Below are 144,179 nucleotides of genomic sequence, written 5' to 3'. Positions count from 1 at the left end.
AAGTATACATGGGGAGGTAACTTTGCAAATTCCAAAACTTGAGGGCAAGTTTTGAAACTATTCAAAACCTTTCATATTCATAACATATGAGTTTAATGTAGGTTTTTAAAACTTTTAATGGAGAGACTCTTGAACATCCATAACTTGAGGACAAGTTATGGAGTTCATAAAACTATTTATGACAAAAGGACTCTTCATGTTTCTTAACCTATGGTTTTAATAACTTTTAATAAGACTTTTCATATAAATTGAGGACAAGTTACAAAAACATTTATTATGAATAACTTTTAGATTAATTTGGATTGAAAACAACTATCACAAACATATCTAGCAATATTCATAATCTTTATTAAACTCATATGAACAAGACAATTCAAATCAAGCAATTTTCATGTAATTAGCCTAATCATTAAACTAATACAAAACATGAAACTTTTGACAATTATCTTTTGAATTGGATTAGAATGATCATTACCGCATCAAAAACAGGTTCATAGGTTTAAAAACAACTTAGGGTAATGATTCTAGTCCAATTCCAACCTTAAAAGTCGAAAATATGATTTCAGGGGCTCCTACTCGTCGAGTGTATGAACCTACTCGACGAGTAGGATGATTTTCTTCATGGACTCGGCAAGTTCATCAGTGTACTCGGCGAGTCCATTGCCCAGACAGCCAGAAAATCGATTTGTTCAACATTTTTCAGCACTTTGCATCAAGTATAATTAAAAAGAAGCCTAGGCTTTGATACAACTGTTGGGTTTTGAGCATTTTAACACTCCTATGGTGTTCATGCAACCCTAAATACCTTGGATCTATGTTTTCACTAATTATACATGCAATGGTGTTTCTAAGGTATTAAACCTATACTAGTATACAATTGTCATAGAATATAGTCAGGACAACATACCTTATGGTGGAGCTTGAAGTCTTGATGTATATAGTCTTAATAGCTTAGCCCTAATAGTGTGGATGCCTCAAGTGGAATCACAATACACCATGGACAAAGGAAGAACTTGAAGAGAGAATCTTCATGCATCTAAAACCACTATGAACTCCAAGATTCCTCAAGTGGCGATTTTGAGCAATGAAGTATGTATTTATATGTGGGATTTCTAGGGTCATGGATATAACCCAAATCCATACTCATGGATCTTATGATCCATGGTTCATGTGGCCCAACTCTTTATGTATCCATACATAAAGTTAGTCCAACATGGATCATAAGCCCAACACACATAAATATAACTAATTAACATAATTAGTCCCCATAGATTTAATTAGTTTCTATTGATCACTAAACTAATTCCAAATTAATTCTTGATCGATACTAATTAACTCATACGATTTCATATTAATATATTATAACTTATAATATATTAATAAACCATATAACACCTTCTCTCTAAAGTCCATCCTAACAAATTGTCCTGATGATATGCAACCCAAATGGACCATGCTACTCTCGGGTCAAGTACATACCAATAATAGTTATGGGCTTAGACATCTAATCCAACAGCTATGCCGTGAAGTAGTGGTTTCACATTATTGTTATCTTGTTCTTGTTATAGTATGTATGTTCCTTTATGTTCTTGTTATAGTATGTATGTCCATTCATGTTATTGTTATAGTATGTTTTGTAATGTATAGTAATGATATGAATGTACTGACTCATGTATGTTTCCTTGTTCTAGAAATAGTATGTAATGAACTCTAAACTATACCTATTATAGTTTACTAGTATGTTTGTTTAAACTGTTACTAAGTTCAAGAAAGACTCAATTACTCACCATAAGCAACTAAGTTAAGTATGTTCCTTAAAAATGTGTTTATTATTCATATATGTATTTAATAAGTATAACTATTATTTAGCTAACAGTCGGACTAGCGATCCTACCCTAAGCCCACAACCAAACAAGGAACAGGAGTCAACGTATCTACCAGTAGTCCTAAGTCCATTAAAGCATATTTATACGTAAATAGAGAGTTGAATATGGTTTGATATTAAAGAATTTTAAAAGAGTTTAAAAGAGTTTTAACAAGTTTTGAATATCAGAAATCCTTTTGTTTGTTGTTTTCACATAAAAATGGTTAACACAATTGTATTGTGGTCTACTTGTATTCCCCCCCCCCCTAAAATGATTTAAAATCATTTAAAAGGGTAATTATAGGGGTATGAACTCACATGTAATGAGTGGTTCTAATGAAAGATCGATACAAGATGCTTGGTATCACTAGTGAAGTCCCGAGCACAAATGGATCCTATTAAGCATATATTAACATATATATATATATATATATATATATATATATATATATGTGTGTGTGTGTGTGTGTGTGTGTGTATGAAATTAGTGTTTATAACAATTAATGTGTATAAGAAACAACCTTAGGAACTAGAAAGCACTTACAATGAAGTGTAAGAACCAAGAACGAAGGGTTGAAAGATGATCACGACCAAGCTAGAAGGGTTCATGGCCCTTAGGCTGTTCACGGCCTAAGAACACTTGATGTGTTCACGACCAAAGCTTCAATCTATGAAGGGTTCACAGCCAAAGATGAAGGTTCACGGCCTTAGAGTGGTTCACGGTCCAAGAACTCCTTGAAGATCCAGATGAAAAGTGATGAATCAATGATAGAATCAAAGGGGTTTCCAAGTATGAACAGGTAAAGGGACGAGATACTTACATTTTTTAGGTGAAAGAAGACGATTTTGTGGATGATACTTGAGAGTGAAATGATGAATTCATGGCTAGAAATGGAGAAGTGAAGAGAAAATGGCCAAAACTCATATATATGGCATGAGTTCACGGCCAAAGATGGGTTCACGACTGTCAACTACTTTTGAGGGTGTTTCCTGTAACACCGTAAATTTCAGAACAATTTTTCATTTAAAAATAGTCGTTTAATTCATAAAACACTTTTCTTAAAATCTCATTCATAATCGAATTACAAAACATAACTCCATTTTCACTTGCATAATAAACCAGGATCTTCAAAACATGACTCTTTCTCTGGTGTGTACAATCGAGCCGGTGCCGTCCCGTGATCCTGAGAGAAACCTGAAACACATAACTCTGTGGGTCCGTGGACCCTACTCTGTGAACCTTCCGGTTCTAACTCTGTGAACCCTCCGGTTCTAACTCTGGGAACCTTCCGGTTCTAACTCTGTAAACATGCACAGCATAAATCACATAGAAATAATGCAGTACATAACATACATAGCATACAAATACTCTATCACATAACTCTGGTTACCTACTCAAGGTAAAGTATAGTGAGAAGACTCACCTGGCAAGCAGTAAGCAGATATCCTCATGCATGCATCTCGAACTCGCCACCATCTATCACATAAAGCAAATGCTCTCATGAACATAACTCTCGAGACTAGACTCAAACCTCTCTTGGCACTCTTTTAAGGGTAAAAGACCATTTTACCCCCTTCTAGGCCCAAAGGCCACATTGCTGACCAAACCATAAAAGTCAACAGAAGTCAACGGTCAAACTTTGACCCAACTCGCCGAGTGCACTCCGGTGACTTGGCGAGTACACATATGTCCACTAACTCTTTGTCCCGCTTGGTACGTCGAGTCCCTACCTATGCTCGACGATTCATACCAGACAGGAATCGCGGGGCCACCCCGACTCAACTCGCCAAGTCTCAAGAACAACTCAGCGAGTACCGCCTTGAACTCCAGTCCTCTAGCCCCCTCCTGACTTACTGAGTCATCCCCCAACTGGGCAAGTCTATCCACTGAGCAATTTACGTGAAACGCTAACCCTACTCGCCGAGTCTCAAGAACAACTCGGCGAGTTCATGCCATGCACAAACTCTGCTGACCTCCTGAGGTCAGATCTGTTTCCCCAAACCATAGATCTGGCCTCCCCAAGCATGAATGTCACGTAAAGTTCGAAACTTGATGCTTGTATAACCACAACAAGGCATCAAAAGGAGATTTAGTCCCAAAGGCATCAAATGGCAACCTAAGGCCAATAACCCCAAACTGGTCCATAAAGCTCTAAGGGTCAAGGCCTCTGGATCTCTTTGAGTCCAGATCCAAGGCACAAACTCGAAGAGGGACCATTTGCTCCACATAATCACTCTCCAAAGGGGTTAGAAAACCCTAAATCTAATGATCAACACCAAAACTGAAGGAGGTTCAAACCATTACCTCAAAATGATGTCTCTGAACTCTGGTACTGCTTGAATCACACCTCCTCTTTGCTCTTGTCACCTTCTTCTTGCTAAACCAAGGGTTCAAGGATCAAAAAGTGACTTCTTCTCCCTCACAATGATTTGGCTCACTTAGGGTTCTCTCAAGGGACAGGTAGCCGCAATGGGAGGCTATAAGTGCCGTTAAATAGGCTCCAAACCCGTGGGATTAGGGTTTCATTAAACAGCGTGGACTCGCCGAGTCTACTAATGGACTCGCCGAGTCCGGATGTGAACCCGGATGAACATCCGCGACCCTACTCGGCGAGTCTTGGCTCCAACTCGCCGAGTTCCTCCTCAAACACCAAAATAATTAAATAAAATAATATACCTGGGAAATCAGGATGTTACCATTCTCAACCACTAGAATCAGACTTCGCCCTCGAAGTCTCACTCTGGAAACAACTCCGGTTGCTGCTCACGCATCTCGTGCTCCGACTCCCAAGTAAGCTCTGACCCCTTCTGGTGGTTGTCGAGGCCAACACAAATAATAACCCTATATATTACACACTAAAATAGTGTATAGTGGTAAAGGGATCGAATCCACGGAGATTTGTTCAATTTATAACTCTATGAAAAATCTCTTTGTAAAAATACTTGTAAAATGACAATAAAAATAAAATGGGGGGTTTTGGTGTTTTGAAATACTTGAAACAAACTAGAATTAACTATGATTTAAATAGACAAATGCAACAAAAATATGAGTTTGATGTAAAATCAATAAGGGGGAGATGGTTGACTTAAAGTTTCCTCACTTTGACTTTTGATGAACATATCATTAGAATCCAATGGTGCAATACTTTGATTTAAATCCTTAATTTGGCTATAGTAATCCAAGGAGCTTGAGATTATCTAGACTTTTCTTAATTGTTGAAATGGCTAGAGAAGCTCATAACAATTTCCTTAGTCAAAGTCACTAATTCCAAATAGCATGTAATTAGTGAAAGTCAATTAGCATTAAGAACCAAAAAGTCACCAAATCTAAGAGGGGTCAAATGCTTTCACCACCATGTTGGAGGAAATGTTTTTATGATTATGTGAAGCAAAAACAACACAAAAATCATTTGTTGCTTGCTAATTTGAGGATCCTTTACTTAATCAAGAAATTAGCCAACTAATCACCACAAACACATTTAAACTCATGAACTAAAACATACAAGTAATGATAAGATATTAAAACACAAAATATTCCCATAAAGATTTAAGAACATTTTCATGGATTCTTCAACATTCAACAAAAGTTCAAAGGATTAACCAAAAGTCAACCAAGATTAGTTTAGCCAAGCATGGCTAAACTCAAAGAAACAAAGTTAGAGAAAATTGTACCAAAAATTAAGCAAGAATCAAGAGGTAAAAATATGATGTTCTTCAAGTGTTCTTGGCCTTCCAAAGTCTTCAAAACTCCAGAGAGAATCTCCAAAAATCGGATGTCCAAGAGTCTCCAAAATATGGGCACCAACCTTCCTCAAATAGCCTTCCAAATGGATTTCCGAAATTACCCCTGCAGAAGGTTGCACGACCCGCGTGCTGTTGCACGGGTGGTCCCTGAATGTAGCATCTTTGAGGTTTTGGGCCTCCATAGCTTAGCCCACTTGGCCCAGTGCGAGCCCAATCAGCTCCTAGCCCATTTTTCTTCAAGTTTTCTTCAATTTAAGCCCAATTTGGCTTCTCCAAATGATTCATAGCTCGTAAACTAGCCCGATTAATAATCTATGCATGCTTGAATATACTCCCGCATCTTGCAAATTTAAATGTTTATTTCTCTCCAAGCCTTCAAATAATCATCAAGCTCGCTCCATGCATCATCTCCACCACCCATCAAGCCTAAGATCCTTGTTTTCCACCAATTCCCATCGCTTTCCATACGTCCCGAACATTCCCGCTCCACTAGTCTCCATGAAATCTGCAATAAAGCTCACGAAACTAAAAAGTGCCCGAAATAGTCATAAAATAACAAAAAGGAAAATATGCATGAAAATTAACTAGATTATGGATGAAATATGCTAAAATAAACTATAAAAAGAAGTAAATAAAATGAAACTATCAAATCACCCCAAGCTTAAACCTTACTTGTCCTCAAGTAAGACAAGACTAAAATGAACTCGGGATGAACTATCCTAAGGAAAATAAAAAGAATGGATAGAACCGCAGAACTTGATCACCGTTAGTCAACATGGTCCGAACTGATCTTGCTATTATCTCATTACTTTTTCATCCGATGACAAAGGGACCATAAACCACAGCCAGGATAACTCCTTTAGGTGAGTAAGGAGGGATGGGCAGTCGCAGCCTCAATGGAACATGCATATAATGAATAATATCTGTAGTAGGGAGAAAGCAGTTGGATGGGCTCGGGTGGAGCTCTTCTGTAAGTGTACACTCTGATCTCACGTTTGCCGGTTTCTCTCATGTGTAACTAGGTTTAATCGCTCGGGCACCGTTGTTGTCACACCCCCAAACCAGAACGGAGGAATCGTTCGGGGGCGGAGGACGTCATATTCAGTATCATAACAGTTCATAGAAAGGAAAGTACACACCACCATAATATAGATATGTTTGAAAAGTTTACATGATTGTAGATGTTACATATTTGCAAAAGAAATCAAATATAAAATGGTGATCCAAAATATGTTACTAACGCCAGTGCGTTAGTCTTCAGAAGTAGTTGCTACCTGGCTAGCGGTTTCCTGTGAATACAAGTTATTTCAAAGTAAAAGTGTCAACATTTAAGTTGGTGAGTTCATAAGTGGTGTTTTGAGAAGATGTATGCCATTCGAAAGTGTTTGCATGTTTTCCAGAAAAACCCTTATTTTCCTATAAAAGTATGAAATGCATATGAATGTTCATGATGTAAATTGCAACTATTTGTACCGAGAAAATCCCTTATTTTCCTATTAGTTGTTTGTTTTGTATACAAGAAAAACCCTTATTTTCCTGACATAACTGGCAGTCTTGAAGACCGTTTCGCAAGCAAGCGACGTGCTTGTAAGTCGTGTCATAGTTTTACATAGTAAAGCTATACGAAAATCGCCCTTATTAAATGAAGAATAGTTTTAATGACTACTTGTTCATAAAAGCATAATACCATAATAATTGTATATCCGATGAGTTTTATAACCATACTAAACATAATATGCCTGTAGCGACGTTCTTCAGGCGTCGTAGCGTTATGACAACTGTCACCCCAAAAGACGGACTGTAGCTAACAGTCAGGGCGCGGGATCATGACTTCCCGTATAGATCTATACACATTTGACACGTTCTCCGAACGGGAGACTCTGGTTATAGACAGGACTTGTAGCATTATTTTCTAATAAAGAAAGTAACGTTTTGAAGATATACACGACTCATGGATTCTCAACTAAGTCCGTAATAGGGTAGTAGTTTGTATGCAAAGTTTAACCTCTTTCACAATGTTTGACAAAGCATAAATCATAAGTTCTTTGGATGCATGAAATGACTTAGTAAAGAATGTTACCCTTGATATGATGTGTTTGTATGTAAACGTATAAATAAAACATATTTCTATTTATAAACATATTATATCCCAAAGAGGGTAAAACTGTGTTGTGAGGGGTTTTGTATCATAATAACTTCACAAGATAGTTAAAACAACAGTATGAAAAGTATATCAAAAGGTTAATGTTTCACACGATTTTAATCATGTGTTAACTTGTATTCCTCCCCGAAAAGAGTATAAAACATTTAAATGTATTTAAAGAGTGTTCGAAGGGGATATGAACTCACTTGATAGTTTGAAGATTGCGAGATGGAAAACCGAGCAGAGTTTCGTCTCGGGAAACTGACTTTTCTTGGGATTCTCGGGAATCTCGGGAGTAGAATCGACCTTCGGGACTTGAGCCAAAAAGACCAGAGCTTTGGGTTTGAACGGACACGGAAAACGAGGAAATGCTGAGAGAGAGAGAAGAGAAATGAACCCTTTCTTTGGAAACCCTCGCATTCTATATATAGGAAGGCTGGTCTGCCTCGGTACGCGGGGCGTACGCTCGTACGCGCTGCGTACGCGTACGTCATGCATGACCGAAGCCTCGACTGCCTCGGTTCGGATGGGACGGGTTCTTGGGTTATCGGGTCGGATGGGACGGGTTGCTGGGGAGGTGGGTCGGATGGGACGCCGGGTCGGATGGGACGTCGGTTCGGACGGGTCGGACGGGTCGGCTTCCTCGGATATGGCGACGTGGACGATCCGAGGCCAATCCTCTCGGTTACGCGGGGCGTACAGGAGTACGCAGCGCGTACTTCGGAGAAGGACGCTGACTCCTCTTCGGATTAAATCCGAATTTTGAATTAAATAAATAATTAATTTATTTAATAAACTTCAAAAATCCATATCTTCTTCATACGAACTCCGTTTTCGATGGTCTTTATATCCACGCGTAGGTGAGACTACGATCTACAACTTTCGTTTAGACTCCGTTGGCAAATTCCAAAATTATTTTTTTTTATTTATTTTATAACTAATCGTTTTTAAGGAATTTCTTTGAAAAATCATAACTTCCCCATGCGAAGTCAGATTTGGACGTTCTTTATATATTTGGAACCTTTAAGACGATATCTACTACATAGCATACTCCAAATCAAAGCTTTTGAATAATTCATTTATCGATGATATTCCCATTACATTCAAAAGGGGTTACAAGACTCGGTTTATAATGCCTGGAAATAACGGGTTGTTACATCATCCCCCCGTTAGAGGGAATTTCGTCCCGAAATTTAATACAAGGTAAGAGTTTTAGGGGCTGAGGAAGAGATGCGGATACTTCTGTAGCATTTGGTCTTCCCGTTCCCATGTGAATTCGGGTCCTCTCTTAGCATTCCATCGGACTTTTACTATTGGAATGCGACTCTGCTTGGTCCTTTTAACTTCCCTATCCATGATCTCGACGGGTTCTTCCACAAAGTTAAGATTTTTGTTTAACTCGATTTCATCGAGTGGAATCACAAGTGTTTCGTCGGACAAACACTTTTTCAGGTTCGACACGTGGAATACTGGATGCACTTTGTTAAGCTCGATTGGAAGTTGGAGTTTGTAGGCCACTGGACCAACTCTCGAAATGATTTCGAAGGGTCCAATGTACCTGGGATTTAGCTTTCCACGCTTCCCAAAGCGTATCACGCCTTTCCAGGGTGAGACCTTCAGTAGCACACGGTCGCCAATCTGGAATTCCAAGGGTTTACGTCTCCTGTCGGCATAGCTCTTTTGCCTATCCCTTGAGGACTTCAGTCGTTCTCGTATTTGCACGATCTTTTCGGTAGTTTCTCTGATGATCTCTGGACCAGTAAGGGTGCTCTTAGTGACTAGACCTTTTGCCAATTGGGTGTCGCCCACTTCCGTCCAGCACAGGGGTGATCTGCACTTACGGCCGTAAAGGGCTTCGAACGGAGCGGTCTTGATACTAGTATGATAACTATTGTTATAAGAGAACTCGACCAAAGGCAAGTGAATATCCCATGCCTTGCCAAAGTCGATTACACATGCTCGCAACATGTCTTCCAAGGTTTGGATCGTCCTCTCACTCTGTCCGTCAGTTTGAGGGTGGTATGCCGTACTCATGTCCAACCTTGTTCCCATGGATTTTTGCAGTGATTGCCAAAATCTGGAAGTGAACCTGCTGTCTCTATCTGAGATGATGGACATTGGTACTCCATGAAGTCGTACGATCTCCCGGATGTATGTTCTTGATAGCTTTTCCATCCTATCGGTTTCCTTGATAGGTAAGAAATGGGCTGACTTGGTTAATCTGTCGACGATTACCCAAATAGTATCTTGGCCACTCTGAGTTTTGGGTAGTTTGGTTATGAAGTCCATGGAAATCTGCTCCCATTTCCACTCAGGTATTTCAGGTTGTTGGAGTAGGCCTGAGGGTTTTTGGTGTTCTATTTTTATTTTGGCGCAAGTTAGACACTTGCTCACATACGTAGCGATCTCCGCTTTCATGTTTGGCCACCAGTAGAGTTGCTTGAGATCTAGATACATCTTGTCTGCCCCTGGGTGAACGGAGTATGGGGTCCTGTGTGCCTCGCTCATAACTACCTCTCTGAATCCCCCAAACTTTGGTGTCCAGATCCGGTTCATGAGGTAGTGTGCTCCGTCACTCTTGATTTCTAAGTTCTTGTCCATTCCCCTAAGGGCCTCACCTGCCACGTTTTCGGGTTTCAAGGCCTCTAATTGAGCTTCCTTGACTTGCGTTGATAGGTGCGAATGGATCGACATAGCTAATGACTTGACTTTGCGACCAGAATATTCCTTCCGACTTAGGGCGTCTGCTACTACGTTGGCTTTACCCGGATGATAACGAATATCGCATTCGTAATCATTGAGTAGCTCGACCCATCGCCGTTGTCTCATGTTGAGCTCCTTCTGATCGAAAATGTGTTGTAAGCTCTTGTGGTCGGTAAAGATAGTGCTCTTCGTTCCATACAAGTAATGTCTCCAGATCTTCAGGTCAAACACTACTGCTCCTAGCTCAAGATCGTGGGTCGTGTAGTTAACCTCATGTGTTTTCAACTGTCTCGAGGCGTAGGCGATGACCTTACCTCGCTGCATCAGCACACATCCGAGTCCTTGGTTTGATGCATCGCAATAAACTACGAAGTCTTCTATTCCTTCGGGAAGGGATAGTATTGGTGCGGTGCACAAGGCTCGTTTGAGCGTTTGGAACGCTCTTTCTTGTTTCTCTTCCCAGTCAAAGGCCACACCTTTCTGGGTTAGGGTTGTAAGAGGCTTCGCTATTCGTGAGAAGTTCTGAATGAACCTGCGGTAGTAGCCAGCGAGACCTAGAAATTGACGAATTTCTGTAGGAGTCTTCGGTGCTGACCAGTTCTCAATGGCCTTAATTTTGGATGGGTCCACGTGGATTCCCTCTTCGCTTACCACGTGTCCTAAGAATTCGACTCTTCGGATCCAAAATTCACATTTCGAGAACTTCGCATAAAGTTTCTCTCTTCTTAATGTCCCTAGAACTTGTCGCAGATGATCACCATGTTCTTTCTTACTTCGGGAGTAGATCAGGATGTCGTCAATGAAAACGATGACGAACTGATCCAAGTAAGGTCGGCATACTCTATTCATCAGATCCATGAAGACTGCGGGCGCATTGGTCAATCCGAATGGCATCACCACGAACTCGTAATGTCCGTAACGAGTTCGGAAGGCGGTCTTCGGCACATCCTCCTCTAGCACTCGTAACTGGTGATACCCGGATCTTAGATCAATCTTAGAAAAATAGTTCGCCCCTTGCAGTTGGTCGAATAGATCATCTATGCGTGGTAGAGGATAACGATTCTTGACCGTCAGTTTGTTGAGTTCTCTGTAGTCGATGCACATCCTGAACGATCCATCTTTCTTTTTCACAAACAACACGGGTGCTCCCCAAGGTGAGAAGCTCGGTCTGATGAATCCTTTTTCCAGTAGTTCATTCAGTTGAACTGGATAGCTCCTGCATCTCTGCCGGGGCTAATCGATAGGGTGCTTTGGCTACGGGGGTAGCTCCGGGAATCAGATCGATTCTGAATTCGACTTGTCTTACGGGTGGTATCCCTGGAAGGTCCTCGGGAAACACATCGGGAAAATCGCATACGTCGGGCACATCTTTGATGTTCCGGACTTCGCGTTTCACGTCTACAACATGTGCAAGAAACGCGTGACACTCCTTTCGTAAGTGCTTCTGAGCTTGGATACTTGAGATGATTCTAAGAGTGGTACTAGGTTTGTCGCCCAAGACAAGGAAGGTTTCGCCGGTTGGCAGATTAAGGCGAACGGCCTTATCGTAACATAGAATGTCCGCACGATGTGAACTCAGCCAATCCATGCCAATGATGACATCGAAACTCTTAATCGAGACTGGCATGAGGTTGATTTGAAAGGGATTATCGTTTAGAGTTAGGGTGCAGTTTAAGTATATCTCTTTAGTGCCTTCGGTTTTCCCGTTGGCCATTTCTACTATGAACGGTTTGCTTAATGATTGTGGTATTGGTTTTAGCATGCTTTTAAAGTCGTGACTCACAAAACTCCTTTCCGCTCCACTATCAAACAAAATGCATGCATACGAGTTATCGAGAAGAAACGTACCCGTAACAACAGTAGGGTCCGCAATGGCTTCATCTTGTCCCATTGCGAAAACTCGGCCTCTTCCGCCGGTATTCCTGTTGTTTGCCTTCGGGCAGTCCTTGCGGTAGTGCCCTGTGCTCCCGCACTCAAAGCAAGCGCGGCTTACTCCGGTATTAGCAGTGGGGGCGGATTGTTGGGTTGGCTCCTTGCAATAGCGGGCGGTATGACCCTTCTTATTGCACCTGGTGCATTGAAGGCCATGACAGAGACCGTGATGGTGGAAGTTGCACTGGTTACATTTCGGTAGCTTTCCATTGTATGAACTTGTGGGGGCAGAGTTGGTAGGTACAGTAATAGCGTGGGTCGCTATCACTTGTTGTTTCTTGGGGTTCTCCTGGAGGATTTGTCCCCTCCTCTTGTTCCAAGGCCTACTCTGTCCCTGAGCCTCCCTAGGTGGATTTGCGGCTGTTGTGATGGTACTCTGTTTCGCTCCGTGATCGATGAGTCGTTGCGCCAGGCGTTTAGCGCTGTTGTAGGTGATAGGGTTGGAGGCTAGGACATGCCCTTGAATCTGGGGTGACAATCCCCAAATGTATCTTTCGACCTTCTTTGATTCTGGGTTGACCATGGTAGGGCACAAAGCAGCAAGATCGTTGAACCTAGCTGTGTAAGCGACTAGGTCAGATCCGACCATTTTCAAATTCCAGAGCTCCTGCTCAAGCTTTTGCACTTCACCCCTTGGGCAGTATTCCTCCAGTAGTAGTACCTTCAGTTCTTCCCAACTCATGGCGTTAGCGACAGTGAGCGTCACTGAGTTCACATGGCTTTTCCACCAAGTGAGGGCTCGATCTATGAAGGTGCAAGCAGCGAACTTAACCTTGCTTGTTTCTTGGCACGAGCAGATCTCGAAGACCGTTTCGGTCTTTTCGAACCATTGCATTAGTGCAATGACTCCGCCACTGCCGTTAAAAGTCTTTGGCTTCGAGTTGGAGAACTCCTTGTAAGTACACTCTCTAACATGGCCCTGGCCGGTGCCATGATGGGGATGATTCGTGCTGCTTCCTGTACCTCCATTGGCATTGGAGTTTATTTGAGAGAGGGCTGCTGCTACTGCGGCTGTGATAGCAGCCTGGACCATTGCCGGATCATAAGTTAGTGGTGGAGGTGGTGGTGGGGTTGCGTTGGTACGTGCTGATCTACGAGGAGGCATTGCTCTGTCAAAAGGAAAATGAGATATTATGAGTTTTGGTGGTTGTGAGTTGAATGATATTGAGTTAACTGCCTTAAAAATAGATTAAGAATTTGGTTTGATCAACAATGGGTTTTGAGCTTGATTTAATAACGTTTGAATGGATGCACTTATGAGTTGAACGGAATACACATATTTAAAAACCAGAAAAAAGGGGGGTATGCCCTATATATATAAAACATATAGTTGTGTTACATCCGAGTTTAGACAAAACTTTTTGACCTTTCTAAAGGTCTCCGATTACAGAAAGTTTTAACGAAAAGAAAATTCTTATCCGAAGTCCTAATTTATAACAAAATTTGAAATCCTGGCAGGCACTATTTGCGACGTAGGTTGCGCTTGGAGCTTGACTCCGCATCTGATTGCTTCGATTCCATTAGGCGCCGATCGAAAGCGGCTTGTTGCTCCCTTAACTCGGCTAGGGCTGCAATTATCTGTGCCTGAAATGCCTCAGACTGGAACTGAATATTATCTTGTATCTTGTCCAGCCTACGGATATCAGAAGTGTGAACCTGCACTTCTACGTTGATATCCCGGAGTCGGCTTGCTTGTACTCCGGACTGATAGGACTGATTGGCTAACTTACCCACCATTACCGGGAGTGCTCGATCAGCCGAACTGCCACCTCGGACATCATAGAAGTCCCGACACATGCCGTAGGGAGGGCGTATGCCTTGTTGTTGGCTCCAATGATGTAGGTGACTTCCCCAGACGGGAGTGGGTCCTTGGAAGTTCCTCACATGGACAGGAGGTTGAATGGGTGGTGGATCGATCACTTCAGGCTCTGAGTCAGTACCGGAGTCATCACCCAATTCTATGGGTTCCTCATCCTCTTCTGGATCATCTTCGATCCATCCTCCGTTGCCTTGGTTGGGAAAGTAGGGGTCATTGGGGTGGTGAAATCCAGCCATTTGACTGTACGAGAAATAGGGTCATAAGAATTGAATAAAGTCGGAACATGTAAAACATGTAAATTAGTTCAGATAGCAAATACCCCTATAGTATTTAAACTATTATGTTTGATTCTAATAACGGTTTGGTAAGTTTTTAAAATTGGTTGTCCACTGCAGACACCCCTCGGCACACGTTAGTCGGCTCTCGGACAAATATAGTTGATCAGGCTATATCCTTCCCAGTTCCGATTACGTGTCCCAATGCGTACCTGTACTGCACAACTCATTAATAATACTTCTAATATGGTACGATGTGGAACTGTTATTTATTACTAAATGAATGCATGCTTACTTTACAAAAACTAAATAGATTTAATTTCAAAAGTATGACTCTTCTCAGAGTGTTTTTGCCCAGTTGAGTTTATAGTTGTATAAAAAAAATGGTTTTGATATACTTAATTCACTATAAACGATGCTCTGATACCAATCTGTCACACCCCCAAACCAGAACGGCGGAATCGTTCGGGGGCGGAGGACGTCATATTCAGTATCATAACAGTTCATAGAAAGGAAAGTACACACCACCATAATATAGATATGTTTGAAAAGTTTACATGATTGTAGATGTTACATATTTGCAAAAGAAATCAAATATAAAATGGTGATCCAAAATATGTTACTAACGCCGGTGCGTTAGTCTTCAGAAGTAGTTGCTACCTGGCTAGCGGTTTCCTGTGAATACAAGTTATTTCAAAGAAAAAGTGTCAACATTTAAGTTGGTGAGTTCATAAGTGGTGTTTTGAGAAGATGTATGCCATTCGAAAGTGTTTGCATGTTTTCCAGAAAAACCCTTATTTTCCTATAAAAGTATGAAATGCATATGAATGTTCATGATGTAAATTGCAACTATTTGTACCGAGAAAATCCCTTATTTTCCTATTAGTTGTTTGTTTTGTATACAGGAAAAACCCTTATTTTCCTGACATAACTGGCAGTCTTGAAGACCGTTTCGCAAGCAAGCGACGTGCTTGTAAGTCGTGTCATAGTTTTACATAGTAAAGCTATACGAAAATCGCCCTTATTAAATGAAGAATAGTTTTAATGACTACTTGTTCATAAAAGCATAATACCATAATAATTGTATATCCGATGAGTTTTATAACCATACTAAACATAATATGCCTGTAGCGACGTTCTTCAGGCGTCGTAGCATTATGACAACTGTCACCCCAGAAGACGGACTGTAGCTAACAGTCAGGGCGCGGGATCATGACTTCCCGTATAGATCTATACACATTTGACACGTTCTCCGAACGGGAGACTCTGGTTATAGACAGGACTTGTAGCATTATTTTCTAATAAAGAAAGTAACGTTTTGAAGATATACACGACTCATGGATTCTCAACTAAGTCCGTAATAGGGTAGTAGTTTGTATGCAAAGTTTAACCTCTTTCACAATGTTTGACAAAGCATAAATCATAAGTTCTTTGGATGCATGAAATGACTTAGTAAAGAATGTTACCCTTGATATGATGTGTTTGTATGTAAACGTATAAATAAAACATATTTCTATTTATAAACATATTATATCCCAAAGAGGGTAAAACTGTGTTGTGAGGGGTTTTGTATCATAATAACTTCACAAGATAGTTAAAACAACAGTATGAAAAGTATATCAAAAGGTTAATGTTTCACACGATTTTAATCATGTGTTAACTTGTATTCCTCCCCGAAAAGAGTATAAAACATTTAAATGTATTTAAAGAGTGTTCGAAGGGGATATGAACTCACTTGATAGTTTGAAGATTGCGAGATGGAAAACCGAGCAGAGTTTCGTCTCGGGAAACTGACTTTTCTTGGGATTCTCGGGAATCTCGGGAGTAGAATCGACCTTCGGGACTTGAGCCAAAAAGACCAGAGCTTCGGGTTTGAACGGACACGGAAAACGAGGAAATGCTGAGAGAGAGAGAGAAGAGAAATGAACCCTTTCTTTGGAAACCCTCGCATTCTATTTATAGGAAGGCTGGTCTGCCTCGATACGCGGGGCGTACGCTCGTACGCGCTGCGTACGCGTACGTCATGCATGACCGAAGCCTCGACTGCCTCGGTTCGGATGGGACGGGTTCTTGGGTTATTGGGTCGGATGGGACGGGTTGCTGGGGAGGTGGGTCGGATGGGACGCCGGGTCGGATGGGACGTCGGTTCGGACGGGTCGGACGGGTCGGACGGGTCGGCTTCCTCGGATATGGCGACGTGGACGATCCGAGGCCAATCCTCTCGGTTACGCGGGGCGTACAGGAGTACGCAGCGCGTACTTCGGAGAAGGACGCTGACTCCTCTTCGGATTAAATCCGAATTTTGAATTAAATAAATAATTAATTTATTTAATAAACTTCAAAAATCCATATCTTCTTCATACGAACTCCGTTTTCGATGGTCTTTATATCCACGCGTAGGTGAGACTACGATCTACAACTTTCGTTTAGACTCCGTTGGCAAATTCCAAAATTATTTTTTTTTTTATTTATTTTATAACTAATCGTTTTTAAGGAATTTCTTTGAAAAATCATAACTTCCCCATGCGAAGTCAGATTTGGACGTTCTTTATATATTTGGAACCTTTAAGACGATATCTACTACATAGCATACTCCAAATCAAAGCTTTTGAATAATTCATTTATCGATGATATTCCCATTACATTCAAAAGGGGTTACAAGACTCGGTTTATAATGCCTGGAAATAACGGGTTGTTACAGTTGTAGGAATCGGTTCACTTGGTGTTGGCCCAAACCTCCCGTAGTATCCGACTCGACGGTCTCCCTAACATCACCAATTTGCGAAAAACAACTCGATCTATATACAATAAAACATACCTAAATAAATGAATATCAAACGCCGGTGACCAAAATGTTGGAAGATTTAGTTCAATAATTGAACCGGTCACCCTTCTCAGATTTCTGCAGCTGGGAATTTGCCTGCCCCTTTTTTTTTGTTTTTTTTTGTTATACTTGAAGGTAATGTAATAACAACCCTTTGACTCAAAATTTGGTTCCTAAAGTGTGTAAGTGGAACCGAAAGGGTAGTAATATAATCCGAATGGTCTAAGCGAGAAAATGACCATGTGTGGAGCATAAAGATATAATGTATGCTCCTCTTCAAATTTGTGATTTTTTTTTCAAAAATAATGAAAATGTCCATATGCGGACTAAAAGACTTCTCTAAAATCCTAAGAAAATTGCAAAAAGATATGGTGATGTAAAGAGATCGGATATGGATTCTACTCGGGGACAAGCACTAGTGTTTCATCCTAACGGTTGAAACATGATCAAGTGTGATCCTCTCGGTGGTAGTGACCGCAAGGCTAAGACATCCATTGTTATTGTATATCCTACAGTCATTAGTATTGTATGCATAATTCTTCATGAAAACTACCTGTCCATGATCACTTACCCCTTTAAGCTACCAGCATCTAATCCCAAGTATGAGATCCCAAACTGCAGCTAATGGTCCCGGTTCGATGGGTGAGATAACAACAAGATCCTAGACCAATAATGATACAATAACTGTGAACCCGTTCCATGGCATCCAAGGGGGTGAGAATAAACAGATAACAAAAATGCATGAATGTTAATGCCCTAAGCTAAATGTTATGCAAAAATATAAAAGTTGAAAAAGAAGAAAATAAAATCTTTTTGGAATTTTATATAAATAAAAAAAATGAATGAAATTAGCTTAAAACTAAAATGTTATGCAACCTAATTAAAAATGCATGAAAAAATAAAAGAAAAATGAAATGCCCCACCCCAAGCTTAAGAACAAGCATTGTCCTCAATGCTTAAGGTAAGGGAAAAAATGACCTAAATCGGAGGATTGGATGACGGGAGATGTCTGTGGCGGTGATTTCGTGAAATTACGACCGGTAGAATTTCGACAATCTTGAATTTTCCGGCGAGGTGGTTGCTGGAAGGTTATATGAGAGGAATAGAGTGGGAGATCAAGATGATTAAATGAAGAAGAAGGGAAGCTGAACATTTTAGTCTATGGGTCAAAAAGGGTCAATTTCGGTCAATGTTGGTCAAGAAAAGTCAAAAGGTCAACTCATTAAAACCCGTGGTCAACACCTGGTCAAATAATAGCCAAAAATAGCCCAAATTGCCTAGCACAGTGCGCGGGTCGCGCAGAGTAGCACGCGGGTCACGCAAACCTTGCAGTTAAGTCTTGGGCCAATGTCGCTTCATCACACCTGGCGGCGCAACCCACCTGCGCAACAGCACGCGAGTCGCGCAACCCGCTGATCCTGATCTTCATTTTCGCTTCATTTTTCTTCGATTTTCACCCGTTCTTGCTTCGGACAGCCCCAAACACCTAGAAACTCTTGATTTCTTCAAAAAAACAACTCTTTTGAATCCCAAAAACATCTTCAAAACTCATTTATTCAAATTAAAAGCACAAAAACACAATGCTTTCCAAAAATGCCATTCTTTAACGTCTTTGGCGAGACGCCCCCAAACTTCACTTTAACACTTTGGGGCGTCCAAATGGACGACATCTTGGACATTTGAATCAAAAACTTCATTGAATGGCTTCAATCGATGTCCATTAACCTTGTAAATTTTCCCCGTATCGACATTATTTAATTTCCACACCTCCATTGGGACTCTTTTCTTGTATTTGACTTTCTTTTTACGGGAGAACCATACCGGACTCAGACCTTTGATAATAGCAATCATCCAACCATATTATTTCTTGTACTTGTTCATTAAGGTGATCAACTATTCCTTCTTTGACATGGCTTTTGAGTAGGTGACCGGTTGGGCGTCTTCTTTCTTGGGATACGTATCCTTTGAAGAGTCCGATAAATTTATCGCTTCCAGCTCTTGTGGTTGGTCTACCAATGGAGTTAGTTTCATAATGGTAGTGGGCGGCTCAACCTCTCTTTCATTAACCCCTATCACTTCCTCTATAGTTTCATTGTCAGCTTTTTCAAATTCTTCTTCTTCTTTGACAACCTCTTCCACTTCTACTTCTTCTTCCTCCTCTTCTTCATATAACACTCTTGGGCCATCAAAACTTTTCTCATCTTTCAAAGGAATGGAACATGTGCTATGAGATGGGCTCTCTTCGGATGGTAGTTTCTTTTGAGCTTCCATTATACTAATTGATTGAGCAATTTGTGTTATTTGTTGTTCTAAACTTTTGAGGCTAGCTTGGGTTGTTTCCTGAAAAATTTGGGTAGAAGTGGCAATGCTTTTCACAATGTCCTCTAAGGACATGCTTGGTGTTTCAGTTTGTTGAGGAGGGTAAGGATAGGGTTCTTGGAACAGTGGAGTTGGTTGGTATTGGTTATTTCCCCATGTTTGGTATGGGTTTAGGTAATGGTTATTTCCCCAAACATGGTTGTTGTCCCACCATTGATCATGTTGAGGCTGATCATAACTCCATTGGTTTGACCGGTAGTAGCTTCCCTTATCTTGCACTTCTTCCCATTCTCCTTGTAAATATGGACACGTGTCGGAATGATGTCCATTTTGGGCATAAAAATCGCAAAGAAGAGGTGTGGGTTGCACACTTTGGTCACTTTCAATCATCATAACTAACTGAGCTAGCTCAGAAAGTTGGTCTTCGGTGCAAGTAGTATTCATTTCCGAACCATACTCTTTTTTTTTAATTTCTGGATTTTAAATTAGAGTACCTGCATAATGAGATCTAGGCATAGAGAAACAAACTGATTAAATCAAAACCAATCCCCGACAACGACGCCAAAAATTTGGTGGTTGTCAAGGCCAACACAAATAATAACCCTAAATATTACACACTAAAATAGTGTATAGTGGTAAAGGGATCGAATCCACGGAGATTGGTTCAATTTATAACTCTATGAAAAATCTCTTTGTAAAAATACTTGTAAAATGACAATAAAAATAAAATGGGGGGTTTTGGTGTTTTGAAATACTTGAAACAAACTAGAATTAACTATGATTTAAATAGACAAATGCAACAAAAATAAGAGTTTGATGTAAAATCAACAAGGGAGAGATGGTTGACTTAAAGTTTCCTCACTTTGACTTTTGATGAACATATCATTAGAATCCAATGGTGCAATACTTTGATTTAAATCCTTAATTTGGCTATAGTAATCCAAGGAGCTTGAGATTACCTAGACTTTTCTTAATTGTTGAAATGGCTAGAGAAGCTCATAACAATTTCCTTAGTCAAAGTCACTAATTCGAAATAGCATGTAATTAGTGAAAGTCAACAAGCATTAAGAACCAAAAAGTCACCAAATCCAAGAGGGGTCAAATGCTTTCACCACCATGTTGGAGGAAATGTTTTTATGATTGTGTGAAGCAAAAACAACACAAAAATCATTTGTTGCTTGCTAATTTGAGGATCCTTTACTTAATCAAAAAATTAGCCAACTAATCACCACAAACACATTTTAACTCATGAACTAAAACATACAAGTAATGATAAGATATTAAAACACAAAACATTCCCATAAAGATTTAAGAACATGTTCATGGATTCTTCAACATTCAACAAAAGTTCAAAGGATTAACCAAAAGTCAACCAGGATTAGTTTAGCCAAGCATGGCTAAACTCAAAGAAACAAAGTTAGAGAAAATTGAACCAAACATTAAGCAAGAATCAAGAGGTAAAAATATGATGTTCTTCAAGTGTTCTTGGCCTTCCAAAGTCTTCAAAATTCCAGAGAGAATCTCCAAAAATCGGATGTCCAAGAGTCTCCAAAATATGGGCACCAACCTTCCTCAAATAGCCTTCCAAATGGATTTCCGAAATTACCCCTGCAGAAGGTTGCGCGACTCGCGTGCTGTTGCGCGGGTGGTCCCTGAATGTAGCATCTTTGAGGTTTTGGGCCTCCATAGCTTAGCCCACTTGGCCCAGTGCGAGCCCAATCAGCTCCTAGCCCATTTTTCTTCAAGTTTTCTTCAATTTAAGCCCAATTTGGCTTCTCCAAATGATTCATAGCTCGTAAACTAGCCCGATTAATAATCTATGCATGCTTGAATATACTCCCGCATCTTGCAAATTTAAATGTTTATTTCTCTCCGAGCCTTCAAATAATCATCAAGCTCGCTCCATGCATCATCTCCACCACCCATCAAGCCTAAGATCCTTGTTTTCCACCAATTCCCATCGCTTTCCATACGTCCCGAACATTCCCGCTCCACTAGTCTCCATGAAATCTGCAATAAAGCTCACGAAACTAGAAAGTGCCCGAAATAGTCATAAAATAACAAAAAGGAAAATATGCATGAAAATTAACTAGATTATGGATGAAATATGCTAAAATGAACTATAAAAAGAAGTAAATAAAATGAAACCATCACCTTCCAGTGTTGCCACTGGACCTGCACTAGAGGCACTTCTTTGTTCCCTAGAACCTTGATCTTTCGATTCCGAATAGCCACCGGTCTCTCCATGTAGTTCAGGCCCACATCCACCTGAATATCCTCTAATGGCACTACTACAGACTCATCGGCTATACACTTTCGTAGCTGCGAAATGTGGAAAGTGTCATGGATCTAAACTAGCTCTGCAGGTAGCTTCAACCGGTAGGCTACCCTGCCTACCCTCGCGATCACCCGAAAAGGACCGATATATCGGGGCCCCAACTTGCCCCTCTTCCTGAATCGGATCACTCCTTTCCAAGGAGAGACCTTAAGGAGAACGAGATCGCCGACCTGAAACTCAATCTCGGATCGACGTCTGTCCGCGTAACTCTTCTGTCGGCTTTGGGCGGTCAACAACCTCTGCCTGACCTGTTGTATCTGCTTTGACGTCTGAAGCACGATCTCTGTACTTCCCATCACACGTTGCCCTACCTCTCCCCAACAAATGGGGTCCGATACTGTAACGCCCGCAAATCTGGGCTAGTCAAATTAGAGGCAATAGGGGTCGAAAACGACTTTTCAAAAAAAGATTATCTAGAATAAATAATATTAGCCAAGTTGTAGAGTATGTTACAAGGTTTTCGTACATATAAAGAACGCCAAAAACCGAGTTATAACGAAGAAGTTATGACCCGTTGAAGTTTCGCGACGGAACCGGCACGATACCGGGAAGCGTAAATAGTGAATTTACGATAGAGCGAGATTTAGCCTTAGCGATCTAAACGAAAGTCGTAGAATATGTTAAACTAAGAACATCGATAAAAAGAACGCCCAAATCTGACTTCGTATGAGGAAGTTATGATTTTTCTAAGATTTAGCATAGCAGTGCACAGCCCGAAATCTGAATTTTAGATCGGTCGATTTTTAGCCGACGGGATCTAAATGAAAGTTGTAGTACTCATAAATACCAACGCGTGGATATAAAGAACGTCGATAATAGAGCTCGTATGCAAAAGTTATGGACGAAGCTTAGTCCCTACTTTTCGAGCGCGGCGAATTCGATACAGTTTTGTAAATACGAGATAGAATGAGAATTAGCCAACGAGGTCTAAATGAGAGTTGAAGATCTCATTAATAGGAACTCAACGGTAAAAAGACAGACAAAAACGGAACTCGTATGCAAAAGTTATGGACGAAGCTTAGTCCTTACTTTTCGAGCGCGGCGAATTCGATACAGTTTTGTAAATCCGAGATAGAATGAGAATTAGCCAACGAGGTCTAAATGAAAGTTGAAGATCTCATTAATAGGAACTCAACGGTAAAAAGACAGACAAAAACGGAGCTCGTATGCAAAAGTTACGGAAGAAGCTTAGAGACTACTTTACTATAAAACTCCTATAAATACAAGGGTGAACTCCTCATATTTTCTTCACACCATAAGCCTCTCTTTCTCTCTCTAACTTCTCTCTAGCCTCCCTAAACCCCTCCCAAGTCTAGGGAACCTCCCTATCACGAGAAGAAAGCCTCGGAGCGCCCGACGGCTCCGAGAAGAAAAGCTTTCGGCTTGGAAACGCTGCTCCAGCGAAGCCCAGTTTTTAATAAAAACTCGTTGTAAGTGAGCTACGCCTATACTATATTTAATATAGATTTTATTTAATTATAGTAACATTATTAGGACCTTAAAATAATTATTTGGGCTATTATTATGAGTTATATTGAGTGTTATTTAACGGTTATATAATAGTAATAATAGCTAGACTATTAATTAGTCATGGTTAACGTTAAAAACTAAACCCTAGTGGTATTGATACTAGGTTTTGTCGAGGAAAATTGTTTTGAGATAACGAAGTGCTGTCTGAGTTCGGAATCACCACCTAATCAGGTGAGTGCATGGTCTCTTTCATCTTACACATAGATATGAAGTATTTTAATATAAATTACGTGTTATGTGTGCATATTGTCTGAATACTTGTTGTCTATGCTGGTGAAAGATTTTTATACATGTTTTAAATGATGTAAACTGTATAAAGTATTTTATATCTACAAAATATGTTGGGTAAAACATGGGTAGATGAATGATGATGGATAAAAGCTGAAATAGAGGAACATTAGTAGTACGTACCTAGTGCCCTATAGGTATACATTGGCAGCAGTGGACCTAGTACCCTATAGATGAGCACTGGCAGCTGCGCCACAACCCGTAGATGATTTAGATCTACGATAAACGTCCTAGCAGCTGCGCTCTAAGGATAGTATCGGCAGCAGCGCCTAATAGGGAGCCTTATGAACATGACAGTAGTGTTTAAAGGTCGATACCGGCAGAAGCGCCACATAGAAAATGTCCTAATTCTGGCAGCTGAGCCTAAGTGACAATATTAGCAGCTACGCTTGACCAATGTGTCATTGGCAACAATGGACTTCATGTTGTTTCCTTAGGATGATCCTTAGGAATGAATGAATGAGAAATAGCTGATTCTTATGGTAGATCCTTAAGAATAAAGAAAATAATGGGGATGGGTAATTGGGTTGATTGTTTGATTGTTTAAACATAATAATTATATTATTGTGGGTTGAAAACCCTATGTACTCACCAGGTTTCCCAACCTGACCCACTCAGTTTATTTATATCACAGCCGTTGATATGAAGTGACATTACACTGAGAGATTTAAAGAGATGTAGATCAGTAGTGTAAATAATTGTAAGTTCTGTTGATGCTTATGTTTCTGTATTAACGATGTCATCCCAAACGTTTTAAAATGAAATAAATACGTTTCTTCGAAAATGTTTTAATAACGTATTTACCATGTTTTTCTGGGAACAAATTCCGCAACATTTTTATAAAATGAAGTACTCTGATTTTTATAAAGCATAAACAACATCGGTCTTTTCTGGCCGTGAAAATGGGGATGTCACAGTTGGTATCAGAGCATTAGTTTAAGCGAACTAGGAATATGGATTTATTTCTAGACTTAAACTTAGAATGCTAAGCGATGATTGTGAGGTGTGAGCACTAGCTTATTTTAGGAATTGTGCCTAAAATGCTTTTATGTGCTAAATGCTTGTGCCTGATATGCTGTTATTTGTTCGGATCTATGGTTTGTTGCCGACCGGATCTGGAAACCTTATGTGTTTAGGATTCTAAGCGTTTAACTACGATATTAGAACTAGCATATAAACGTTTCGGAGTGATAAGAATGATTTAAACGTCAATCCTAAGTAAAGGTCTAGATTCACCTTATTCGGCGTATAGATCAAGATGGCAAGAACCCGTAGCGGAAACGTGAATGCAAATGGGAACCGAGATCAAGCCCCAGCGATTGAGCAAATACCGGTTGTGGTAGCCGCTGCTGAGCCAATAACGATGGCAGGAGTGCAAGCGATGATCCAAGCAATGTTGGATCGTCAAATCGAGGAAACCAGACGTTTACTCCAGCAAAATCGAGAGGAAGCGACTATTCAGATCAAACAGCCCAAGTTGAACGAAGGGCAGACTGAGGAAGGAAACTACAGTGGGACTGTTGGTCAAGTCAACCCACCAATAGTTCGACAAAACAACCAAGATGACGAAGTCGAGAGGAATGGATGCAAGTACAAGGATTTTCTGACTTGCAAGCCATCGACTTTTACTGGAAAGGAAGATCCGATCGGGGTCATGGATTGGATCTCGGAGATGGAATTAACTTTCATGACGTGCGGTTGCAAGGGAAAACAACAGACCACATTTGCAGTGCGTCAGTTTCGAGGAGGTGTTGTACGATGGTGGAATACCTTGGGAAAGACGCTGAGCCCCAATGAGCCCCTGCAACTAACATGGGTAGAATTTCTGGTGCATTTCAAACGTAGGTACTGCTCAGCCCAAAATCTGCTCGAGCTAGAAAACCAATTCCTTACCTTAAAGAAAGGAAGCATGTCTATTGATGAATACACCAACAACTTCACAGAGAAGATGAAGTTCGCCTTACGTCTTGTTCCGGATGAGCTGACAAAAATTGACAAGTACGCAAAAGGACTTCCATGGGAATATGCAGTGCCAGTGCGTCAGGCACCTACTTTGGAGGCAGCTATCTGGGCTGCCAAGTCGGTTGAGGAGATGATCAAGGGAAGAGCCGCCAACAAGACCGAGGTTGGCGAAAAGAGGAAGTTTGAGGGGTCTGCGAAGCCCGATGAGAGAAGCAAATCAAGTACCAGGAAGTTTAGAGGAGGAGGGAGTGAAGAAAGATGGTGCGAGAAGTGCAAAAAGAAACACTCTGGAAAATGCAGTGAGGAAGTAACTTGTTTCAAGTGTGGGAAGCATGGGCATTATGCCAACGAGTGTAAATTCAATAAAAGGGTGTGTTACGAATGTAATGAGGAAGGACACTTCAAGCAAGATTGCCCAAAGAGAGAGGGGGCTACAAAGCCAAATGTGCCGCCAAAGCCAAAGGCGAGAGCATTTCAAATGATCCTTGACGAAGCAGATGACAATGCGAGGATTCAGGAGTGACAACTTGACATCCAAAGATCGAGTTATGAGGTAGCCATAGAATCGTATGATGTAGCCTGTTAGAGGCATATTCTAGGGTGAACTTGAACACCTATGTAATAGTTTCAAGGAATAATAAAAACCTTCGTTTTGATATCTGATGTGTTAAGCTGTTATATGATTTTCTTGTGTGGTGACTTGGAAAACTGTGGGACAATACCTGAGACGAGTATGAGTAGGTGTGAATGGTAGTAGAGGCCTATACTACCGGAAGCACAGGACTCACACTTGGATCAGGGAAAGTCACAAGGTTACCAAGAAGCTAGTAATTGATTTCGTTTTATTCAAGTGTGTTGTTACCATCATTTCGGTAATGACTAAGAAGATTGTTGATATTCCGACCCTAGTGGTCATATCGAATCGAGTCCGACTACGATGAGTATGTTGTGTGGTTCAGAGAACCAAGTTTGATGTAGCGTCCGACTTAAACCAAACGGTTGAAATCAAAGCGATCAATAGAAGTATCGCACTCGTTGTTAAAGAAGTTGGTGGCTAGAAATGCCTAATGTTAAAGTGTGATTATATCACATTAGAACATGAAGGAAGGCATAGTCTGTTTTAGAATTTAACTCTAAGAGACCTAAGTCTAAGTGTTGCAACATACGATGATAGGTCATTAGAATATCACACATCGATCTATAGTAGTAATAAAAGAACTTATCTCAAGTCCGTATCCAGCAAGGATCGAGATTGTGACTTGAAGGTCATAATTTGGAGTCTAACCTGAGGTAAAGAGCAGGTGCACGATCGAGTACTCTTACAGTCAATGAGTTTAAGAGATAGAATTGAAGGAATGTAGAAGTTATAATTATTACCTAGGATGAAGAGATGACGTATGGAGTCATTATACGATCATGTTTCGTTGATGATTCCGGGACGTAATCATCCTAAGGGGGAGATAATTGTAACGCCCGCAAATCTGGGCTAGTCAAATTAGAGGCAATAGGGGTCGAAAACGACTTTTCAAAAAAAGATTATCTAGAATAAATAATATTAGCCAAGTTGTAGAGTATGTTACAAGGTTTTCGTACATATAAAGAACGCCAAAAACCGAGTTATAACGAAAAAGTTATGACCCGTTGAAGTTTCGCGACGGAACCGGCACGATACCGGGAAGCGTAAATAGTGAATTTACGATAGAGCGAGATTTAGCCTTAGCGATCTAAACGAAAGTCGTAGAATATGTTAAACTAAGAACATCGATAAAAAGAACGCCCAAATCTGACTTCGTATGAGGAAGTTATGATTTTTCTAAGATTTAGCATAGCAGTGCACAGCCCGAAATCTGAATTTTAGATCGGTCGATTTTTAGCCGACGGGATCTAAATGAAAGTTGTAGTACTCATAAATACCAACGCGTGGATATAAAGAACGTCTATAATAGAGCTCGTATGCAAAAGTTATGGACGAAGCTTAGTCCCTACTTTTCGAGCGCGGCGAATTCGATACAGTTTTGTAAATACGAGATAGAATGAGAATTAGCCAACGAGGTCTAAATGAGAGTTGAAGATCTCATTAATAGGAACTCAACGGTAAAAAGACAGACAAAAACGGAACTCGTATGCGAAAGTTATGGACGAAGCTTAGTCCTTACTTTTCGAGCGCGGCGAATTCGATACAGTTTTGTAAATCCGAGATAGAATGAGAATTAGCCAACGAGGTCTAAATGAAAGTTGAAGATCTCATTAATAGGAACTCAACGGTAAAAAGACAGACAAAAACGGAGCTCGTATGCAAAAGTTACGGACGAAGCTTAGAGACTACTTTACTATAAAACTCCTATAAATACAAGGGTGAACTCCTCATATTTTCTTCACACCATAAGCCTCTCTTTCTCTCTCTAACTTCTCTCTAGGCTCCCTAAACCCCTCCCAAGTCTAGGGAACCTCCCTATCACGAGAAGAAAGCCCCGGAGCGCCCGACGGCTCCGAGAAGAAAAGCTTTCGGCTTGGAAACGCTGCTGCAGCGAAGCCCAGTTTTTAATAAAAACTCGTTGTAAGTGAGCTACGCCTATACTATATTTAATATAGATTTTATTTAATTATAGTAACATTATTAGGACCTTAAAATAATTATTTGGGCTATTATTATGAGTTATATTGAGTGTTATTTAACGGTTATATAATAGTAATAATAGCTAGACTATTAATTAGTCGTGGTTAACGTTAAAAACTAAACCCTAGTGGTATTGATACTAGGTTTTGTCGAGGAAAATTGTTTTGAGATAACGAAGTGCTGTCTGAGTTCGGAATCACCACCTAATCAGGTGAGTGCATGGTCTCTTTCATCTTACACATAGATATGAAGTATTTTAATATAAATTACGTGTTATGTGTGCATATTGTCTGAATACTTGTTGTCTATGCTGGTGAAAGATTTTTATACATGTTTTAAATGATGTAAACTGTATAAAGTATTTTATATCTACAAAATATGTTGGGTAAAACATGGGTAGATGAATGATGATGGATAAAAGCTGAAATAGAGGAACATTAGTAGTACGTACCTAGTGCCCTATAGGTATACATTGGCAGCAGTGGACCTAGTACCCTATAGATGAGCACTGGCAGCTGCGCCACAACCCGTAGATGATTTAGATCTACGGTAAACGTCCTAGCAACTGCGCTCTAAGGATAGTATCGGCAGCAGCGCCTAATAGGGAGCCTTATGAACATGACAGTAGTGTTTAAAGGTCAATACCGGCAGAAGCGCCTCATAGAAAATGTCCTAATTCTGGCAGCTGAGCCTAAGTGACAATATTAGCAGCTGCGCTTGACCAATGTGTCATTGGCAACAATGGACTTCATGTTGTTTCCTTAGGATGATCCTTAGGAATGAATGAATGAGAAATAGCTGATTCTTAGGGTAGATCCTTAAGAATAAAGAAGATAATGGGGATGGGTAATTGGGTTGATTGTTTGATTGTTTAAACATAATAATTATATTATTGTGGGTTGAAAACCCTATGTACTCACCAGGTTTCCCAACCTGACCCACTCAGTTTATTTATATCACAGGCGTTGATATGAAGTGACATTACACTGAGAGATTTAAAGAGATGTAGATCAGTAGTGTAAATAATTGTAAGTTCTGTTGATGCTTATGTTTCTGTATTAACGATGTCATCCCAAACGTTTTAAAATTAAATAAATACGTTTCTTCGAAAATGTTTTAATAACGTATTTACCATGTTTTTCTGGGAACAAATTCCGCAACATTTTTATAAAATGAAGTACTCTGATTTTTATAAAGCATAAACAACATCGGTCTTTTCTGGCCGTGAAAATGGGGATGTCACAGATACCTCCTTCCCTACAACAGCTCAAAGGGTGGCATACTGATGCACTAATGATGGCTGTTTGTTGTAGGAAAACTCCGCCAAGGGCAAATACGGGCCACAATTCCCCCCTAAAATCTAATACACATGCCCGAAGCATATCCTCTAGCGTCTGAATCGTTCGCTCGCTCTGAAGTGTCCACAAACATCACCATGGTAAACTCTAGCTCATTTCTCATATTCATCTTCGATACCGAGCACTAGGTCAGCTTTTGGCCCCACAGCTGAACCCCCAAAGGTCACACATAACATGATCCAAAATATCTCACTAACTTCCTCCCTGTGACCACTATCACGGCCTAGTGACACGCAAGTCACAAAATTCCCTTTTCCTCATAAAAGATACAATCCAGTCGAAGATCGACTCAGCTCTAACCTATGGCGTCTGCTGCGCATATCCTCCCACGCGCCTCGCTGACCCTCCCGATAGAGACGGAGACCCCAGTCTCGCCCCGGTTTAACCACTAGGCTCCATAAATTCAACACTAGGGCTACTCAAGCCTAAAACTCCTCTGCATCATGCACTTATCAGAGAACACTCCATCATCACACTCTCTTGCCGTTTAGTGGGTACTATGGCTTCCCGCAACATTACAACAGTCTCTGACTAGTGAGTACTACGGCTCCCTGTAGTATCACAACGCCAACTAACTAGTGAGTACTACGGCTCCCCGTAGTACCATGACTCCCTCCCTACTACTTGTGAGTACTACGGCTCCCCGTAGCATCACAACATCCTCTGACTGGTGAATACTACGGCTCCCCGTAGTATCACGACTCTCTCTCTCTCTCTCTGACTTGTGAGTACTATGGCTCCCCGTAGCATCACAACACCCTCTGACTGGTGAATACTACGGTTCCCCGTAGCTTCACCCTATACTCTCATTCTCATTACAACGCCACACTATGTTCACGAACTCATGCACCAAAGACTATCATAGATAGTTACACACACACTTGCCCCGATATGCATTACAGACTCTGGTGGCAACCGCCATAACACAGAACCTACCTCAGGAGATCCACTTCCTTAAATAATCCCTCTTGACGACAATACATGAAGGGCTCCCACTGGAACCGTAGATACCTGACACATCACTAGTCGTCTTAAACCCAAGACTCTAAATAACTCCGAAATTGGGACGCTATACGCGGAAACCACGGAACACCATAACAGAGCATCACAATGTCCTGCCTCTACCACTGGTTCCCTTACTCCCAGCACCATACACATACAACAATACATTTCCTCTAAATCCCATAATAATTTCCTATTTCACTCAATGCGCAACTTCAGTGCATCCAAACACTCAATTGGAATACAAGGAAGGCGCTAACTCTTCAAAACACACTGATGATCCTCCGAAACCCTTTCCACTACTGCTCAAAATCCAAGCAAGAATACACATCCCAGCCCGGGAGTTGGCTACTAGACAATCTTCTACCCATATTTCAACCCAGAAGTTCTCAACTGCCCATACCATCATTACGAGTCTTCCACATGAAACGACTCTGAACACTACCAGATTCCTGACCATTGACCACCCGACGTGGAGACACCCATCCTTCTTTCATACATATAGCACATGCATTATCTCGCCCTGCACCTTTCCTTGATCACCAATGACCCTGATCTCATGAATTCAATCCGTAGGTTTCTCTATCCAACCCCTAACCGCTTTTGCACAAATCTCTGGTTCTCTCAATAAATCACCCGGTTCTCCCCCACTTAGGGTTCGAACCATCACTATCTGACACACCAACAATCTCACAAACTATTTTCACCAGCAATAACGCACCTTCCCCTGGAAAGTGATACGCAATTCCTGATAATCCCCTTTAAGGAAATCAATCGATCTCATATACTCTGAACCACGGATGAAATTCTCAAGAACTTCTCGTCACGACTGTCTCTAGTCGTTCCAAGTCTCATACCAATCCAATACCAAACAACTCAACTGTCTAATAACATCACTGACTCATAGACTGGACCACGAAATCATCATACTCCCCCACCTCGACTCATCAACCGACGATCCAACACATGGATCATTCCAAGAACAGGGACCCACTCCCATATTCAATACCCAACATAGATAGAAAAACCACTGCACTGATAAACTCGACTGGACTCCCCACTGATACCTCTACAATACGCCCTACTATACTCAAATAGGTGTAACGTGGTCCTCGACTATCTCAGTCCTAACTGACTATCTGCTCATGGTAAATCACTGCCTCGCAGCACACATGTTACCTGATACTCTGATGGAAAATCATCATCAATGACAACCTGCAGGGTTTACCCCCAAATCCAAAACTTAAACATCATGCCTCTCATGTTTCGCACACAAACAAAAATAGAACTACCCAGGTCATAGAAGGTGACATCTCCTCTATCGACTGATTGCTCAACTCAGACCAAAATTCTCCCCTCCCTCTGACTCCTTACCAAAATACTCTAAAAGGCTCTCGACCTCCCTCTCAAGGGACGCCTCTTCGAACTCAATCATGGCCCACAAGCCTAAAACCCATAGCGTCCAATCTCTACCTCATCAATCATGACCGGACAACCGGAGAACCACAAGCATCGTTCACTACGAACCGTGGTACTCATCCCATGACATCTCTTCTTAATATGCTCCGGTGTATGGTACCCGAACCATAGCATCACTCCTCCATCTGCTCCGATGTATGGTACTCGAACCATAACATCACTCCTCCACCCGCTCCGATGTATGGTACTCGAACCATAACATAACTCCTGAATCCGCTCCGATGTATGGTACTCGAACCATAACATCACTCCTCAATCCGCTCCGATGTATGGTACTCGAACCATAACATCACTCCTCAATCCGCTCCGATATATGGTACTCGAACCATAACATCACTCCTCAATCCGCTCCGATGTATGGTACTCGAACCATAACATCACTCCTCAACCCGCTCATTAGAACCTTCAGAATACTCCCTGTATCAAGTATGGGTCCTCTGCTTTCAGTAGTACGGGCCCATACTACCTGCCACATCTACCCATACTTTCCACACGGACTATTCCGGAGCTCCTAAGTAGCTGCTCGACTTTCTCGTTCACCAATTCCATCGCGCGTGCTTGCTTTCCAGCAAAATTCTCTACTCTGTCAGCGCACTCATCTGGCTAAGGTTACTCCATAGGCTCTTCCTAGATTCCTACACTTCTCTGCCATCAGCTGCTGAAGAGCTCCTAATGATGCCAGCCATCTACCTCCTGAATATCGTCATATTCGCTTGGTAGCTGACTCCCATCATCGAGAGTTCCACAAAGCACGAAGCAAGCAGCATTCGAGCATCGAAGAATACATAGGACTCACTCTGGGTGATAACTCCGCTTGCTCTGCTCATCCTCGAAAGTACCACCGAACTCTGCAACTCTTCCCCTCGCGGGTTCTAACTATTCTTTCGCTAAGTACCACGGTACTCATCTAGGCATCTCCCCTAGATTACTCCTCTACTCAAATCCCCTAAAGGATTCCAACTAAATATTCTCACTCACCACATACTCAAAAGCACATTGCATATAACAGCAATTCCTAGGCTAAGGCATCACAAATCAGGCCACTCTATTCCTAAGATATGAAATACCTAGCCTGTCTCTAGCATGCAATAATATCTTATAAAGTGCATCATAAATATCTCATAACACGAAAGTAAGGGTATTTTGGGAAATCACCGTTCGGGCTCTGGCTGATTGTACACACTGCTCTTTCTCGCTTTCTCTTTGAACTCGTATTCGCTTTAGAAAATTATTTCTTTGAAAACATTTCTTACTTCCTCAGTTTGAGTCCAGATTTACCCGAAGGTGCATCCGAATCCCTCAAACCAAGGCTCTGATACCAACTTGCAACACCGTAAATTTCAGAACAATTTTTCATTTAAAAATAATCGTTTAATTCATAAAACACTTTTCTTAAAATCTCATTCATCATCGAATTACAAAACATAACTCCATTTTCACTTGCATAATAAACCAGGATCTTCAAAACATGACTCTTTCTCTGGTGTGTACAATCGAGCCGGTGTCGTCCCGTGATCCTGAGAGAAACCTGAAACACATAACACAAAACACTGTAAGCACGAAGCTTAGTGAGTTCCCAAAAATACCACACATAACACATATTAGCCACTCGAGGCTATAACTCTGTGGGTCCGTGGACCCTACTCTGTGAACCTTCCGGTTCTAACTCTATGAACCCTCCAGTTCTAACTCTGGGAACCTTCCGGTTCTAACTCTGTAAACATGCACAACATAAATCACATAGAAATAATGCAGTACATAACATACATAGCATACAAATACTCTATCACATAACTCTGGTTACCTACTCAAGGTAAAGTATAGTGAGAAGACTCACCTGGCAAGCAGTAAGCAGATATCCTCATGCATGCATCTCGAACTCGCCACCATCTATCACATAAAGCAAATGCTCTCATGAACATAACTCTCGAGACTAGACTCAAACCTCTCTTGGCACTCTCTTAAGGGTAAAAGACCATTTTACCCCCTTCTAGGCCCAAAGGCCACATTGCTGACCAAACCCTAAAAGTCAATAGAAGTCAACGGTCAAACTTTGACCCAACTTGCCGAGTGCACTCCGGTGACTCGGCGAGTACACACATGTCCACTAACTCTTTGTCCCGCTTGGTACGTCGAGTCCCTACCTATGCTCGACGAGTCATACCAAACAGGAATCACGGGGCCACCCCGACTCAACTCGCCAAGTCTCAAGAACAACTCGGCGAGTACCGCCTTGAACTCCAGTCCTCTAACCCCCTCCTGACTCACTGAGTCATCCCCTAACTCGGCAAGTCTATCCACTGAGCAATTTACGTGAAACCCTAACCCTACTTGCCGAGTCTCAAGAACAACTCGGCGAGTTCATGCCATGCACAAACTCTACTGGCCTCCTGAGGTCAGATCTATTTCCCCAAACCATAGATCTGGCCTCCCCAAGCATGAATGTCACGTAAAGTTCGAAACATGATGCTTGTATAACCACAACAAGGCATCAAAAGGAGATTTAGTCCCAAAAATGGCAACCTAAGGCCAATAACCCCAAACTGGTCCATAAAGCTCCAAGGGTCAAGGTCTCTGGACCTCTTTGAGTCCAGATCCAAGGCACAAACTCGAAGAGGGACCATTTGCTCCACATAATCACTCTCCAAAGGGGTTAGAAAACCCTAAATCTAATGATCAACACCAAAACTGAAGGAGGTTCGAACCATTACCTCAAAATGATGTCTCTGAACTCTGGTACTGCTTGAATCACACCTCCTCTTTGCTCTTGTCACCTTCTTCTTGCTAAACCAAGGGTTCAAGGATCAAAAAGTGACTTCTTCTCCCTCACAACGATTTGGCTCGCTTAGGGTTCTCTCAAGGGACTGGTAGCCGCAATGGGAGGCTATAAGTGCCCTTAAATAGGCTCCAAACCCGGGGGATTAGGGTTTCATTAAATAGCGTGGACTCGCCGAGTCCACTAATGGACTCGCCGAGTCCGGACGTGAACCCGGATGAACATCCGCGACCCTACTCGACGAGTCTTGGCTCCAACTCGACGAGTTCCTCCTCAAACACCAAAATAATTAAATAAAATAATATAACTGTGAAATCAGGATGTTACATTTCCAGCTCAAATGCAATCCACTAATCTCTTGCTAACACTTCCTAACATACAATCCTTTAAGTGTACTAGGCCTAGAACTCATAATATGACCCTTTACTTAGTAAAAGATAACAGAAACAAGTCAGAACTTTTGATTGATTTGATTGACTTTACAAGAAGACACTACGGGTTGTCACAAGTATACGGTTACTGCCTATAAAATTGTGGTTTAATGGGTGTCCACTCTCACCCACCGCTTCCTTGACTGGTGGTGGGTCGTTAGCCAAACAGGTAGGATACGATATTAATTATCCCTTCATTAAAAGTATAATGATAAATGTAAAGTAGCTAAACTTTATTGAAATCCTAAATCTTAGTTACTTTAGGAAAATGTGAAAATGGTGCTAATCTATGAAATTGCACTTTGCACCTTGTTAAGTCATTAGTGGAGCGTGTGTGGTTAACCGGCACACTAATCTGGAACTGACAATGTGTGGCAAAGGGTAACTTGGTGTTAATCATATATCAATGGAGTGTGTGTGGCTAACCGGCACATTGATTAGGTCATATGTAACATTGGGTGTACCAAGCTAATTTGCATGGTTATTCACACCTTGTTTATGATCCTCGGCATCCCAGTCACAAACTTAAAGGGCACAATCGAGATTTAAACATGCTTTTGAAAAGTTCAACGAATCTCAAAGATCTAGGAATTTCAAACCAATTAAAATTTAATAATTTATTTCCTTTTTCATGGTGGAAATTGGTAAATCATCATTTACCTACCTGCAAATATTTTACAATTGGATTACGGCATCCCTATTCCCAATTGTAAAATATTGTGTTGGGTCCTAGCCTTAATATTTCATTTTGGGTGTTATATTAAGGACTTAATAACTTGAATTTCTCCCTTGTAGATGTCTAGTTCAGACAACTGTGGTCTTCCCGAATCTTTTGGAAAAAGCTTTCCACATGAAGATGATATTCCACAATATCATACTTCATTTCCTCCACCTCCTCCAATTATTCTCCCTAAACCACAAGTTCAAAGACTTGAAAAGTTCAAGGTCGCTCAAGCCCTATTGGCTAGCAAACACCAAGATGGATGGTCTGTGTATGCACATGTCTTGGAGATGAAGTCACACATTGACAGGCTTGGAATGTTAGGAGTCGTTGTATCGAGGAAGTTAGCTATTGACTTGGTTCTTCAGTCACTTCCCGAGTCATATAGTCAGTTTGTTAAATACTATTATATGAAAAATCACGACATGACCCTTATTGATCTTGCCTATTTGCTAATTGTTGTTGAACCGACAATGATTTGGCGCAATGATCATGCAAACATGATTGGAAGATCTACTTCCCAAGCTGCCATGAACATAGGCAATGACATCGGTAGTTCAAAAATGATTCATTCTCCAAGGAAAGGAATTGGCCATGGTCAAAAGCTTTGATCATAAGAGAACGGCCGGTTCTGGGATTGTCTCATGTGCGAATGCAAAAGAAGCCAATAGTTTCTACTACCATTGGAAGGGACATTGGAAGCAAAGCTACCCAGACTACCTGAAAGATCTAAGATAAGGTAGAATCAAAAAGGTTTGGCTCTGCTTTAGGTAAGTCCTCTATCTAACTCTATTAAGTTCATATTGGTAGATTCTTAATACATGATGTGATAAGATTACATTTTGATGTTTTGTAGGATCAAAGGAAGCTTAAAGGAAAGGCATGATGAGTCTAATCGAGAAGAGATGAATTTCAATTGCATGGTTCGATGATTGGATTTTGAGCTGCTGCTTAAGAGTTATGATAGATTGCTTAGAAATTTGTAATAACATAGTTTTCATTTGTAATTTCATTGTAAAGAAAAGTTTTTCCGCACACTTTTTTTATAAATAAAGATTTTTTTTTATTTTGTCTTATCTTATATCTCCTTACAATGGCTTTTGTGGAAAATTGATGTTTGTATTTTTTAGCAATGTGGATTTGATTCTTTTTTTGTGGTATTGTCTAAATTTACCAAATAAGGAAGATCTCATCACCCAAGATTCAGTTGGATAGAAACTTGGAATCATGCAACTTGTATTGTATGATGAATGACAACATTTGTCTTTGGGAAATTAAGACTAATCCTTGTTCACATGTATATGTAAGTCAAGTGAAGGACTAGGGGATAGGGTACGCTTGGTTGTGCATTGGTCAGGTCCACTACAAAGAACAATAAGACTATTCGTCATGATTTAGTAAAGTTTAGTAAATATGGTTATGCTTACAAGTTTAAGTATAATTCTGAATCATTGAAAAAGTTTCAATGTACAGAGGGACGAATAAGAAGAATCAAATAGACAGAAAGATAAAAGTTTCTCTAATCTGAAAAGATAGGAGAGTACTTGAGTATCATGTTTTATGATCATCTTAATGATTATAAAAACCATATCACAATTTGATCCTCTAAGGACGCCTTAGTTCATTTGTTTGGAAAAGAAGAGGAATCAGTAATAGTTGAAATGGTTAAATCAATTAAGATGAATCATACTCGTTCCAAAATCAAATCTTAGAGACATCATCCAAAATTGTATATTGAGTGACATACCAGAAAATGTAGAGTAAAGTGTTTTCTACTCTTGTGTATTTGAAATTGGTAAGTTGTAATGTTTTGGATAAAACAAAGATCAGTTAAGACCGATTGTCAATAGTGATTGTCTTGATAAGAAATCGCACTAACTCTTGAATATTTGTTTTTCAAGTAATGTTTCTTGACAGAGAGAGACTTATATTTCAAGAGGTCAGTAGGAGTCTTAAAGATCTTGACAAGTTTCAAGAACTAATCAAGAATAAACCTATTGTTAACCACTAGCACACGGCTTGAGGGTTGTAACCTATCGTGTTGACATATTCTTTTTATGTGCCCATTCCAGTTAAGGTTAACCATGCATGTGACTTATATGAGTTCTCAATTGTTTGCATTACAACCTGGAAGCAATGGTAGGCCCTTGTGCTGCCAGATGGCAAGATATTAAGATTGAACAAGTTCAGTCCATATGAGTTTGGATTTGTCACTAACCTTGTCTTGTGATTATGGTTTTGACAAATTCACATGGATAGGAACATATACACCATTAAAAGTCTAAGTGTCATAAGGTTTCTCACCAATTCATGAAAATGATTGTGAGGAAACGCTTTCACTAAGTAGATTTTAAAGAGTTAGCAATTGTGATATCTGAATTCTCAAATTTGATTATGATTACGACATCCCTCTTCGTAGTTCGAATTGTGAGGAATGGCAAAAGGTCTAAAAATTTGGAACTTATTGTTGTAAGTTCTGAAATAATTTAGACACACACATGTGAGCTATCTAAGAAAAGGCGTATGACTTTGAGAAGCTTAGATAAAGGCTTATCGAAGCATCTCGTATCAGAAATCTGAACTTTGGTAGGAAAGTCAATAAGTATTGATTTCTAGGAGTCCAACTGATTTTGGATACATGTCAAAGCTAGTGGGAGCATAAGTGTTATGCCAATAAGATAATAATTATGATGCTAGTGGGAGCATAATTATTATGGTAAGTGTTGCAAGTTAGCAATGTTAATTATAGAAAACAAAAATTTTCAATTCCTAATGTTGCTGGGTTTGAAAAAGTTGTTTTGCTATAATTAAGGGAGAGGAACTTATACTTCATTTTTCAATTCTAAAATCTTAGATTGAGATTTTTAATCAAACTTAGTCAAAGACATATATGAATGGTATGTTGAAAAGATTCGACATAAGGAAATTCTATATATGGAAATGTTAATTTCATTCTCAAAATTCGATTATGATTATGGCATCCCTCTTCATAGTTCGAATTGTGAGAACATGGCAAATAGAAATATTATAGCAAAAGACTGATCAAGTATCATGTCTTTATGTAAGACATTATGAATCGTGTCCTATATGCTTCGGATATATGGTCGATTACATACGCTATACTATTCATGTGTTCTAATTTTCCAAATGCCTAGGACATTAAGAGGGAAAAAGGACTAGAACTAAATATGACTAAAGTGGTTAAACAACTGTCAATGACAATCTAAGGTTCGCTAAGAATTGGTTGGTTATGGATAGTTGGAAGTATAGCAATGAATGGTCCATATTGATATAATTCTGAATATATAGGATTCTGTTAAGAATGGATAGTCATATGGCAATTATGGAAAAGTTTCCATAATGGGAGTTGGATATCAAGAATATATGAGTAAGTTAGAAATTTTTATGCAAAGAAGGATGTTTAAAGGAATGTACTTTGAATTTGAGAGTTCATCTCCATGGAATTGTCTTGTAACAATCTCCAAAGGAATGTACTAAAGGAATCTTTGCATAACAGTTTAGAACTAACATATTCTAATAGTGGTAGGAATTTGATATTCTTACACTAAAAGATTTGGAATTGTGAAATGAGTTTAATTGGAAATCAAATTGATTTATTTCAAAAAGTAAGGACCATAGGTAAACATAGTGTGCATGCTTGGAGCATGGGATAACTATTGTTCTAATTCAAGTATTAAGTTGATCAATCGAAACATTATACAATGAATAAGGAGTAATCAATATGGTGATTAAATAAAAGGTGTTTTATTTACGCTCACAAGTTTTGGGGCCATATAGGATTAGTATTATTCTTGTGTTTCACTTTGCATGTTTTGACTTCCCGAATAATAAGATTATTCAAACTATCCACAATCGATCATACTTTGGAAGTAGGTATGAAAGAAGACTGTCATGAGTTGGCTTGTAGATTTGTCTAAGGAGTTAGACATAGCAACAATTACTACACCATTCATGAGTGCTCCTGAAATAAGATTTGAGTATTAGATCAACCCGTGATCACTTGAATCAATTCGTGGAATTTATCACGAGTGATCGTGAGACGATAATATCATAGAAATCTTAAAACCAAGTTATATGAGTTGTTGACTATGAATTACTTGTGCATTGATGATATGAAAACGCATCAGTAACTTGATGCTATAAAACGTATCGTTGTGCGTGATTTAATGAGTAGTTAGTATAAGCATATAATGTCGAAGTTTATCTTTTCCCTTTTATACTAAGAGGATTAAAAGAGATATGTTGGGCCCCTTGATGATTCTTTTTTGACTATGTGTAGGGCCCGGTCAGAACTAAATTGATGTGTTTAGTTATATTCTAGGTTAGACGAATCGGAAATCGGGAAACAAACTGTTGGATAATAAGTATGACATTGTTCCATGTATTTGTCCAGCTGATATCTTGAGAACAGAGGAATGTATGATCCCTTATCTAAAGGATGCATCACTGACTGGGTCAGAGTTGACAATGGCTTTTGAAAGCTTACGATTGCTAAGTCGGATCTTGAAGTCACTTGGCAATTATAGTTATTAGACTTATCCAAGTGGGAGACTGTTGGATTTAGTGTCTAAGCTCATAACTATAAATGGGATCTACTTGACTCGATTGTAGCATGGTCCTTTTGGGTTGCCTTCACCAGTGCAATTTTATAGGATGGATTTGAGAATAAGGTTATTTATGGTTTATTAACATATTACAAGTATAATATATTAATATGAAATCATATTATTTAATTAGTATTGATCAAGAATTAATTAGGAATTAAGTCAAAAGAGACTAATTAAATATATGGGGATTGGTTATGTAAATCAATGACTCTTGTAATGTGGGCTAATGATCCATGACTATATAGTTGGGGTAAACCAATAAGATAATCCATGGATAGTCCATGGAGGGTAACCCATGGAGCATAAGAATGTGAAAAGGTATGGAGCATTAGGGTTTATAAAGTCTAACCCTAGCATTTGCCACATTATAAATAGTGACCCCACAAGCCAAAATTGGCTACACACTCTTTGGAGTTAAGTATCTTATTCTATTAAAGCCTCATCTTGTATATTGGTGTTTGTGAACCAATAGAGGCATCACACTTGAGGTGCTCAAGCTTTCAAAGGTCAAGAACTCTACCCTACTAGAGAGATAAGCATCCAAACTAATTTTTATATTATATAGCTTCAATTGTATGCTAGCTAGGGTTAATGCTTTGGAAAAACAAAATGCATGTATAATTAGATAAACATAGATCCAAATCATTTAGGGTTGCATGTGCACCATAGTAGTGTTATAGTGCTCAAAACCCAGCATATATATATATATATATATATATATATATATATATATATATATATATATATATATATATAACAATGCAAGATGATCTTTTAGATAAATACCAAGCAAACTCTAAGAGATTCTGAATCTCAGATGGAGACATCGAGAACTCCCCAATTATGGATGCCTCTAACATCAATAATTTCATGCAAACGCACAAGCAAAATACCAACTCCCTATCTAGGAATATACACTCCTTGCCTACAAATCCTAATTGTCAATTCATCGCAAGCCTCGTTAAAAAAATACAAAAAGTTATCATTCTTATAGTCGGAATACATCAGAGATAACAAGGTTTTCGCTCCCGATTCACTTCCATGATCACCTACAACCATCAACTAGCACCTGCCTTGCCTATAACTCAAGAAAGCGTACCCTTAATCTCATCTAAATACAACCATACCAAAAAAATCCTCTCGCGCATTCCCATAATGTCGTTCTGCCACCAAAGACAACAACCATCTAGCCTCATGATGGGTTTACATCACAAATCCGAAAATCACACATCTACCCTCTCTCTCCTCAAAACATGGAAAGCTGGAAGAACATAGCATTCGCCAAAGATAGTGACATTCCAATCCATCTACCAATCACTCAATATCCGACTACAATCCTCGAGCCGATCATAACAATTGATTCGTTCTTGAGTCCCGCAACTCAACTGGCACTGCCATTGGGCAAGGCCCTCGAGACCTCAAAACAATTAAATAACCTAGGTCTGCACCATTCAATCCCAAACTGACATTGCCACTAAAGCCCAACAATTACCAGACTCATCCTCAGCCTGAACAGCCATAACCAAAATATCGACAGATACAAAAACACTGTTACAAATCATGGTATCAAACCATGCTATTTACCCTCAACCAGTTCCTTAGAATCCTCGTGACTTCCCTTGATTTGAGTACGGATCATGTGCTTCCAGTAGTACGAGCCCAATACTACCTTGCACACATATACATACTTTCCTCAAGAATTATCTTGAGTCCTCTAAGTCACCAACAGATAATAATATTTCCAATACTCGAAAAACAGCATATCAACCACACTAAAGCACTTCATAGGCTCTACTAAAATCTCCACCTCACCCTGCCATCAGCTGCTGAAAAACCCTATTAATGTTAACTAACCACTTCATGAATACAATTAATTACATACAACAAAACTTAAATAATCTTTCGACTAAAAGACCTAACCCTACAATGTTAGACTTAAACAAGAGCTACTTAATAGTGTCAGATCTATCGTTCTAAAATTATTTAACCTTTGCAACATGTAACTTAACATATTCATTTAATAGTTAACTCACATCAATATGAGTCCCACAAAGCACAAAGCAAGCAACATTCGAGCGGTGAAACTGAATGACTATAAGACATCATAAAAAATCAGGCAGACCTTCATATGTAATTCCTAACCACTAGGCCCAAGCATCTAGGATATGCATACATCCTATGCTCACTCTCTCAAGAGTGGCTAATCATATATCATACTGGCATGCTATAAACTTCACTCAATCATGAAACTTCCACCAACCCTGCAGCTGCTCGTGCATGCTAAACATACATAATGTTGGATCCAATAGACAATCGAGTCTGAAAGGACAACTTAAAGGTCAAGAACATGTCATATTCAAGATCTAACATTCTGGGACCCAAAAATCCTCATAAAACAACCAAAACTAGATCTATGAGATAAGGGGGTAAAGTTGCAAGCTTTTTATCTTATAATGGTTGCAAATGCAGTAGAAATCCCAGATCCAAGTGTTCCACTCCTTCAAGATGAGCTTGGTTTCCTTCTTTCTTCTTCCAAGGCACCCAAACACACTTCTAAGCTTGAAAAGGCTCCTCAAGGTGGTTCTAGGGTTCCACAAACGAAAGAGAGGGATGAAGGAAACCAAAATGGGTGAAATGAGGCCATAAGAGTGCTTAAATACCAGCCAAACCCTAGGGCGTGCCCTAGTACGCTCAGCGTACACTATGTACGCATGGTGTACTCAAAGACCCATTATTACAACAATGCCACTAGGGCTCCTTTTGCATACTTTCTTGAACTTAGGGACCATAACGTAATACACCTTAATATAAGAATCAACAATGGAAGTACTTCAAAAGTAGATGTTACACTTGTCCAATAAATAGTGGCCATGCCTCAAATTATTGTTCAAAATATCCTTTGGTCAAACTTGGTTAAAACTCTGTTCAAAGGTCAAAGTCAACAAGGTCAATGGTCAACTTAGACAAAGTCAACGTCAAGTCGTGACCATTCCTTGGTCACTTCGTGAGAAGGCATTCAAGCAATCGAGATTCTGGACACCGTCACGTCATGACATATCCTATGTCACGTCGTGACTTCTGGTCAAAAGGCTAATATCTACATTAAGTGCTTAATCTTTTTAAACCAAGGCCCATAACCTCAAATCTAGTTCTTAAGTAGCTTCATAATGGATAAAGTTTCCAACTTTATCCATTAGGATGGTCCAAACAACCACGATCTAGTCTGTAAGTCTCAAAAGGACCAATAGTGCATATTTCTTAGATAAATCCATTAAGTCCAAGTCTCCAACATGATGATCTGAATCAACATAATGTTTAGATGGATAAAGTTTCCAACTTTATCCATAATAATGTCTCAAGCTTTCAAGACCTAAACTTTAATACAACAAAATGGCCTATATGACCAAAATAACTTGCATGGCTGAAAATGAAGGCAAAAGATCAAAACTTTCCTAGTCCATGAGGTCCAAGAAAACATTCTAAATTTGATCAATAAAGTTGCAAACTTTATTCCCAACTCTCACTGAAAATTCATTAACATGGACCAAAACACCAAATACACTTAGATCTGAAGATGAAATGCAATAAATCTTAAAACTTTATAACTTACAAAGGTCTAGAAGGTAGATGAAAGCTGGGATCTCCAATTTCTAAGCTTTAAGGATCAATCTTGTATGAAAACATTGCTCCAAAAACTCCAAAAATGAGATGAGGGAGGAGAGGGGAGGGTCAAATCTTGAAAATGGAGGCTACGGTTTCTCCCAAGAGGTTCTAGATATGATGGAGACTAATAAAATACTCTAAAACATGAATCCTTATCTTTAAATACCTTGAAAACCCTAAAATTTTCATGGGCTTTCGGATGCACACTTCTCATGTCATGAGAATATATTCTCACTTTGTGAGCACTTCTCATGTCGTGAGAATTACTTCTCACCTCGTGAGAACGTGTTTTCACCCAATTTCACTCTAACTTCAAACACTCATATTTTCTTCGTTTAAACTCCGTTTTCGGCTATCTTAATATCCACATAAATGTATTGACGAGCCCCATATTTCTATCTAGTTAATTTTGAATTAACACATGTTGAACTAAAAACCATAATTCATGAAAGAAGTCTAAAACATCATTTTTTCCATTTTAGCCTTTGACTCCAGGACACAAACGAAGGCTTTAATCACATATCCAACATTGTCATCATCCAATAAGATCTAAATCTCATTCCCTTGAAGCCCAATACCTTTACTTAATTCATTTATTGTCCACAATCCCGAAAATAAAAACCTTCTTAAAAAATGATGTTACAAAAAAGTATTCTGAAATATTAAGAATATCTTGGTAATCTAATGACCAATTTAAAAAAAAAAAAAAAAAGTTAGTTGTTACAAAATACAGATTACATATATTTTGATCAATCTTTAAAGGATGTTTTAGATTTCATTTTATCATCAAAATGACTTTTAGACAAGAAATTATTGACTAATGGTGGAAAAAAAATAGTTTTATGAATATCAAAGATAAGAATGCCAACCGACAATAGATGATAAATCATGAAAACAGTATACATAAAACGACATAAATAATGATACTAATGATTGTCAATGCAGTGAATAATATCTTATATTGAAGATAATATCCAGTGGGATAGTGTAGAAGCCACACAAGACTGAGAAGATGGCCCTCGTTAGTATGTCTCCATGCACACCTGAGTATGACCGGAAAGCTGAGCTCACAGCTTTTGACGAAACCAAAACTGGTGTCAAAGGACTTGTAGATGCCGGAATAACGGAGGTCCCTTGGATGTTCCATCTACCCTCACCTGAAAATCTAAACTCCAATCAACACTCACACTCAGAGCTTAGTCTTCCGACCATCGATCTGGAAGGAATCAACGAAGATCCGATCCGGAGAAAAGAGGTGATCGAGAAAGTGAGGGATGCATTCGAGACATGGGGTTTCTTCCAGATTGTGAATCATGGAATTCCTGATAGCATGTTGGAGGAGATGAAAAAAGGTGTTTTAGGGTTTTTTGAGCAGGATAGTGAGGTGAAGAAACAGTGGTACACTAGGGATCGTAGCGGGAAGCATAAGTTCGTGCACCACAGCAACTTTGACTTGTTCACCGCAGCGGTGACTAACTGGCGAGACTCTTTCTTTTGCACCATGGCTCCTGATACTCCTCAACCAGACGAGTTGCCATCGCCTTGCAGGTATGCTTTTCAATCTATTTCAGTAAGAGAGCTTGTGTCGTGAAACTAATGAGTGGTGGGTAATGGATCACAATCAACATTTGGATAAGGGAGGATGTTTTTTGATTGTCAAATCTTTTCGGTTTAGTCATCACCAACTTATTAAAATCTCTTGCTAAGTTATACTTATATCTTAGTAAGTTCAAAAAAATAGTTATCATTTTAAATACTTTCAAACACCCCTAAAACCATAAAAATATAATTTTTATTTTAATGTTAATAATAATTGAAAATAAAAAATATAAGGTATAATTAAAAAACCAAAAAGAAAAGTTTCATTAATTTATGAAAATAAAAATTATTCGCTTATGTTTGTCACGAATTTCTTTTTTCGCTAGATCCTCACCGTCGAGATTGTCAGCTGACATCTTCAACATCTTAATGTCGCTTATGATCTGTTGTTCACATTGTGAAACAACCCAATGCCGTTTTAAATACCTTTCACAAAACATTTTCAAAATAAGTTTTATATTTTAATTGTGTAAAGCTAGAGTGTAACAATAGTTATCAAAGAATGATTCTAAATGAAAGAATATCATCATTACAAAAAGGAAAGTCTTGTAAAAAATCTTACTCTTCTCAATTTAATAATAACTTATTATTTTGCATGTAAAAATGTATTAATTTGTTGGGTTAGGCTCCTAATGAGTACAATCTTAAGGTTAGAAATTATATAAATAGAAAACTCATTTCATATCTAAACATACAAACTTAAACCTCACTAAAACACCCTTTTAGTTAAGTTGTGTAGGCGAAGGTACATAATAGGTTTAATAAAAATAAAAATAAAAGATACACTTAGAAACTAGAGGCGACAAGCAGTAAACAGTCATCAACTCATCGTTATCAACTCGTCGTCTCCAAGAACCGAAAATTGAACTTTGAAACATTTCGAATCGTTAGCTCTACTTCTATTAAATACCAAAGTACGTTATATATGCATTATGCATTTTAAAGGATTTGTAAGTATTTATATGGCCGGTATCATATCATTATATATGTGGAAGCTAAGTAATTTATAATCTCCAAATCAATGAAGCCTTCATTATTTCATAACTGATACAAGTTTTCAACTGAAAGAACTTCACAAATGTTACCAAGTGCCACACAAGAAGAATCTTATACAAAAAGAGATAATATGAACAATATTAATTTTTCTTTTTATCCTCCATGTGGAACAAGTTTGTGATTCACGACTCCCCTTCCCCAACACAACATTCACAAAAGGGTTAAAACTTAAAACCATCACCTGTTGATGGTATTGCCTTTTCATTGCGATTAAAACGATTGACCTGTGCAAAAATATCATAAACTTAGCACACATTTTCTCCTTGTTCTACCGAATCTCAAGACTCGATGAAATTTTTTGATTTTTTTTTTAGTATAGAACGTGGAAGATGCCTTCTCCAACCCATTCATTACATCGACTACACTCTTTGCACTCGTCTACCTTTCCATTCACACAACAACAAAAAAACGCACCAACCACAAGAAACCTTCCTAATCTCCTTCCATAATACAGTTTTAAGATTAAAGACGAAGTAGAATCATGACGTACGATTGCTTGCGATTGTGCATTATGATATACCTTTCCTTTTTTAAAATAAACTACTAATGGATTTTAATTATAAGCGGCACATTAGTTTTCAACACAATCTTGCAAATTAATATCAAAATTCGACAGTACTGGATTTTATTTAATTCTTTGCTAACTAATATATTAACCATCAAATATGGACAATCTGATATTCTGAAATATTTGTAGTCTAATTGTTAATTTCGGCAAAGCTTGTCCTAGTATTCTACACGTAACTATTTTAACATGGCGTGATTATACGTAAAGCGATACTGAAAGGGTTACAGATAATTCAAATTCAGATTCTAAGTTCTAACTATTCCATATTTTTGTTACCTTGGGATTTATTTGTAGAGATATTTTATTGGAGTACTCAAGACAAGTGATTAGACTCGGAAGTTGTCTATTGACATTGATGTCAGAGGCTCTAGGGCTCAACCCAAATCATCTTTTAGACATAGGATGTGGCGATGGGCTTGCTGTCCTTGGCCATTACTATCCTCCTTGCCCACAACCAGAGTTAACCATAGGCACCCCGGACCACACTGACAACGATTTCATCACGATTCTTCTACAAGATCATGTTGGTGGCTTTAAGATCTTGTATCAAAACCAATGGACCGATGTTCATCCTATACAAGGAGCTCTTGTAGTGAATGCTGGAGATCTTTTACAGGCATGCATTTCTCTCTATCTCAAGCTTAATATCGTCGCAATATTGGTATGCAACTGCATCAATTAATCTTTTTTATATGAAGTGTCGGTCTTTTTATGAAAAAAAATTCTCATTTAATATTAATATTTCATACCAAAGAACTTATGGCCCTACCGTATTAGGAATTAATAGAAAGATCCCATCAACCAAAGATTGAGGGTCCGGATGAAAGGTGTAGAGTATGTGTGAGTTGGCGACTCTAAAAAGTTATAATAGTATTACATATATGCTCATCCGCTACTTGCATCCCCTATTTTTTTTTAATCCATCACTGATTACAATCAATGGAATAATTTAGCTAGTTACAAATGACAAGTTTGTGAGTTCACGACACAAGGTGGTGGCAAACAAGGTTGGTCCAAGAGTATCAGTGGCATCGTTCTTTATGAGTGAGACCTTGCAAGTTATTGAACCAATCAAGGAGTTGCTTTCGAAAGATAATCCAGCCAAGTATAGAGGCACAACAGCGAAAGAATATGTGGATTACTACAGAGCAAAAGGAATTGATGGCACTTCTCCTCTTTTGCATTTTAAGATCTAGATCAATTAAACATCGATTGTTGATTTAGCAATACATGATGAATTTTTTATTTTCTTGTTCGTCTTATGTCATGTAATGTAATCTATCTAAAAGATATTTTCTTTGTTTTTGTGTGATATTTCGCAAAACTGTGGTGTTGTTATATTATTTGTAATGGGCAGACAATTTACAAATGCAAGCTTAAATATTGAACACTTCAACGGATTAGCAAGTTCAAGTACGCTAGAAGAGTATTTTGTAACAATAACTAAATGTAATCAACATGTAAAAACAAGGGAAGAGAAGAGAAAAAAAAACGGATATTTGCAACTTTGTTGGATGTTCAAGCTTTATTAATAACAGAAGGGGAAATTCCTAACATATGTGCCTATTTATACTATAGTTTAAAAGACTCGTTATACTAATAATTTGAATTTTGAAACCTAATTGGACTCATAAACATGCAAGAATAAACTTAAAAGAGTAATAAAAAAGGAAACTTTCCTATTGCTAAAAGTCGATTAACCCAACAATCATCCCCTTAATCGGTGTGGTCATACCATTCGTTCACAGTAGTGTTTAATCACCTTCTTGATACGTCATTGAACTCCTTCTTTAACCATCGACACCTTGTTCTCTCTTTTGATAACCTCGACCTCTTTAATCAAGCTTATTCCGATAGCGCTTTTCCACCAAACAACAAGACAAGGTCACAACCATCTTTATCGTCTTCTGTCACCCGTAAAATGAACTGAATAAAAGCCACCCGCTTTGACGTCTTCGAGGGTGGATTGTCTTCTGCAGACAATTGTTGTGGTGGTGAATGGTGAGACCAAGTGTCCAGGTAAGATGCAAGATGTAAACGTCCAACAACAACGACGAGCGGGCTAGCGAGTAGCCACAATAGGGGCAAAAGGTTTAGATACTATGGATTTTGACTTCTATCTTGACTTTGTGGTTTAAAAATCGGGCTATTGGAGAAATCAAGAAGGTCCACAATCGGATTATGGGAGAAATCAGAAGGGGACACCAGCCCACAACCCAATTTTCACAATAGCTGGCTTAAAATTACAATTTTTGTAGTTATATGGGCCAATGTTGTAAAACTCGTCGGGTTGTCCGATTACTCCTCCGAGTACTCGCTACTCGTCCCCTTACCGAGGCGAGTTGAAGAATCTCGAGTGCTCTCCGATCGGCCCCTTACTGAACTAAGCGGTGTTGTAAACCTCGGTCAAATCGGTGATTAATATGTATAATATACTTAATGATTTATTATTTAACACACACATATCTGATTATTACAACATAAATATCTTAAATTTTCATTAATTATTTACAAAGTGAGACCATTATGTGTTTTTTGTTTTTATGTATTCACATGTATCTAATGTTGTTCTATATTTCAATTAATTTGTATTTTAACTTATGATTTTGACTTATTGTAACATACACGTTCAGTTATCGTGTTTGTAGTTTAAAAATAAATAATACTATCAAATATTATATGATATTGAGTGTTAAGTTCTAACTGATGGTTTTTACTAGAAATGAAGAAAAACTATATTTAGAATCACTCGGAAAATATTGAAAGTCTTATGAGATTCCAATCAAATGTCAAATATTGAAATTTAACGAAATATAAAATTTGAAATAAGTAAAATTTTATTATTGAAAGTTGTAAAGAATCTCGTTAGAAACATTTAGACAAAAACTTTATCGAAATCCAAGTTATAACGAAGAAATTATGACCAATCAAAGATCCGCAACAAAACCGGCAAACACTATTAGCGTAAAAAGTGAGTTTTCAATAAACTACTTTTTATCCTTAGTGATCTAAATGAAAGTCATAGTCCTCGTTAAACCGAGAATTTTCATAAAAAGAACATCCAAATCTGACTTCGTATGAGGAAGTGATGATTTTTCTAAATTTTGGAATAACAGTAGATAGCTAAAAACTCGAAATAAAGATCAAGTGATTTTTAGCCGACGCAAGCTAAACGAGAATCGAAGGTCTCGTCAATGGTAGTACAACGGTAAAAAGACAGACGAAAATGGACATCGGATGAAGAAGTTATGAATTTTTAACAGACTTTTCATGTCCTGGCCTTTTAAAAATATAATAATAATAATAAATTCAAAATTAGCCAACGGAGTCTAAACAAAAGTTGTAGAGCATAATTTCACCTACGCGTGCATATAAAGAACATCAAAAATGGAGCTCGTATGTGAAAGTTATAGATTTTTGAAGTTCGGGACACAAAATCCGAGAAATCAGGAGAACCGAGAAATTTCGCATGGCCAGGGTTCGGTCACATCACCCTCGCTGGCAGCTTGCCCCGTGTCCGAGTAGGCGACTCATCCGATGCGCGGTCCAACCGAATTCCAACGCGTGCCTTGCAAGTCCGACGCGTGTAGTGTCCGAAGCCAGCTGTCCGCCGCGTGTCTCGCCCTCGCACCCGCCACCTGCCTCGCTTCGGCTGCTGCCACGTGCTTCTCTAATTCGGCCGAAGACCCTCGGTTCGCACCTATAAATAGGAGGGTGCGAATCCTACCAGCTAAGGTTAGCAAATTTCATACTTTTCACTCCTAAACCCATTTTTAAGCCATTCCAACTTCCCCTGAAGCCTCAGAATCAATTTTCATAATGAACTAAAATCTGTAACAACTAAGAAACTAACAATCATCAATGCATTTAACAGATTGTGAAAAGTGAAACTGAAATTGAAATTAGTTGATTCCTAACTCAACCTACAATTCACAATAAGAAGCAAAGAACATGAGCATTCCTAATTGGCTAATTCCTAACTCAGTCACTCAGGAACAATTCAATAAATTCAAATTTAGAAATCAAAGAAGAGATGAAACTGAAAGAACTGGATAATAAGATAAGAACTGAAAGAAAGAACAGGAGCATTCCATACCTGATTTTTTGAGTTGCGGTAACCGGCGGGTGGACAATCGTTGGTAGACAGTTGCTGTGGTGCTAGGTAAGCTGCAGGCGTCCAACAACAACGATGAGCAGGCTAGCAAATAACGAAAATGGGGGAGGAAGGTTTAGGTACAGTGAATTTTGACTTCTATCTTGACTTTGTGGTTCAAAAATCGGACTATTGGAGAAATCAGTAGGTTCCACAATCGGATTATCGGAGAAATTAGGAAGGGCCATAAGTGATGAGAATTGTAATCGAGATTTCGAAAGCAATCATGATTTAGATGAATGAGTAATGAATGAAATGAACACCAGATGTAAAAATTAATCAGCAAATTTTGTATTGAACAGAGAATTCGAATACAATACTGATTACAATAAGCAGAATGACCTCTATCTCTACTTCTATCCTCAGTCCCTATTTATAGGAAACATGAGTGTACAATAAATACTAAGTCTAGACATTTAAGCTTCGACATTAGATGACTTAGTAAATAAACATGCGAAATAGACAAGACAAAGTTTCAACTTTTACAACAAAAAGACTCAACATTCTCCCCCTTTGTAAACAGTCGAAGTCACTCAATTTGTGAGAACTTGAGCAACAGAGTGCATTGTCCTTCGTATCTCTGAGTACCAAGAGATTATCTTCTTCAGCTCCTTCCTGTCTCCATCATTATTCTTGGTACAGTTATTCATACGAACAATAAAGTTCGTATATTGCGAAGTTGTATATTTTTCAATCTCTGCAACTTGAAACAAGAATCTCTTTGCTTTTCCCCTTGTATCTTTCCCTGCGAACACCATGCCTAATGGTTTGAGACAAATTTCACCATCGACATATTTCATCAACTCCTGTTGTGGCTTCGTAGGTTCCATAGCAACATTAACCTTTCTTCCAACTCCTGAAGCAAGTTCTTCATCAGTTAAGGCCAAGCAATCATAGTAATTATCTATGAATATCTTGAGATGCCCTAAACCAAGTCTGAACACATCCAAATCAGTTTCCTTCAGTTGGTTTTCTTCCATATCCTTCAGAATCAGGGCCACTTGAATGAGATCATTGAGATTCATCAAGGGAAAATCAGCAATTGAGAAATCAAAAGGTTTATTGTCTGCTCGAACTACAAAATAACGAAAGTTATGAAGTAGATTCTTGAACATGACATCTTTCTTGAAAGCAGTTACCCTTTTTATCTTTACCAAAGACCATACTTCATCTTGATTATTCCCAAGCACAACATGAAATCTAATTTTCAAGTATGTGTACTCATCAGGATCTTTGAATCTTTCACTGACCTTGTACTGAGCAGTAATAAACATCATTTCATTGATTGGGAAGTCTAGTTGCCACATGTCAGAGTTCGAAGTGGCATAACTTTTCCTTGGCTTTTTCTCAAAATCATACATATGATTCCCCAACACTCTAGATTCAATTGATTCAAAAGAGTATAACTTTGCAGGATCTCCTTTGTTCATTGTTGGTGGATCATTTTCTCTTAGCCTCAGTATGCTTTGAATATGTCTCTGTTTCTCTATTTCAGCTTCAATTTCAGCATTTCTCTCCTCCTTCGACTTTTCATAAGCAATACCCTTTCCTTTCCCAACATTTGAAGTATTAGTCTTCGCATTAGAGCTTCCTTTATATGTCGAACCAATTTTAATTCCTTTAGGAATTGCTTTTGTAATTGGTTTTGATGTTACCACTGTTGAAGGAATTGAGTTGGTATTCACAGGTAATGTCGTTTTCAGTTGAGTTGAATACACTTTCCCAACAACTTTCGCATCCTCCCCTTTACTTCCTTTTACTTCTCCCCCTTGCACCCCTTTGAAAGCAGGTGGGGCATTCTTTGGCAAAAGAGAAGTAAAATTCGTTATGGGAGCCAAAGCCTTTTGAATTGCCTGCTCCAACGAAGTAACTTTCAATGTAAGAAATTCAGGAGTTAAAATTGTTTGCGAAGTTGGCTTGGACACAATAGCTTTAAGTTCAGCTAACAACTCAATCAGCTTAGCGAACTGCTCCTTGTCATGTTTGCTCTTAGCTTCGATAGTTGGCACAATTGCTTGAAAGTCTTTAACAATCTTTGTAAGTGCTTCTGCCATAATATCAACACGCTCTTGCACTATCAAATTTTGCGAAGTTAGATGTTGAAGCTCTTTTGCCATCTCTTGCTTCAATTCTTCGACTTTCAAGTTTACATCCTCCCTTACTTTCTTGACATCATGGACAAAGAGAACATGTCGTTCTTTTGCAACATTTTTCAGTTCTTGTAAGGCACCATCAAAATTTTTCCCTTGAGCTTTCAGCCGAAGCTCATTGTTTTTATCATTTCAGTCAATCTTCTCAAGCAATCTTTTTTCATCTGCTTTGATCATCGCATCAACCTCCGTACCAGAAAGTGAATGCTTCGTACCAAATTCAGCTTGTGACTGAAGGATGGTATTTAATTTGCGATTCAAGATTTTGAATTGTTTACCCGACATAAGCATGTGGTCAGGTATCTCCTCCTCCTCTGAATCAAAGTGTAATTCTTCAAATGTTCCTCCGAAACCACCTCCTTCTGTTTCATCATCGGAATGAGCTTGAGAAGTTATAGGTTGTGGATCCTCAGGGGATTGAGATGGAAATAAAGTTGTAAAAGGATGTTTCAAAACATGATCAAAAATGGGTGAAATGGTAACACATGGGTTTGGAATGGGAAATGGTGGTAACGAAGTGTTTAAGCTTTCAGATGAAATAGGTAACAAAGTGGACAAAACAATAGGTAATGATGTGTCGACACTCGTGATAGGTGCCCCCGTATCAGATACATTGAAAACCATATCAGAAGTAGGTACCTCCTCATTAAATGATTCAGTAGAGACTACTTCGAGTGGAACTGTAGTTGTGGTAGAAACATGCGAAGTGATAGTTGAAGAGATAATGGAAGTAGTTACCATCGGAGAAGTCGAAACAATCGGAGTTTCAGGAACAACTTCATCTTCTGAAGAGCCATCTCTAACAACAAGTTTCCTCTTCTTATACAACTTCCCAGTAATGTGCTGCGCAACATCATGGGCCCGCCTTTTCTTGGACATTGGAGAAGTAGGTGGAGGAATTTCTCTGATAACAATTCCCTTACTACTGACTTATGTTTTGTGAATTGTTGGAGAATCATCAGAAGAAGTCCGCTTGTGAGACAATTTGTGAAGCTTCTTTAAAACTCCTAATTTTGAAGGAATAATCTCCTTCGTAGGCTTCTCAGATCCAACCACCGTCTGAATATCTTCCCCTACTGAAGACTTAGGTAATTCAGTCTTTGTTTGTTCCTCAGTCTTCAACTTCTTTGCTTGTTTGGAAGACCCACCTTCAACATTCAATAAAACTCCAGTTTGAACATTTGGATTGATAGTATTCATATATCTGATGAGCACTTAATGCGAAGAATGTACTTTGCGAAGCAGTGTATCAGGAATTTTCGCAATGTTTGTAAAAAAGTTTTCATCATCCTCCACCACCTTAGGACATTGATACTTGGTAAACTCTACAACCTCTGCACCTTCAGGAACTTGAATTCCGACTTTTTCATAGACTTTTTGAAGAATTAAGCTCCAATAACGAGCACATGAAATCCCCTTTCTATAGTTGTATTTTCAAGACTCTTAATGAATTCTTTCCATAATTGAGTCCCATAATCCACACTGAGATCATAGTATAACCCCATTACCATCGCATACACTTCCATCCTTCCTCTGTCAAGAGCTACACTTCGTCCTGTTAAGCATCTGAGGAAAATTCCAAAGAGAAAATTCCACATACATGGCAAGCCTGACTTTCTGAAATCACTGATTTTGTCCAATGGTGGTTGATGCCCCATCTCATTGAACATATGAATAATCTAGGCATTATGAGGTTTGAAGAATGGGGTTGAGTTAGGAATTTCCAAGAAACTGATGAACATCAACTTTGTCAATTGAATCCTTTTATCATTCACCAGGTTGAAAGTGATAATGTCTATTGCTTTGTTGTATGATGCTGTGGAAGCCGCCATTGATAACCAGGTCATCGGAACAGAAAAAGAATTAAACATCACCGTAGCTAAAGGTGATCTTTTCAGAGCAACAATCAACATCTTCAACTCCTCTGGATATGTTGACACAACAGCATCAACCTAATAATTGGTACTTTGGATTTTCATCAGAGGTTGTGAGACAATTTCTTTAGTGTTGGATTGATTGGCTGCCATTTTTGAAAACTTGGGAATATCTTGAGAGAAAAATTATAGGGCTTTTGTTCGTCTGAGAATTATGAATCGCGTAAAGATTACAGTGAAAAATTCCCTTTTTATATATTTCCCCAAAGTTGAACCGTTTAAGAATTAGAGACTAGCTTACGTGTTCCTGAAAACTTGTAATTACGCGCCGTTGTAATGATCATGCCCTATTAAATGCCTTGGAACTAGGGCCAACAGTTACTTTAAACCCTTCGCAATCTCAGTTGTCAAAAATGAACCCTTCATTTTTGAGGTTAGGCTCTTTCATTTATGGGATGTTAAACGAAGTCATATGCCAGACTTTTGAAATCATCAGCCTAAGTTGGTAGTACTTAGAACCTCAAGGATTTCGTGAGTGCATGTGAGTCAAACGAATGAGATAAGAAGAAATTTTAAGAAAAATTTAGGATTCTGTGATGTCAAATTTTAGTGACACGAAGCAGTAAAACCCTGGGAAAAGGTTACTTCGTTAATTACCAAGAGAGGTAATCAACTGCTTTCGTATGTTCCCGTGATATACAATCGACTACTTGTAGAGAAGTATCGAAGGGCTTCTTTTATAGGCTTGACTTGGTGGTTATGCGAATTTCATTACATATCAATCTAAACATAAGGTGAGTAATTGTAACCGAAATTACTTGTTTGATCATTGTGATCAAGGACAAGTTTGCTTTGGATCATTTTGAAAAGTGACAACGGATTCAGATATATACTCACACGGAAATCATAGTCATATAAAAAAATTAAGTGTTGGATCCTGTTGGGAAACAAACATTGTGGGCTTCGAATATTTGATCAGGACCACTCATGCGAAAGAATATGATTTGGAGTATATGAAATACCGGGTACAGAAACAAATGTTTCATAAAAATCTGGAACATGATTCCCCGTCAATTCCTTAATGTGTGAGAATTTTTGGTTTTACTTACTTCACGGACTCATGAAATATGATCATTAACACAGATTGATGACATGTCTAATCATGATTGGTTTTATTAAGTGATCTAAAGGACATGTGTTTTCGTGTGTGCATCGTGTTAAGAAATTTTGTGACGAAAAAGATTGGTTATAAGATCGAATGTACCTCTATTATTTTTGGACCAAACAGAAAACTCTTAACTCATGTGAGAAGAGTATGGTAGCTTGTTGGACTTATGCGAATGTAAGCCTAATTGGGAAGAAACTTTCGTATGAAAATTTCATTAAGGCTTTCGTTTGATACACATATAGTCATTTGAGGCTTAGGTCGACATACAGCAGCATGCTTCTAGGGACACCCTAACTAGTATATAGTTCAAAAAAATGATACCTTTCAATAGAAGACTAAGCATGTTCTCTGCGAATCTTGCTTCCACTAGTACTGAAAAAACACAAATCTAAAAGAACAAAAATCTTTTTGTGTTTTTATATTTTTGAAAAGAAACAAAATCTTTTTGGAATTTTATATTTTTATAAAATGAAAGACAAAACAAAAGAAAATCTTTTTGTTGTTTTTGCATTTTTCAAAAAAAAATTACAAACAAAAGAAAATATTTTTGATTTTTCGTGTTTTCTAAAAAAAAATGGACTCAAGTTACCCAAAATGCGAATGCGAACCATTGCGAAGCCTCTTAACGCACAATAACCTCTGAATGATTCCGACTCAGATCCTCTGAATGAGCATTTCTTTACTTGACAAACTTCTTTCATCATTGAGTGATATTATTTGGCACTGAATTCGCATCGAGCATACCTAAACCTGCTAAAATTCTCACAAAAGATTTTTCATCAAGAGCTTTAGTAAAAATATCAGCAAGTTGTTCAGTGGTCTTAACAAAATGTACTTCAATATTCCCTTCCTCTACATGATCTTTGATAAAGTGATATCGAAGAGCAATGTGTTTTGTCTCTAAGTGTTGTACAGGATTATGACAAATGCGAATCGCACATTGAGAATCACAGTACAATGGAATCTTTTTCATATTTATTGCATAATCTCGAAGTTGACTTTGGATCCATATAGCTTGAGAAGTACAGGCAGCAGCCGGAATATATTCTGCTTCAGCAGTGGAGATAGCAACACAAGTTTGCTTCTTTGACTGCCAACTCAACAGCTTCCCATCCAAAAGTTGACATCCACCACTCGTACTTTTTCGATCTAAAGTACATCCCCCTAGGTCAGCATCCAAAAAATCTTGAATGAAAAATCCTGAATTTGAATGATACCAGAGTCCTAATGAATTTGTCCCCTTAAGATAGCGAAAAATATTTTTCACTACAGTTAAGTGAGGTTCTCTGGGATTTTCTTGATACCTGGCACAATTACAAACTGAAAACATAATATCAGGCCTACTTGAAGTTAAGTACAATAAAGACCCTATCATGCTTCGATAAAGTGTTAGATCAACAGCAGGAGCATCTAACAAAGGAGTTAGTCTTGTTCCCACTGCCATTGGCACTCTAAGCTTTGTACTGTTCATCATTGCAAACTTCTCGAGCAGATTCTTCGTGTATTTTTCTTGATTGATAAAAATTTCATCCTTATTCTATCTTATATTCAAACCAAGAAAATTATTTATTTTTCCCATCATGCTCATTTCGAATTGACTTTTCATAAGATTTTCGAATTCAGTAGACAATGCAGCGTCAGTTGAGCCAAAAATAATATCATCAACATAAATTTGAACCAGCATTAGATGATTACCCACTTTCTTTCGAAATAGTGTGGGATCAACTGATCCTTGCTTAAATTTTGACTGTTTCAAGAAATTGGTAAGAGTTGCATACCATGCTCTTGGTGCTTTTTTTAACCCATAAACTGCTTTGTCTAGAATGTAGACATGATTAGGATGTTCCTTACTTACGAAGCATGGTAGTTGTTCGACATAGACTGTTTCTTCTAGCTCTCCATTCAAGAATGCGCACTTAACGTCCATTTGATAAACATCAAAGTTTTTGTGAGCTGTATAGGCTAAAAATATGCGAACTGCCTCGAGCCTTGCGACAGGGGCGAATGTTTCTTCATAATCAATTCCTTCTTGTTGCGAATACCCTTTTACTACAAGCCTAGCCTTGTTTCGAATAATATTGTCATCTTTGTTGGTTTTATTTTTGAAAATCCATTTTAGCCCGACAATCGAAACATCAGAAGGTTTAGGAATAAGTCTCCAAACCTTGTTTCGTTCAAATTCAGCCATTTCAGATTGCATGACAACAACCCAATCTGAGTGTTCCATTGCATTCTTTACTGTCTTTGGCTCTATTTTCGAAATAAAAACATTAAACATACACAATTCTTGATTCGCATTCAGTACCTCATTTTTTGGCATGAATCTGAGCTCTTGTCAACACACCATCTTGAGGATTCCTTATGACTTGTTCTTTGGGATGACTTTTTGTCCATTTTTCCATTGGTGGATATGTCGGATCGAAGTCTAATGGTGCATCCTCATACACTTCATCGTTTTCAGTTTCACCAACTGAAATATTGTCATCAATTTCATACTCCCCCTCAACTGAACCTTCAAGCTCCCCATCAACTTCATTATTATCTTGATGCTCCCCCTCAACATGTTGATCTACATTTCTTTTCTCCCCCTCAAAAGTATGCCCACCTTAAACACTGATTTCATCAGTCATATGCTCCCCCTCCATACGAACTTCAGGCATGCTTTCGCAACAATTTGAGTCAGATGTACAAGTAGAGTCATCATTGTGTTTTGAGGATTCTGATGTTTGATTATCAGTAGCATGAATTTCAGCATCCATAGCCCTATCAGGAATACCAAATATTAATTCATAATCAAAAGCAATAGAATATTCATTTTCAACTTGAGTATTTGAATCAGCTATGATGGATTTTTGTTCAAATTTGCGATCTATCTGCTTAATAAAATAGTCATCAAAGGTTAAGTTGAAAGTCTCTTCAACTTTTCGTGTTCGCTTGTTTAACACTCTGTATGAAATAGAATTATGCGAATATCCTAAGAATATGCCTTCATCTGCCTTCGCATCAAACTTCGAAAGATTATCTTTTAAGTTCATTATAAAACACCTGCAACCAAAAACATGTAAAAAATTTACATTAGGTTTTCGATTGTTAAGTATTTCATATGGAGTGATATTGAATCTACGATGAATGAATGAACGATTCTGAGTAAAACACGCAGTTGACACAGCTTCAGCCCAAAGATATTGAGGTAAGTTCACATATGTCAACATTGTCCTGACCGCTTCGCATAGAGACCTATTCCTCCTTTCGACCACACCATTTTGTTGTGGTGTATATGGTGATGAAAAATTATGCGAAATTCCCTTAGCTGTGAGAAATGAATCCAGATTTTGATTTTTTAACTCAGAACCATTATCACTTTTGATCTTGCAAACACTCTTTTTAAGACTCAACTCAATCTTCTTGATAAAGTCAATCATCGTTTGAGCAACATCATATTTTAACCTGAGAAAAAATACCCATGTAAATCGAGAAAAACCATCAACAACAACTAACATGTACCGCTTTTTGTTGAGTGTGTCAACAGTCGATGGTCCACATAAGTCGATGTGAAGAAGTTCCAACGGTTCTACGATATTTGAATCTATAATGACTGGATGTCCTTTTCTGTGTTGTTTTCCTTGTTTGCAAGCTGAACATAAAGTATCATTATCAAATTTAAGTACATGCAAACCTCGAACCAAATCTTCAGTGACAAGTTTATTGATATTGCAAAAGTTCAAGTGAGACAATCTGCGATGCCATTGCCAGCTAATATCATTAAAAGCCTTCGACAAGAGACACACTGCTGGTTTGCCCACAATCGGATTGATGTCAAGTGTGAACATATCTCCATATCTTTTTGACTTGAGAAGCACTTCATTTGTGTTCACTTTTGATATGATGTTGCCTTCTTCATTAAACACCACCTGATTTCCAGTGCCCACAACAAGTTGCGAAACACTAATCAAGTTATGTTGAAGGCCTTTCACATAAGCAACTCTATTTACCGTAAATTGCCCATTTGTGACTTTTCCATAGCCTTTCACTTGACATTTATGATTATTACCGAATTTGACCACTCCAGCATTTTCCAAGCTTCTATATTCGCACAAGTTCTCCTTTCTTCCAGTCATATGACGAGAGCAACCACTGTCAATATACCATTTCGAATCATATTGCTCGTCACACATCATCTGCAATTAATGAAAAATTTTAGGAACCCAAGACTTTTTGGGTCCTTCATTAGTATCATTAAACAGATTCTTAGAATTTAAAACCCAGATTTTTACTTTTTCCTTCACACTTTGAATTAAATCAACATCATCAGATCTAGATATTGAAATAAACTTGTTCAATAGTTTTGGGTTTTCCTTGATTTTCACCTCAGCCTTCGCAACCTGCTTAACTTTCATAACTGGTTTCCATTTTTGTACTGGAACGGTTGAACCATGAGAAGATAAACTATCAGCAGCAGATTCATTCAACTTTATCCATAATAATGTCTTAAGCTTTCAAGATCCAAACTTTAATACACCACGATGACCTAAATGACCAAAATAACTTGCATGGCTGAAAAGGAAGGCAAAGGATCAAAACTTTCCTAGTCCATGAGGTCCAAGAAAACATTCTAAACTTGATTAAAAGGTGTTGAAGTCCAGATCTAAAACATACAATGCTGTTGGGACCTTGGAGAGTAATAAAGTTGCAAACTTTATTCCCAACTCTCACTCAAAAATCATTAACATGGACCAAAACACCAAATACACTTAGATCCAAAGATGAAATGCAATAAATCTTAGAACTTTATAACTTACAAAGGTATAGAAGGTAGATGAGAGTTTGGATCTCTAATTGCCAAGCTTTAAGGATCAAACTTATATGAAAACATTGCTTCAAAACCACCAAAAACTCCAAAAAGTAGATGAGAGAGGAGAAGGGAGGGTCAAATCTTAAAAATGGAGGCTAGGGGTTTCTTTCAAGAGGTTCTAGATATGATGGAGGCTAAAAAAATACCCTAAAACATGAATCCTTACCTTTAAATACCTTAAAAACCCTAAAATTTTCATGAGCTTTGAGATGCACAGTTCTCATGTAACATCCCGAAATAGCAAGAGTAGAGTTGAAGGGCTAAAAGTGTAAATTGGGAAAGAGTGACTCGGCGAGTCCATGGATGGACTCGGCGAGTAGAGTCGCGACTTGGTCGCGTGTTAAGTAGCCGACTCGGCAAGTCGATGAGATGGACTCGGCGAGTAGGCGCTGAGTGGAGAAAACCCTAATTCTCGGGGTTGAGCCCTATTTAAGGAACATTATGTTCCCTCCCCAGCCTCTTTATTTCCCCCTTGAGTTCCAGAAACCCTAAATCGCGGAGAAGCACCATTGTTGAGTGGATTGGAGCATTGGAGAAGTATTTGTTGAAGAAAGTTTGGGAGTTTGAAGGTGTGGAGCAAGGGGCTTTGCTTGGATTCGAGTTTCCTTGCATTTGGGGCTTTCTTTTAAGGTAATATCTTGTTCTTAGGCTATTGCTATCTTGTTTCTTCATTTTGGGGTTTGAGGGAAGCCTATCTTGAGTTATATTGGAGTCTAGAGGTTAGATCTGAGGTTGCTACCTCAGATCTGGAATGGAGAAGAGTTGGGATGCATGAAAGTCCCTGTGTTGAGTGTTGGATGAAGCTATCTTGTCCCAAACCTTAGCCCTAATGTGCAAAATGCGTAGATCTCCTATGATTCACGTAAAGTTTGCCACTTTACGTGATGGATGGGTTGTAGGAGGCTAGATCTATGTTTTGGAACAATTGCATGGCTTGGAATGCTTCTGAATGGATTCAGACCGGTGGTACTCGGCGAGTCACATGAGTGTACTCGACGAGTTGCTTGAAGATGAGCTGGAACTCGACGAGTTGGAAGAACAACTCGGCGAGTCGGATGAAGATGGCCTGGAACTCGGCGAGTTGTATGAATAACTCGGCGAGTAGGTTGATGATAGCCTCAGACTCGGCGAGTCTGTTCTTGGACTCGGCGAGTCTTGTCGAAGAGTCTCGATATTCTCTGGTTGAGTCGAGAATCGGTGAGTCAAGGGATGACTCGGTGAGTTGTGTGCGAGTGGACTCAGAGTTGTTGGACTCGGCGAGTCTCGGGGTTACTCGGCGAGTTAGGTCGCGGATTGAGTAAAGTTCTGAGTATGGGAACTCGGCGAGTCATAGGGTTGACTCGGCGAGTAGGGTCAGTCAGGGGTTGACTTTGACCTTGTCTTTGGCCAAGGGTTGATCAGTGGTTTCCAGGGGTATTTTAGTAATTGTTGATTATTGTTTTGAGTTCAGTGCATTGGTGGTTGACCAGTGGTGGAGATCGTATCAGTGATCGGAGCAGCTTGGGTTATCTGCTCAGTCGACATTTTCGAGGTGAGTTATCCTCACCATATCAACAGGGTCTAAGGCACCAAGGCCGGCCCTTATCGAATTGAGATCCGGGTAGTTGTTGCTATGTTATTGTGATGTTGTTGCTGTGATATGTTTGCATCTTGAGAGTTAGGATGGTATATGTTAGAGGCCTGATTGAGATCGGTATCCTGAGAGATAGGGAGGCGCTATGCTAGTGACCGGTTAGGTCGGTATCCTGGTTAGGATGATGATATGTTATGTGATTTGTTTGATCTGCTTGAGGATTGTGATTTGCTTTATGATTGTATGTATGTATGTGCACATGGTTGTTTGGACTGGAGTTGGGTTGAGGCGGGTCCTGATGTGTGCAGTAGGCCAAGATACCCAGGGCGGACCGGTTGTCCCGTAGGCCCAGCGAGCAGTCCGGATAGGCTATAGGTCCCGAAAGGGTGGACTAGACGTGCCGAAGGCTCGGAGAGTGGACCAGACAGACTGAAGGCCCGGTGCGGGCGGACCAGTCATACTGTAGACTCAGAGAGTGGACCAGGTGGATTGAAGGCCCGGGAACAGGCGGACCAATCACACTGCAGACTCGATGTATGCGGATAGACTCAGAGGGTGGACCAGGTGGACTATAGGCCGGTGCGGCGGACCAGTCATACAACAGACCCGGAGAGCATGGTTGTTCTGTGTTTAGATATGTTGTGGCATGATATGTGTGTATGGTATTTGCGGTTGGTATTTTGGGGATATCTCACTAAGCTTTCGGGCTTACAGTTGTGGTTTCATGTTTTTCAGGTTCTTTAGGAGATCGTGGCAAGGCGAAGGCGTGATCGTACCGCTCCTCATGATTTCGTAGTGTTATGATTCTGGGAACACGATAAATGTTTTGTATTGAAAACCTTTTTGTAAAGATTTTATGGAATCGAGATGTTTTTGAAAAATTTAAAATTGATTGTATTTTTCGGTCGTTACATCTCATGTCATGAGGATATATTCTCACTTTATGAGCACTTCTCACGTCGTGAGAACGAGTTTTCATCCAATTTCACTCTAACTTCAAATAGTCATAATTTCTTCGTTTCAACTACGTTTTCGGCTATCTTTATATCCACATAAATGTATTTACGAGCCCCATTTTTCTATCTAGTTAATTTTTGCTTAACACATGTTGAACTAAAAACCATAATTCATGAAAGAAGTCTAAAACATCATTTTTCTCATTTTATCCTTTGATTCCAAGACACAAACGAAAGCTTTAATCACTTATCCAACATTGTCATCATCCAATAAGATCTAAATCTCATTCCCTTGAAACCCAATACCTTTACTTAATTCATTCATTGTCCACAATCCCGAAAATAAAGAACTTCTTGAAAAAATGATGTTACAAAAAGTATTCTGAAATATTAAGAATACCTTGGTAATCTAATGACCAATTTAAAAAAAAAAAAAAATTAGTTGTCACAAAATACCGATTACAAATATTTTGATCGATATTTAAAGGATGTTTGAGATTTCATTTTATCATCAAAATACTTTTAGACAAGAAATTATTGACTTATGGTGGAAAAAAAATAGTTTTATGAATATCAAATATAACAATGCCAACCGACAATAGATGATAAATCATGAAAACAGTATACATAAAACGACATAAAAAATGATACTAATGATTATCAATGCAGTGAATAATATCTTATATTGAAGATAATATCCAGTGGGATAGTGTAGAAGCCACACAAGAGTACTGAGAAGATGGCCCTCTTTAGTATGTCTCCATGCACACCTGAGTATGACCGGAAAGCTGAGCTCACAGCTTTCGACGAAACCAAAACTGGTGTCAAAGGACTTGTAGATGCCGGAATAACGGAGGTCCCTCGGATGTTCCATCTACCCTCACCTGAAAATCTAAACTCCAATCAACACTCACACTCAGAGCTTAGTCTTCCGACCATCGATCTGGAAGGAATCAACCAAGATCCGATCCGGAGAAAAGAGGTGATCGAGAAAGTGAGGGATGCATTCGAGACATGGGGTTTCTTCCAGATAGTGAATCATGGAATTCCTGATAGCATGTTGGAAGAGATGAAAAAAGGTGTTTTAGGGTTTTTTGAGCAGGATAGTGAGGTGAAGAAACAGTGGTACACTAGGGATCGCAGCGGGAAGCATAAGTTCGTGCACCACAGCAACTTTGACTTGTACACTGCAGCGGTGACTAACTGGCGAGACTCTTTCTTTTGCACCATGGCTCCTGATACTCCTCAACCAGACGAGTTGCCATCGCCTTGCAGGTATGCTTTTCAATCTATTTCAGTGAAAAAGATGGTGTCGTGAAACTAATGAGTGGTGGGTAATGATCACAATCAACATTTGGATAAGGGAGTATGTTTTTTGATCGTCCAATATTTTTGGTTTGCTTTACCGATATTTTTTTATTTATTCAAAGAAACAAATTATAATTATAAATCGTCTAATAGTATTCTAAGCATCTTCAAACATTTTCCTATTTTTTCTTTTTTTATCAATTATAATTAGATAAACTTAGACCGTTGGAAATACTTTTCATACCACCACATTAAGAGTATATTTTTAATTATAAAATTTATAATAATTGAAATTAAAAATATAAGATTGAACAAAAATTCATAAAAAGTCACATTAATTTATGAAATAAAACTACATTATAGATTAAAAAATGAAAAAATGAAAACAAACAAAGAAAAATAAAATTACATACGAATTTGTTTTTTCATCGCTAGGTCCTAGCCCTCAAGGTTGTCGGCCAACATCTTCAAAATTTGAATGCCGCTTACGATTTGTTGTTCACATTGCAAAACGCCTTGCATGGCGGTTTTAAATAACATTTTAACAAAATATTTTCGATCAAAATAAGTTGCAAATTTCAATTGCGTGGTTCCATTACATCACTTTCAAATTAGTTTGGAAAACATCATGTTAGAGGGTAACAATAGTTATGTAAAAACAATTCTAAAGGAAACAATATCATCATTACAAAAACCATAAGTCTTCTAAAAATCTTTAATCTTCTGAATTCTCATTTCTAACAATAAGTGGTTATTTAACTTGTAAAAATATATCAATACAGTGGGTTAGGTTATGGGGAAGATAGTGAGTACAATCCTAGGGTTAGACACTAAATAGATAACATATGAAGGGACACTAAGTTCATATCTAAACATACAAACTCATACCTCAACAAAATAACAAAATCGTCAAAATTCATCATTGGTGATAAAACATAAGTCAAAGTACATTGTCATAAACATCAAATCGCATACAAACATAAAAAAAAAAAAAAAAAAAAAAAATAAGTACAATATACACTATGCAATGCAACTAAGTGCCCAAACCCTCCAAGTCATCCCAAAAAAACTATAAGGTTAGGAAACCCCTAAATCTCAATTAAAACTTTATTCAAGTGTCTATGAAGGAGATGTTGTTTGAATATTAAATCAAATAGGAGAATGAAGTTAATAAACTCCAATAAAACATAGAATAAAACTTGAATAACATATTTTAGAATTTTTATAAACCCTAACATAAACATTAAAGTGAAAAGAATTAGATATACCTTCTCAAGCTAGGGACTGTTGGGGGAATGTCCAGGTCTTCAATGACTTCTTTCAAGAGCTTCAATCATCATTACATAAGGTAAAATAGCCATGGAAAAGCTCTTGGGGGCTAAATATGTTTGAATAGGGGGCGAGGAAGGGTTGGAGATCTACTGTCAAAACTATAAGTATTTGTCTAATATTGTCCCTGAAATTCAAAAGCTTACACTTAAACTAGCATTTTGACTTGGAAACTAACTAGTAACTGTAATATTTCCCTAAATAACCTTGATATAACTTTTGACATCTAAGTCCTATTTAGTCAACAAGAACCAAATCTTAACTTTCACACATTGGTAACCATTGTTCCCTAAAACATAACTTCCACAAATAAGACACATTAAATATATTATGAATTCCATGCAACTCTTAAGGTGACTCCAAATGATAAGATTGTTTCCTAATTCTTTCTGACACATTCAATGACCCAATATACCTTGGATTCAACTTCCATATTCTTTCCAAATATATCTACCCTCTCGATGGTGACACCTTCAATAGTACTTAATCACTTACTTCAAATTTCATTAGATGGTTCTTGTTTGCATAGTTCTTTTGTCGACCCTACCACCACCAACATTCTCTCCCTAATACTTTCCACTTTCTCAATCGTCTCATGAATCAAACTAGGCCCCATGAATAATTTCTCATTAACTTGTAACCAACAAGACAATGATTAGTACTTCTTTCCATACAATTCTTCATATGTTTCCATCTTAATCGTCGAGTGATAGTTTTTGTTATAAGAGACTTTAATCAATAGGAGATGCTCAACACAACTCTCCGAAAACTCTAGCACACATGATCTCAACATATCTTCTAAACTCTGAATTATTATCTAATTATGGTCGTCAGTCTATAGATGGTAATAGTAATCAAGAAAAAAAATTATTCCTAATTCCTCTTGCATAATTCCTCTTGATGCTTAGTTTTACTTAAAGAACAAGTCAAACAAGCACTAATATATTTTTCAATATCGAGCTTCATGGTAGACCACTAATAATACAACTTCAAATTCATATATATCTTAGCTTATACTAGGCGCACTAAGTATCTAGATTTATGGGCCTCATCTAGTAACATCTTTTTCCTATCTACATGCATAGGTACCTATATCTGACTCTAGAATGTTTTAATCCATATGAGTCCTTCTAAAAAACTATAGATTTCCTTAATTTATGTTTCTTCCAATTATGCTTTTTACTTGTATTTATTGTCCCTCTTTCAAAGCTTCAACAATGGATGGTATCACATAAATTATTAGACACTTAACCACCTTTTTTCCTTTATTTCTTTTCTACTTAAAGCATCAACCACTATGTTAGCGTTGTTAGAATGATATACAAGTTCATAATAAAAATCGTAGTCTTTATGAGTAAGCAAGTAGTGTAAACTGTTGTGATCAGCGTACAAATGAGATTTTATTTCATACAAATAATGTGTGTATATATATATATATATATATATATATATATATATATATATATATATATATATATATATATATATATATATATATATATCTTCAAGTTATGAATCATGGTTTGAATAATTCAACTTATATGGCTTCAACTGTCATGATGAATAGGCTATCACTTTACCCAATTGGGTAAGAATACAATGCAATCCTTTTTCGGACGCATCATTGTCCAAAACAAAAATTTTCCACACTTTCTAGTAATGTAAGAATAGGCACTTCACTAGCTTCTTCTCAAGGTCTTTAAATGCTTTCTTATGGATGTTGGAGTATATATACTTCTTATTCTTTTTAGTCAATGTCATTAAGGGACATGAAATCAGTGAGAATTTTTCAATAAATTTGTGGTAATAACCCGACAATCCAAGGAAACTTCTTATCTTAGTTACTCTTTTTGGTAATTCCCATTTTTGCAACAACTTCAATCTTGGATGGGTCCACTTTTATCTAATTTTTGGTTGATTATGTGACTAAGAAATTTTATTTCTTCAATCTGGAAGTCAAATTTTGAAAATTTTGCATATAACTTCTCTTCCTTCAATGTCTAAAACACAAGTCTTAGTGTTCTTCATGCTTTTCATTTATCTTCGTGTAGATAAGAATTTTTCATATAACTTCTCTTCCTTAAACGTATTGAGATACAATTTATATGCCCTATTTTTCTAGTCGATAAAAGTCGCATACATATTGCATAAGCCATAAGGCATCACCAAAAACTCAAAATAGTCGTATCTAGTTTGAAAAGTAGTCTTCTAAAATTTTTCATTAATTTCTTACTTTTAGTTGTTAAACGAATTGAAGAATTATTTTAAAAAAATAATTCGCTCCCTACAATTAATCAAATAGATTCTCAATCCAGGGTAAGTGTAACATCCCAAAATACAACTCAAAATTTTTTTTAAATATAATAAAATCATATGCTGAACGTCATATCATAAATCCATACGTCAAATATCTCAAACCATAATATTATGTCGTGATCAAACTGTATCAAATCAAACTAAGTATCAAAACAATCTCCCAGGACAAAAACTGAAGCTGTGGTGTGTGCGATGCCATCATTCCGAGCTCTTCCATTTACTTGCGGAAGTACCTGAAACCAAAACTGAAACTGTAAGCACGAAGCTTAGTGAGCTCCCCCAAATTACCACATACCACACAAACATATAACAATTACTGGGCCTTGCCCACTGCATCGGACCGAAGTCCAGAAACTGCATCGGACCGAAGTCCGGAACTAACCAGGGCCTTGCCCTCTGCATCGGACCGAAGTCCGGAACTACTGAGGCCTTGCCTCCTGCATCAGACCGAAATCAGGAACTAACTGCATCAGACCGAAGTCCAGAACTGACTGCATCGGACAGAAGTCCTGAACTACTGAACATAGCATAGCATAAACATATCAACTAACACAACAACACATACTGCATACTGCTTCGGGCCGTAACCCGGAACACATAACACGCAAACCTGTCTGAGCCACGAAGCCGTCAAACATACTAACTACTGCATCGGACCGAGGTCCGGAAACTACTACTAGCTAAACGGGCCGACATTGTGGCCTTAGACCCGTTCCTACTAGAAGGAAACTCACCTCATGAACTAGCTGCTGAGTGTATGGCTCTGGAAGCTATCTGCTGCTGCTCCGGTACCTCCCCGGCTACAATTCCACAAACACACTCAATCAAATACTAATAACTGTATTGGGGTAAAATGACTCTTTTACCCCTGGCTAAAGTCAACTCTCCAGGTCAAAGTCAACTTACAGTTGACCTGACTCGCCGAGTTAGGCCACCAACTCGCCGAGTCCCTACTCTCACTTCTCAACCCTGTTCGCTGCTACTCGTTGAGTATGGCATCAACTCGACGAGTTCCCTTTCGATTCAAGAACTTAGGCTATCTGCATCCGACTCGCCGAGTTGTATGAACAACTCGACGAGTTGTTCTTGAATTAAGAAGATTGCCTTGGACTCGCCGAGTTGTATGAACGACTCGTCGAGTGCCTCCATTACTGAGTCTGACTCGGCTCACTGAGTCCATTCCACTACTCACTGGTCCCCACTCAGAATCACTCAATAAGGGGAAAAATTGGGGGCTCGCGGCTCGACACACCGAGTCCTAAGAACAACTCGTCGAGTCGCATGCATGCAGTTACTATAAACTCGATTCTGCTTGAATCCAGCGCATATAACTTGTAGATCTGGGCTCCTTAGGCTCGATTAACACGTAAAGATTCTATCTTTACGTGCATATAAGCATCCATGAATATTAAAAGGCTCAAAAAGCATAATAAAGGCTAGATCTAGGGTTCTCATGCAAAGCAACTTCAAAAAGGCAATAGATCAGGGCTCTACAACTCCTAAATGAACAGATCTAGGGATATCTCGACCCACCTAGGCATCCATACAACTATAAAGCTTGGAAAATACATTAAACTAGCCTTAGAGGTGTTCCAATGGAGGTTACAAGCACAAAACAGAATGATTCTAAGAAATACCTCCATGAACTTTGATTTTGACCTTGGATCTTTGCTCTACACCTCTTCTTTTTGGTCCTTTCTTCTTTTTCTTCTTCAAGCCTTCAAGAATCCACACAAAACACTTAATCAAACAAGGAATGGTTTAGGGTTGCTCACAGGCTCTCTCTGAGGGTGAAGGAGGCGAGTTTGGGGCACATATCATTGCTTAAATAGTGAGCAAACCCGGGGATTTAGGGTTTCTTCCAGACAGGCAGACTCGCCGAGTCCCGAATATGGACTCGTCGATTCGCCGACTTACATGTTCTCGAAATCCCGTCTCCACTCGACGAGTCGGGCTATAGACTCGCCGAGTCCTTCTGGAAAACTTCAAAATAATAAACATGAAAACAACATACCAGAGACGGGATGTTACAATTCTCCCCCACTTGACTCAGACTTCGTCCTCAAAGTCTGCTACGGCTGAATTTGCAAACAACTCCGGGTAGTGCTCTCTCATCTCCTCCTCAGCCTCCCACGTCCACTCAGACCCCTTCCGGTGCTGCCACTGCACCTTCACTAATTCAACCACCTTGCTCCTCAAGGTCTTCGTCTTCCGATCCAAGATCACTATCGGCCTCTCAATATAGTTCAGGCTGCTATCGACCTGAATGTCCTCCAGGGGCACCACCGCTGACTCGTCCACCAAACACTTCCTCAATTGGGAAACATGGAAAGTGTTGTGAATCTGGCTAAGCTCCGCTGGAAGATCTAACCGATACGCAACCCGTCCAACCCGGGCCAAAATCCTAAAAGGACCAATGAACCTGGGGCCTAACTTGCCCCTCTTCCGGAACCTGATGACACCCTTCCAGGGTGAGACCTTCAGGAGGACCATATCGCCCACCTGGAACTCCAAGTCTGAACGCCTCCTGTCAGCGTAGCTCTTCTACCGACTTTGCATAGTCTGTAGTCTGCTACGAACCTGCTGAATCAACTCGGTCGTTCTGAGCACCACTTCGGTGCTCCCAATGACTCACTGACTGACCTCGCCCCAACAAATCGGGGCCCTGCACTTCCTCCCATAGAGCATCTCGAAGGGAGGCCGATCAATACTCGCATGGTAACTTTTGTTATACGAAAATTCCGCTAACGGAAGATACGTATCCCAACTGCCACCGAAGTCTAGGACACATGCCCAGAGCATGTCCTCGAGAGTCTTAATCGTCCTCTCGCTCTGCCCGTCCGTCTGAGGGTGGAAAGCGGTGCTGAAATGAAGACGAGTACCCATCTCGTCGTGAAACCGCTTCGAAAATCTGGATGTAAAACGGACGTCTCGGTCTGACACCACCGATACCGGCACTCCATGACGTGCCACTACCTCCCGCACATAGATGTCGGCTAACTTTTCCGCCGATATGCTCTCCTGGATCGGTATAAAGTGAGCACTCTTCGTCAACCGATCCACTATTACCCAAATCGAGTCTACCCCACATGCGGTCCTGGGAAGCTTGGTGATAAAATCCATGGTGATGTCCTCCCATTTCCACACGGGAATGTCTAACGGCTGAATCTTGCCGTGAGGCCTATAGTGTTCTGCCTTGACCTTCCTGCAGGTCAGGCACTTCTCTACATACCAGGCTACATCCCGCTTCATGCAGGGCCACAAGTAATCGGGTCGAAGATCTCTATACATCTTCGTCACCCCGGGGTGGATAGAAAATCGAGACTTATGAGCCTCGTCCATCAGCACCTTCCGTACTCCGCCCCAGTACGGTACCCACACTCTCCCGTGAAGAGTCAACAACCCTCGACTATCATAATCAAACGAAGCTACTCGGCCCACTATCCTCTCGCACTTCTGCCTTTCGTCCTTGAGGCCCTCAACCTGAGCCTCTCTGATCCGCTCCAACAACGGAGTAATCACCGTCATCCTCAAACATAAGTCCCAGATGGGGGCTGTTGTCGCCTTGCGGCTTAGGGTGTCGGCCACTACGTTGGCCTTCCCTGGATGGTAAAGGATCTCACAATCATAATCCTTCAGCACATCCAACCACCGTCTCTGCCTCATGTTTAGATTCGGCTGATCCATAGGTACCTCAAGCTCTTGTGATCCGTGTAAATGGTAGAACGGACCCTATAGAGGTAATGTCTCCAAATCTTGAGGGCAAACACCACCGCCCCCAGCTCTAAATCGTGGGTAGTATAGTTAGCCTTGTGAGGCTTCAACTGTCTCGAGGCGTAAGCTATCACATGCCCTCGCTGCATCAATACTACTCCCATACCTGTGATTGAGGCATCACAGTAGACTACAAAATCCTCTATTCCCTCTGGCAGGGTAAGGATCAGAGCCTCACACAATCTCTGCCTAAGGGTCTCAAACGCCGCCTGCTGCTCAGGCCCCCAACGAAACACCACCGACTTCTTGGTCAGTCGGGTGAGCGGTACTACTATCTTGGAGAAATTCTGAATGAATCTCCTATAATACCCTGCCAAACCTAGGAAGCTCTGAATCACGGATGGAGACTTCGGGACCTCCCACTGCATCACAACCTCTATCTTGGCCGGATCTACCAAAATACCCTTCTGGTTTACGAGGTGACCAAGGAACTACACCTCACGCAACCAGAACTCGCACTTGGAGAACTTTGCGAAAAGTCTCTCCCTTCTCAAAACTTCTAGCACCTCCCTCAGGTGCTCCTCATGCTGCTCCTGAGTCTTGGAATACACCAAGATATCATCTATGAATACTATCATAGACTAATCCAGCATCGGTCTGCATACGCGATTCATGAGATCCATGAACGCGGCTGGAGCATTAGTGAGCCCAAAAGGCATCACCACGAACTCGAAATGATCATAGCGGGCCCTGAAAGCAGTCTTCTGCACATCCTCGCCTCTAACCCACATCTGGTGAGATCCGAAGCGTAAATCGATCTTGGAGAACTAAGATGCCCCCTGAAGCTGATCAAACAAATCGTCTATCCTCGGGAGGGGGTAACGGTTCTTCACCGTTACCTTATTCAACTCCTGGTAGTCTATACACATATGGAGCGACCCATCCTTCTTCTTCACAAACAGGATCGGCGCTCCCCAAGGTGAACTACTCGGCCGAATAAAACCCTTGTCTAGCAGCTCTTGCAGCTGCGTTGACAACTCCTGCATCTCAGAGGGAGCTAACCGGTACGGTGCCTTAGCTATCGGAGCCGCACCGGGAATTAGGTCGATCCCGAACTCGACCTGTCTCTCAGGTGGTATTCCCGGTAAATCCTCTAGAAATACATCCGGGAAGTCTCGCACCACCGGAACATCGTCAACTGTCGTCTTGCCCTTCTCCCGGGCATCCAAGACATAAACTACATAACTGGTGCAACCCTGCTGAAAATAACGCCTCGCTCTCGCCGCTGAACATAGAACTGGTTCCCGTTGTGGCATCTCGCCCTGAATCACTAACTCTCCCCCGCTGGGAGTGCAAACCCTCACTAATTGCAGCTCACAATCTATCACCGCCCCATTGGGGCTCAACCAATCCATTCCCACTATAACCTTATTCCCTCGTAGGGGAATAGGGCCCAAATCCACCGGAAACTGCTCGTCGAACAACTGAAGACACTATCCTCTGTGCACCCTAGCGACCCTCACGGTCCTGTCGTCTGCTGTCTCAACCTCTAGTGGACAATCCAGCTCCCCTGGAGCTCTACTAAATCTCTTGCTAAGCGCTAGCGATACAAACGATCGGGTAGCCCCCGAATCAAATAATACTGTAGCAGAAATGCCGTTCACAGAGAACGACCCTATACAAAACATATAACCATAAGCGATAATCAATCATAAATACAGATATGAAGGGAAGATACCTACCCGTCACCACATCAGGAGTCGCTCGCGCCTCCTCTGCTGTCATCTGAAAAGCTCTACTCTTCGCCACTGGCACCTCGGCTCGGCCCTGACGGCCATCTGTAATCCTTAAGGTAGCAGGGGCAGGTGTCGCCACCTTCCCCGCTGTAGCTAAACTCGGACACTGGGACTTTTTATTTCCCCTCTGATTGCACTGAAAGCAAATCAGATTTGATGTCATAATGGCGGTAGTAGGGGCTGTACAATCTCTGCTCAAATGCCCAGTCCGACCGCACTTGTAGCAGCCGGAGCTCCCTGCCTTGCACACCCCATCATGCAATCTCCCACACTTTCCACATCGACCATGGCTCTGATGACTCCTGGATCTGTGATCTAAAACCTTGGGCTTTTTGCCCGAACTACCTGTACCCGAAACCGCCCCCGGCTTCCTCTTCCTTTCCATCTCAAGATCAATCTCCCTCTCCCGAGCCCTAGCAATCATGTCATCCAGCGTTTTACAGCTGGACCGGCTCACAAACTGGCGAATATCACTCCGTAGCATCTCATGATAACGAGCCTTCTTCATTTCCTCGTCAGCTGCATACTGAGGAACGAGAAGAGCCCTTTCCCTGAACTTGGCGGTGATCTCCGCCACGGTCTCTGTAGTCTGGGTGAGGTCCTGAAACTCCCTGGCTAACTGCTGTACCTCAATAACCAGTGCAAACTCCGCCCTGAATCTGGTAGAGAAATCAGCCCAGGTCATGGCATCTAACGTTGCATCATCTCCAATGGCATGTCCAACCTCCTCCCACCAATCCCGTGCCCTGTCCTTCAGAAGACAGGACGCCAATCTGACCTTGTCCCCCTCGGGACATCTACTCGAGCGGAATGCGTTGGCCACATCCGCCAACCATCTAGTACCCACTATGGGGTCCCGTGCCCCGTGGTAATCTGGAGCTCCACATGCCCGGAACTCCCTGAAAGTAAGCGTGCGCGACTCCGTCATGGCCGCCACCTCAGCACGAAAGGTGTCTAGCTTCTCCTCCATCATCTCTAGTATACCCTCCTTGATCGAACCAAAGATCACTGGAGTCTGCTCAAGAATGATACGAGTGACTTCTGAAGTGAAGAACTCTCTGGTCTGCTCATCCAACTGTTCGGCTCCTAAGCCTGATCCCGATCCTCCTCCGGCACCTGAACTGCCGCCTGTTGGTCTAGAGCGTAAAACCACCATTCTGAAAACACATTACGATAAATGTCAGAAACGCTGATATATCTCGAGGGATCACTACTAATACAGACCCTCCGGTCTCATCTCGGCCTTCCTTGATTCGAGTATAGATCCTCTGCTTCCAGTAGTATGGGCCCCTAGTACCTTCAACATCAATCCGTACTTTCCTCAAGGACTGCCTCGACTCCACTCGACCACTACTACTACTGGTGATCTCTACTACACTCATCCTAAGCTTGCCCTAGGGAAATATCCGACTCAATCCTTACCAGTCCTCAGCTGCTGAAGGCCTCCTGGTGATGCCAATTAGTCATTACATGAATGCCATCACATGTGGCGAGGCTCAAATAATCCTTCGAGTACAGAACTCGTCCCCACAACGATTAGACTCAAACAAGAGCTACGCAGTAGGGCCAAATCCAACACTCTGAGATTATTCAACCCTGTTCACATGTGATGTGGCGCATTCACCTAACGGCTAACTCCCATCACTCAGTGTCCTACAAAGCACAAAGCAAGTAGCATTCGGACACGGAAACTACTCAAGCAATTCTATCCTAGCAATGAGAAACTGTACTAGCATACAATGCTAAGCTCGTGCTATCAGGCATAACCTAGATAGGCTATCCTACTGCTGTCCACTTGATGCTAACATGCAATTCTCATAAAGCTAGAACACACAAAGCAGGCACATAAGGTATCCAACTAGATCCTTAGTCCTATACTAGCATACTGTTCTAATGAAACTGAAACTATTGATCATAATAAAAACTTGTATGGGTTACTTGGGAGTACTTACTTGAGCTCGGCTGATCGCATGCACCACACCCTTATCTTGTTTTCAAAACTCTTTTCTTTCTAAGCGCTTTTCAAAAAAATTTCTTTCGAAAACATTTTCCTTTTGAAAATCTTTTTATCTTTCCCTTAGTTTGATTTCAGACACACCTGAGAGTGTATCTGAATCCCTCAAACCAAGGCTCTGATACCAACTTGTAACATCCCAAAATACAACTAAATTTTTTTTTAAATATAATAAAATCATATGTTGAATGTCATATCATAAATCCATACGTCAAATATCTCAAACCATAATAAAATGTCGTGATACAACTGTATCAAATCAAACTAAGTATCAAAACAATCTCCTAGGACAAAAAATGAAGCTGTGGTGTGTGCGATGCCATCATCCCGAGCTCTTCCCTTTACTTGCGGAAGTACCTAAAACCAAAACTGAAACTGTAAGCACGAAGCTTAGTGAGCTCCCCCAAATTACCACATACCACATAAACATATAACAATTACTAGGCCTTGCCCACTGCATCGGACCGAAGTCCGGAACTAACCGGGGCCTTGCCCTCTGCATCGGACCAAAGTCCGGAACTAACTGCATCGGACCGAAGTCCGGAACTGACTGCATCGGTCAGAAGTCCGGAACTACTGAACATAGCATAGCACAAAAATATCAACTAACACAACAACACATACTGCATACTGCTTCGGGCCATAACCCGGACCACATAACACGCAAACCTGTCTGAGCCAGGAAGGCGTCAAACATACTAACTACTGCATCGGACCGAGGTCCGGAAACTACTCCTAGCTAAACGGGCCGGCATTGTGGCCTTAGACCCGTTCCTACTGTAAGGAAACTCGCCTCATGAACTGGCTGCTGAGTGTATGGCTCTGGAAGCTATCTGCTGCTGCTCCGGTATCTCCCGGCTACAATTCCACAAACACACTCAATCAAATACTAGTAACTGTATTGGGGTGAAATGACTCTTTTACCCCTAGCTAAAGTCAACTCTCCCGGTCAAAGTCAACTTACAGTTGACCTGACTCGCCGAGTTGGGCTGCCAACTCGCCGAGTCCCTACTCTCACTTCTCAACCCTGTTCGCTGCTACTCGTCGAGTATGGCATCAACTCGACGAGATCGCTTTCGATTCTAGAACTCACGCTATTTGCATCCGACTCGCCGAGTTGTATGAACAACTTGACGAGTTGTTCTTTAACTAAGAAGATTGCCTTGGACTCGCCGTGTTGTATGAACAACTCGTCGAGTACCTCCATTACTGAGTCTGACTCGGCTCACTGAGTCCATTCCACTACTCACTGGTCCCCACTCAGAATCAATCAATAAGGGGAAAAATTGGGGGCTCGCGGCTCGACACGCCGAGTCCTAAGAACGACTCGTCGGGCCGCATGCATGCATTTACTATAAACTCGATTCTGCTTGAATCCAACACATATAACTTGTAGATCTGGGCTCCTTAGGCTCGATTAACACGTAAAGATTCTATCTTTACGTGCCTATAAGCATCCATGAAGATTAAAAGGCTCAAAAAGCATAATAAAGGCTAGATCTAGGGTTCTCATGCAAAGCAACATCAAAAAGGCAATAGATCAGGGCTCTACAACTCCTAAATGAACAGATCTAGGGATATCTCGACCCACCAAGGCATCCATACAACTATAAAGCTTGGAAAATACATTAAACTAGCCTTAGAGGTGTTCCAATGGAGGTTATAAGCACAAAACATAATGATTCCGAGAAATACCTCAATGAACTTTGATTTTGACCTTGGATCTTTGCTCTACACCTCTTCTTTTTGGTCCTTTCGTCTTTTTCTTCTTCAAGCCTTCAAGAATCCACACAAAACACTTAATCAAACAAGGAATGGTTTAGGGTTGCTCATAGGCTCTATCTGAGGGTGAAGGAGGCGAGTTTGGGGCACATATCATTGCTTAAATAGTGAGCAAACCCGGGGATTTAGGGTTTCTTCCAGACAGGCAGACTCGCCGAGTCCCAAATATGGACTCGTCAAGTCGCCGACTTACACGTTCTCGAAATCCCGTCTGCACTCGATGAGTCGGGCTATAGACTCGCCGAGTACTTCTGGAAAACTTCAAAATAATAAACATGAAAACAACATACCAGATACGGGACGTTACAGTAAGGGATACTGATTCTTAATGGTAACTTTGTTGACGTTGCAGTTCTTAATACACATTCTTATCGACCCATCTTTCTTCTTTACAAACAAAATAGGAACTGTCGAAGGTGAGGTGGTTGTTCTTATAAAACCCTTATCGAATAGTTCTTGAGGTTTGGTTATAAGCTCGCTTAACAACAAATGTGTTAATCGATATAGTTCTTTTACAATTTGTGTAGTTCATGGTATCAATTTTATAGGAATATTCACTTATCGATCTGGGGGAGAAGTCCTGATAATTCCTCAAGAAAAACATCATAAAATTCTTTCATCACATCAATTTCTTCTTTGGTATTCTTTTCCTTTACCGTGTCTAGCATATATTTTGAATATGTTGGACATCCTTTCTTTAAATACTTTCGTTTCTTCATCAAATTAACAACACGAGTAGCTACACGTCTCTTGTCTTTATAAATGAGAATCAGGTCACCATTGGTGGATTTCAATCGCACCAACTTCTTACTAAATTTTTTTTAGCCTCATACATTAACAACCAATCCATGCCAAGGCTAACATCGAATCCTCTAATTTTCATAGGAATGAGGTTTTCTTGAAAACTAACACCATAACACTCAACGATGACATTTGCATATTCTTTGCTAACTATAACAGATATATTGTTCCATATTCCGATAATTACTCTTAGTTTTAGAGAAAATGGTGGGGTTATTAATTTTTTTATAAAGTCTTTTCACACATAACTATAAGTGGATCTGAGTCTAAGAGTAATGACACGGGGATGGAAATTCTTAATAAACTTCATGAAACTAAATCCTTCTCTTCACATGACTTTGTCTTGGTCATTTAAAAAGCTTGAACCCTTTCCCCTTAGTGGTTCACATCTCTTACTTTTATTTCCTCCTTAGCTTTTTGATTATGTGTACATTGTAGAGATATGATCATACTCTTTGCAGTTAAAGCACTTGATGATCTTAGTACACAGTGTTGAAACTTGAACCTTATTTCCAAAATTGAAACAAGTCACTCTCTTTTAGAAATTATCCTACAAGACCCATCCCAATGCTTCCTTGTTTCGTCAAACCTTCCCTTCTTGTGATCATGACCACCCATTGCTACCAAGTTTCATTCATTCTTCTTGTTATGACTTGAGCTTCCATGTCTTTCTTTGTCCCATTTGACTATTGTTTTCTTAATCTTCCTTGAATTCCTCATTTTCATATCAAGACTAGTCGTTTCTTTAGAATTAAAATTTAAATTCCATGGTAGACCTAGCACCTACCTAGCTAGCTAAGTCGCTTCATCTGGTGCCAACCGCCTAGAAAAGCTTAAGAGCTTCCAAAATTTATAGTTATTCTATGTCAAATACTCATCTTTTATTTTTTTCGAATCTAGAAATCAATTTTAGGGTCTTGCACTTCTTCTTTGGTGCAATATATTTCTTTTAATCTTTCCAATAACTCTTCCCATGATAACCTCTCAAGCTACATAGTTTCACACTTCCTTGGAGATCTAGCTACCAATCCAGTATGGTATTAATGGATGGGCCATTCACCAACTAGATGTGAAGAATCTCTTATTAAATGGTGATTTACACGAGGAAGTTTATATGGAGTAACCTTTTCGATTTGTTTATACGGGGGACTACGTCATAGTTTATAAATTGCATAAATCACTATATGGATTAAAGTAACACCCTTGAGTTTGGTGTGTATGTTTTAGTGTTATGGAGACATTTTGTCTTACAAAGAATCTATTAAGATTAATTTGTGTTATTTACTTCATCTTCTATGTTGATGGTGTTGCAAGTACTTTAAGTGATGGAATAGGGCAAGAAGCCCAAATATTTTTTGGTATATCGCTTTCAAACTAAAGGACCTATGTCCTTTAAAATAATATGTAGGAATTGAGATATCACATACTCCGAAAGGGATATGATTGTCTCAACTAACATATTGTTTGGATATATTGCAGGACTTTAAGATGATTGCCAAAAACTTTATGAGGCCCTATTGATTTCATATATCAAATTGAAAGTGGATAATGGAGATCCACTTAAATGTCTAGATAAATATAGAAGAATTATAGGAAAGCTTAACTACATGACGAGTATAGACCTAGACATTTCTTTTGTGCTCAAAGTTGTAAGACAATTTAATTCATCTCCATGAACCTCATCTTGAGATGATATTTATCATATTCATACCTAATGATCATAATGTCAACGAAGGGTTCACATATGTTGCATATAAAAGGGACCCTAAAAACAAATGGTGTACTATATATTATTGTCTGTTTGTTAGAGGGATACAAAAGTAAGAAACAAATTCTTATTTCTCAATCAATTGTTGAATCTAAATATTTGTTGGAGGGAAAAGAGTTTTATGGATAAGTAAGAAACATAATTTCATTTCATGATCAATTAATGAATCTGCATATATAGCTATGGCTTAGACTACATATATGCTGATACATATATGAAATTTGCTTGATGAAATTGGCTTTGGTCAATCAAAAGCAATCAAACTATATTGTGATAACGAGGAAGCTATCCATATTCCAGAAAATCATGTGTTCCATGAAATGACTAAACATAATGAAGTAGATTGCATTTCACTTGTAAAAATCTAAAAGAAGGAATCATCTCTAGTCCCCATGTTTAAGCAGGAAGTCAGATACACAATTTCTTCATGAAAGCTTTATATGGATCATGAATCTCTTCTATTTGCAACAAGTTAGCCATGATTATTATTCATGTTCCAGCTTCAAGGAGAATGTTAGCGTGTACATATTGTACTTATTATCATTGGCATAGTTAACCAATGGACATGTAAGGTTTCCTATCTTTACGGTTCCTACTTGTCTTTATAATTATGTACGATCTCTTTGTAAATTTAATCAATAAAATAATTTTAACCTCAATCTTCTCCTTTTTTACACTTTCGTATCTTACCCCACAACCTTTTTGACCTTTGCATTTATTCAACAGCCTTTTAACTTTTTATTAGAAAAAAGTGATTGTTAGTAAGAGTTGCTTGGTTGAGAAGATACCATTTTAACCTTATCAAACGAATTCATAAAATTTGAATACAAGGTAATTGAGTTGACATGCCCTTTTTTTATCCAAAATATGTTCGAATCCCAGGGGAAGTTGTTGGACATCAATATTGATCGAGACAACTCTAGTTGCATACATACGCCTTCATAGTGTAGGAGTATTATCAATTAGAATAACAACCAACTCCACAACCGCATTAGTATCTAAACCTATACCACATACCCACATATCATTCTTTCCTCTAAATTTTTTATCTTTAGTAGAGGACAGTCTAACCATCAAACTTTCCATTAAATAGATCAATTCCATGCATCTTCAAGATCAAATAATATGAACTGAAACACAATTAATCAAACAAACTCTTTGATTAAAAGGAAAATAGCTCAAAACCTTTGTGTTACAATCTTAATAACCCTGACACAGCTTGAAAGATTATATAGACATTTGATATCGACTTGTACAATTGAATTAAGAAACTTTAGTTTAGACCAACTTGCCATAAACCAATTTACTTGTTCAACAAGTGTTTGGATTCCAAGACTTTAGGATTCCAACAATTAGCATCGAATCTCTAAGTCCTTCTAGAGACATCTTCAATCCTAATCAAGCTTCGTGTAACGTCCCAACAAATCATGACCAAAAATTTTCCATTTTAAATTAATAAAACTATAATCCAAACGTCTTCATAAAACCAAGATAAAACAAATTGTATCAAATACATATGAAACATTAGAGTAATCATAAAATGCAGAACAGGATGATGTGTGTACTACAATTATCCCAGGCTCATCCCTTTCGAACTAGAAGTACCTAAAACATAAACTAAAAACTATAAGCACAAAGCTTAATGAGCTCCCTAAAGTACCACATACCATACATAATAAACTCATAATGGGCCCTCCCAATATCAAGCCCAGCTCAGTATACAGATCTGTCAGTCATCAAGCCTCACCTGGGATTGGGCCCCGCCTGGTATACATATAACATATAAACATACAATCATACAAACACATGCAATAATCATAAATATAATAGCATACATGATAGTCATCAGGTCTTTCCCGATAAACATACAAGAACATAGCACATGCAAGAATCACGCAGACATCTAGCACCCTAACATAATAAACCATGGGCCAACATTGGTGCCTTTGACTAGCTAAACACATTGAGGAAACTCACCTCTAGCTGCTAAACCACAACCAAGAGTCTAAGTTATTTGGCCCATAACCAGGGTAAAATACCATTTTACCCTTTATCTATCTTGGCCTAAAGCCAAGACCCAACTCAACTATTCAAAAGACCCAAGTCCTAAGGCCTAATTTATGGCCAAATCTTCCAAATTGGGCCCAAAACCCATCATGGCCTAATATCCAAGAAGTCCAACAAGCTAGCTCCAAGCCCAAAACAGAGATCTAATGGCCCAACCAGTCCTAGTCTTACAAACCCAACTATGGCCCAATACAGAGGATGTTAATCCTAAAAGCCCATTTGTTGAGTATACGAGGCGTATGCAGCTTGTACGCTTACTGTACTCCATCCGGGGCAAGTACGCACATCATACTAGCAGGGTACGCCCAACGTACTCCCCAATTTGCCAACCTAATCCATTAAGCACTTAATCGGTTGATACCTTAAGACAAACTCTCAAATCTGGTCCTATAGCAGAACTTATCACGTAAAGTTGGCAACTTTATTCTCGTGTATGGCTTTATGCAACTCAAATGCTCAAAAAGAGATTAACAAAGGTCTTAATACATGCATGGATCAAAATACTCCATAAAATTGACATTTTATGAACACGAGGACTGAATGGAGATAAGATCTAGCAACCATTGCTTCTGGAGTCGATCAAAATCTCACATTTAACACAAAAGACTCAAAAGTGCACAAAATACACCATAAAGTAGATCTAACATATATGATCATCAAGATGTGAGCTTTTTACCTCAAAAAGTTTGCAAATGAGAAGCTAACCCTGGATCTACAAGCTCAATCCACTCCTCTAAGTGTTCCTCTTATTTTTATCCTTCAAAAACCATCAACAAACACTCTTTAAAGCTTAAAACTCACCAAATCACTCTAGGGTTTCAATTTCAGGGCAAGAGGAGGTAGAGGTTGGTCTAAAATGTCCAAGATGTAACACATGTTCCAAGTATTAATCAATTTATCTAAGTTTTTGGGTTTTGTGCATGGACTCGGTGAGTTGGGTGCTCCAACTCATCGAGTAGATACTATCATAAGGACGCGGGACTTGGATGCTACTCGATGAGTTGGAAGGCCTGACTCGTCGAGTAACAGCTGTAGGAAGAAACCCTAATTTTCAGGGGTTAGTGCCCTATTTAAAGGGCTTATGGCTCCTTTGCAACCTCCCTTATCGTCCTAGCAACCCAAAAAGAAACCCTAGCTGCAGAGTTGAGCTTCCTTGAGAGTGTGTGAGCCTTAGAGGGTGAAACTTGTGCCTTTGTGAAAGATTTTAGAGCTTGAAGAGGAATGAGCAAGGAGAGGAAGAATAGATCCAACATCTACTTTGTATTGGCCATCATCCTAAGGTATAAAGTTGTGACCTTGATCTCTAGTTTCTTAGATCCCTTTTCTTGGAAGTAAATAGCCATCTTTGGTGCAAGTTGGAGTCAAACTCAGATCTGGACTTATCACAAGGATATGGTTCCAAATCTGGACATCTCTAGATCCCCAATGACATAAAGTTGCTCACTTTATGTAGCTTAGCCCCATTCCATGTATAAGTGTTGGGTTTTGAGCATTCTAACACTCCTAAGTGTACATGCAACCCTAAATACCTTGGATCTATGTTTTCTCTATTATACATGCAAATAAGAACTTCCAAGGTATTATCCTAATCTAGCATACAAAAACAATGAGTGTAACAAGATAGAATACATACCTCTTTGATGTAGAAAGTCTTCATGAAGCTTGAGTGCCTAGCCCCAATAGTGTGGAAGCCTCAAATGGAATCACAATCACCAAAACACTTAGAATAACTTGAGAGAATTCTACAACTCATGAAATCGGCTAGCCCTTTCACTTCACACACTAGTGGCCAATTTTAGTCAAGAATAAGATGCTTATATAGTTAGGGTTACACCATGTAAACCCTAATTGACATGGCCTTTCATTTCCATGATCCATGGGTACAAATACACCATGGAGCATGGGTTTTAGCCCAACTTGATTATCCATGGAGCATTAGCCCACTATATAAGTATGGATGATTTACACAATCAACCCATATATTTAATTAGTCTTCTTTTGATCACTTAATTAATCCTAGATTAATTCTTGATCAATACTAATTAAATAATCTTATTATTCTTATTATTAATATACTAGAACTTATAATATATTAATAACCATAAGTGTCTTATTTCTCTCATTATAGTCTATCCAAGTGCATGATGGTATGCAACCCAAATGGACCATGCCGGGTCGGGTCAAGTCTTACCAATTATAGTTATGGACTTAGACATTAATCCAACAGTCTCCCACTTGGATAAGTCTAAAACTAATATTGCGTATGACTTCAGGAACCAACTGGCAATCGTAGCTCTCAAAAGCTTCTGTCGAACTCTGACCTTGTAGATGAACTCTAACCTTTGTCGATGACTTGTCCATTAGATAAGGGATCATATATTCCTCCATTCTAGATATCATATGGACTGAGACATGGAATATAATCATTCTCTCTGGCCATTTGTTGTTTCCCGATTTCCGATTTATGACGACTGACTAATTGAACAAATCAAATCAGTCCTGGCCCGGCCGAGCACTTCCATTTGTCATCATCAAATCATCGAGGGGCCCACAGATATTGCTTTTATCCCGAAGGTAAAAGGAACGAATAAACTTCGACTCATATGTCTTGTTCTACTACTTGTTGAATCATACACAAAGGCACGTTTTATAGCACCGAGTTACCAAATGCATTTTCGTGCAATCAATGTACTGTCAACTCATAGTAACAACTCATATCTCTAGCTTTGAAGAATATAAGATATTATTGTCTCATGATCACTCGTGATAAAATCCATGAAGTGATTCCAATGAGCGCGGGTTGAATCCAATACTCAGAACTTATGAGCACTCATGAGTGTTGTAGCCCTTTGTCCAACACCTAAGACATCTACAAGCCAACCCATGACAGTCTTAATTCATATCTACTTCCAACATATGACCGACTGTGGATGGTTTGAATAACTTAGTCATTCCGGAAGAATAACCCAGTTTATTCGGGAAGTCAAAACATGCAAAATGAAACACAATAATAATTGAATCCAATATGGTATCAACCCTTTAAACATAAATAAAACACCTTTTATTTATCACCATATGATTACACATTATTCATTGTATGCTGTTTCAGCTATCAACTTTATTCTTGAATTTAAAACAATAGTTGTCCCATGCTCCAAGCATGTACACTATGTTTTCTAAACACTAGTCATGCCATACACCAAGTATGCATACTATGTTTGTCTATGATCTTTACTTTGTGAACTAGATCAATTGAACATAACTTCAATGATTCTCTTTTCACACTCCCAAATCCTTACCGCAAATGCAAGAATTCCAAATTCATGCCATTTACTGAAATCTGTTAGATTCTAAACTTATATGCATTGATCCTCTTGTAATGATTATGCACAAAGTCATAAAGACTTGACAAAAAACATTACAGAGCATTCCAAAGGAGATCAGTTCCTTGGAAACATCCCTCTTGCATTAAGTTTCCTTAATCTTACACAGATTGAAAATTCTAACTTTGAAACATTTCCAGATTCCATTTTTGACTATCTCTTCTGAACAAGAGTTGCCTCCTTACAGATTATGTCAATATGGTCCTTCCAGAATTATCACTGTACTTCCAACTGTCCTTGAGCAACCAATCTTTGGTAAACCTTAGATTGTCCTCGACAATTGTTTAATCCTTTTAGTCATATCCAGTTCTAAACCTTTTCCCTTCTTAATGCCCCAGGCATTTGGAAAATTTTAGAAAGGATGAATATAGCACATCTAATCGATCCTATATCCGAAGCATATGGGACACGATTCATGATGTCTCACATAAAGACTAAACCAGTCTTTTGCTATAACATTTCCATTTCAATTTGCCAAGTTCTCATAATTCAGATTATGAAAAGGGATGCCGTAATCATAACCGAATTTTAGAACGCAAATAATGGACCCATATACAGAATTTCCTTATGTTGAGCCATTCCAACATGAAATTCATATATATATCCTTTGACTAAATGATTAAAACCTCATGATCTAAGCTTATAGATTTGAGATGAAGTATAATTTCCTCTCCCTTAATTATAGCAAAACAACTCTTTCCCAGTTGAAACTTTTGTTTTCTATAATTAACATTGCTAACTTGCAATACTCATCATAATTATCATGCTCCCACTAACATGATGATTATTAGCATAACACTTATGCTCCCACTAGCTTTGACATATACTCAGAAAGCTCGACTTCTAGAAATCACTACTTTATTGACTTTCTTACCAAAGTTCAGATTTCTGATACTAGATTGCTTTGATAAAACTTTATCAAAATCATACACCTTTCCTTAGATAGAACACTTGTGTGTCTAAACAATTATGAAGAGGGTTGCCGTAATCATAATGGTTAGACATTTTTGCCACTTCTCACAAGTCCAGGTTAGTGTGCCGGTAAACCACACACGCTCCACTAACGACTTTGAGAATGCAAATATCACAATTGCTATCTAGCTAAAATCTACTTAGTGAAAGTGTTTCCTCACCATCATTTTCATGAATTGGAGAGAAACCTTATGACACTTAGATTTAATGGTGTATGTGTTCTTATCCATGTGAATTGTCAAAACCATAGTCACAAGACAAGGATAATGACAAATCCAAACTCATATTGATTGAACTCAATCTTAATTTCTCGCCACCTGGCAGCTCAAGGGCCTGCCATTGCTTCCAAGTTGTTAAGCAACCAATTGAGAACTCTAAGAACTCATATGCAAAGCCAACTTTAATTGGAATGGGCACAGAATATGTCAACACGATAGGTTATAAACCTCAAGTCGTGTGCTAGTAAAGAACTTCAGGTTTTATTCTTGATTAGTTCTTGAGATTTTCAAGACCTTTAAGACTCCCACTGTCCTCTTGACCTATGAGACTCCCTTGTCAAACATCCAAGAGACAGTGTGGATTCTAATCAAGACAAACACTTCACACATTTGGCCTAAGTTGGTCTTTGTTTTATCCAAAACATCACAACTTACCAATTTCAAATGTACAAGAGTAGAAAACTTTTACTCTTACATTTGACAAGTGTTTTAAACCTTCTTTTGAGACATGTCACTCAAGTTACAATCTTGGAGTATGACTCTAAGACTTGTATTGGAACGAAGTATGACTCATCTTCTTGATTTAACCATTTCAACAATTCAAGATCCCTCTTCTTAGTCATAAGAATGCACTAAGACTTCCTTAGAGAACTAATTGTGCTATGGTTTCTTAATCATTAAGATGATCACAAAATTGATACTAAAGTACTCTCAAATCTTTTCAGATTTGAGAAACTTTTATCCTTCTGCCTAATTTGATTCTTCTTATTCGCTCTGTCATACATTGGAACCTTTTTCCAATGTCTCAGAATTACACTTAAGCTTGTAAGTATAATCATATTTACTGAGCTTTAGTAAACTATGACGAATAGTCTTATCAATATTTTGTGGTGGACTTGACCAGTGCACAAGAATGTGTACTCGATCCCTTAGTCCTTTACTTGACTCACACATCCATGTGAACAAGTAATTAGTCTTAACTTTCCAATACTTGAAAGTTCTCATTCATCATGCTATACAACTTGCATGACTCCAAGTTCCGGTCCAATTGAAACTTGGGTGAGGAGAATCTTTCTTTATTTGGTAAATCTAGACATTACCACAAATGAAAGAATCAATTTCATATTTCCACTCTTGCTCTTAATGGAATCATATAAGCAACAATTTTTCCTCAAATGCCATTGTAAGGATATTTTAAAATAAATAAAATCAAAAATTTTCTTTTATTTTAAAACTTTGCGGAAAAACTTATCCTTACAATCCATATGAAAACTTGTTGTTATCTATTTCTAAGCAATATCTCATAACTCCTAAGAAGTAGCTCAAGAATCTGATCTTCAACTATGCGATAGAAATCCATCTATGCGATCAGATTCTGCATATTCTTTCTTTAAGTTTCTTCACTTTTCTTTGATTCTTAAAACATCACCATGTGACCCAGTCACATCATGTATCAAAAATCTCAGAATAGAAACTTAACAGAGTTAGATAGTGGACTTTACCTGAAGTAGAGTCAAACTTATTGACTTCAACATCCTTAGGTAAATTTGGCAGATTCGTAACCAATTTCCCTTCCTTTGGCAATATAAACATATGGACCCTTTGATAATGGTACACGGGACTATCACAGACTTAGCTTTTTTCTTTACCATTTGGTCAACCGAGTTGACTATGGCCGATCCCTTTCCATTGGGAAGAGAATATTTTTATGGATTTCCTGTGTCACTATTGTCAATGTCCATCAAGTTTCAAGGAAGTTGATCTTAACAAATAGATAAGATCATTAAGGGTCTTGTCATAGTCTGTTTCATAGGTGTCCCAAAGGAACTCACTATGTGACTTAGAAAGTGATTGAACCACCAACTTTCTCAAGACTTTGACACCCAACTCTCCCGGCTTGTCAATATGTGACTACATCTCCAAGACATGACCACACCGAGACCTTGCCTTTCCAATTGGGCTTGAGTGACCTTAAATTTTTCAAGAACTTGTGGGTTGGGGAGAATAATTAGAGGAGGTGAATGAAGTATGATTTCCAAGGGACATCATCTTCATTTAGGAAAGCTTGTTTCAAGAGATTTGGGAAGATCATAAATGTCTAAACCAGACATGTTATGGGAGATATTCAAGATAGTTGATTTAAAGTCCTTAATATGACACCCAATATGAAATATTAAGGCTAGGACCCAACAAACTATTTTATAACTTAAAAGAGGTATGCCGTAATCCAAGCTATAAAATATTTGAAGGTAGGTGAATGACGATTCACCAATTTCCACCAAGATAAACGAAATGTATTATTAGGTTTTAATTGGATTTGAAACTCCTAGATCTTTGAGATTCATTAAACTTTTCAAAGGCATGTTTCAATCTCGAATGTGCCCTTCAGGTTTTGTGACTGGGATGCCGAGGATCACAAAACAAGGTGTGAATAACCATAGCAATTCACTCGGTACCCTTAATATTATCACCCAATCAATGTGTCGGTTAACCACACACGCTCCATTGATCTATGACAAACATTAAGTCACCCTCCGTGATCCTTACTAGTCCAAGTTAGTGTGTCGGTTAACCACACACGCTCCACCAACGACTTGGTAAGGTACAAAGTGTGAATTCCATGGGCTAGCACCATATTCATATTTTCCTAAGTAACTAAGATTGGGAATTATTAAGAGTTTAGTTACTTAGTATTTATCATTAATACTTTTAATGAAGGGAGAATTATAGTCTTGTCAAACCCGTTCGGCTAACGACCCTCCACCAGTCAAGCAAGCGGTGGGTGAGAGTGGACACCCATTAAATTGCCATTTTATAGGCAACAACCTTATACCCACCTTATAGACCGGCTTCGTGAATGAGGCGTACTAGCGTTAAGACTGACTTTACTCTTATACATACATATATATATATATATATATATATATATATATATATATATATTATTAACATATAATATTATAAAGTATAAGGGTTGAATTTTAACTTTTAAAATTCTAAGGGCTAACTTGGAATTAAAGTATTCATAAGTGAAAACTTTACAAATTCCAAAACTTGAGGGCAAGTTTTGAAACTATTCAAAACTAATTAATTCCATAACTTATGTGTTTAAAGTAGTTTTAATCCAAAAACTCTTCAAGTTCCATAACTTGAGGACAAGTTATGGAAGACTTTAAATTATTAAAGAATGTAACTTTTTATTTATTTTGTAACTTATGGATTTAATTAAGGTTACACTTTATTTATTTATTTATTAATGAAGTGACTCTTGAACCTCCATAACTTAAGGACAAGACTCTTCATCTTTTGTAACCATTGCCAACTTTTATGAGTTTTATGAAACTTAAATATGACTTTTCATATAACTTGAGGACAAGTTACAAAAACACATTTTAGAATCAACTCTTAGATTAATTTGGATTGAAAACAACTATTTCACTCAACTTTTCTATTAATCTAAGCAACTCATAAGAACAAGATAATTCAAATCAAACTATTCCATGTAATTAGAGTAACACTTTAAACTAATACAAAACATGAATCTATTGACAATTATCTTTGAAATTGGATTAGCATGAACATTACCAAATCAAAAACAAGTTTATAAATTCAAAAACAACTTAGGGTAATGTTCCTAGTCCATTTCTAGCCAAAAACCTCAAAAATATGCTGTCTGGGGCTCCTACTCGGTGAGTGCATGAACCTACTCGGCGAGTAGGATGATTTTACTCATGGACTCGGCGAGTTCATCAGTGGACTCGGCAAGTCCAGTGCCCAGAAAGCCAGAAAATCGAGTTTTTCAGCATTTTTCAGCAATTTGCATCAAGTATAATAGAAAACAAACCTGGCTCTGATACCACTGTTGGGTTTTGAGCATTCTAACACTCCTAAGTGTACATGCAACCCTAAATACCTTGGATCTGTGTTTTCTCTATTATACATGCAAATAAGAACTTCCAAGGTATTATCCTAATCTAGCATACAAAAACAACGAGTGTAACAAGATAGAATACATACCTCTTTGATGTAGAAAGTCTTCATGAAGCTTGAGTGCCTAGCCCCAATAGTGTGGAAGCCTCAAATGGAATCACAATCACCAAAACACTTAGAATAACTTGAGAGAATTCTACAACTCATGAAATCGGCTAGCCCTTTCACTTCACACACTAGTGGCCAATTTTGGTCAAGAATAAGATGCTTATATAGTTAGGGTTACACCATGTAACCCCTAATTGACATGGCCTTTCATTTCCATGATCCATGGGTACAAATACACCATGGAGCATCCATGAACCATCCTATGGGTTTTAGCCCAACTTGATTATCCATGGAGCATTAGCCCACTATATAAGTATGGATGATTTACACAATCAACCCATATATTTAATTAGTCTTCTTTTGATCACTTAATTAATCCTAGATTAATTCTTGATCAATACTAATTAAATAATCTTATTATTCTTATTATTAATATACTAGAACTTATAATATATTAATAACCATAAGTGTCTTATTTCTCTCATTATAGTCTATCCAAGTGCATGATGGTATGCAACCCAAATGGACCATGCCGGGTCGGGTCAAGTCTTACCAATTATAGTTATGGACTTAGACATTAATCCAACAATAAGAACCTTGTAACAAGCTTACTTTGATGTTATAGCCTTAGAGGGCCTTTCATGCATGTAAAGTTTGCAAATTTACATGGTATCTGCATTAGAAGAGGTTGGATCTGAAGTTTGGGACCTTATATCTCACTGAAAAGTGTTGAACATGAAAGTGACTGAAGGAACTCGTCGACTCCCTTAGTTGACTCGATGAGTCAGGGTAAGGGTTTGCCCGTTTTTGGGTTTCTGGATGAGTGGAGTGAAGGATTAGGGTTTTGGGTTTGAATGGACATTAGTTTTCTGGACATCGGATGAACTCGACGAGTCACTAGGTTGACTCGGCGAGTTGATGTGGGATTCTGTGGAATGGACTCGGGAGGAACTCGATGAGTTATTGGATGCACTCAACGAGTTGAGGTCAACATGGACTGCTGACCTTGACTGTTGACCATGAATTTGACCGGGGTTGACTTTGAGGGTAATTATGGGATTATGACAACTTAATCACATGTTGGTTATAGGCATTTGAAGAGGAGCAGTGCATGGGATACATCCGATCTTAGCTTTTCAGTTTAGCATTCGAGAGGTGAGTCTTCTCACCATCCAATGGGTCTAAGGCACCAAGGCCGGCCCATTTATGATATGTGGTACACTAGCTAAAGTAGAGATATATGGTATGATAGTTAGTTATATGCTAAGTGGTATGCTAGTGATTATATGATAATTGCATGGAAGACCCCAAAGGGAGCCTATGGTAGGCAGACATAAGACCATGTGGGGGAGCCCATGACATTCCTGGGTAAAGACCATGGAGGGAGCCCATGGCATGATGGTATAAGACCATGGGGGGAGCCCATGGCCTCCTTGTATGTTTATATATAGGTTGTGTAGTATGATAGATACTTGTGTGTTATATGATATGTTAATTGATTATGTATGTTACTGCATGGAAGACCCCGGGGGGAGCCTGTGGCAGTTGGATATAAGACCATGTAGGGGAGCCCGTGGAATTCCTAAGTAAAGACCATGGGGGAGCCCATGGCATGAAGGTATAAGACCTTGGGAGGAGCCCATTGCATCCTTATATGTTAGTATGAATGGCTTATGTTGTAGAGATAGCTTTTATAGATAATATGATATGTGTTATGTGGGTTGTGTGTGGGGTATTCTATGGGGGAAATCACTAAGCATTAGCTTACAATTTGTGGATCGGTTTCAGGTACATCTGACCCTAAGGGCAAGGGAAAGGTTTGATGGCACGACGTGCACTCTCTCTCAGGCACTTTATGGGACACTATGATGATTTGAAATAAAATTGTAATTGATATGGATTTGAAAACAATTGTATTTGGGATTTCATGATTTAGGGAAAGTATTTTGGTTAATCAAAAATGAAAATTTTCTTTTGAAAATTTGGGTCTTTACAAGTTGGTATTAGAGCCTTGGTTTGAGAGATTCGGGCACAATTTCAGGTATGTTAGGACTCAAACTAAGGAAATGGTAAAATCGTTTTCAAAAATAAAAAAAAGTTTGAAATTTTAAAGTATGTAAAAAAGGAGAGTCCAACGCGCGTGATCAGCCGAGCCAAGTAAGTGGTTCCCCAATGTGTTAGTCATGTTATATTGATATTTGAGCTATCATAATCGTATGAAACTTGCAATGTGTATGCTTTTAAAATTGTATATGGTTAAGAGCTTATAGCCTTAGAATGATTGATTTGGACTTATTTCCTGTTCCTCGTTTGTTTGTGGTCCTAGGGTAGAATCTCTTATTCGAAAGTCTATTTGATCCTTTTCTGTGTATAATTTGCATGCATAAAGGCAACCTGTTATGATAGGTCTGATTGATGTGAGTAGAGCAAATCTTAGGACAACTTAGGATTTGTGATATGTGGTAGTCTGTGGGATATGATTTATTTTGGGACGAATTGGAGTTATCAGGTAGAACCTTGGGGAAAGGTACATGTAGATTTAGAAGGTAGTATTGGGTTAGTACAACTGAAAGCACAAGACCTGTACCCGAACCAATGTTAGATCCGACAGCTCTAAGGAGGACCGGAGTAGGAAGATCCCCTATACACATATCCTGATCATTATGATTTATGACATTTCAGTTCAGCATGGTGGTGACACAGTTTGGAGCAGGGGGATCAGGATTAGGATCAAGATCAGGATCGGGATCTGGATCTAGGTCGGGCAGCGGTTCTGAGCCCATCGATGAGAGGTTGCGCGAGCTCATTGCATCCGAGGTGACGAGGGGAATCCTTGACGCTACCCCAGGTCTCTTTCATGAGATAAATCCACATAAAGTGTGAAGAGGCTTCAATTGGTGTGAAAACATACCGATTTTGATGCTTGGTTTCCTGCGTGATCGAACCGCATAAATCATGGTGTACTAGTTCCAATGGTCGTTTTGCTTTGTATGTCGTCATAGTCGGGAATGACTTTCTTGTTTTCTTACCCACCAAGCAAGACTCATACAATTGATTATCATGATCAAATTGGGGTAACCCTTTCACTAGACCCTTCTTGGACATCTTTTTCAATGACTCAAAATTGATGTACCCAAGTCTTGCTTGCCATCGCCACGTATCTTCACTTAGTCTCGAATGAAGTCAAATAGGTGCTCCAATTTGTAATTTTATTTTATAAAGGCGGTTTGGAGTTTTTTGCACCTTCATTAATAAGTAATTATCGACATCGTGCATGGTCTAGTAGTTGTCTTTCATTCAAATATCAAACCTGGTTTTGGCTGCTTGTCCGAGACTAATAATATTGTTCTTGAGATCCAGTATGCAGTAAATCTCCGTCATCAACCTTTGTTGACCCTTCTTGCCTTGGAAAAGTATAACACATTTTCCTTTGATTTTTACACACGAATTATCTTCGAATTTAATCCTCCCGGTTATGCCTTCATCCAGTTTAGAGAAAAATGACTAGTTACCCGTCATACGATTACTCGCCCTGTTATCCAAATACTACACATCATTATCTTGTGAGACGTATCGAGATGGTATCACCTTTTCTTCATTTAAAAATACAATCTCATGTAAAAATATGGTCTCGCCGGTATCGTAACTTTGGTAAAATTTCTTTCTTGTAATTTTTGGGTTCGGTTCAGACATTGAGATGCAAAGTGGCCTGGTTTATCACACCATTAACAAAAAGTTTTAGATCGATCCTTCTTGGTTTTATTCTTATTCGAGTTATAAATGGAATTGGGCTGATCAAAAGTGGACTTATTTCCTTGATTGGGTTTGGCACATTGCGAGGCCCGATTAAATTGTTTGGACCTATTTGATCCACTCGGACCATTTGACCCACTGCCCCATTAAAACCTTTCAATCCACTTCCTTGCGTTCTGTGATTACTCAAACCACCATCACCACTAGATGACTTCGTAAACAACACCTTCGCCTAACCATCTCCACCGTTGTCCCCCTCCCTAATCAGTTCTTCATATGCCTTAAGTCTTCCCACAACATTCTCGAAACCTATTGCCTTCAAATCCAGGACTTGATCCAAGGAAGCGACAATATGGCTAAAATTTCACGGTACAGATTTTAGAAATTTCTTGACCATATTGGGTTCTTCAATCGATTCACCAAGGGAGTTGCTTTAGATGCGATTCCAAATAGTTTCCATGTAAAAGAGTCAATCGATTCTGAGTCAGACATCCTCAATCGGTCGAATTTTGCCATCAAGGTTTGTAACTTTGCCTCCTTTACACAAGATGCATCCACATATCTTGTTTTGATTGCTTCCCAGAGTTGTTTCTCAGTCTCCACATCTTCGATTTGCATAATTAAGTTTTATGGCATTGCCTGATAGAGCAGCCTCACTGCAAGGTAATCATTTTCTTCGTTCCTCTCTGTTCCTGGGTCAATTACACTTCATGCCTTATGAATTCTTAAGACAGCCTTCATACGCAGGGACCAAACTATGTAATGTGTATAATTGAGCATATGACATTGAACAGAGGTCGATCCAATTTCCTTCACACTCACCGGAGCAGCTCCTCCGCCTCCTCCTGCATCCGACATGTTGACCTAGCTCATCAATAGGTAAGATATTTGATCTCACAGCTTCTTGACTCAAGCTCTGATACCAATTCAAGATTAAATTGTATGAATTAAAGCAAAACAATCAAACAAACTCTTTAATTAAAATGAAAACAACTTAAAACCTTTGTGTTACAATCTTAATAACCATAACACGACTAAAGAGATCATATATACAATTGATACCGACTTATACAATTGAATTAGGAAACTTTAGATTATACCAATTTGCCTGTAGCATTCCAAATTTTGAGTCCAAAAATTTCATTTTAATTAACTAATTATAAAAACATTCATAAGAAAACTACACAAAAAGATATCATTTCGTAAATCAATATATCATGTATGAAAACCCAAATCATGAAATAGCAACATGTCAGAGTAAAATCCCAGAATATCTGAAGTGCGGAAAATCAATGCGTGTGTCTATGATGTGCTGCTACCGCGCCAACTCTTTCCCCTTTGCTGAAGAAGTACCTGAAACCAAAACTATAAACTGTAAGCACGAAGCTTAGTGAGTTCCCACATCGTACCACATACCGTACAATCATATAGCATACATACTGCCGGGCAATTCTAGGGTGCCCGACCTACCCAGTACGGCTATTCTGGGGTGCCAACCTACCCGGTACGGCCATTCTGGGGTGCCGACCTACCCGTGTCAAACTCTTACGGGGTGTAGACCTACCCATCTGGGTTGCTGACCTACCCATCGGTCCTAACAACCGACCCTCGAGGACTATTTCGCCCCTACTACTACTATCACATATATCATAATATAAACATACTATCAGACATAAATGTGGTGTCCGAGCTACCCTTCGGTCCTAACAACCGAACTTGGGGATTATTCCCCTCCTACTACCAATATCACTTAGAACATATCATGCTAGTATATAAAAATAGCATCGTATATTGTCATACATATATGGATTGCTTGACCTACCCTTCAGTCCTAACAAGCGAACTCTACTACTATCACATATAACATATCATGCCAGCATACAACATATCAGGTAGTAGCAAACCTAGATGATATGACAAAGACGATCATCTAATAGAAAACTCCTACTGGTGGGCCGGCATTGTGGTCGTAGACCCACCGCTACTGGAAGGTAACTCACCTCGTACGAGTAGCTGTTGATAATCTGTGCGGGAAATCTCTATCTGCTACTGCTCCGAAAATCCTCCGGCTGTAATCCCTAACCAAGTCCTAGTTAAAGTCAAGGTCAAATTCAACTTCCAGTGACCTGACTCGCCTAGTTGGGCCGCCAACTCGTCGAGTCCCTAACCTTTTAGCTGTCCTCATCCACGTCTCTTTTCGTCGAGTTTAAAAATGACTCGACGAGTTCGCCTTCTATACGAGCATCGAATGAATCTTCATCCGACTCGTCAAGTTATATGAACAACCCGTCGAGTTCATCCTCATCCTAAGAACCAGTCCTATCCTCGACTCACCAAGTTGTATGAATAACTCATCGAGTTCATCTTCAAGAGTTGGGAGATTGCCTTGGACTCGCCGAGTCTATTCATGCACTCGCCAAGTCCTATGAACTCAAGGACTATAGCTTAGCCCAATACGTTGGGTCACTCCCCTGGACCCTCTAAAACCTTTCCAGCACTCCATTGGGTCTCTTTGAGCCATAACAGAAAAGGAGAGTCTAACCTCGGACTCGCCGAGTCCTAAGAACGACTCATCGAGTCGATACTGTCTAAGTCTATTTCTTCGATTTGTAACGTATAACTCTTCTCCAAATGATAGATCTAGGTCCCTAAAATCGATCTAGCACGTAAAGTTACGAACTTTACATGCATGCATGGGACTTTGAGCCTAAAAGGCTCTAAAAGAGACTCTCAAGTTTCATGAGGGCTTCCATAGGTGCAAAAGCAGCCCTTTTCTGCCTTGTAACTCCTTCATGGACCTAGATCTGAAGCGTCGACCCCCAACCATGCTTGCAATCATGGTTGGTCACCAAGAATGGCTTATAAAAGCTCTAAATCTCCCCCAAAAAGGGATCTAGCAAATGAACAAGCAAGGTACCGACTTTATACCTTCTGGGAACTGCAAAAGATGCACAAACTAGAACTTGCTTGGTCTTCTCTTGATCCCTCTAGGCCCTTCCTTCTTCCTTGTGATCAAAATCACCAAAAATCACCACAAATGCCTTTAGATCTTCACATACACAATTAGGGTTTGCTATGGGGGGGTGTTTCTGGGAGCAATAGGGAGGAAGGGTGGCTGAATGAGATGCTTAAATAGGGTGCAAACCCTTAGATTAGGGTTTTGTCCAGTCAGAGTCTACTCATCGAGTCTAGAGGCCGACTCGACGAGTCCGTCATTTAAATCTCGCATCCAATCCACTTCTACTCAACGAGTTGGGCCTTCAACTCGCCGAGTCCCAGGCCAAAAATGCACAATACTTAAATAAACTACATACCATCAACCAGGTGCTACAAATCTCCACCACTTGTTTTAGACTTCGTCCTCGAAGTCTGCTGCTCTTTCCTGGAAAAGTTCTGGTTAATGCTCCATCATCTCATCCACTGGCTCCCAAGTCCACTCTGAGCCCTTCTGGTGTTGCCATTTGTCACACCCCAAAACCGGAACGGCGGAAACATTCTGGGGTGGATGACGTCATGTCAAGTATCACAACATATGCGGTATAGTAATCAAAGTACAACAACCATTGCATTAATAGTAATAGTTTTACATAAGTTACATTTCATAGAGACATTAAAGTAATACAGAAACTAGTATAGATCCAGCTCGGTTCTAGACTGACTTCGCCAAAAGCTCCTAGGATGTACCTGTCTATCGCTGACTTGAGAATACAAGTTATTTTGAAAGCGAGTATCATCATTTTTATAAATGTTGGTGAGTTCATAAGTATTCAAAATAACTTTATAAAAAGTAGTAGTTTAGAATCTACGGTGTATTAGTGTCCTTTCCAGAAAATCCTATATTTTCTAATTAAAAGCAGTCTTCTACCAAGACTCGACAGTGTTATGTTTTAAAGAGAAATTTTCCCTGAAATACTATCATTACCCAAAATACAGTATTTGACTTTAAAGAAAGTAGGAGAATATCACTAGTAAAAATACTAGGGGAAAATAACATATGCCTCAGCAGAAAATATTGCTAACTAAGGCAAAAGAAATCATAGACTCCAGGAGAGTATCGAATGAATGACACGCCTGGCTCAGTCTAACAAAAGGAAACACAGACCCCAGACGGTATCAAATGTACGATACGGCTAGCAAGGTCTAAAACAAAGAAACACAGACCCCAGACAGTATCAAATGAACGATACAGCTAGCAAGGTCTAAAGTAAAGAAACACATACCCCATACAGTATCACATGAACAATACAGCTAGCAAGGTCTAAAACAAAGAAACATAGATCCTAGAAAATATCAAATGAACGATATAGCTAGCAAGGTCTAAAACAAATAGTAATCCTAAGAGTGTTGTTTCAAGAATACAGTGTTAATTCTCGTTACCTTAAGGCCATGAATTATAAGGTAAACATGGAGATACTTGTAAGCATACTGATTGACACTAGAGTACTTGACGCCCTGCAAGCGTCGGAATAAATGTGACATTTGTCACCCCTTGGCTTGGTAGGCCATGGACTGTAGCTAGCAGTCAGGGTGCAGGAGTGTCAGCCCCGTATAGATCTATACACACAATGCCCGCTCTCCCTCCAGGAGACTCTGGTTACCAACTTGATGATTGGGAGATCTGTGTCCTGAAGATGCATCTCGTATTCTGAATTCTATTAGAGGCGCTAGAGAAATGATATAGACTCGCGAATGAACTGACTCCTTTGGAATTCTCGTACTAGAAAGAGTAAATAGAACCTCCTAACTATTCCTATAATACTTACTAGTGTCCCTGATCTATGAATGATGAATGGAAGGATGCCCTTGCTACCCAAGGGAAATGAACTGGTCAATGTAAACCTTCATGTCTATACGTGTATACATGATGTATAACTAATGTTTAAATGACCTTCGGACGGATATCTGATACCCACCAGACCACATCCCAACGAGGAAAAGGAAATAGGGCGAACTAGCCTTCCTAAGACTTTTAAACATTATTTATATAACTATACAGGTACAGGCATGCATTTAACGAAGTAGAAGCATAGAAGCATAGAAGAAAACTTTGGTAAAACCTTTGGAAAAGCTTTAAAAATAAGAATTTACGACTTGATATCATTATGTAAAACAAGCTTTGAAAACCGTTCATAAACACGTTTTGAATATAATTTGATAACACAATATAAGTAAAGAAAACCATTGTTTAAAACACTATTGTAACTGGTTTAGAAGTAAAACATACGGTGCGAGAGACAATTTGAGAAAAGATTAAACAAGTAAAGACGTTTTGGAAAACCATCTATAGTATTATACTTGGTAAAGCAGCTGAAAGTGTGATAAATCCTTGTGCATGCGGGTTATTAATCACATATGATTGATATGATAACTAGCATGTTTTAACTTGTATTCCCCCCCCCCCCCCCCCCCATAAAAGCATGTAAAAACGTGTAAAAGTTTAATTCAGGGGTATGAACTCACTTGACGTTGGCGTTTCGGATGAATGGACGGTATAGGATGCTAAGTGTCAAGTGAGGACTTGACCACACACGCGAATCATATTTAACATGTAATGATACATTTAAGTATCTAATTAGTCATTTAATAACTAATTAAGCAAGTAAGGATGTATTAATACATAAAAACACTTTCCTACAAGTGCTAGAAGTACCAAGGGTTGCATAGAAGGTGTGTATGGACTCACATTGGAGTTTACTCTTCAAATGATGGCCCTTATGGGTGTTTACGGTTTCAAGACGATTTCTCCCATGATTTTACGGCCGTAAACTCATGGTAGTGGTGTCATGAGATGTTTAAAGGTCTTATCTCACTCATAGAATCATGCTAGAGTTGAATCAAGGGCTAAGGAAGTCAATTGGGGCTCAAAATGGACACAATAGGGAGTTTACGGTCCATGGGCCACTCCTTGAGGAGTTTACGGCCATAAACACATGAGTTTACGATAGTAAACTCATGTTAGTCCATTTCTTTTGTGCTTTGGTGGTTCTAGGCTATGTAGGGAAGGTTCTAGTCACTTATATGAGCATAGGAAGGTGTTAAAGGCACTTAAACACCTTGGAAAGGTGTTTACGGTCTATGAAGGTGTTCATGGGGAGTTTACTACCTTAAATACATGAGTTTATGGCAGTGAACTCATGTTAGTCCATGAATCATGTGTTTTGGTGGTTGTAGGGTAAGCATACAAAGTTCTAGGTCCAATTCTAAGCCATACAAAGTGTTAAGGGCACTTTAACAACCTTTGGGGGTGTTTATGGTCTAAGTAAGGGTGTTAACGGTCCAAGAATCTTCTTGGGCCGTAAACTCAAGTATGACTCACTTGTGTATGTTTTGGTGCATCTCAAGAAGGAATATAAGGTTCTATGCACTCAAGGAAGCTCATAGAAGCTTTTGGAGGTGTTTAAGGGGTAGTTTAACACCCAAAAAGGTGTTTAAGGGCCTTGAAGATGGGTTTACGGTCCAAGAATGTTCTTAGACTATAAACTCGTGTTTACTCCCCATATGTTAAGATTTTGGTGTTCTAAGTCCTTTCATGTAAGCCCCTAAGTCATAACTAAGCTCCATTAGTGGTTTGGAAGGGTTTTTGGGCATTAAAACCCCATTTATGAGTGTTTACGGTCCAAGAGTGTTCTTGGACCGTAAACTCATGTTCTTGAGGGTTTTGGGTAATTTAAACACGAATTTGTAAGTTAAATGAGCTAAATAACAAGTTAGGGTATATCACTTAGTAGTTTGGGGCTTGAAAGAGGCGATTTTGGACCAAACCCGATTTGTAGAGAGAGAAAGTAAAGAGAGAGAGACTCTTAAGGTGTGAAAAGGGTTGGAATGAAACCCACTCAACCCTTATATAGGGTGGAGTTTATGGCCTGGTTGGGGGTCCACCTGACACCAACCGCGAACGGGGTTTTTCACGACTACCGTTAAACACGGCAAATTTTAAAACTATACCTCCTTAATTTTGGTTCGCTTGACGAATATTATTTAAAATATTCCAACGGGTTTAAATCCGGTCAAAAATATTTTGGGATAAATTTGGCTAATTTTTGACGTACTAATTTCGACGTTAAAACTGACGGGAATTTTTGGGTTGTCACACCATTGCACCTTCACCAGCTCGACCCTCTTGTTCCTCAAATCCTTCGACTTCCGGTCAAGGATCGCCACAGGCCGCTGAATGTAATTCAAGCTGTCATTGTCCTGAATATCCTCTAAGGTCACCACTACTGAGTCATCCACTAGACACTTCCGCAGCTGGGAGACGTGGAAAGTGTTGTGGATCTGACTGAGTTTGGCTGGCAGATCCATCATGTACGCTACTTTGCCCACCCGGGCTATAACCCTAAATGGTCCACTGTACCTGGGGCTCAACTTGCCCCGTTTCCTAAATTGGATGATGCCCTTCCATGGTGACACCTTTAGGAGAACCATATCCCCGACCTGGAACTCCAGGTTTGATCGGCGTTTGTCAGCATAACTTTTCTGCCGACTCTGAGCAGTCTGAAGCCTGCTCCGGACCTGTTGAATCTTGTCTTTCATCTTGAGCACCACTTCGGTGCTCCCCATGACCCTCTGTCTAACCTCATCCCAACATATCGGGGTCCTGCACTTCCTCCCGTATAATATCTCGAAGGGAGGACGGTCAATACTCGTGTGGTAGCTGTTGTTGTACGAGAACTCAGCCAATGGAAGGTAAGTATCCCAACTACCACCGAAGTCTAAAACACATGCCCGCAGCATATCCTTCAGTGTTTGGATGGTCCGCTCACTCTGACCATCTCTCTGCGGGTGAAATACAGTGCTAAAGTGAAGACGAGTAACCAACTCGTCATGGAATTTGTTCAAGAACCTGGAAGTGAACCGTACATCCCTATCAGAAATCACGAAGACTGGCACTCCGTGTTAAGCCACCACCTCTCAAATGTAGATGTCGGCCAACTTCTCGGCCGAGATACTCTCATGGATCGGTATGAAATAGGCACTCTTAGTCAACCGATCTACGATGACCCATATGGAATCCACTCCCAGCACGGTCCTGGGACGTTTGGCGATGAAGTCCGTGGTAATATCTTCCCACTTCCACATGGGAATATCCAACGGCTGCATCTTGTTGTGTGGCCTCTAGTGCACGGCCTTGACATTCCTGCAGGTCAAGCATCGCTCCACATACCATGCTACATCCCGCTTCATGCAGGGCCACCAATAGTCTAGATGAAGATCCCTATACATCTTCGTTGCCTCAGGATGAATAGAGAATCAGGATTTGTGTGCCTCTTCCATTAGGACCTGGCGCACACCCCCGTGGTATGGAAGCCACACTCTGCGGTGTAGTGTCAATAACCCTCGGCTATCATAGTCAAAGGAGGGAACCTGACCCACTATACGCTCGCTCTTCCGATGTTCCTCCTTCATGGTGTCACACCCCAAAACCGGAACGGCGGAAACGTTCTGGGGTGGATGACGTCATGTCAAGTATCACAACACATGCATATAGTAATCAAAGTACAACAAAACATTGCATTAATAGTAATAATTTTACATGGTTACATTACAAGGTATCAAAGTAATACAAGTAAATATAATAAGTACAGCAAGGTACTAAGCCATCTTCATCAACAGCTCCGGGGGTGTACCTGTCTAATGCTGACCTGAGAATACAAGTTATTTGAAAAGCGAGTATCAGCATTTTTACAAATGCTGGTGAGTTCATAAGTATTTAGTGTCATTTAGTCAAATAACGTTATGAAGTAATAGTTTAAGTGTTTACAGTGCATTAGAGTTCTTTCCAGAAAATCCTATATTTTCTTTAATAAAAGCAGCCTTCTACCAAGACTGGTCAGTGTTATGTGGTAAAAATTAGTTTTCCCTTAACTGCTATCATTATCAAAATACTGAATTTGATTATTAAAGAAGGCAAGAGACAGCAGGGAAATAACATATGCCTCAGCAGTGAGGACTGCTGACTAAGGCAAAGGAATCATAGAATCCAGGAGAGTATCGAACGAACGACACGCCTGCTTCAGTCTAACAAGTAGAGACTCAGACCCCAGAAGGTACCAAATGAAAGGAACAGCTAGTAAGGTCTAAAACAGTGAATACAGACCGCAGACAGTATCAAATGAAAGATGCGTCTTGCAAGGTCAAAACAGAGAAAACAGACCCCTGACAGTATCAAATGAAAGATACGTCTTGTAAGGTCAAAACAGAGAAAAACAGACCCCAAACAGTATCAAATGAAAGATATGTCTACTAAGGTCAAAACAGTGTGACTCTGAAAATGAATTACCAGCACACAGTGTAAATTGCTGGCGAAATACCGTTACCTTAAGGCCATGAATTATAAGGTAACCCGAGATACTCATAACCATACTGACTAGAGTACCAGACGCCCTACAAGCGTCTAAAATATGACATTTGTCACCCGTTGGCTTGGTAGGCCGGGACTGTAGCTAGCAATCTGGGTGCGGGGGTGTCAATCCCGTATAGATCTATACACACAATGTCCGCTCTCCCTACAGGAGATTCTGGTTACCAACTAGACGACGGAGAAGGCCGTGTCCTGAAGATGCATCCCAAATAGTGGGTAGAGACTTCCGAATAGTGGGTAGTATGTTTCTAATGTAAGTGCTGAACTAGAGGTAGAGACTTCCAAATAGTGGGTAGTGTGTTTCTAATGTAAGTGTTGAACTAGAGGTAGAGACTCTTAACTGAACTGACTAGACATTCCTGTATGTCCATACTCATATACATAATATATAACTAATGAATCAAATGACCTTCGGACGGCCATCCGATCCCACCAGACCACATCTCAACGAAGAAAAGGAAATAGGGCGGACGAGCCTTCCTAAGTCTTTCAATCATTACTTATATGTACCTATATAAGCACAGACATACATCTAACTACGACTGAGTGTGTATCAAGTAGAAGTGATTCTTGTGAAGTAGTAGTGTCTAACAAGTGAAGTAGGAGCGGTCGCAAGTGAAGTAGGAGTGTCGAACAAGTATAAGCGTATCACGAAGTAGAGACGACAATAAGTGAAGTAAGAGCGTCTATCAGGTATAAGCGACTACAAGTATAAGTGAAATAGGGACAATAACAGGTATAAGCGTATTACGAAGTGAATGCGTTATCAAGTAGGAGTTTAAAATACATGAAAGCGAAGCAGCGGTATCTAACAAGTAAAAGTATACGTCGTGAAAGGGAACTTTGATGAAAAACCTTTATTCTTGGGAAAATCACAATTTGGTATTCTTTGTAAAATAAGTGTGAAAACCTTTAGAAATCTTTGGAATCTTTCATAAACCAGTTTAAAACAAATTTAGGTAAAACAATATAAGTAAGAGTTTTGAAACAATTGAAATCCCTTTTAAAAACCATTATAGTGTCCTACTCGGTTAAATAGTGTACATTGTGGTAAAATCTTGTGCATGTGGGTTATCAATCACATGTGATTGATATGATAACTGGCATGTTTAACTTGTATTCCCCCCCCCCCCTATAAAACATGTAAAAACATTTAAAAGGTTCATTCAGGGGTATGAACTCACCTGGCGTAAGTGGATCCGACAAAGGCGCCGGTTGGGTGCTCGGTGTCAAGTAAAGACTTGGACACACTTAGTGACCTATTTAACATATGATAACATATGTTTACATACAATTAGTACATATAATACTAATCAAACAAGTTTACGCACCCTAAGGAGCGGAAAACACCCTTGTTAAGTGTTTGGGGTGTCCCGGGTAACAACTAAGGGCTCAAATGGCTTAGGAATGGAGTTTGCTCTCCGAGAGTAAACTCTCAACACCATGTTTACGGCCCAGGGACTACTCACCATGAGTTCACGGCCGTAAACTCATGGTGAAGGGTTCTAGTGTGTTTTAAGGCTTCAATCTCGATAGTGGGATTTTTCTATGTCCAATTCCAAAAGGCATGAGTGGGTTTAAGGCTTCTAAGGGCTCCATCATGGAGTTTACGGCCCATGAACCACTTGTAAGGGAGTTCATGGCCATGAACTCCTATATCATGGATTTAATGAAGTTTTAAGCCCTTAAATCATTCCTAGCATTTTATAAAAATAGTCTAAGGCCATTTGGGGAATAAAAACGAACATTTTGGCTAGGTTTGGGGAGTTTACGGCCTTGACACATGTGTGGGCCATAAACTCCTTTTCATCCTTCCATTCCTTGTGTTTAAATGATCTAAACCCGAAAGGATAAGCCCCTAATTTATGTATGAAGTCCAAGGGTGTTTTAGGAGTGTGTTTGGGGCATTTTAACAAGTTTAAGAGGTGTTTACGGCCTAGGCATATGTCTGGGCCGTAAACTCTCTTTTATGCTCCAAATCCTTATGTTTTAATGTTTAAACACTCCTAGGCTAAATCCCCAATTTAATTCCAAGCCTTTAGGGACATTTTGGGGTCATTTTGGCCTCATTTAGGGGTTTACAGCCTAAGGAGGAGCTTAGGCCGTAAACTCCATTCTAACAGCTTCTAAGTCCGATATTTGGGCTATAAACACGAATCAATATGTTTAAAACAAGCTAGGGTAAGCGGACTTACGATTTGGAAGCGTTTGGTTGCGGATTTGGGGCGAAAACGGGTCTAGAGAGAGTGTTTAGGGAGTGTAAACAGTCTCCAATGGACTCCACTCACCTTTATATAGGGGTTCGAGTCGGGGATTAGTGGTATTCTACCCGATACTGTCGTTAAACGGGGCTTTTGGTCGCACCCAATTTAGTGGTAATAATAATAAAAACTAACATTTTCCAATTTAGTGGAAATATGTGTCATGTGTTTTTATTCCCTTTTATCACGACTTAACGACATATTAAATGTAAACAAATGGAACGTTTATTAAATTGATGACCTCCAATTAACGGAACTTTCATAAACTAGAATATTCCATTAACGGTAACGGGGAAATGTAACGGAATAACTTGGGTTGTCACACATGGCCTCCTACTGGGCCTTTCGGATCTGCTCCAATGGTGGAGTCACTACTGTCATCCGCATGCAAATATCTCGGATCAGCGCTGCCTGGCAGCTAAACGCATCAGCCACCACATTGACCTTCCCCAGGTGGTAAAGGATCTCGCAATAATAATCCTTCACCACGTCCAACCGCCGACGCTTCCTCATGTTCAGATTCGGTTGATCCATAAGGTACCTCAAACTCTTGTGGTCCGTGTAAATGGTACAATGGACCCCATAATGGTAATGACACCAAATCTTGAGGGCAAACACAACAGCCCCCAACTCTAAATCATGTGTCGGATAGTTCGTCTCGTGAGGATTCAACCGCCTCGAAGCGTAGGCGATGACATGCCCTCTCTGCATCAATACTGCGCCCAAACCCGAAATAGACGTGTCGCAATACACCACAAAATCCTCTACGCCCTCTGGCAGGCCAAGATTGGTGCCTCGCACAACCTCTGTCTTAGTGTCTCAAACGCTGCCTGCTGCTCAGGCTCCTAACAAAAGACTACAGCCTTCTTCGTCATTCGCGTCAAGGGTACGACTATCTTGGAGAAATCCTGGATGAATCTCCGATAGTAGCCAGCTAATCCCAAGAAACTCCAGATCTCAGATGGAGACTTCGGAACCTCCCATCTCATCACGGCCTCTACCTTGGATGGGTCGACCAAAATATCATTCTGGTTGACAAGGTGCCCAAGAAACTGCACCTCACGCAACCAGAACTGACACTTGGAGAACTTGGCGTACAAGCTCTCCCTCCGCAGAGTCTCCAACACCTCTCTCAGATGCTCCTCGTGCTCCACCTGCGTCTTGGAGTAAACCATGATATAGTTGATGAAAACTATCATGGACCGATCCAGCATCGGTCTACATACGCGGTTCATGAGGTCCATGAATGCGGCACGAGCATTGGTGAGCCCGAAGGGAATCACCACGAACTCGTAGTGGCCATAGCGAGTTTGAAATGCAATCTTCTGCACATCCTCCTCTCTGACCCTCATCTGGTGATAACCTAAGCGCAAATCGATCTTGGAGAACCAAGATGCTCCCTGCAACTGGTCAAAGAGGTTGTCAATCCTCGAGAGTGGGTAACGGTTCTTCACTGTTACCTTGTCCAGCTCCCGGTAGTCTATGCACATGCGATGCGACTCGTCCTTCTTCTTGACAAATAGGATCGGGGCTCCCCAAGGCGAGCTACTCGGCCTGATAAATCCCTTGTCTAGAAGCTCCTGCAGCTGCTTAGACAACTCCTGCATCTCGGGAGGATCCAACCGATATGGTACCTTGGCTATCGGAGTCGCACCAGGGACTAGGTCGATCTTGAACTCCACCTGGCGTTCCGGAGGTATCCTGGGAAGCTCTTCTGGGAAAACATTCGTGTAGTCTCGCACCACCAGAACGTCACTCACCGTTGTCTTACCCGCCTCCTGGGTATCCATAACATAGGAAACATACACAGCGCAACGCTGCTGTAGGGAGCGCCTAACTCTCGTTGCTGAACATAATGTGGGTCCATGTTGTGGCCTCTCGCCGTGGATCACTAACTCTCGCCCACCTGGGGTCCTGACTCGGACTAGCTGTTGTGCACAATCTCTCACCGCCCCATTATACCTCAACCAGTCCATGCCTATAATCACCTTGTTCCCACGCAACGGAATGGGAACCAAGTCTACTAGGTAGCGCTCCTCAAATAACCTCAGTACGCAATCTCTGAAAACTATTGATGCTTGCACCGATCGGTCATCGACTATCTCTACCTCTAAAGGGCAATCCAACATGCCCAAAGACTTAGGAAACCTGTTGCTAAGTGCAAGGGAAACAAAAGATTGAGTGGCACCTGAGTCAAACAACACCTGCACTGGGATACCGTTCACATGGAACGATCCTAAACGTATACACAGAGCACATATCAATATCATAAGTATCAAATAAATAAATCAGAGGGAAAGAATCATACCCGTCACCACATCGGGTGCGGCGCGTGACTCATCGGTAGTTAACTGGAAGGCCCGGCTCCTCACCACTGGAGCCTCTAACTTGCCCTGCCGTCCATCAGTGATCCGCACAGTCGCTGGAGCTAGCGCCTTCACTGGCACTACTGCCAACTGGGGGCAATTGGCCTTCTTATGGCCCCTCTAATTGGAGTGGAAACACAACAACTCGAATGTCTTAATAGTGGGTGCAGGGGCGGTACAATCCCTGTTGAAGTGCCTCATCTTGCAGCACTTATAGCAGCCCGACGATGCCAGCCTACAAGCTCCCTTATGTGGCCTGCCGCATTTCCTGCAGCGGCCCTGTCCTGATTGGCCTTTCGGCCTACCATCTGATCCCTTGGGCTTCTTCCCCGAAGCCCCAGTCACCTACCCCTCCTCTACCTTCCTCTTCCGGATGTGCTCCAAATCAATCTCCTTCTCCCTTTCCATGGAAATCATGGAATCCAGGGTAAGGCAAGCTGAAAAACTAACATGCGCCCGAATGTCAGCTCGCAGCATGTTATGGTAGTGGGTACTCCTCATGTCCTCATCTCCTGCATAACGGGGCACCAGTAACGCCCTCTCCCGGAACTTGGCGGTGATCTTTTCCACAGTCTCCGTAGTTTGTCTCATGTCTAAGAGCTCCCTAGCTAACTGCTAGAGCTCCACTGCAGGTGCAAACTCTGCCCTGAATCGGGTCACAAAGTCCGGCCACGTCATAGCCACAACAGTCGAGGCTCCCAGAGAGTCACCAACCGACTCCCACCAATCTCTGGCCCTTTCTCTCAAGCACCTTGCTGCATATCTCACCTTCGACCCTCGGGGCAGAAGCTGGTCAATTATGCAGACTCAATGTTTGTAATCCATCGCCTGGCTGCAATGGGGTCCTTCGCCCCATGGAAATCTGGTGCACTACTGGCCCTAAATTCCTTAAAGGACAGTATGCGTGATACCGACTGGCCGGTCGCCATGTCGCTCCTAAACGCCCGGAGGCGATCCTTCATCAGCTTGACAATCCCTTCCTTGATCGACTCAAAGATGACTGGGGTCGCATCAAGGATACCTCTAGTGATCTCGGACGCGATGAACTCACGTAGCCTCTTATCCACTGGTTCGGAACCTGAGCCCGAACCCGATCCCTCTCCTGAGCTGCCAACTGTTGGCCTCGGACGTAGTACTACCATTCTGCAATACATAATGACAACCGTCAGTGATACTGATACATCTAGAGGGATAACATCCATCACAAGTTCCCTGGTCTTGCCTCAGCCTTCCTCGATTCAAGTACGGATCCTCTGCTTTCAGTAGTACGGGCCCGTACTACCTTTCACATCTATCCGTACTTTCCTCAAGAACCACCTCGACTCCACCAAGTCCCTTCTACTACTACTGATCTCTGTTATTCCCATCTTAGGCTCGCCCTAGGATACCTCTGACCCCACCCTAACCAGTCCTCAGCTGCTGAAGGCTTCTTCGTAATTCCAATTAGCCATTACCTAAATACAATCACATACAACGAGGTCCGGATAATCCTTCGAGTAAGGGACTCATCCCTACAACGGTTATGACTCAAACAAGAGCTCCGAAATAGGGTCAAATCCCATCCTCTAAGATTATCCAACCCTGATCACATGTGACTTTAACATATTCACCTAATAGCTAACTCCCATCACTCAGAGTCCCACATAGCACAAACCAAGCAACATTCAGACAAAACGGAAGGATCTCAAGCAATCCTATCCTCATAATAGGAAACTGCACTAGCATACAATGCTAAGCTCATACTATCAGGCATAACCTAAACATGCTATCCTACTATTTTCTATTCAATACTAGCATGCAATTCTCATAAGCTGAAACACATAAAGCAGGCAGATAAGGCATCATTCCTAGATCCTTAGTCCTATTCTAGCATGTTGTTCTGCTGAAGCTGATAAACATAACATAAACTTGTATGGGTACCTTGGGGAATACTTACTTGAGCTCGGCCGGTCACGCACATCACACACTTCGTTCTTTCTCAAAACTCCTTTAACTTATCTTTTAGAAAACCATTTTCTTGTAAAAAGCTTTTAATCCCTCGATTTGAGTCCAGACACCCCTGAGGGTGTGTTCGAATCCCTCAAACCAGGGCTCTGATACCAACTTGTAACACCCTAAATTTCGAGTCCAAAAATTTCATTTTAATTAACTGATTATAAAAACATACATAAGAAAACTACATAAAAATATATCATTTCGTAAATCAGTATATCATGTCTGAAAACCGAAATCATAAAATAGCAACATGTCAGAGTATAATCCCAGAATATCTCAAGTGCAGAAAATCAATGCGTGTGTGTATGATGTACTGCTACCGCGCCAACACTTTCCCCTTCGCTGAAGAAGTACCAGAAACCAAAATTGTAAACTGTAAGCACGAAGCTTAGTAAGTTCCCCATCGTACCACATACCATACAATCATATATCATACATACTGCCAAGCAATTCTGGGGTGCCCAACCTACCCGGTACGGCCATTTTGGGTGCTGACCTACCTGTGTCAAGCCATTTTAGGGTGCTGACCTACTCGTGTCAAACAGTTCTGGGGTGCTGACTACCCATGTCAAGTCATTCTGGGGTGCTGACCTACCCATCGATCCTAACAACCGACCCTCGGGGACTATTCCGCCCCCTACTGCTACAATCACATATATCATAATATAAACATACTATCAAACATATCTGGGGTGTTCGAGCTACCCTTCAGTCCTAACAACCGAACTTGGGGACTATTCCCCTCCTACTTCCACTATCACATAGAACATATCATGCCAGCATATAAACATGTCATAAAATACTGTCAGACATATCTGGGGTGCCTGACCTACCCTTTGGTCCTAACAGCCGAACTCTACTGCTATCACATATAACATATCATGCCAGCATACAACATATCAGGTAGTAGCAAACCTAGATGATATCACAAAGACGATCATCTAACATACAACTCCTACTAGTGGGCCGGAATTGTGGTCATTGACCCACCGCTACTGGAAGGTAACTTACCTCATACGAGTAGCTGCTGATAATCTGTGCGGGAAATATGTGTCTGCTGCTGCTCCGGAAATCCTCCGGCTATAATCCCCACAAAACACTCAGTCAGAATCTGATATCTACTCTTAAGGTAAAATGATTAGTTTACCCCTGACCAAGCCCTAGTCAAAGTCAAAGTCAAATTCAAATTCAATGTCAACTTCTAGTTGACCTGACTCACCGAGTTGGGCCGCCAACTCGTCGAGTCCCTAACCTTTTAACTTTCCTCATCCACGTCTCTACTCGTCGAGTTTAGAAATGACTCGACGAGTTCGCCTACTATACGAGCATCGAATGAACCTTCATCCGACTCGTCGAGTTGTATGAACAACTCATCGAGTTCATCCTCATCCTAAGAACCAGTCTTGTCCTCGACTCGCCGAGTTGTATGAACAACTCGTCGAGTTCATCTTCAAGAGTTGGGAGATTGCCTTGGACTCGCCGAGTCCTATGAACTCCAGGACTATGGCTTAGCCCAATACGTTGGGTCACTCCCCTGGACCCTCTAAAACATTTCCAGCACTCCACTGGGTCTCTTTGACCCATAACAGAAAAAGGGAGTCTAACCTCGGACTCGCCGAGTCCCAAGAACGACTCGCCGAGTCGATACTGTCCAAGTCTATTTCTTCGATTTGTGGTGTACAACTCTTGTCCAAATGATAGATCTAGGTCCCTAAACTTGATCTAGTATGTAAAGTTACGAACTTTATGTGCATGCATGGGACTTTGAGCCTAAAAGGCTCTAAAAGAGACTCTCAAGTTGCATGGGGGCTTCCATGGGTGCAAAAGCAGCCCTTTTCTGCCTTGTAACTCCTTCATGGACCTAGATCTGAAGCCTCAACCCCCAATCATGCTTGCAATCATGGTTGGTCACCAATAATGGCTTATAAAAGCCCTAAATCTCCCCCAAAAAGGGATCTAGCAAATGAACAAGCAAGGTAATGACTTTATACCTTCTAGGAACTGCAAAAGATGCACAAACTAAAATTCCCTTGGTCTTCTCTTGATCCCTCTAGGCCCTTCCTTCTTCCTTGTGATCAAAATCACCACAAATGCCTTTAGATCTTCACACACACAGTTAGGGTTTGCTAGGGGGGGGGGGGGGGTTGGGAGCAATAGGGACGAAGGGTGGCTGAATGAGATGCTTAAGTAGGGTGCAAACCCTTAGATTAGGGTTTTTTCCAGTCAGAGTCTACTCATCGAGTCTGGAGGCCGACTTGACGAGTTCGTCATTTAAATCCTGCATCCAATCCGCTTCTACTCGACGAGTTGGGCCTTCAACTCGCCGAGTCCCAGGCCAAAAATGCAAAATACTTAAATAAAATACATACCAGGAACCAGGTGCTACATTGCAATAAACCAATTTACTTGTTCAGCAAGTGTTTGGATCCCACGATTTTAGGATTCCAAGACATCTTAATGACATCATCTTGGTTTAACTTTGATTTGCTATATCTCTATATCATTATTTAACTTCTCTTTATTCTGAATTTCATTAGAGTTCATACTCTATAACAAACATATTAGAAACCCATCCTCATACTCACTAATCCTCAAAGTCTTCGTTATCATCTTTATCTTATAATCCAATATAAGATCCATATGAATTTTATTAATTATTTTTCGAAAAGCCTTCCTCTTGAACAATTATAGGAGGAAATTTACTAAATCGGAATTGTATAATGCAAACCATCTATACCATGTAGATGAAATTGTTATATGACGTGTTAATACAAACCCACCCACAACATATGTTTTCATCATGGACGTCATCCATGAACATCACTTTCCCTCATTTAGCCCCATATAATATGGGGCTTCCCATTGATCTTGAGGGTCATGTAAAAAAATGGAGCTCTAAATATACTTTTTTATGTACAAGCAAAATCCGTCTATACTACGATAACTCCATAAATGTTATAAAAAATTAGGACAAAAGAACGATGGTATGATATATAATCTTACATAATTATATGAATCATGAGACTCTCCCAACATTCTTAGAAGCAAAGTTGGTCACAAACTCTTCATAATAAATATTCTCCAATATAGCATTCTCAATAGCTATCATTGTCAATCTATTAAGTCTTTATTGTGACATTGTGGAGCGTAAGTAGGACTTTACAACTTCAGTTTTGATCTTTATTAACACCTGCATTATCAAAATTAATATCGCCGTTGTTTTGATTCTTATATTTTAATTCTAAGAAGATACTTGGAGGTTATTTTTGGATAAACCTAGTATGAGCCCCATTTTTATACTTTCTTAGTTCTTCATCTTTTTCTTTACTTTTTTCACAGCCCGATAGATGCTTAGGAGGCATAATTCCTATGAATTGGATCATAAACATTATTCTAATCAACTATGCAGAGGCCACAAAACATGAACATGATTATAGAAACTAGAGGGAGCTAGAAATTAGAGAAATCACTGAAAACATAAATCAGATTTTATAATGCACTAATGTGAAGTCCGAAATTCAATCATCAACATATGTGTGTTACATTTGTTAATCATCAAAAACAACGAAACTATAAATACAAGAGGCCATCAGATTCAAAAACTATGTATAGTAGAATACTCGTTTAATTTCAATCGACAATAAAAAAAAATAAAAAAAAAAAAAAATAAAAAAAAGTGGGAGTGCAATTAGAAACTAGAGGTGAAGTATAGTGGCATAAAAATCCAAAAAAAAAAATAAGAAACATTGCTTAAGCTTTGCAGTTGCCGCAAGTTTTGAATTTTCAAATCGAAACAAAACGTAAGCTCTTGCTTGCCGCAAATCTACATTAGCACATTATTAGCCCAAATGCAATTTTTTATTTTATGTCGAATATTGTAAAACATGAGTTATTGCAATTAGGTATGGCAATGGAGCGGGTTTTAACCCTGATCCGATCCAAACCCTTAACAATTATATGGGTTTGGAGCATAGTTTTTTATCCGTTTACCTGTTAACGACCCGTACTCGCTAACCATTTTATTAAAAGGGTTGGGTATGGATCATCATTGATCGGTTCCGTTTATAACCCGCCCCGTATAATTTTTAGAATTATATATTTATATTTTATACTACCTAAAGTTTACTTTTAATTCCAATCGAAAGTCCAAAGAGAAAAGACCAAAGACTAAATTGTTTTTACATGGGTCTCGAGGACTTGATTTCTAGTCTTCCAATCATCTACTAAGAATCATGATGTCATTCATTTGTATTCTATCAAGCAAACACCAATTTCATTTGTATATCAATAAAGTCATTTATCAACCGAAAGAAAGTTCGTAATTGTCATTCTTTATCAATGCAATCGACGGTCAAAAATCAATAAGAAGTTATTACAATAATGATTTTAATTCCAATCGAAAGTCCTCAAGTATGTAATATGTTTTCTAAATCAACATTTGTTTTATTTGATAAATGTTATTTTAAGATTTATGAAAAATATGTTTGATTTTTCAAAAAACCTACGGGTTACGGGGCGGTTTTGGATATATGTCGATTCGGTGGATAAGGGTATGGATTTGACTATTCAAAACCTTGCGGGTTACGTAGCGGGTTTGGATCGGATTTTGAAATTTGTTAAAAGGGTTTGAATCGAGATCGATTCGCTCCAAACCCGCTCCATTGTCAGGTCTAATTGCAATGTTTAATTGTAGTGGGAGCACTTAGAATTGGAACAAAACATGAACTTTTGTCTTTTGAATTACCGGATTGTCGATAGTTGGACAACATAATGAATCGTATGTAAAATCGCCCCTCTATATAATATGGGTCATGTGCGGTTACCCACCTAGCACACCCTCAAAGAGGCCCATACATTTTATTAAATACATTTGAACTCCAAGCTAATAAATGAAGCCCATCAATTTCAACCCAAACCATACTTTCCTTGACCCGAGTAACGACCTCATCTCCTTGAACATCGTTTGAATGCTGATACAAACTTTAGACAAGTTTTAGATGACTTGAATTACAACCAAACCCAAATACCACCAACATACAAAATCTCCAAATCAATGAAGCCGTCATTATTGCATAACTGATACAAAGAACTTCACAAATATTACCAAGTGCCACACAAGAAGATATTATGATCAAGATTGATCTTTTTCTTCTCGATGTGGAACCATTTTGTGATTCACAACTCCCCTTCCCCAAACACATCACATAAGACATTGTACGTCTACCCTTCTCATTAACATCGAAATTCCAATCAACATTGCTCTTTTCGTGACCCAGGTTCACATAAGGGTTAAAACCCACGACCAGTGATGGGATTTCCTTTTCATTGCCATTAAAACTTGTGACTTGTGCAAAAATATTTTAAACGTCCGCTATATAATGCACCTTGCTTAGCATACAGGTTAATTATACTGATAACACTGATTGAATCAAGCCATCCCTCATGCCAATTATTTCTGGTTCAGGTACATGATCGACAAATCAAAAAACACTAGGAAAATAAAAATCGCACCAACCACAAGAACCTCGAACTCCTTCCATAATACAGTTTTAAGATTAAAAACGAAGTGGAATCATGCCGAGTGCTTCCAATTGTGCATGATGATATACTTTATTGATATTTCCAATTATTTCCAATTTTAATAAATAAACCTGGATTTTAATTATAAGCATCACATTAGTTGCCAAAAATCTTGCAAATTAACATCAAAATTCAAAAGTACTGGATTTTATTTCAAATTTTCAATGTTTGCGGACTAATATATTAACCATCAAATATGGATAATCTGATATTATAAAATAACTGTACTCTAATTGTTAATTTCCGCAAAGCTTGTCGATCCTAGTATTATACATGTAATTATTTTAACATGACGTGATTATAACTATGGAGACAGAATTCAAATGCAAATTCTAACTATCCATATTTTTGTTTCCTTGGGATTTATCTGTAGAGATATTTTATCGGAGTACTCTAGACAAGTGATAGAACTCGGAAGTTGTCTATTGAAGTTGACGTCAGAGGCTCTAGGGCTCGACCCAAATCACCTTTTAGACATGGGATGTGGCGCAGGGCTTGCTGTCCTCGGTCATTACTATCCTCCCTGCCCACAACCAGAGTTAACAATAGGCGCCCCCGACCACACTGACTACGATTTCATCACGATTCTTCTACAAGATCATGTTGGTGGCTTTAAGATCTTGTATCAAAACCAATGGATCGATGTTCATCCTAAACAAGGAGCTCTTATAGTGAATGCTGGAGATCTTTTACAGGCATGCATTTCTCTCTATCTCAAGCTTAATATCGTTGCAATATTGGTATGCAACTGCATCAATTAATCTTTTTTATATGAAGTGTAGATCTTTTTATGAAAAAAATTACTCATTAAATATTAATATTTCATACCAAAGAACTTATGGCCCTAGGGTATTAGGAATTAACATAAAGATGTCCTCAACCAAAGATTGAGGGTTCCGGATGAAAGGTGTAGAGTATGTGGGAGTTGGCGACTCTAAAAAGTTATAATAATATTACATATGCTCATCCGCTGCTTGCATACCCTACTTTTTTTTAATATGACACTGATTACAATCAATGGAATAATTTAGCTAGTTACAAATGACAAGTTTGTGAGTTCACGACACAAGGTGGTGGCAAACAAGGTTGATCCAAGAGTATCAGTGGCATCGTTCTTTATGACTGAGACCTTGCAAGTTATTGAACCAATCAAGGAGTTGCTTTCGAAAGATAATCCAGCCAAGTATAGAGGCACAACAGCAAAAGAATATGTGGATTACTTCAGAGCAAAAGGAATTGATGGCACTTCTGCTCTTTTGCATTTCAAGATCCAGATCAATTAAACATCAATTGCTGATTTCGCGCTACATGATGAATCTTTCATTTTCTTGTTCGTCTCATGTCATGTAATGTAATCTATCTCAAAGATATTTTCTTTGTTTTTGTGTAATATTTCGCAAAATTGTGATGTAATTGTTATATTATTTTTAATGGGCAGACAATTTACAAATGCAAGCTTAAATATTGAACACTTCTCATTAGCAAGTTCAAGTAGGCTAGAAGAGTATTTTGTAAGAATAACTAAATGTAATCAAGGTAAAAACAAGGGAAGAGAAAGAGAAACAAGATTTTTCCAAAAACAAAAAAAAAACAATTTTTTTTCATGATTGTATCTACAAAAAGCAAGTTCAATTAAAATTAACATTCTTACAAAAAAAACAAAAACAAATTTTTTTTTCATCATCAATCTTTCTTTTGAAAAAATAATCAATGGTTTTCATCTTTTTCCATGATTGTATCTACAAAAACCAAAATTAGGGAACAATTGATTCAATAAAAATTAAAAATTAGACAAAGAGAAACAAGATTCATCACTCATCAACTTACTCTATACAATCATTAACAAAAATCTGCAATAACTCATTTAACATTGTGTAAAAAGTGAAAACTAAAATAAAAAAGTGAAAACTAAAAACTGAAATCGATTTTCATAACGAACTAAAATCGGTAACAACTAACAAACTAACAATCAGCAATACGTTTAACAGATTGTGAAAAGTGAAATTGAAATTGAAATTAGTTGATTCCTAACTCAATCTACAATTCACAACAAGAAGCAAAGAACATAAGCATTCCTAATTGGCTAATTCCTAACTCAATTACTCATGAACAATTCAATTCCTGTGGTTCAGATACGATGGATTTTGACTTTTATCCTGACTTTGTGGTTTAGAAATCGGACTATTAAAGAAATCAGGAGGGTCCACAATCGGATTATTGGAGAAATCAGGAGGGGCCACAAGCCCACAACCTAATTTTGACAATGCAGGCTTAAAATTAAAAATTTTGTAGTTATATGGGCTATCTCCAACCAAAATTTCAAAAGAGGGGGGAGGGGGGGGGGGGAGGGGGGGAACAACCCCCTGTCGTCTTCACGTTCGTTTATTTCGTGCATCCCTTCAACGTAACCCAATTCCCGTTGCATCTACCCTTCAGCGAAAGACTATACTTTTCTTGAAACTGACTCTCAAACCGGTCATATTCAACATTCGCTCTGATACCAAATGTAAGAATAACTAAATGTAATCAAGGTAAAAACAAGGGAAGAGAAAAGAAAAAACGGATATCACCAACTTTGCTTGATGTTCAAGCTTTATTAAGAACTGAATGGGAAATTCCTAACATATATGCCTATTTATACTATAGTTTAAAAGACTCTTTATACTAATAATTTGAAACCTAATTGGACTCTAAAAGATGCAGGAATAAAACTTAAAAGACTAATAAAAAAGGAAACTTTCCTATTGCTAAAAACAAATTAACCCAAATTGTTGAAAACTTGACCTTATACATGACTTATGTGTACGGAGCAACACTTGGCTGAATGAAATTTAAGCCTCCTAAAAAAACTATAGTTTGAAAATAGATGTTGAAGTGTTTTTTTTTAATTTCTCTCCACAAAAAGAGAAAACAATTAATCAATAAAATATAGATTGATAGTACTAGCATGTACATTTTATAATATAAATAATGTTAAGCGGTTTTTTATAATGAGAAAATTCGGACAATAACCAAAAAAGGATGTTGGTTTGAAGAAAATAACCAAGGAAAAACATATTTTGGAAAATGACCAAAGGATCCGCAGAGCACCCTCTACGGATCCATTAATTGTTCTGCGGATCCTCTACTGCGCTGCGGAATGTTTGTTTTTCAATTATTTAATTTTTTTCATTTTTTTTTTTGTTTTTTTACGTTCATTTTCGGTTATTTATATTAATTTTTTTTTTAAATACACTAATACCTTATGTGATTATATGTAAATAATTTGACTAAAAATGGTTAAAAATAATGAACTTATGTTTAATATCAGTCAACAATCCCCTGTTGTCTTCACGTCCGTTTATTTCACGCATCCTTTCAACGTAACCCAATTCACGTTGCATCTGCCCTTCAACAAAAGACTATACTTTTCTTGAAACCGACTCTCAAACCGGCCATATTCAACATTCGCTCTGATACCATATGTAAGAATAACTAAATGCAATCAAGGTAAAAACAAGGGAAGAGAAAAGAAGAAAACGGATATTACCAACTTTGCTTGATGTTCAAGTTGTATTAAGAACTTAACGGGAAATTCCTTACATATGTGCCTATTTATATTATAGTTTAAAAGACTCTTTATACTAATAATTTGAAACCTAATTGGACTCTAAAAGATGCAGGAATAAAACTTAAAAGACTAATAAAAAAAAGGAAACTTTCCTACAGCTAAAAGCAAATTAACCCAAATTGATCAAAACTTAACCTTATACATGACTTATGTGTACGGAGCGACACTTGGCTGAATGAAATTTAAGCCTCCTAAAAAAACTATAGTTTGAAAATAGATGTTGAAGTGTTTTTTTTTAATTTCTCTCCACAAAAAGAGAAAACAATTAATCAATAAAATATAGATTGATAGTACTAGCCTGTATATTTTATAATATAAAAAATGTTAAGAGGTTTTTTATAGTGAGAAAATTCAGACAATAATCAAAAAAGGAGGTTGGTTTGAAGAAAATAACCAAGGAAAAACATATTTTGGAAAATGACCAAAGGATCCGCAGAGCACCCTCTGCGGATCCATTAAATGCTCTGCAGATCATCTACAGCTCTGTGGAATGTTTTTTTTTCAATTTTTTTAATTTTTTTTCGTTTTATTGTTTTTTTTTGCGCTCATTTTCATTTATTTATATTAATTTTTTTTTAAATACACTAATACCTTATGTGATTATGTAAATAATTTGACAAAAAAGGTTAAAAATAATGAACTTATGTTTAATATCAGTCCACAACCCCCTGTCGTCTTCACGCCCGTTTATTTCGCGCATCCCTTCAAGGTAACTCAATTCCCGTTGCATCTGCCCTTCAGCGAAAGACTATACTTTTCTTGAAACAGACTCTCAAACCGGCCATATTCAACCTTCACTCTGATACCAAATGTAAGAATAACTAAATTTAATCAAGGTAAAAACAATGGAAGAGATAAGAAAAAAAAACGGATATCACCAACTTTTCTTGATGTTCAAGGTTTATTAAGAACTAAACGGGAAATTCCTAATATATGTGCCTATTTATACTATAGTTTAAAAGACTCTTTATACTAATAATTTGAAACTTAATTGGACTCTAAAAGATGCAGGAATAAAACTTAAAGGACTAATAAAAAATGAAACTTTCCTAATGCTAAAAGCAAATTAACCCAAATTGATGAAAACGTGACCTTATACATGACTTAAGTGTACGGAGCGACACTTGGTTAAATGAAATTTAAGCCTCCTAAAAAAACTACAGTTCGAAAATAGATGTTGAAGTGTTTTTTCTAATTTCCCTCAACAAAAAGAGAGAACAATTAATCAATAAAATATAGATTGATAATACTAGCCTCTATATTTTATAATATAAAAAATGTTAAGAGGTTTTTTATAATGAGAAAATTCGGACAATAACCAAAAAAAGAGGTTGGTTTGAAGAAAATAACCAAGGAAAAACATATTTTTGAAAATGACCAAAGGATCCGCAGAGCACCCTCTGCGGATCCTCTACAGCTCTGTGGAATGTTTGTTTTTCAATTTTTTTAATTTTTTTTTTTTTTTGCGTTCATTTTCGTTTATTTATATTAATGTTTTTTAAATACACTAATACCTTATGTGATTATGTAAATAATTTAACAAAAAAAAGGTTAAAAATAATGAACTTATGTTTAATATCAGTCCACAGAACTGTTTAGAAATCCATAAAACTGTTATCAGCAGATCAGTGTACACCTCTGCAGATCAGTGTACACCTCTACGGATCAGTGTATAAATTGTCATACCGGTTAAATATTGTATCAACTCACCCCGGTATTAAAAAATATAGAAATGGCCTCCAATGCACCAACTTCTACGAATGCAACATCGTCGTCCAATACACCACGTCCATGGTCGACAAGAGAGGTGATGGTAATTATAATACGATGTTGGTTGAACATTTTTCAGAGGTGTAACAACAATGGTTACCCCTGATTACCTTGAAGGTGATGAATGGACCCGCATAACAGGTATGTTCAACCTCTCATTTGGACACGGAGAATATCAGGTATAAGTAGATATTCTTAGTAAGTGGAAGGAGTTAAAGAACAAAATCACATGGTTCAATCGATGGTATCATCATCTTAAAAATAGTCGTAATTATTATTACTCAAACGAGGAAGCTCTTGTAGAAATGATTTTAGATCATTACATTTTTTAGCATGAGGGAAAAGACTTCGAGTATGTGAACGCTTGGAATCTAGTTAAGAACCACCAGCATTTCATGTAGAAGGGTTTTTATGTGAAATGTTTTATGTAATATGTTTGCTACTGATGTATGTTTTCCATGTATTTGTACCGTTTTGTATTTTATGCTTTATGGAATAAAGTAAAAGTTAACTCAATTGGTTTCGTAAATAACCTAATACAAACCAAATACATATAAATAACGTAATACAAACAGTTGCATATAAATAACCTAATAAAAACAAACTACATTAAAATATCCTTCTACAAACGCAATACAAATTAAAAATATGGGAGATGTTTTTAGAGATTCAAAGGTCCTTCAAACTTGAATTCTAACCCATCACTAATGGATATGTATTCCGCTTTCACCGTGTCCAGGATGACTTCCTCATCTTCATTCGGAAGTGCGTCATCAATTTGGTATAAAGATTCATCAATTTGGTATAAAGATTGTTGAAAACCAAGACTTCTGTTTTTAATTCATACCATTTTGTTGTGATATCAACGGTGTTGCGGTAGTTTTATGGGGCAGCTTAAGGGTCAATGTTGAAGGCATAAGTTAAACGGGTCCAGTAATTTGGATCATTCACCCTAGTGGTCTTGTGGATATTAATATATGCACAAGTTAGACAGAGGTTATCCGCAACGCTCCATGGTATGGAAGCCATTATGACGGAAAATATGAGGGTTAATTGGTAAGTGATTTTATATTACTTATTCCGCAAAGTTGTTTAGTAATCCGCAGAGTTGTTTGTCAGTATATACATATTTTAATGTGTGTGTGTGTGTGTGTATATATATATATATATATATATATATATATATACCCAATCAATATCCTTCAAATGTGGTCCATCAACCATCCAGGCTGCTATACGCCTCAAATAATGTTGTTTCCCGGGTTCCAAAGTCGTGCCTTCAGGATTAATAATCGTCCACCTACCCTTCGACGGACTTATTTCCTTGAGCATGGACAACCAGATAACCAAATGTTGTGTGTTAGAAAAAACAAATTCATTTTGAACAATTAATTATCTAACCCTTTTTGTAATATAAAATAAGGGATGTGTGTTACCTCATAGAGCAACCATCCAGAGCCAATACCATGTAAACTAGACCAAAATTCTCAATTCATGTCAATACCTCTTAAAAGTCTATGCTCCACAAATACCGCCCCCATCTTCTTTCCCCACAATTTTCAAAATTCATCATCACAGTCTGCATGATTGTCCAATAGTAATGGTCTTTTTGCTACATTATTTTCCTTCTGTGGTTTTTTCCCTTTTCTGTTCTTCAATGGTTCCGTCGACGGAGGAACCTACAAAATCAATATATTAATTAATTTGGAACGATTACATACTATATAAATAGAAATTACTTAATTTTATACCTGTGTGTAAGACTCCTAACAAAATTTCAATTTCATTTCTATCCGCCCTTTAAACAGTGTAACTGTGTTATCCTCAACTTCAAAAACAGGCGGTGACGTCTGCACATACATATGGCCTAACTCGTGATCTAAACCACCAAAAAATGCTTCCCCTGCATCCACATTTTCCATATTGTTCACACCAAATTGTTTATCTTTTTCCCAATTATCCATTCTCTTCCCAAAGTGCTCGATTGTGGTTTTCAATTCACTAACAACACAAAATAACTTTTCTATTTTACTGTTTTCTAAAGGTATGTGGTATGTTTCCTGAAAATAAGAGGCTGAGGTGTAATCTGCTTTCTGAAACTGAGACGGGTGAGGTGATGGAGACCGCTGCATAGGAGGACTCCATCGTTGCGGTGATGGAGACCGCTCCTTAGGAGGACTATGTTGTTGCGTTGCCGACTGCACTTTTTCTAGAGTCCAACTTACATAACGCGCAGAGAATGGCAAATGGATCTCAACAGCGGTTGGTTCAAAATCACGTGGGATGTTATTTTCCTGCAAAATTAATAAATTAAATTTAAGTATATAAAATTGTTGTAATTTTTAACTATATGTAATTAATATAAAGAATGTATAACTATACCACTGAAACGTCTAATATATGTAAACATTGCTCGAGAGACAATTGTGTTTTTATTCTTCATGCCCTCATTCTTGGAATTTCATTTTCTTTGTGATATGCAAACCTCAAAGCTTTACGAAATGTCTCCAAAATCTATACCTATTATTACGACAAAAAATTATGTTTTGTCCAAACTTATAAGCACTTAAAAAATATAAGTAATTGCAGCTAAAACTGTGACAACCCGAAATTTCCATTCGGTCAACCCTAAAAGTCAATCACTTCGTATCATAAGTTAATGTCATTATTTCTTATTTTTAAGAAATATAAAGTTCGTTTGATTATTTTAATATTATTTTTAAACGAACGGGTGAAGGAAAGTGTCGTCTCGGGTTTTGATTTTTAGAAACCGCAAACACCTCGCGTCTTAGAAGTTCCCGGCCAAACTATTATGTTTGGGTTGAAAAATCATCCCAAAAACCGTAAACTCATACCTATGTATGAGTTTACTCCCCAAGACTAGCCATTATGTGTTTACTCCCCAAATACCCAAAAGAGTAAACTCCAAAAAGGCTTTTAAGTATCATCCTAAATTTCATTCCAAATCTTCAAACGTGTAAGTGTTCTAACCATTTCAAGTTAGTAAAACACCTAATCTAGTGTTTGTGCATCTAATCATCCACTCATTTATGTATTTTGTCAAGATTTCCAAAACACCAAGAACACACACTAAGTGTTCTTGGGTTTTTAGCTCAAATCAAGCCTCCTAATAGTAAGTGCTTCCATCCTTGAGTGTTCTTAAGCTAGTATTACATTTAAACATCAATAAATTATGCCAAGAACACAAGGTTAGAGGTGTTCACGGTCCAAGAATGTTCTTGGGCCGTAAACACCATAAATGGCACCAAAGTTTGCCTAAGTCCCTTGTTTAGCCCTAGTTTGATGTTTAAGACTTACCTTGACATGTTTAAACCTTCCATTGATGTGTTTAAGCCTTGAAAAACACCAAAGACCAACATTTATAGGTGTTTACGGTTTGGGGATCTCCCAAAACCGTAAACACCCTAAAGTATGTTTAAATGGGTCATTTTCCTTCCTTAGGCCTAAAAACTAACTTAGACTATTACCTAGTTGTGTTAAGGACTTGAAAACATGGCAATACCCTTTTCCATAAGGGTTTACGGTAGTAAACCCAAAGGGAAATGACCATGAGGCCGTAAACTCCTCTAAGGAGTGTTTTTGTTGCCCTAGTCCCTTCCAAAGGCCAAACCACCTAGTAGAAATGCTTCAAAAGGCTTGTGAAACCACAAAACAACACTTGGTCAATAGGAGTAGAGTTTACAACCGTAAACCCTAGAGTTTACTGTCGTAAACTCCTTGGGTTATGACCATCAAAACCGTAAACTCCAAGGGAGTTTACCCGTGAACTCCAAACACCCTAGCTTTGCCCTAACAACACTTGGATGCAATCCTTGTGATCTTTAACACTTGAAACAAAGTTTTTTCATGTTCTAGAGTGTCCCAACTTAATTTATTAGTTATGTTTTGGCTAATTAGTTATATATATGTTCATTATATGATAACTAGGCTCGTGCGTGTGTACAAGTCTTCATTTGTCACCTATCACCGTACCCGACACTCCAATCCAATCCACTCACCATAAGTGAGTTCATACCCCTTTAACTAACCTTTGAAATACTTTTAAATGTTTTAAATGCTTTAACGGGGGGGGGGGGGGGGGGGGGGGGGGGGGGGAAGGATTCAAGTTGAATACTTATAGTTATTACATCAATCACATGTGATTAATAACTACAAAACCAATGATTTTATTACTGTTTATCAAACTGCTTTACAAACTCGTTTACTTATCAATTACTTTTACTTAAACTCTTTTATACTTATTATAAATTGCATGCCTATATATGTATAGTTATATAAGCAATGTTTAAAAGGCTTAGGAAGGCCGTCCACCCTATTTCCTTTTCGCGCTTGAGATGTGGTCTGGTGGGATATCGGGTAGCCGTCCGAAGGTCGTTTCAATATTAATTATATATCATGTGTACATATATAGTCATAAAAGTTCTTCCATATTCATGTGTACTAGTTACATCATTAGTAAGTTACCATCGGGGTAGCACAGGATAATACTTATACTATTGGTAGATCAATGAGCCAGTTCATTCATGAGTCATTACTTATTACTATGAGAACATATACATTACATTACTATGAGAACATATACAACTATATTAGAAGAAGAACATATACAACTATACTAGAAGAACATATACAACTATACTAGAGAGAGAACATATACAACGATACTAGAACGAGTAACAATACATTACATATACATGATACGTTAACATAATTGTGATCCACTGTATCGGAGCATGCCTTCAATGTCATGGCCCGAGTTGTAGCCAGAGTCTCTTGGAGGGAGAGCGTGAGTTTGCGTATAGATCTATACTGGATTGACTATCCTACACCTTGTTGCTAGCTACAGCCAGACCTGCAGGTCTGCGGATGTCAAACGTCATACCTTTTTACGACCTGCATTTGTCGTTGTTACCTAGTCGATAGTATGGTACAATTAATCACATGATATCTTAATATAAATCCGGTTTAAGGTAGTTAATACAGCAGTAGTTCCTATAATACAACACTACGGTACTACAATAATTTACCCTTTACATACATTTAGTGATCATTTCACTTAAACATTAATGTACAAACTATATTTTGTTAATGATAGTTATACATGGGAAAATTACACACTTTTACGATAACGAACATACAAAACAGATACGCCTTGGTAGAAGGCTACTTTTAATAGAAAATATAGGTTTTTCTGAGAGATTCAAACTTTTACAAACACCGACACTAAAATACTTATGAATTCACCAGCTTAAATGCTGATAAACTCTTTCAAAATAACTTGTATTCTCAAGTCGTCAGTAGACAGGTACCGAGGCTAGCTTTTGAGAAGATGGAGCGCATCCAAGACTCATCTTATTATTTTGATTTACTTTTTGGTGTCTATAACTGTACGGAACACACTTGTATTAAAATTATATATTTAATGCATTGGATGATGTTGTTTGCTTATTTACTGTTATACTGTGTTGTGATACTTTACATGACGTCCTCCGCCCCTGAACGTTTCCGCCGTTCACGGTTTTAGGGTGTGACAAAAACTAACCTTAAATGGAAACTGAAAACCTAAAACATTATACTTCATCGTCTTCGTGTAACCCTCACCCTCATTATCTCGTAAATATCTAGAGATTTTACCAAACCATAATCGTAATTGTGTTTCACTACACCTGCACAAATACGTACCCCATGCAAACTTGTCGTACTAATTATAATTAATATAAATCATAAAGTATTTATAAATAGATAATAAATAATAAATTTAATACATGTTCCAATTATATTGACTATCAGCTAGCTCATACACTGCCGACGGAATGCATGTATTGTCTTCTCGTCCTATGAGACCCCTCAACAAAAATATCATTTGCACAACCATTACCGCATCCTCATCGCTACACGTCGAAAATGCTGGCCCTTTTACATAGTCTTCTAAATCTTTCAGCCAGAAATCTTCATCTGTCATATTAGGGAACAACCGATTCCTTAATGTTGAACATACAGTCCAAATCTTAAACCGCTAATCAAACAAAATTCTGTTTCACCATATTCAACCACCCTGCCTTGTAACTCGAACCGAAACCTCCTAGCCTTGGCTACCTCTACATCACGAACCTCATGCAACATCATCAAATGACAGAGCATTGGGTCACCATTCACGATGGGCATACCAATGAAGATTCCAAAAGCTGTCTCTCGAAATCATTCAAGTCGTCTACTATTTAGTTTTGTAATGTACTTTTTTAACACAGTCCCAAACACCCCGCTAAAAGTACATTCTGGAGGGCATCCATGCAAACTGTGCTGCAAAATATTAAACATATATGCCAAAATTAATGAAAAATAATACTGAAAACTCACTTTACATAGCATTGTACTTTTATTTTTATAGCATTATACTTATATATTGTTCTTTAACAATTTTATGCAACAAAAATAATATTTTTATAGCAAATTTACATAATTTTACAGAAATGGTCCCATATATATTATAAAATCTACATAAATGGTCCATTTTAATGATAATTATATAAATTTTCAATGGTTTTTTTTTTAAATTACATAAATAATTAATTGTCATATAATCAACATAAAATGATCTCAATATTTAATGGTCCATTTTAAGAGATAATAATCCATTTTAAGAATAACAATTATACAAAAACGAAAAAAAAATTAATAATTCCGCATTGGGCTTTATCGTTCCGCAAAGGGCTTCTCTGCGGATCTGTTATTGAGCAAAGGGACTCTGCGGATTTGTTCTTGACGAAAACCACTGGAAAAAACGATTTCTTGATTCACATATATATATATATATATATATATATATATATATATATATATATATATATATATATATATATATATATATATATATATATCATTTAACCTATCAATTTCCAATTCATATAATCAATTTCTACTTCTGAGTTTATACAAAGATTAGGAAAAAAAATTGAAATATTACTTGAGTTCCATATCCATTGGATAAGACATCGGACTGCAGTTGCTCCAGGAATCGAGCTCGGCGACACATTTTCCGTTCGACGTCCAAGTGTTATGCGAATCGACTGTTGTAGTCTCCTTTTTTGGAACCGTGTAACGTATAGGGGGGATATTTTTTTGAATTTACAAATTTGCCCCTGTAATCCACATAACAATCCATTCCACGCAATTTCGCAGAGCTGTAGAGGATCTGCAGAGCATTTAATGGATCCACAGACGGTGCTTTGTGGATCTATAACGACCCGTCTCCGGTATGATGGTTCCTTGGTATTTATTTTGAAGTTTTGCAAGAGGGACTCGGCGAGTTCATAGCCTGACTCGCCGAGTAGGGACGGGATTTCGAGCACGTGTTAGCTGGCGACTCGACGAGTCCGTATTCTGGACTCGGCGAGTCTGTCCGTCTGGGAGAAACCCTAAATCCCCGAGTTGCCCACTATTTAAGCCACCTTATGGCCTCCATTCTCGCCTCCTTCACCCTCAGAAGCTGTGAGAAAACCCTAATTCGTCCTTGAGTGATTCTAAGTGATTTTGTGTGCAATTGTGAAGGCTTGAAGAAGGAGAAGAAGAAAGGAGCAAGGAGAAGGATTGTAGAGCAGAGATTCAAGGGAAAGCAAGAGCTCTTTGAGGTATTCTTCAGATTTCCTTCCCTTTTATGCTTTAAAACCCCCTCTAGATCTAGTTGATGCTTTTCTCAAGCCTTATGTTGATATGGAAACCCTATTATGCCGAGATATCCTTAGATCTGTTTATTTAGGAGTTGTAGCACCCAGATCTATTGCCTTTATGGAGCTATTTTGCATATTAACCCTAGATCTACCCCTTTTAAGCATCTTTTAGCCTTTATTCCCTTGTTCATGTGTTTGTACACGTAAAGTTGGAAACTTTACGTGGTAAATCAGCTTATTGGACTCAGATCTATCTTGTGTATGTATTGGATTCGAGCAGAATCGAGTGTAGAATAGTTGCATGGCGGTGACTCGGCGAGTCGGAAGAACGACTCGGCGAGTCGAGTCGCGAGTCCCCGATTTCTTCCTTTTGAGCGGTGTCGAGTGGGACCAGTGAGTAGTGGAGTGGACTCAGCGAGTTTGAGGGTAGACTCAGTAATGGAGGGACTCGGCGAGTTGTTCATACAACTCGGCGAGTCCAAGGCAATCTTCTTAAGTTCAAGAACAACTTGTCGAGTTGTTCATATGACTCGGCGAGTCGGATGAAGATTGTCTGAGTTCTTGGATCGAGAGGGTACTCGTCGAGTCGATGTCATACTCGACGAGCAGCCTCGAGTAGGATTGAGAAGTGAGATTAGAGACTCGGCGAGTTGGCGGCCCAACTCGGCGAGTCAGGTCAACTGTGGGTTGACTTTGACCGAGAGTTGACTTTGTCCAAGCGTAAAAGAGTCATTTTACACAGTGCAGTGTTTAGTATTTGATTGAGTGTGTTTATGGACTTGTAGCCGGGGAGATACCGGAGCAGCAGCAGTTAGCCCTCAGAGCCATTCACTCAACAGCCAGTTCACGAGGTGAGTTTCCCTTCAGTAAGAACGGGTCTACGGCCACAATGCCGGCCCGTTTAATTATCAGTAGTTCCGGACTTTGGTCTGATGCAGTAGTTAGAGTGCTTGATGTCTTTGTGATACAAGCATGTTTGTGTTATGTGTTCCAGACTCTGTTCCGATGCAGTATGCAGTATATGTGATTATGATAGTTGTTATGTTTTATGCTATGCCATGATCAGTCAGTTCCGGACTTCGGTCCGATGCAGTCAGTTCCGGACTTCGGTCCGATGCAGTCAGTTCCGGACTCTGGTCCGATGCAGGGGACAAGGTCCCAGTCAGTTCTGGACTTCGGTCCGATGCAGCTAGTTCCAGACTTCGGTCTGATGCAGTGTACAAGGCCCAATATGTGCTTTATTTATGTATTGTATGGTATGTGGTAGTTTGGGGGAGCTCACTAAGCTTCGTGCTTACAGTTTCAGTTTTGGTTTCAGGTACTTCCGCAAGTAGAGGGAAGAGCTCGGAATGATGGCATCGCACACACCACAGCTTCAGCTTTTATCCTGGGAGTTGATTTAGTTTTTGATTTTGATATGACATAGATATGATACAATTTTCCGCACAGTGTTTTGTTATGTTTGAGATATATATCACGTATGGTTTTATGATGTGACACTCAGATTATGGTTTTTAGTTATATTGAAAAATGAAACTTTTGGGTCGTATTTTTGGGTCGTTTCAGGATCGCTTGGTCATTTTCCAAAATATGTTTTTCCTTGGTTATTTTCTTTAAACCAACCTCCTTTTTTGGTTATTGTCCGAATTTTCTCTTTTATAATTTCCTCCAACAATTATAAATATAAATAATTAGCGACATTATCTTACATCATAAACAATGTTTTCCGTTTTTAATCATATAAGTATCCTTGGCATATCAGTTTGTGAATTATAAGCAGTGTAGTAAAAATCTCGATTAGGATTTGATTAATCTCGTCTCTTACATCATAAACAATGTTTTCTGTTTTTAATCACATAAGTATCCTTGGCATATCAGTTTGTGAATTATAGGCAGTTTGTGAATTATAGGCAGTTTGTGAATTATAGGCAGTGTAGTAAAAATCCCGATTAAGTTTTGATTAATCTTCAATTAGTTCTTAAGCACTACCTAACCAAGTAGAATGCACCTAACGATTAATATTTGTGCCAACACATATAGGAAAGTAATATCAAACTATGAAATATTAACAATTTAAAGAATTTTTATCTCAATAGAAACTATTTGAGTAATAATTAGTATTGCATTACTACAACAAATCAACACAATAACGGCAATGCATGCTTTTAGCGGCGACATGTAAATTTCGCATTACTAGTCGCCGCTAAAGGTAGAAAACCAAGATCCGTGTCAAAGGAGATTGATTAACAGTATCTGTCGATATGGACCTAATCGAACGGCTGGCAACGATGATCGCTAAAACTATTAGCGGCGACGATAATGGTGGCGACAACGTCACCGCTAATGCTAAAAAACGCAGTACATTTTCCCTACAGACGGTGTCGCTGGTAAAACCGTAGTGTCGCCGCTAAAGCCTCCCGTCGCTGCTAATAGTCGACGCCGCTAAAGGTTAGTGCAGATATACCCCCTTTCTTCATCGCTTTCTATATTTTGTATTCTGTGTGTTTCCACCTCACATCATGTGGCAACATATCTTTTGCGGCGACTGTGAGGATTAGCGGCGACATATGGAACATTTGCAGCGAGGCAACAACGACGATCTTTTAGCGACGAGAGATCACCGCAAATGGCTTTAATAGCAACATACCTAGCATTTAGCGGCGACACATATCGCAGCTAATGCTCGCATTTCTTGTAGTGTATTAATCATATTAACATATTCCGTTATATTAGTAATATATACAAACTTTGTTATGATATTAGTCGTATTTATTTTTTTAAAATTCAACGAATTATCAACTTAGGATCCCCAATTAATCCTCGCCTAATTTATTTAACTCAATCAACCAACTAGCTAACGTCGAACGTATTTTACAACTTTAATTATAAATGTTTAGTTAAAGAAGAGGCTTTCGTTCCAATTTTTTCTCCTTGCATTTTCTTTTTTCAGTTTTGACCAAGATTTTCCCTTTTTTTATCCTTTGCAACATCCATTTTCTTATTACAAATTTGAATCGCATTTCGAATTCCTCTGTGGATATTGTGTAGGACTATTTTCACAATCTTTAACGGTTTCTTTTATAATTTTTTTCCCATTTTTTTCTAGAACTTAGTTTCACATAATCTTTTTATTGAATCTTAATGGTTTTATATACAGCTAGATTTAGTTTTTATTTTTCAATCTTTGTGTGTTTTCGTTTTTATATAAGGTTTTTTTATTTTTTTTATTTTAAGATTTTTTTGTTTTATAGATCAATTCGTTTTTACAAATATGCAAAATTTTGCTCTTTTTACATATTTATCTTCACAAACCAAAAGTAGATTTTCATGTATAATTAATCTAAAAGGGTGTTTGGGATTGCTTAATTAAATAAATTAAGGATGAATCAACTTATCAAAAAAATGTTTATTTAAGTCGGTAAGTATTTTTAAACTTACTCATCCAAACACTTCACATTTTTGTTAGTTGGTGCAAACTGTAACTAATAAGCAATTCCAAACATTCATTAATTCGATTTTAAATTATATTTTGCTTATTATACAGAAGATGTAACCGCAACAAGAAGTGAACTATTATTATCGATTAATCGGCCACATCAACCCATTTTTTACAACACATATACATTACATACATACATATAAAACTTTTAGTCATATTTGAGTTTAGTCATATTTACATTTTTACCTTTTACTTTATTCAATTTTACAAAATTCGAGGCGAGTCGAGCTTATGATCTTAATCCTATTATTATTCCAAATTTTATGTAATTTTATTTTTTTAATAACTAATCGAGTCGAGTTGAGCTTGAAATATCGATTACTTTATTGAGCTCGAGCCCAAGTTTAAAAGTAAGGCTTGAGTTGAGTTTCGCGCTCCAGTTTTTTAGCCGATTCGAGTTTCGAGCTTGTCAGTACTCAACTCAGCTCGCTTACACCCCTACGAGGAAAAAGCGTTTGATTGGGTGATTCGATATAGACAAGGTCGCGGTGTGTTGGGTTGGGGGTAGGTAGAGGTGGGTGGGGTGGGAGTGGGTGTGTTTATATTGTAGAAAAATTTTGGAATTAGAAAAATATGGAAAACAATGATTATCGGTTTTCCAAAAATTTCCAACTTCTTTGTAATTTTCAAACGTGAAAAATTTAGAAAAATAGACGAACTAAACGTGTTGTTTTCAAAATTCTCATTTTTCTTAGATATTTTTTTTCCAAAAAATGACCCATTTTCCACAGCTATAATGTTTTTTTGTTGACTTTTTTACCTTTTTACCTAAATAAAACAAAAAAGTAATTTTTGAACTAAATAACCTAATGGCTAGTGTACATGATTCACTTGACTTGACATTGACTTAACTTTGTTCAATATTTGCTTTGTTAACAAAATGTTTAATACTTAGGTTGCTATTTAGCTATGCATATGGCAATACTATTTAAATATCTTTAAATTTGTTTTCTATTTAATTATGACTTTTCTATGTAATTTTATTATACTTTTATTAGTTATATAATATTCTAAATTTATTTTTTTATACCACCTTGGGGACTAGAACCAAAATCATTATGAAATCTGTTAATAAGAAGCAAAATTGTAAAAATAATTTTTTTACACCTGATTCAAAAAGAAGAGATAAACATAGGGATATAGTACAATGTCCTAAATGGGTAGAATTTTCAAAGTAAAATGTAACATTGAATTATATTGTTGCTTATAAAATAAAGCATCTATCAACAAGATTGCATTCTGTAATAGAACTGTATTTTGTGAATAAAGTCAAAGAAACATCTCATGGCATCATAGGCAAGGGTAGCAAAAGTAATGAAAAACTGAGATAATCATACACTAAAAGCATAAAGAAATCATACAAAAAAGAAACTAGAATTGCAGAAATTGAAGATTGAAAAGAAAGCATACCAAGCTACCGATGAATATTGAGCATTGCCTTAGCTTCAATCTGTTCTTCCAAAAGATTCTCACTTGCATACTTGCTCAACAAATCCTTCTTCTTCTTCTCCAACACCATTCTTTCAATCTCCTTCTCATCAGGCAATGGCACATGTACAACAAACTCTTTCTCCTTCTCTTTTTCTTCCAACTCCCTCTCCTTCATCCTCTCTTCTTCCACCACATCCTCCTCCTCTTCATACAGTATGGTCTTGGCTGCACCGCCTACCTCCGCCACCTCTCCGCTCTTCACTGCCTTCCTTGCCTCCTTCTTAATCTCCTCCATTCTCATCCACTCTGCCACCGCCTCAGCCCTCATATTCTCCTCAGCCTCAGCCTCCACTTTCTCCAAAATCCCATCTTCATCATCTCTGTACCCGTAATAGCTTGCATCAATTCTTTTGTAGATATCGTACCTGCTTCTTCGTTTTCTTAACTCCGGTGGCTTCTCAAACAACTCCTTCACGCCAGGAAGCTTCTTCGCCGCCCCAAAGTATCTATACCCTGGTCCACGTCCGCTAGGGTTTGGAACATCGACTATATTTCCTTCCAGATCAGTCATTTTAGCTGAATATCTTGAGTAATTATGCCCCCCTAACTCAACAATTCGCCGTTCCCAGTGCATTTTTTCGCGAATTAGTTTGTTGATTTCGTCGTTGAGATCACGAAGACGGTGTTCGCCCAACCCCTCGTTTTGGATTTCGGCGACTTTCCGGCCGATTTCACGCATGATTTGCTGACGCCACTTGTCGGCGTCGGATAGGTCCCGGCATTCGGAGGCTAAGAAAGGTCGACGCTCTTTCGGCTTCTTTTTCTCCTCGGCTTTCATGGTTATGAACCTGTTGAGCATCGATTGAGCTTTCTCTTCATTACGAGCCATGGTGAAATCGAACTGAACAGAAACCCTAGCTTGATTGAGTTAATTTGTAGGCAACGACTCTCGTAGAGATTTGAATTGCACTGTGTTTTTCTGCGGTGATTGAAGAAGAACCTATGAGAGAGAGACCAGGGTTTCATATATGAGATTTTCAATTCTTGAATAAAATACCCTGAACTATTGTTTATGGTTTATATTTAGTCCTTTTACTTTTAAAATATGGTTTGCTCGTAAACGAAGTTTTGGATAGGGTAAATTACACGAATGGTCCCTGTGGTTTAGGATAATCTACGTGTTTAGTCCCTAACAATTTCTTTTAACTCGGACCGTCCCTAATTTATATTTTTGTTGCACGCTTCGTCTCTATCCGTTCTAAAAAGACTATTTTACCCTTAAAAACGTATTTATTTATTTATTATTTATTCTTTTACTTTTTAATATTAAAAATCTTTTTTAAAAAACCAAAAAAAAAAAAAGATCCCTAAAACCCTAAGCAACGCCTCCAACCCTCCTTGGCTCCTCCTACACATCTCGTCTTCCATCATCACCACTCTCCAGCTGCATCATAGATCAGCTTCATGTCTGACGACTCCAACAACATCATACATGGTTGGTGAGAAAAACTTTCATCTCTTTCCGTTATTCACTCATGGGACTAACTTGTCTCTCTACTCCGCCTCTCCCACTCTCTATTTCACTTGAAAGCATACGACACCTAAAACTCCAATTGCCTCACTCACGTTTATTCCCAATCTCTCGTCTTCTTCCTTCAAGGTTTTCCCACAAACTTCTTCCTTCATGGCCTCCGACCCCCATCTATTGCCAACGCCACCAGAGAAGGCAGAGGTGAAGCAGACACTCAAATCTTGTGAGACAATACAAACTTAAGCATTGGCCTCTTTCTCTGTCTTAGATTAGGGAGCATGTTATTGAACCAGAAGCGAGATTTCATGTTTGATTGCACCTTCGGCACCCAAAACGATCCTACAACACTGGTTAGGTTTGATTTAAGGTTTAGTTTTCAGTTTTAGGTTTGATTGAATTCTAGGTTTGAATTAAGTTTTACATTAAAATTTCAATATGATTTCATGTTTGATTTCAGTTGTAGGTTTGAATTCATATTTGATTTTGAATTTTTGGGTTTGATTTCAGTTACACTTTCGATTTTAGTTTCAGTTTCAGGTTTGCATCATGGATCAATTTAAGGTTCAAGTTCTGGGGGGAGGTGGAGGTGGAGCAGGAGCAAACACAGTTAATGTGTGAGATTTTCCGGTGACTGAACACAATAAGGGAAGGAAGGCGAAGAGGGTACGATGGTGTAGGCTCTTGAATTATACCAATACATATATAATTAATAGTGTTTCTACGTTTAATTAATATTTTTTAATTAACTAAAATAGGTAAAAGAAGACAGTAAGGGTAAATCAGTTTTTTTAGAATGGACAGGGACCAAGCATGCAATAAAAATATAAATGATGGACTATCCGAGGCGGATGCTCATCTATTACCGCACATTTAACGATGCCCAAAAACATCAGACACTCCAGCTTCTTCCTCATTCAATTTCCATTAACGTTCAAACCCTAAGTAAACGATTTCCACCCCCTAATCGTTTCTTTAGCTAAACTGCAGTCCAGTGGGTAGAAGGAAAAAAAATGGTGCATTCACTGTGGACTATACGTCCTACGACGATGGGGTTTGATGCACTGGATTTGTACGATGGGTGTTATTATAGCTTTTTAAACTTAAATTTTTTGAAATTTCACACAATATGCTAACTACATTTTGTATTTTTTGTTGTTTGGGATAGTCGATCATCCCCATTTGTTCACGATTGAACTTCGCCATGGTGGGAAGTTCACACCTTTTCCAAATGTAAGATATGTTAAAGGGAAACTTACCTATATTGATTTAGTTGATATAGATGAGTTTTCAGTGCATGAACTCGACGCTATGATGCTAGAACTATGATACGTGGTTCCCCCAGTAATATGTTATCACTTCAGGATTCCCAATGAAGACTTGATTTTTGGCCTTAGAGCTCTAGCTAACAAGGTGATCCAGGTGTATACTATGCATGGCACAACCAACTTGGTTACATACTTCATGTCACCAAATAAGAGTAATAGTGTTGTCATTGAACAACTAAATGAAGAAGATGAAGTTGCAATTGAACCAAAACAAAGAAAACAAAAAATAGTTCATGATCCCCAACATGAAACTTGTAGTTCATCATTACCACTTGTGGTTTATGGAGGTGAATCAAAATCACTTTCGCCAGAAAATGAGAACAAGAAATTGGAAGTTAAGCGAGGGTACTAGGTCATGTTCTAAGAGTTTATACATGGAAACTAAAACAGGGGATAATCAAGACAAGGAAGCACCATCAAGTGAAACAAGGAATAATCAAGACAAGGAAGCACCATCAAGTGAAACAAGGGATAATCAAGACAAGGAATCACCATCAATCGAGACAAGGGATAATCAAGACAAGGAAGTACAAGAAGAACATGAGCTTAATGCAGCAACTGTGTATGTACCAATGGATGTATCTGAAATGTTGAATGTAGACTTTGATCCATTTGAAGGGTTGCATGATAGTGAAAACAACAAAACAGACCGCACAACAATCCACCTTGGTAGTGAATATCAAGACTTTGATCAAGATAACTGGGTTTCATTTGATGGTCAATCAGATGAGTTAAATTCAGAAGAGGGTGAAGATGATTACAGTGATGATGATAGTGCTTCTAAATAACATGTGTGAAGTTTTGAATGGTAAGTTGGAGAAAGGAAGGGACAAGCCAATCATTACATGCTTGGAATTTATAAGGGAATATCTAATGAAGAGGATCTACAATGTGGTTGAAGAGTAAAGGAAATGCCAATGTCCTCTCACACCTACTACAACCAAATTGTTAAAGAAGAATGAGCTACAAGCAGCTGAGTATATTGCAAGGTGGAATGGTGGTGGAAAGTATCAGGTAGCTGGACCATGGAATGATCAACATGTTGTGGACATTAACCACATGACATGCATATGTAGAAAGTGGTAATTGATAGGAATCCCTTGCAGGCATGCCATAACCACTTGGAGTGAGATGACAGACAATGTGGAAAGGTTAAGGGAGTTGTACACTTGGGTACATAAACTTTATTTACTGGATACTTGGAAGGTTGTATATGACTTTAAAGTTGAACCCATAAAAGGTAGGTCAATGTGGCCTAAAAGTGATTATCCCACTAGAATTATCCCACCGCCATACCATAAAATGCCTGGCAGGCCAAAGAAGAAAAGAAGACAGTCCATGGAGGAGAGAATGAGCCAAAAGGAAAAGTCTAGTCAAATTGAAAGTGTGATAGCCAAGTCAAAGTCAAACTCAAGGATCCAAAGAAGTGGAGAAGCTTAGTAGGAAATTTAGGAGTGTCACTTGTGGTAAATGCAAACAAAAAGGACATGTAAAGGTAAAGGTGCAGGTAAACAGGAGCGTGGAGGGGCTAATGAGGGTCATGGTCAAGAGTAGTCTGTATGGTCAATTGTAATGTTAAGTTCTGAAATCATCGTTTGGTCTAATTTGTTTAAGAAACTGGCATATGTTGGTTGTTTTAACAGTGGTTAGTATGCTAAGTTATTTTGAAATTCCAATACTCATGTAGTTGCTTCTTTTTTGTTACACTTAGATATTGTAATGACAACTGATTTTGGTTATGTGCTATGGTATTGTAATTTGAATTGACTTATTTGGATTATATGTTATGATTCAATAACACTTAGTAAGTTCCATTATAGTATTGTACTTTTCTTATTACCATCTATTTTATCGTATTACCATTACAGTCTCCATAATAACAACAATTAAATAAGATAATATTCCATACATTATAATTCTAGGTACAAGGTTCATGAATTGACCATTATAGTATACAAAGGCCTATTCATCAAAGCAAGAAGATCCCAAAAAGACCTTAGCACCACAGGTAGAACATAACCCTAATCCCTAATTCCACAACCAGTCATCTTCAGGTAAAACCTCAAATTCTGAATTTCATCTTCTAACTCTTTCACTGAAAGCTTCAAATTGTTCATGCTCTTCAGTAGACCAGGAATGATAGCCTTAGCACGATCACACATTGGTAGATCAAACCATCCAAGGAATCGACATTTTGAGTCCTTTTAAAGATGAAGCACACAAAATTAGGGCAACAATAAGGTGTTTGATTACAAAAATTAGAACACTACTTTACCGGTAGAGGGCATGCGTGAAGCATCGGCCTGGATTGAGTGGATTCCATGATGTGCGCAACACAGAATTGTTGCCACAGAAGCATATGATCGTTACCATTTTTGGAGAGAGAGCTGTTGGGGAAGATGGGTTTAGGTTGAGGTTAAATAGAGAAATTAGATTGCAATTTTGGTCCCATAATGAAAAGAAAAAAATACCCCTCATGTGCATGGCACGTGGGGAAGAAAACAGAATGCCTCTAATGGTAGTTAGAGGCAGGTACCAAATCCACAGCTCAAACTTCAAATAAGGACGTTTTTTGCTAGCAAACTTTTTTTGGACCTTACCCACAAAATCAGCAAACCACATGGACCATTTTTCCAATTTTGTCTTTAAAAATATTAAAATTAGATTTAAATATAGTTAAATATATATCATTAAAAAAACAAATCAGTGATTAATAATTATTTTTATAAAATTGTTATTTTAAAATATACTAGAAGGATAATTATTTTATATTAGATTAATAATTATTTCAATATAATAAAAAATGATTATTTTACATTAAATTAATAAAATGATATTAAACATTATATAAAATATTAAAAACCATTTTGGCTTATGAACAGTAATTGTTTTGCCAACTAATTTTTAGAGTTGTTGGCTTGCCTTTGGAGTTATCGAAATTTGGTGTTTTCCCCCTTACCATCGTGGAACATATGTCCTCCACTTTCCTCTCAACAACACATATACTCAACGTTGAAGGCATATAGGTTTATTGTGAACCATCTGAAGTTATGTAGGCGAAATCCAATACTCACCCATTCAATGGTTAGAACAAAGATTTATGAAAACTAGGTAATTTCTCTTCATATAAATATGTCTTTTTTGGTAGATGGGAACCTTATATCCATCACAAAAATGCACACCAAATATAGGTTTCAGTGATGTTATTAAACTGAGTTACGATTTAGGGTTTTTCGTTTTGAATATAGAGATGATGTTGTAAGAAGGAACTAAACTGAAAATCTGGAAAGGTATTTGGTAAGCTTCCATTTCATGATGTAGTTGAAGGTATGTTTATTTCCATGGGTTTTCTTCTCAAGATTTAATTCTGACGGTTTTATGTTATATTAGGTTAGAAATTTAGAATATATTCAATACACCTAGTGCCAAGAGGGAGGAGTCGAACATTGCATGAACCGTGGTGATGTTATTGCTCATCCGCACACAACCCCATCTTTCCTAAGGGTAAGATGCATTATACAATGCACTAGTTTATTGCATTCATTATGTTTATTTTATAAGTTTGGTATCTAATTTTGATAATGACCATTAGTTTGATTTTGATTTTCATTATTATGTATCAAGTTAATACTTGTAGAAACCACAGTTGAGAAATAAAAAACAGCATTTATACTTTTAAATCGCAATGACTAATCAAATATTTACAACAAAGAAAATCATCAATTTATAATGATAGAAGTTTTGTCCATAAGTTTATAATAGGTAGTAAATTGTTATTACACACACACACACACACACACACACACACATATATATATATATATATATAACGCCTAGTTCCTGGTATGTATTTAATTAAAGATTTATTCATTTTTTGTATAGAAACTCGACGAGTTGGAGGCCCCATCCTCGTCGAGTAAGAATGGAAATTGGACGCGGGTTGTAAAGTCTACTCGATGAGTTGAGAGACTCAACTCGACGAGTAGGCTGGCAGGGGTGAAACCCTAATTTCGAGGTTTCACGCCCTATTTAAGCATCTTAATCCTCTCATGCTAGCCTCATTTCTAGCCTCCAAGTCCCAAACCCTAAATCCAAAAACCCTAATGCATTTGTGAGCTTGTGAGCCATTTTTAGTGACTTTTGTGTGTGTTGAAGCTTGTGAAGGAAGGAGAAGCTTGGGGATTCAAGAAGAAGTTAGTAGATCTAGAGACTCCATTTCATTCTCATCATTTCCCGGTAAGCAAGTCTCAAACTTGCTTAGTAACTTCTTAGATCTCCTTATTATCATTTTATTGGGGTTTTGGTCCAAGAAACATGATCTTTGGGAAATGGACGTCCTAAGTGAGTATACCTTCAGATCTAGAACCTTGAAGGGTTCTCATGGCATAAAGGTGCAAACTCTATGGCCATTAAAACCCCATGCAAGCTTTAGGATGTCATTTTGGCCTTTTAAGCTCCAAAAGACTATGCATGGAGAGAAAGATGGAGGCTTTACGTGTTCTTGTAGTGTCTAGAGTCCAGATCTCAATTTATATGCCTTGGTTTAGAGTATTGATGGCATTTGGATCAAGATCTAGGTCTTAAAGAATTAGGGTTTGAGATAAACCAATTATGTAAGGCTATTAACGGGTAAAGTTGGAAACTTTACCCTTATAAGGACATTTTCAGTGTATATGTGAAGTATGAAGCTCAGATCTAAAGAGTAGTGGCTTAATCCGTTAAGATTAAGCATCAGACTAAAGAACTCGGCGAGTCCATAAGGGGACTCTACGAGTTAGAATGATTTGTCACGATTATGTTAAGGGCAGAACTCGATGAGTCTAAGGATTGACTCGATGAGTTAAATCGTTTTATCACGTTTCTGCTGAGCATGGAAATTCGACAAGTCAGAGGATGACTCGACGAGTTGAGTCAACTTGGGGGTGTTGACTTTGACTTTGACTGGACGTTGACTTTGACTATGACCTTGATTTTGACCAAGGTCGACCCGTGAAGGGGTCTTGAGTATAGAATGGAATCTAAGGGGTTGTTTCTGTATAGGGCGTGAGTAGAGCCGGTTGCAGGAGCAGAGACGTTTCATTTATTTCACCCGACATTTTAGGTGAGTTTCCTCCTGTATGAACAGGTCGGTGGCACCAATGTCGGCCTGTATATGTATGCTAGAATGTTCCGGGCTTAGGTTCGATGCCAGGAGTAGCCCGATGTAGGTTTATATGATTTTGGACTTTGGTCCGATGCTGGGGAAAAGCCCAAGGAATGTTCGTATGTTTGATGTCTTCATGATTCTTGCATGTGCTTGTTTATATGTTTCGGAATTTGTTTTGATGCTGGGGTAAGCCCGATGAATGCTTATATGTTATGTTATATGTTTCCGAATTTCGGTTTGATGTCGGGCGGAGTCCGAGGAATGTTTATATGTTTATGTTATGTGCTTATGTTATATGCATTGTTGATATGTTTGTATGTATACTGGATTTCGGTCCGATTTCGGGCGGGGCCCGATGCCGAACTTTGGTCCGATGCCGGGTAGGGCTCGATGCCGGACTAGTCCAATGTTGGGCGGGCCTGATGTAGCGGGCAAGGCCTAATGTATCTTATTATGTAATTATATGATTATGTGTATGATATGTGGTAGTTTGGGGAGACTCACTAAGCTTTGTGCTTACAATTTTCAGTTTTGGTTTCAGGTACTTCCGGTAGCAAGCGGAAGAGCTCGGGATGATTGTAGTGCACACACCATTTGTTTAGCCTAGGATGCTTGTACCCTGATATATTTGACAGATGTTTATGATATTTTTGAGATACACGACTTATGATTTTTATATGATGTTTGATAAATATGGTCTTCTTAATGATTTAAAATGAAATTTTTGAACCGTATTTTTGGGATGTTACAATATATATATATATATATATATATATATATATATATATATATATATATATATATATGTGTGTGTGTGTGTGTGTGTGTGTGTGTGTGAGAGAGAGAGAGAGAGTGCGTGTGTGTGTGTGCGTGCATAATGCATCTAGGGGTGCAGAAAAAAAAAGAACGAAATCGAATAACATAGTAAGTTTAGTCCCATTAATATCACTCTTAGCGCCAATCCTGATTCAAGAAACAAAAAAGACGAAATT

General features: G+C 38.8%; 4 protein-coding genes across 5 annotated transcripts; 3 read left to right on the top strand and 1 right to left on the bottom strand.

Annotated features, from left to right (window-relative positions):
- The first annotated feature begins 45,256 nt into the window (after positions 1-45,256).
- On the top strand, positions 45,257-48,953 carry LOC111915037 (1-aminocyclopropane-1-carboxylate oxidase homolog 1). Of its 2 annotated transcripts, none has more exons than XM_023910742.3 (3): positions 45,257-45,964; positions 47,934-48,300; positions 48,593-48,953. In XM_023910742.3, exons 1-3 carry the CDS (start codon positions 45,429-45,431, stop codon positions 48,833-48,835), a joined length of 1,146 nt encoding a protein of 381 aa, XP_023766510.1. In that variant the 5' UTR covers positions 45,257-45,428; the 3' UTR covers positions 48,836-48,953. The 2 variants fall into 2 exon arrangements, with proteins under 2 accessions (XP_023766510.1, XP_023766511.1); XM_023910743.3 differs by having other exon boundaries at positions 45,262-45,964; positions 47,934-48,255.
- A 15,892-nt stretch (positions 48,954-64,845) lies between these two features.
- LOC111915036 (1-aminocyclopropane-1-carboxylate oxidase homolog 1) lies at positions 64,846-118,649 on the top strand. The gene is made up of 3 exons (XM_023910741.3): positions 64,846-65,640; positions 117,561-117,882; positions 118,219-118,649. The coding sequence occupies exons 1-3, from the start codon at positions 65,105-65,107 to the stop codon at positions 118,468-118,470; spliced, it is 1,110 nt and encodes a 369-aa protein (XP_023766509.1). The 5' UTR covers positions 64,846-65,104; the 3' UTR covers positions 118,471-118,649.
- A 16,342-nt stretch (positions 118,650-134,991) lies between these two features.
- Positions 134,992-136,203, bottom strand: LOC111915035 (uncharacterized). The gene has a single exon (XM_023910739.2). The coding sequence runs from the start codon at positions 136,072-136,074 to the stop codon at positions 135,169-135,171; it is 906 nt and encodes a 301-aa protein (XP_023766507.1). The 5' UTR covers positions 136,075-136,203; the 3' UTR covers positions 134,992-135,168.
- A 1,941-nt stretch (positions 136,204-138,144) lies between these two features.
- LOC111915033 (uncharacterized) lies at positions 138,145-138,829 on the top strand. The gene is made up of 2 exons (XM_023910737.1): positions 138,145-138,328; positions 138,432-138,829. Exons 1-2 carry the CDS (start codon positions 138,145-138,147, stop codon positions 138,827-138,829), a joined length of 582 nt encoding a protein of 193 aa, XP_023766505.1.
- Positions 138,830-144,179: the final 5,350 nt, after the last annotated feature.

Source organism: Lactuca sativa, chromosome 3 (genome assembly GCF_002870075.4).
Source record: "Lactuca sativa cultivar Salinas chromosome 3, Lsat_Salinas_v11, whole genome shotgun sequence".
Taxonomy (NCBI): Eukaryota; Viridiplantae; Streptophyta; class Magnoliopsida; order Asterales; family Asteraceae; genus Lactuca; species Lactuca sativa.
This window is presented reverse-complemented; position numbering and strand designations above follow the sequence as displayed.

Excerpts from the sequence above, each read along its gene's own strand:
- LOC111915037 (XM_023910742.3), top strand. The coding sequence starts at position 45,429 with ATGGCCCTCGTTAGTATGTCTCCATGCACACCTGAGTATGACCGGAAA. Across the intron at positions 45,965-47,933 it reads GAGTTGCCATCGCCTTGCAG|AGATATTTTATTGGAGTACT; the intron begins GTATGCTTTTCA and ends ATTTATTTGTAG. Across the intron at positions 48,301-48,592 it reads TTAATATCGTCGCAATATTG|CTAGTTACAAATGACAAGTT; the intron begins GTATGCAACTGC and ends GGAATAATTTAG.
- LOC111915036 (XM_023910741.3), top strand. The coding sequence starts at position 65,105 with ATGGCCCTCTTTAGTATGTCTCCATGCACACCTGAGTATGACCGGAAA. Across the intron at positions 65,641-117,560 it reads GAGTTGCCATCGCCTTGCAG|AGATATTTTATCGGAGTACT; the intron begins GTATGCTTTTCA and ends ATTTATCTGTAG. Across the intron at positions 117,883-118,218 it reads ATGCTGGAGATCTTTTACAG|CTAGTTACAAATGACAAGTT; the intron begins GCATGCATTTCT and ends GGAATAATTTAG.
- LOC111915033 (XM_023910737.1), top strand. The coding sequence starts at position 138,145 with ATGCATGGCACAACCAACTTGGTTACATACTTCATGTCACCAAATAAG. Across the intron at positions 138,329-138,431 it reads ACCACTTGTGGTTTATGGAG|GGGATAATCAAGACAAGGAA; the intron begins GTGAATCAAAAT and ends AAACTAAAACAG.
- LOC111915035 (XM_023910739.2), bottom strand. The coding sequence starts at position 136,074 with ATGGCTCGTAATGAAGAGAAAGCTCAATCGATGCTCAACAGGTTCATA.